A 121,896-nucleotide genomic window follows, 5' to 3' on the forward strand; every position below is an offset into this window, starting at 1 on the left:
AGACTTTGCATCCCAGATGCAGTCCATTTTTTCAAGGAAGGGGATGTATTTCAAGAATATCCACTGTTAAGGCACACTCATCAAGTCCCTGCTACATGGGTTGGTGATTGGAGTTAGAAATTAGAGGTCAGAGCTTTGGCTGGCTCTTCCTGCTTGGGGTTCACATTTATCCACATTCAAATCAGTTCCTTGGTCCCAGTTTATATACCTACAGAGTTTGTTTTATTAACACCTAGCAAATGGATAAACTAACCCTTATTTAATATTGATAAAGGACTTAGCAATTCAAGAGTCACATTAAGTTGAGGGTCACTGAAGAAAAACATCATTTTAAAGCATGACAATAATTATACAGGGGCATTATCTTTTTCCCTTGATGGCTGAAACTTGTCTCAGACCACTGATAAAATCCTGACTTAGTGGGTGTTTAGTGTCCTGTGACAAATAATACATACTTTTGATTGCATTCCAAGCAATCATCAGTACTGCATTGGGTCACTAAGCCTCACAGAAAGGATAAATAGCCTCCATAATAAAAGAAGCATAAAAACAGTACAAACAGTAAAGACAAATTATTCAAGGTATTACAGCATGAAAACATTTTGTGATTCCTGAAATGCCAGTATGGCAAGCTTTCATGTAATATTCTGTGCTTTTCAAAAACACAGAAGAGTGTCATCTTACCATTTTTGAAACCCTTGCTAGCAAAACCACTTGGTTTAGAGCTGTCTTTCATGCCTCCACAGAAGAGAAAGCATAAAAAGCTGTATAACTGGGTGAGGATATTAACAACAAAAAACCAAAACCCCCAGAAACAAACAATCCCCCCCTCCCCTCCCAAGTGTCAAAATAAAGAAACCCAGCAGAAAAACCAAAAACCCATGCAAGGGGAAGAATTACCATAATACATCCTAAATGGGTGGGAAGGGGAAAAGCAGGAATTTGCATTTAGCCTCAGGACCAGCACAGAAGTAACAGAAATATACTTCATCTTCTCCTAAGGAGGAAAATCAGAGCAACAGTGGAGTTCATGCTCTGGTCTCAGCTAGGCTCACCTAGAGAACATTATGCCAATGTTTTAGTCCAGGCCAGGAAACCAGTTCCTGTCATGAATACCGTTGGGACTCTTCTCACTTGTTTTTTTTTTCATATCTCAGAGCACCCATAGTATGTGATAAACAAATCTATGCTCTGATTGCTGATTTAGATGGCAAGACTATCACCTTGCCTTAAGGAGAAAAAACCACAAAAATGTGCAGGATGGGGATGCCAGATCTATTGATCCTTAAAAAAAAAAAACTAAATCACTAACACAGATATAACCCTATTTGCTATCCACCTCTTGGGCTGGACTATTACTCCTCCAAACAGACATTCAACACAATAAGCACCCAAACTATTACAGGCCAAGAAAAGGAGCAAATAATTTACTGATAAAGAATAACTCAGCATGGAAAAGTAAATTATTAGAGAAGCAGATTGAAAAGAATTAGGCCTTTCCCCCAAACTCTGAGAATTACCAGAAGCCAAAAATTTAAGACACCTAGGCAGGATATATCACTCTTTCAGTTTCTACTGAGTGATTTTTCAAGCTTCCAATGGAATATGCAAGTAGCACAGAGCCATAGTAGTCCAGTTAAAAATGCATTATAGAGCCCAAGGAGACCAAGCTCTATCTCTGGTAACCCATGGAATTTATTAGTCCTTGCAGACTGGCTGCTATTATGATGAATAACAATTATTCAGTTAAAACGGTGACTGTTAATTTAAAAATGTCCCAATGTAACCTAAGTCTCCTGCTACCATACAGCCATCAAACCATCCAGAAAGCAGACCTTTGTGGGGTATAGCATGAATTATTTAGTTATTGGTCTTCTAGAGCCATTCTTTATGAAAGAATTACAGTCACATAGCTATGATGGGGAAGGAAAAGAGGATCTTTGAAGTGTACAAACAGCACAAGATAAAGGTATTTTAAAACAGAAAATAAAACCAAATCTGAACCCTGCTCACATTATCCAACTACAGCTGAAAATTAATTGTGATTTTTTAAGTACTTCAGCAAATTGCTGCTCCAGCTGATACCCCAGCCACAGTTAACCACATATCAAAGCCAAACCACAGCATTTTACTGGGGCTATTAGTTGCCACTGTCACTTCTTCTCAAGAGACTTTTTAAAGAGAATCATAATTTTGGCAATAATTTCAGCAAAGTCATATTTTTAGTTCATCAAGGGGAAAGTTTTAAAAGAAGTTAAATAAAGGATTTTATTTCTAATATATTGTTGAATTCTTTACTAAATTTAGGTAAGCTTAAAACAAGTGAAACATTTTGGTAACATTCAGTTCACCAAGGTATGCCTTATATTTTTCTGCTAACACAATAAAAACCACAATACAGATAAGTGGTAGTGGGGTTTTTTCCTAGCTGCATGAACCCTCTTATCTCACCTCAAGACATCTGGCAAAATAGGGAAACAGATGCAGGATACTGACATCTTCATGCAAGTCATTCATGACCTAGAAAGAAACAGGCTGCAAAACAAGATCCTTTCTTATGCTGTGCCTCATTGAGGATGTTTCTATCCCCACTTTGCTATATTTTGATATAGATACAGTCAAAACATACATGCTTACACCAGAGGCAAAATGACAAGCACATATAACATTACACCTGCAATAAAGCAGAATATGAACTTTTTTCTGCAGAGCCTTCAGGTATGCTCTGGATCCCTCTGGTCTCATCAATGAAAGGCAATACCCTGCACCCCAACTTTCAGACCATAAAAAACAATTTGCATCTGTTCCTTTGGAAGTATATGACAGAGTTCTAATTCTTAAAATGGCAGATAATAACCCATTTCTAATATTCGAAGGGTTTTAAAATTAATTCTCCTTTCCTCTGAACCTAAGACAGCAAAGATGAGGACAGACTAGCATTCCCACTCACTGCCACATCCTTGATCCAAAATACATTAGCAACTAAGCAAAAACAAGCTAGACCTACAGAAAAAAGTTCAACAATTTCACATGTTCAATAATTTAGTTTGGAACACAGTGCTTTGACAGCACTGGAGTTTGTGCTAGTGAGTTGATGCCACTTTCAGGAAAGATATCCCACCTGAAAGCATGAAAGGCAACCAGCATAGGAGTAAGCCATCAAGAAAAGATTTGAACTATGACTTTCTATACTGACCTTTTACATTTCCCAAGGTGAAAACGTGCAAGACCTTCTGCTATGGTTTGTAAGGTGAGAACTAAGATTACACCGGGACATCCACCCATTCCTTCATGTCCTTATTCACCTAGCAATTCACTTCTGACACTTTTAAGGAATGTCTCTGCCAGTGCTGATGGGGATGAATGTTTTTCACTCAGTGACAGGGATACTGTGGCAGAAACAGTGAAGTAGACACAAATCAGCTGGAAAATGTGTTTCTGTAGCTACACAGTCACATACACCCTGTAGCTGGCCCTGGCCTATAGCCTGGGCTAAGACAAGTTAAAGAAAACAAGGTGCAATCAATACTTAAGGTGGAAAAATAAACCCTATGCTTTTTTTCCCTTGTTCATCAATAAACATATCATCTGCTCATTGGCTGTCTACAATTCTGAGCAAATATGACATTCCATAAGGTAGAAATACTGGAAAATTAATTTTGGAGCAATTTTTTGCAGACTTACTCAGCTTTCATTTTTATTTTTCATTCAACAAGTTATTAGTGTTAATGATACCCTTGGCTAATCCCATCCTCACAGGACCAGGTGGTACATGTTAACACTTCCAAATTAACAGCTATGTTTCAAATAGAGACACTAGTAGGCTTGTTCAGCCCTTTATAGGAGAAGAAGTTACTTGTCTCACTGCATTGGACAGGGTCAGGTCAGTACTTGTGGGTTGGCACCAGTCTTTTGTGCCTATACCCTTCTGGTTCATTTATTTACTGTAATCTTCACTATTATTTCATTTTTCTTATTTAGGATTGCATTGAAGAAACAAAGAAATGTTTTGCTAGAAAATTCATGTTTTGCCTTCAGTTGAATTAAACTGGGCTAACATGAATAGGGACTTGAGTAGGGACAAGCAACTTTATACCAAGAATTGTTTTTACAAGTTTTAAAAGAGAGCTTTTTTCCTTGTGAGTGTTTCCTTTTTCTTGGTGGGAGACTGGAGTGTAGTGCTTCCACTAAACAAGACATACATGTGAGAGAGAATGATGTCTGACAATTGTATTAATTGAGGTGAAAAAAACCCCTGGATTAAAAAGGAAGAGGAAAGTTTTTAATATTTTAAAGCAGTTCTAGTGTTCCATTAGCAGTGCTAACTTGTGTAATATCACTGTGATTTTTATCTATGATTGACAGATGTATATATACAGAAAGGTGTTTTTTACTAGAATTGCTTAGTCCATATACATATCTGCACCAGTATCATTGTTCTCATAAAACCATATACCAGGACTGATGTAGTAAATCTAATCCAAAACCTGTACAGCACGTATGTGTTATAAAAGCTGATGACTTTTAGGCTCTTGGTGGGATGGCAGCAGGGAACAGCTTCTTCCTGCACAGAGCTGTAAAAGCATCAGTACTTACTGTAATTTTACTGCCTGCATCAGACAGCTCAAAAGCAGATGGTCCTGGCAAATCCTATAGGCATGTGAGGTGTCCTGACTGAGGCAAGAACTGAGCCCTTGTGTGAGACAGAGGTCCAAGTTTCAGAAAATAAAAACCTTGTGTCTTCAGTCATCTGCAGTTCATTCCTTTTATTTAAAGAATTGCCTGAAACCTGCTTGGAGAGTTTTCAAGTCTGATATAAATATTGTGCTGACTCAAAGTACCTAGGAAACAGACTTCCCTGCAACAGGATTAGTTCCAATTAAGACTGGCAACTAATTCTAGGTTACTCTAGAATGAACATGGCAGCTCAGCATGGATAAGGTATATACCCTCATGAATAAGTAAGTAATTCTGTTATCCAGCCTAACAGAAAGAGGAGATAAAACAGAAAAAGCAAACCCACAGACAATCCTGGGTATGTGCAGAAAGCATTAAGAAGAAATTAGTGAGAGTGCAATGCTGATACAGGTGGCAGTGGCATGCTCTGTGATGGCTGGGGTGCCAGCAGGTTCCCATATGGAGAATAAAATACTGCTTCCAGACCTGATCTAAGGACAATCCCAAAAAGCAGTCAGATACTCAATTAATCAAGAGATAATTGTGGCTACAATCCCAACTTCCAATCCCACCACAGCCACTCTGTTTGCAGGTCCCAGCAGTTCTCTCTTATCATTTCCATCTCCTATTTACCACTATGGCCTGTGTCATCCACTAATCACTATTTCATGTACCTTTATCTCTGGCATTCTCTTTTGTCTTCTGCAGCTGCTCAAAGCTTTGTTCTACCTCAGCAATCAAGGTTTATAGTTATTGGAATAAAAAAATCTGGTGGAGCTCCTAGAGAGAAACAGAGAAGTGGCAAACAATTAGGCACTACATCTGTCTCCTGGAGCTTGCAGTACCATGGATTTGGTAAGAGAATGAGGTGGGCAGAGATACTATATACAGTAAAGGGACACACAAAAACATGCAAATTAAGCTCTTCATGCATTCTCAACAAGATCAAGTAAAGAGTCCTCCTTTCCTTCCTTGGGCAGTTGCTTGAGGATTTTTATTGCATTCTTTAACACCAAGGTCTTTAAGTGGCTCCATGCTTATTCTTCAGCTGGAACAAAGCACTGAGGCCATTTAGCCCTCAGTAAAGGGTGTCCTGTGGCATAAGGCAGGTTAGAGGGGTCTCCAGGTGACACAAAATCCCTGGTCCTCCCCACTTGCCTGCCATTTCTCTGGCTGCAGAAACAAGAATCAGCAGCTGTTCCAACACAGACACTTCCAGGGAAGGCAGACTGGCTCCTCTGCACCCACTTCTCCCTAACTGCTACTGATCTCCTCATCTGCTCTGCTCTTTTCCTTGGATTCCCAGGTCAAGCAAATGAAAGGGGTTAGGATGGCCTAAGGAGAAGAAACAAGACACCTCAACTACTGTTTTGGACATGGATGCTGAACTTTTAGATCAGTACTAGAAAAAGGAGATGCTGCCTTTCAAAACTGAAATAACAAAACAATTCAGATGACTCTGCTGCAGCTGAAGAAGGTACAGGAAGCTTTGTAAAACAATACAGAAGGATCAAACCACTATTTCTCACACAGCTACTCAGATCCAGGGCTTACTTCATGCCATTACTCAGCAATGCACTGACATTTTAACAGAGAGCAAGCAAGGAGGCCCCAAGACTTGAAACCACAAACTGGCCAGGTGCAGAATAGTCTGTGTGCTCCAACAGGATCTGTTACACCAATTACCTACTTGGTGGTTTGAGACAGTCTTGCAGGAATTGTGCTTCACGTACTATCTGCAGCAAATCTTTATTGCATATGGTATATATTTACTAACATTCTACATATGGATGAACTATACCTTTATACCCACATATTTCCAGGATGCCAAAGCTATAGGAGGAAGAAAATAGGAATTTTTACTTTTGTACCTAAGCACTGAGCTGCAGCTGATTCTTTAGATAGGTTGAAAAATCCATGGTGTTACATACCTAAGCATTTCCCAAAATCACTTTGGCTTACTCTGGTTTTTGCTACGTTTCATTGCTGGCAGTGGAACTGCTGTACCTAGATAGCCAGCACAAGTGGTTTTAACATCCATAACTCACAGATGCCACATGCAGATGTGCTTTCACAGTTTACAACTCTGCTGAAATGCCTTCTCATAATTTGGAGAGTGCTTACACAGTTTCCACCGCATAGCAAAATTATTTCATAATAAGATAAGAATCACTGCTGCAGCAGATGAAAAACATTTGTTTTTAATATTCCAGCTACACTGCAGATAAATGGCCTCTTGCATTATGTATATCCTGATTACAGAAACTGGAGAATACAGTGGGTTCAAGTTACCTGTGTTCTCTAGTCTTGTTGGCAGTTTTGGGTATTTGTTCTATTTTCCCACTGAAACCCCACCTAATCTAGAAGATAACTAAAAGACAAGACACATTTAAAAGACACATTCAGACCAAGACAGATTTAAAAGAACAAGAATCCGATATTTGTAGTAGAGCACATTTTTAAAATATGGAGGACCATAAAAATTTTCTTTAAAAAAAATTTAAAACTTTAAATAATATATATAGTTTAAAGGCTGACATCATCTGAAGGTATGAACACTGCAAGCAGGAACATAAATACATTAGATTATGAAACAAGTCCTGGCCAGAAATGGAAAATGATGTTCCTCACTCTTGCAAAAACGCTGTGGGAAGGGTACAGCCACAAGATGTCCAGATCACTAAGGGGACAGGCTGAGCAGCTATAAGGAGATTTTTGATAAATTACATGATCATCCACTACTTGAACAATAGGACTGAAGCTAAATTCTGTCTCTGTGTTTGCCTTTGACTTGTTTCAAGGCTTCTATTTTTCAAGTCCCTTAAGCCATTCAATTTATTCAAAGTTTGATGTTAAAGTCCCAGGTTTTTTTTACTTCATTAGCAGTACTCATAAATAAAATCAAGAGGATTCACAGATGTTTTGGCAACATAAGGCTGATGTAAAGTCCATATAGTTGATGTCACTTACATATTCCATCCCAAAATAATCATAGGAAGTTATTGTACATGTCTGAAAGATATTTCAAAGCCATCAGACTACCTTGTTGGGCACTTTTGTCTCAAGTGTTTCTGAGAAGAATAGATGCAATTGACCTTAACACTTTTTTTCTGTACTTTCATGTATCTGTTAAACAGATCATTTGTATCCATCTTCTCCTCACTTATCTATGACTCCCAGAGGTGAAGAGTGGACTTCCAATGAAAAAATTGCTATCTTGAACTTAAGTGGACTGTAACAAGTGTGGCACAGTGTTAAGAGCAGTACTAAATCCAGAAATGGGAAGGAACTGCCTGAAACTGTTTTCCAGAAGAAACAGCACAGGAGACCAGGATGACAAGTGAACCTCCAAGAATGGGTGCTTTTCAGTTAAGCTCCTCATAATGCATGCATTTGCAGCTTTCCCTTTCCTGATATGCCAAACAAAGCATCTATTCCGTTTTCTCATTCCTCTGCATGGTTACTAGAAGCCATCAGGGCTACTGTCAAGGGGCAGTAACAGCCAAAATCTCTCAGTGTTCAAATGCACCTGGTGGAGCACACGGTGCCCCTCACTCACATCATAAGGGGTTGCTGCATTCATGAATGCAGCTGCTGCAATAAATGCACCCCAACTCCACCTTTCCCTTGCCCCACAGCAATCTCTACTGTGTTATTTCCACCACTTACAATAAGAGATATATTCAATTTAAGGGGGAAAGGTATCAAAATATACCAAAAACCTCTTCATCTGAAACATTGCATCACCTTGACCCCTCTTCATTTTATCTCTGCTTTTGACCCCTATTGCTACAAGAACCCTGTTGTGTTATCTTTTCTGCCTGTTCAGAATTCCCATTTCCTTCACAGCATCTTACTAAAGAGAGTAAACAGTGCAGCTGCCAAATAAAAATACATGTATTTAACTTAGCAAGTAAAAGAGGGAAGTGGTAAGAATAGAAATTGTCTTTTAAGGAAGGAATTAGCATGCCTACAAAAAAAATCCAAACAACTCCACAACAACAAAACAAGCAACTTCAGCCTAGTTCCCCCTTCTAGACTTCTTCATATCCTGACTTTTAAAGTGCCATCTGCTAGAAAGGCAAGTTCCTCAGATGTGATATCAGTTTCTTGAGGTTTTTCTTCATTGATCAGCAAATCATGGAAAATCCTTCTCCACAATTTATTGTCACTAAGCCTCATACATCTCTTCCTTCTTTAAAACACTATGCAGCTGTTTGTGTATGGGATGCAATTTGATTGAATTCTTCTATTATGATCTCTGTTGTGGACAGAATATAAAGAAAGAACCTTTACACTGGTAGAAGTTTGTTCCTTCTCATGCTGATGCATGCATGTTTAGATGTGCCCCTGAAGGCTTCAGAAACCAAGAGTGTACAAAAGAACTGCATTTGTGCTGCAAGGAAAAAAAAGTAACCTCACTAAAAGAATTCAGCTTGATTCAGCTATTCTAAGCTTGACCTGGCAATTGTGGAAAGTTATAATCTTCACCTGTATTTAAATTCCTGCAAGCAGATAGCTGCGCTGCCCTAATTAGCAGCTCTAAAAAGTTGAATGCATCTTTGGTGTTTCCAGCTGACAACAGAACAGCATTTTCTACTGTGTGCATGCTGACCCTCATTTTCTGTTGCTTGTAACCAAGCCTTTTCAGAACAGTGACTTTTTTCCTATCTTGGCAGAGACATATGGCTTATTACAGTAAACTAAGATGCCAACTTTGATGTTTCAAAGGTCAGATTTCTTTTCTGTTATCTAAGTAAGGAAGGCATTTTTCTTCCAAAACCATACTGGGAAGACACATTAACTTTTACTCTTTTGTCTCTTGGCAAAGAGAATAAGTAGCTATAGTCAAGTTTTTAGGTTACCTCCTGGGAGCTCCTTTGAAAACTCCCAGTTTGATTACTACGGTGTTTGTACCAAAGCAAGAAATAGCTGCCCTGTTGCACTCATGGCAGGGAAGGCAGCAGGGAAGAGTTTATGAACTGTAATTACCAGCTTACCCACTCAGGCTCCTTCCTAAAACAGGAATCATTCATCATCCTCTTTTGTGCTACCGACTCCTTAAAAGGCCTACTGAGCTTTAACTCCCGGGTATCCCACCGCAGCCAGGCTCCCCCAGAGCCCACGCCAGGGTTACCTAGATGGATTTCAGAGGGAACATCGCGGCGCTCGCCTCCTTATTTGGGAAACCCTGACTCTGCACGGCTTGGCACAACCTCCGCAGCCGCGCGGGGCTCCGTCAACCTGGAGCTCCGACACAGATTGAACGAGAACGAACCGCAGATCGCGATGAACTCCCGGCACCAGCAAGAAACAGAAACGAGAGCCAAAAGAGAAGGCGGGCTGACAAGAGCCAAGCGAAAGTTGTCGAGTTTCAAACAAACCCAAAAGGGCCCAGAGAGGAGCGCTCGGGAGGGCTTTGCGCGTTTGGCGCAAAAATCTTCAGGAAGGAGGAAAAGGAAGGCCGGGGAGCGAGCGAGGGAGCCGGCGGGACGCAGGCGGGCGAGCGGCCAGCGGCGCGGGGAGCGGGGCCGCACTCGCTCCGCGGGCCGGGCGGGGGCGGAGCGGCGCCGGGACGCCCCTGCACCCCCGCGGCGGCCGGGAGGCCTATGGGGGCGCGCCGCCGCCGCCGGAGCGCCGGCAGCCCCTCCCCGCCGCTGCCTGCGAGAGTGGGAATAAAGACAGATAGCGGGGCAGGCAGCGGCCGGGCGGGCGGGACGGAGCGCGCACAAAGTTTCCTGCGGAGCCCGCGGGCGGCGGCAGCGATGCCTGTGCTGCGCGGAGCGCTGGGGCTGCGCGGGCGCCGCCGGCCTTAGGGCAGCGAGAGCGGCGCGGAGCGAGCCCCCGGCCCGTGCTCTGCTCCGGGCGGCCGGGAGGAAGCGCCCCGGGCGGGGACGGGAGAGCGGCACTGCCGGAGCGCGGGGAGGGGGAGCGGCGCCGCGGGGCCAGCCGCGCCGGCAGAGCCGGGGGAAAAGATGAGCTTGTTGTCAACCATCGACACCAGCGCCGCGTCCGTGTACCAGCCCGCCCAGCTCCTCAATTGGGTCTATCTCTCGCTGCAAGACACGCACCAGGCCAGCGCCTTCGATGCCTTCAGACCCGAGCCCTCCTCGTCCCAGCACCCCGACCTCGGCTACACCAAGAGCACCCCGGAGCTGGGCTCCTCCCTCAGCTCCAGCTATCTCAACAGCTTCTTCCAGCTCCAGCGGAGCGAGGTGAGTCCGTCCCGGCCCCCCCGGGCCACAACCGCCATGATGCCCGGGCAGCCTCCTGCCCCTGCCCCGGGCCGGCACCGGCACCGGCCCCGAGCCCGCCCGCAGCGGGGCAGCCCCGCTCCCAGCCCCGCTCCCCGCCCGGGCTCCGTGCCCTGCCCTGCCCGGCCCCGTCCCGCCCGGCGCTGCTCGCTGCCCGTCCCGCTGAAGGGCCGGGGCGAGGCGCCGCCGCCGCGGCTTTGGCGCGGCCGCCGCCTCCTCCCGCCGCCCGCCAGCGGCGCGGGCCGCCCGTGTTGACAGTCTGGTCAATGGTTACACGGATTTCCCGTGCGCGGCCGGAGGGACGGGGGCAGCACACACAAAAAGTGCTACATCCGTCGCAACGTGCAAAAATACCGCCGCCGACCGTCACCCCCCCCCCCCCCTTTTTTTCCCCCCCTAAAGTATTACTTAAAAAGCTCGATACAAGAATACATATGGTTTATGAGAGATCAAAGGCAGGCACTATTTGAAACAAAGATATAAACAGGAACGTGATAAAAACAACGAAAAAAGTTTTGTGCACGTTTCATAACACGAAACAAGACTAAATGTAACCAAAGGGAAGGAAACTAACAAACTGGGGTGTGCAAAGACAATTCGCTATGGAACTCACTGTCACAGGAAGTTGTTGAGGTCAAGCACTTCTGCATTGGAGGGATTTCACATGTGTGGAGATACTGCAAGGTGGCACCTCGCACACCACAGCTCCCAGCCTCTCCAGAAACACCCAGCTACAGTTTGGCACCCTGCTGTGGGACTCTTGCCGGAGGCATTCAACAGCGGCTTTGTTTGATATGGTCAGATGGACTATACATCCCAACCTGCCACAGAATGGCATTTCAAACTCCTTCCAGTACCTTTTATGTTAAACATCGACTCAAAATGTATTCTCAGTCAAAATACGTCTTCCTGTTCTGTCAGAAAAGTTATGGAGTTATTAATTAAAACCAAATCAAATTCCCCAGCTGCTCTCGTAGAGCTGCTAACAGTTAAGAGCCAGAGTTATATAGACACGTTTTCCTCTAATTAGAAAATTTTTCTTCTTTAAGAATTTAACAAAGCGCATCCAGCCTCAAAATAGGCACTGTTTTTGAGAGTATGTACTTCAAAACCCGTTCAACCTGATTAAGTCTTACTAAGCATGACGTGACATAGGCAATTTAACAGCATCTAGACCTAACAAGCACATTGGATTTGCAAAAAGATTAGAGAGCAGTGCAATTTAAACTATTAGCTACCTACCTGTTGATGACAAATTGTAGATTTTGCCCCTTTGTGCTTGGGCTGACAAGCTTTTGGTACCCAGGTTGCAGCAAGACTGCAGGAGTTCGGCCAGCATGGATTCCAGATTGGGACTCTGTTCAGGCCTGTGTTTGTTGAAGTCAGGATACATTCTGCTCACAGCAGGTCCTTTATTTTTGGGGAGAAAAAGGAAGAAACGAGTAAATGGAGTCTGCATTCAGGAAGCCTTTGAAACAGTCTCTGAGAAAGTTTTCGCTTCCTGACAGTTCCCCAAGTTCATTTTTCGGCTTCTACTATACTCTGTGCAAGTAGGGGCTAATCCTTTTGTCACACTCCCTTTCCGCTTGGCTCATAGTTCTTTCCATTTTTTCCTCCTAACCTTTCTTCTTTCTTCTGGAAAAGAATTTCCCCGCTATGCCAGGCCTTCCTCAGGCCCCTGTCCCTGCCCCAGCTCCAAGCAGTCAGTCTCTGTGCAGCCTCCCCCAGCTGTGCTGTTCTCAGATCCCAGAAGTCACCTTCTGTGTGGATTCCTATCATCCACAAGCTGTCACTTTATTCTACTCTTTTAAACCTCAATACATTTTCCTGAGGCACATGAGCAGCAGCAACAACTGAGAATGCCAGCTCTGTAGAAAGCCAAGAGCATTCACCACTCAGGAAATAAGAAACTATTTCATTCTATATGGATATTTTATTATTTTTAAAAGACAAAGCATGTTAGTTTGTTTCCATTCACTGACTATGTGGCTGATGGAGACACTATGTTTCCAGTATTTACCTGAACATGGTAGCCTGAAAAGAGGAAAAGGAGCACAGCTATCTCCTACAGCTTGGGAATGCAACTGCCCTGCTGGATGTACCCTGAAGGAAGTAGGGAACCCTTTAATTTCCCGGACTAACACTGCCTGCTTATACAGCAGCTTTCATTCAAGGGTTTAGAAGGTGCTAGAGATACTGTTGCTCAGAAGTTTCGTCAATATGTTAGATGCTCTGCTCTTTCCAGAAACTGGAAACTAGACTGCTTTTTGGCAGGAATCACCCAAGAGTTTCCGACAATGTCATGCTCTTAATTCCTGAGATTCTAACATCTGTTTATTTGCAGATGCCATTGGGTATACACTACATATTTCATATTTGGAGAGCATTAGTACTGTACGCTGGTTTTGCAGCAAGTGGGCTTATGCTATCTTTGGAACAACACATAGCTTTCCACAGTGAAACTGTTGACTGTTTTCTACACAGTGCTTGCTTTGGTTGGCATTTTTTTCCCCCTCACGGTTTTGTCCTGGGTTGGCTTAGCCTGGAGCCGAGCTGTTACAATGATTGACACATAGCTGTACACAATATTTGGAAAGTGACCTAATGAGGGTCCAAAATAGCAACAGATTGAGAAATGATAGGATCATAGAGTGTAAAATAGTTGTGTGTCCTGTATGTTGCCTTGCAATTGAAAATTTCTGGAGAAGAACACTTGGAATTAGAGACAGCACTTGTGAAAAGTTGCTATTATACAGGGTTTGCAAGTCTGCATGGCAGTGCCTGTGTATGTGACTTGCATACTGACCAAAGGAATGGGACAGAAAAAAAATAAAAGTGCCAGCACCCACAGAGTAGTCTTGTACTTCAAGATTTTTGTCCTCCAGACTTTTTCCACTACAATGGATGCCTTCTAAATAAACATGATGAACACAGCTGTTTGGTGCATAAAAGCCCATTGTACCAAGGAAAAAAAAAGCAATAATAAAGGTTTAAACAGTAAAGCAACAATGAGTGTTTTGTTCCGTATGCAAGACTCATTTTGCAAAACAGACCTGCTTTAAACCAAACTTTATGGCAGCATTTGTTGTCCTAGATATGAAATAAAAGCATGTTAGACCATTAAGATGCAATAAATTGGCCATTGAACTGAGCTCCACTCTCATTATAACACCATCCATCAGAGCCAAGTATTTGAGGCTTTGTTGTGAGACTGGTTATATGGAATTTAATGCCTCTGAGACACAGCCAGGTATCTGTGGCTGTGATTGAAGGATACAATTAAGAAACCTAGAGTGAGGGGGCAAGAGACTCATAAGGTATTTTTCAACACTAACAGGAGGCATCCTACCAGGTCAGTGCTATCTTTGGTCAAGAAGAGACATCATTGTTAAACATTTTTCTCTACTCTGTGTCTTTCAAGAGCGAAATTCCCTCTAGAAGCCTCTATGGCAGCCACTTTCTGGATTTAAATACAGATTTTGTTCAAGCACAAATTACTGCACATACTAGATGAGAAAATGATCACTGTTTTCATGTTTCTGACTTGGAGACTTCCAGACCCAGTCCTTATAGACAAGAGGGGAACTAACTGAGAATGAGGGCACACACCAGCTAGTTCTCTTTGCTACAGTAAAGTATGGATCACTTGCTTGGAAAGAAAAATGTGTGTGGAGTTAAAAACAGTTTACAGTGTGCTGTGGAAAATAACATTCAAATCCCTGTGAAACAGAAGCAGATCTAAAACACTGGGATAGATTAGGTAACTTCCCAAAGAAGACAGTAACATTCATACAAAACTAACAACAGAAACTGATGAAATGCTGGAAGAACAAAGATGTAGGGAAGGAAACTGGCGGTTCTACAGAAAATATATTTTATCAGACAAACTTGTTGTCCATATGCCTTTCACAGAATTTGGGGGGTCACACACTAGGCTGATACTTGACAAAGAAAGATCTGTTATTTGGCCTAGATGAAGTAATTTGGAGGATAATTATAAGATTAAAAAAAATCTCCATTCTCTTAGTATCTGAAGAATACAAGGATTGCTATATCAGATCAGGCCATTGGCCCCCTAAATTAAGTGCAGTATCTTTGAGAACTGCCATGATTAAAAGATTCAAGAGAAAACTAAATGCCTTTTAAGAAGCTGCTCACAACCAGTATGGTCCGAAGGCAAACTCAGCAGAGATGCAGGTTAGCAGAAATTGCCATATGCTCCAAAACATGTCCAGTTTGTGTGATTTTGTGTTACATTATTAGTTATTCCAACACAGAACATGTTTTTGATCCACAGGGTGCTTAATGTTCTAGGCACTCAAGTGAGAACTTCTTGGTTTCTCATCCACAAACTGAGTAGCACAGTCTAGAGTACCTGAGCATAGGTATTATTATAATCAAATTATTATCAAATTATTATTTGATTTATTTCCTAATTTTAATTTTTTCTCACTATTCTTTGTGTAAGTGCCAACATTGCAGTACCCTTAACCTTTTCAAAATTTTATTGAAAGGGCAGTAGCATAACAATTCCTGTGTGCCAGGAACTTGTGCTCTCTGCCTCAGGATGATTGTACACTACCAATATATTTTGTGGCTACTTAAAAGTGCCAGACATGTAATTCCAAAATGCTTCTCAGGAAGTTAAATGTCAATTCTCACATCAGTCCTCTTAAGAGATTGCAGGGAGCTGAATCTCCTGTGTTAATCAGTGGACAACTTGCATTTGGAGATCCTGGCAACACCAGCCTGTGCTCCCAGCACAGCCAGCTCCAGAGCCCTTTTGATGATCCTGTCTCAGCACACAAAGTGCAGCTTTCATAGCCCACTCTACACTGCTATCAAAATCTTAGATCCTATTACAGGTGATTGAGCTAACAACCATTCTGTTCCTAATTCCAATTGGACATATGCTTTAAAATGCAGAAATTCAGGGGTTATGTCTATAAGCATTCTCTTTTGCTCACTTTCCTTATCTCTGCAGCTGTGGCCTCCTGCTTTGTTACTTCTGCAGTCTTTGGAAAAACACCCACGTTTGCCAGGGAAATAAAATCCCCATGTGTGAATATACTATAGAAAGTGGAGCCTGAAAGTAAGATCTATATCTTGTATAAAAAGTGTGAAATTCAAATTATTATCCAAATTACACTCTTCTGTTTATATGACCTAGGTATGGCTTCAGGCTTCTCTGTTGCCCAGGATTAAGTGGTTTTTTTGTGTTTTTGTAAGTGGACAGTGCTGCATGTAGCAGATACTCTTCTTACTCTTGACACTGAGGCTGAATTACCTAATAGCAAATTGATTGCAGGAAGAAACACACAAGAGCCAAATTTAGTTCACCAAAGAAAGTGTTCTAAATACAATTATGTTGCTTTTAATCTGACTTCCTTACCTAAGAAAGTTCCCAGAAGAAGAAAATGTGTTGAATTTACTGCAACAGCCAGAGCCTCTTGTGTTGCATCCTTACCCACAAACTGCAAATGCTGCTGTAGCTCTGCAGCACCTGCCCTACCTCCAGCTTTAACTAACCCAAACATGACTTCCACCTGGGCTTTAGTTTATTTACAATGAAAATATTAGCCACTGTAGTAATCTGCAGCTACTTGCTTTCACACAGCAATCAGAACCACGCTTGGAAGGCTGGCAAAACTAAAATACTAATTAGTGAAAGTAAATCAAGTCCTCAAGAAGAGGAATATGCACTTTCTGCTTTAGTATTGATTTTTTTTTTTGACAGCTTGAAAAAAAAATAAATCAAACAATAGAAGATAGACCAATTATATTTATTATTCCTGATTAGCCGAAGATCATTGCCAATTCTTTTAAATTGCTTGGGATTTTGTATCTATGCAAACTCCTCATTGAGAGGAACACTGACATGCTTTTTCTGCCTCATAAATACATGCACATCTTGACAAAAACCTGTCAGGCAGTATATAGAGAAGAAAAACACACCAACCTATAATTGGAGGCAAAAGGATGTAGAATTCTTGTTACAATTTTATTTTATACACAGAGCTTTCATTTACAGTGATTTTATGCGTTTACAGTGTCTTCCATGCCAAAGCACCCAAACAAAGGGGTGATGTAACTGTGTGTTGGGTAATGATTTTTCATCCACTCCTCTTTTGCTCTGCAGACACAGACTCAGTTATTCAGAACAGAAAAGGAAGATCCTTCTCCAGTGAACTGCACAAATGATCAGACAGCCAAGTCTGACTTGAATCAATATATTAATTTATGAAGTGCATGGAATGAATTAGATAGCCAAGATGTGTACTAAACTGCTTTTATCCCAAAGCAAATCCCTCCCTCCCCCCCAGGCCTTTTTGTTTTGTTTGGGGAATTTTGTGTACAAGATAGGTAACAAACAACTTGCAGTGATGGTCCTGTTACTTTGGTAATTGAAAACTAAAAGAAAAGATTACATTTTACTGACAGATGCTAGGTTAGGATTAATACCAAGGAAAGTTTTCTACATCAGAGTTTAAGTGTGCCATAAAAGGATTTTGAAATATCCTTTAAGTGAAATTTAAATCTAAGACCAGAGAATCTTTTCCATGCTGCTTTAAGAAGCATGAAAAATAATGGCACAGTGCAGTTGCCAAAAGGTGCAGGCACAGATATTATAAAGCCAAATAATACAATTCTGATAATACTTATTTGCACAGAAAAAAAAAAAAAGCAGCTGTATCCTGTTACCCAAATTGGATGCATACATATAAAAGCTACCTAAAAAGCAATACTGAGTATCACCTTCCATTTTCTGAACAGATTAATGAAATGTCACAATTAATACCTGTACCTCTCTCCAGTTTCTTTTCCCTAGAAAAGTTGCCAACAGCCTGATGCCTATTTTGCTACCCTCTGGAATTGTTCCTCCTCTTTTAGAAAGTCACAATGAAATTATTAAATTAAATGGAGAATGTCTAAGTCTTTTCCTCATGGTTTACTTAGGTTCTGTGTGGGTTCCAGAGTAATTATAATAGATCAAAGCAACTAATTAAATTTTACAAAGCTATTCAAATGTTACAGTAATGCTGATATAATTCAGACAGACAGTATTTCATAAGTGTGAAAACTTGGATCACTTCATTTTTCCTGCAGGTTGGTTCTTATTCTCAGAACCATAGCAAACAATTTGTGATTTACTAAAAGTAGAATCTAAAATTATAGACAGATCCACTTGAGGAAAGCAGAATAAAGGCAGGGTTACAAGTCCTAGGCTTTCTCCATGTCCCTGATTGTCTAGCAGCACAGCTGGAAGTTTTTGTAGGTTTTAAGTTTTAATATAGCACAAATCTAGCCCCTTACTTTCTGTCATATGTTTTGGTGTAAGCAAATAGTAACAAGTCCAATACTATGACTTAGAGGAGTTGTAAGGAATCTCATGCAGACCCTTTTTCTTAGCTTTTTCAACTACTGCCTGGTCTTCCAAGCCTGTTTCTTAAGAAATACATTTTGTGTTTTGACAAATTTAGTTTGAAGAATAGCAAATGCCCTCATGATCCAGGACTTATATGCAGCTCATATGCAGAGATAAATTCATCCTATATTAACTGGCCATCCACCCCTAGTCCCTGCATGTGGCAGGATTTGGTGTCTCTTTTCAATGAACACAAGTGCAATACCCTATGTAGAAGGATTGTGGGTACCTGGAAATCTGTATTTACATCTCATCCAGCTAACTGCCAACCAAGCAGACACTTCAAGGGGATCAGCTTGCTCTCATAGATTCCTCTTGCTTCCAGGAGTTCCAGGTACCTGAGTGATTTTTGCAGGGGAGTTGCCCTATATTGAGCCTATATTTCTTCACACTAAGGGAGCCTTCTAGGCAACTATTTTGTAAGTAGTCATTAGGACTGTGGTTGAAATGAAAGCAAAGGATCAGTTGTTGCACCCTGAAAATAGAGGACTAGCAAGAGTTTTTAAGAGGGTTTGACCATCAGTGATCCTTGAAATACAGAGATGTTGTTATATAACCATCTTTCTCCAGCATACCTTGCAACTGAAATTAGTAGAATAATAGATTAATTCCTCTAAGAGTCACAGCATAGGAAGAAAAAAAGCCCCAAATCTACTCTGAAACGAGATTTCTCAGTTGTTATGTTATAATTTATCTGAAGTAGATTGTGATGTTTTAGGTTTGCTTGCTGAGATCACACTTCAAGCTGTGCTGTATCACAGTTGATTAAGAGGGTAACTTTAAATGTAGATAAAACTATCTAAAAGCTGGAGTCACAAAATGAAATTCCAGCCTGTCATTTAGTGCATAGAAATGATTTCTTTTCCTCACTATATTCAATTTAACACAAGTTTTTGTCTTGCCGTGGGTGCAGGAGCTGGGGCCCTGCAAGGGGCCCATTCTGGGCAGATGATGCATTGTTCTACCTCTGACAGCGACCTTAGCTTTGCCTCTTCTAAACTTTGGCAGCCATCGCAGCACGTTCTGTGCCAAGAAGGCATTACTGAATGTAAATGATATAAACAAAACTGTCTCAGACTTAGAGCTGTGTTTAACCCAAAATGGACATTTCTTAGCGAGACCTTTCATCGTACAAGAGCTGCACAGGAGGTAAATGCTTTCCTAAGCGTGCCTTGAACGGGCACATATCTATTTCCGGGTGTTATTTTTCTTGCGTTTGGAGTGTCAAAAGAGCTACCAAATGAGAGGAAACTCGACTCTTGTTTTTCAGACTGCAGGTCAGATTGAGACAAGATTTCCTGCAGGAAGCAGAGATGTTAACAGAAAGTGCAGGGATCAAAACATGTGCCCCTGTTTCTGCCCTGCCTTGATGACCTGCTCCTCGCCGAGGGCCCTGTTTGGGCAGTGCCAGGGACAGTGGCACGGAGGGGCTGGCAGGGCCCATGGCCTCCCCAGGGTCAGGAGAGCCACTGCAGGCAGGCAGGGACAGCCCAGCGCTCCGGGGCTCCTGGGGGATGGGTTACAGCAATGCACAGCATGAATGGTCTCTGTTGTCCCTGACACAGGGCTCATGTGTTAGAGCTTCTCTTTAACAGAAGTGGGCAGTTGTTGGGCTTTCAGCCGGTGAGAAGGAACCCTGCAGAACGTGGTGTGAGATTTAGAAAGCTCCTTCTAGACTGCACACCTCTGACCAGAGCAAATCTCTGTCCCACATCTGCCCATGAAGGCCTTTTGTGAGGTCCCTGTATATTGTGAAAAATGAGTAACCTCGCTGATATCCACACAAACCCTTCCCCGAGGATGAAATAAGGAAGATCACACTACTAGCAGAAAGCCAGAAGTGCTGGGAAACGCATTGAAAGCTCTGGATCCAAGTGCTCAGCACCAGCAGACCCAAAGCAGGGCAAGGTGTTGGCGTGTGCTGCTCTCAGCCTTGCTGTGACCAAAGGCACACTCCAGTCCTGCCCAGAGCAGAGTTTGCACCCACCTGTGTTTGCAGAGTCCCAGCACTTACAGCCTGAGCAGCCACAGCCAGCTGAGCTGTCAGGTTTGGAATAACTCGATTAGAGAGATCTGTATGCTGGATTAAAGATTCATCGCCCTTCGATGACTCCCTTCACAACCACTGGCAGGTCACCCTGCATGTGTAGCTGTCTCCTTCAGATACTGTTTCTGCAGAAGGAAAGGCCTAGTGCCATCTGTCTGAAAATATTTAGAAGTAGACCTTAGTGTTAGGAGTTTTACATAAACATGTATTTGTCTAAAGCCCCCCACAGAAAAAGGATGAATTAAGCTATACTTGGCTAGCCTAACTAGCCAGGAATGCATTAACATTTACTTGGCTAATCTACCTTTATCTGTGGTTTTATATGAGAACTTGAGTAATTCAGATTTTACTAAAAGTCAGGCCAAAAACTAGATTTTTTTGACAGCTGACTTAAGAGTTGACTTTAGAAGGAAACAGAAACCTGAGTCTTTTTTTTCTTGCTCCAGGCAAACATTTTCTTTACTGAGTGATGAGCTTGGCTTTCAGTTTTCCAATGATAAAATGTTACTGAACAAACTCTTAAGCTGTTTTTTTGTATAAGTAGCCAATTTATCAGAGGAGCTAAAGCAGACACAAGCCATACAGGAGCAGTTTTTGAGGTTTTCCAGTTCAGCCTTGGTAATTAAACTTCTCTATTTCTTCTGGCTCAAATTAATACAACTAAATTTATTACAGTATTTTCGTTTAATCCCTCTGTTTTCAGAAGGCTTTGGATTTGACCATAAACATTGATGATGATCTTAAAGGTCTTTTCCAATCTAAACAATTCCATGATTCTATTCTGTGATTCTGCATTGGATGTTTTCTTTGGGGACAAAACCAGGGAACTGTTTTGACCACTTATGAAGAGATGAAGCACAGAGAAGTCACAGATTTGAAGTGCTCTTCTCCAAACATGGTTGTCCTCTGGTTCAACTGTTGTGCTCTCACACGTATTGCATGGCCCCATAATGAAGCCCACATCAAAAGCAAGCCTTAGGACACTGCAAATAAGACAGCTGTAGGCCCTCAGGTTAAGTTTTGTGTATTACACGCACTGAATTAATGAATTACTGTTTGGGTAGCTCAGATTTCTCTCTCCTCCATGAACATAACAACTGAGTGAGGGCAATGACTTTATTCTACTGTTTTATCTATGACACAGCACAGGGCCCACTCAGTTCTTATCTTTGTGAAAATCCCAGCTGATAACTTTAGCACCTTTTGATATTTTGGTGCAGGGCTAATGACTGGCATGGCTAGTCCGGTTACTGTCTTGCAGACTGAAAAATATTTACCATTTACAGTGTATGAAAGCCTTACTTTTTCCATAGTGATTACAGGGAAATCCAACTCCCTTTTCCTACAAGTTTCAAACTGCCATGGTGTCTGTGACTTAAACTTAATTCTGTCCATTAAGACTGCTTTATTTTTGTTTGCTTTATTAGGTCAGCAACATACTAATGCAAAAATAAGTCATCAAAAAATCTTTGCTTTTCAATTCTAGACTATTTAATGTTGTGGAAACATTCATGACTGGACTTGGTTGTAGGAACATTGAAGTGCAATTCAATACATTCAATTACTACAAATGAGGATAGACCCATATGCACACATCATAGTAACTTCTAAAGCATCAAACAGATTAACTGGTGGATATGTTCACCTTTATCATTACCTAAAGGGTCCAGCAATCACAAACTGCATTTGGGGCATTTTTCCAGCTAGGCCTCTACTTTTCCAGTCCATGCCTAATAGGAAGATACCATTCCCACATAAACAAGTTGCCATTGCTTATTAATACAGCTAGTCTGGTAGATACTCAGACATAAATGTTATAACTGAGAGGCTCTACTGCTCTCTGTTAAAAAAAATACCTTTATATGTAAAGCAGTAGCTGTACATACCAAAGGGAAATTTGGAAAGTAAGACTTGCCTCTTGTTTGCTTCGATGTTTCATTGCATATTCACTACAGTTGTCTTTCTTCTCAACATTATACCATTGCTAAAAAAAGAAACTGAAGATACAAAGCCAGTGTTTTGGGGTTTCTTTTACTATCTCTTGACACATCAATCCCAAAAGATGTTTCTGAAAGGCAGGGATGCAGCCGTGGGAATCAAGAGCGTTAGCCAATCATTCATGTAACTAGGAGTATCTTAGAGGTGAATTAGGTACTGGAACTCCTGAGTCACTCATGTTATGTTACCTAACTGGAAATCAGAGTGAGGAAGCTATAGAAGACAATAGCTGCCTCTTGCACAAAGGACCACACTGCAGATTACATGCCCTTTAACTGGAAACATTGGGCAAACAAATAACAAAGGGAACTTTGCTTCCCAACACCACCAACAGATACAGTTTAAAGATATACTCAGCAGAGAGGCTACCATTAGAAAGTAAAATACAATATTTTCAGTTTGGTTCACATTGAATTAAATCAGCAAGCTTCATAGGAAGGGAAAAAAACCAAACAGACAAACTTACATTATCTGCTCAAACCTCCCACCAAGGCTGTTTCTAAGTTTTACCACCAGGTTCCCCATCCCCCCAGTATAGCAAGATAAGGAAATCCTGAATTCATTGCAGCTGGGCTGATGAGCCTTGTAATTAGGACATGCAGTGTGGTCTTTCAGGCGCCTTGAGAGCACTAACCCTTTCATTGCCAAATCCTTTCTCTTGTGTTCAAGCTCAAAATGAAACTCTGTTTGAGAGGTACTATTGTCTAACATTTAAAGAAATAGGTTGGCTTTGCTGGTGCTGCATTGTGAGCACAGAGCAGTCATTGGTTTTGGTGGAATTCATGAGAGGAGCAGTCTCCCTGCCACCTCCCAGATGAGTACTAATACACTTGAGACCAGAGTGAGTCAGAATACATTTCTTTCTTCCTCTCTATTTTCTGTCTGAGGCCATCAACACTCTCCTTGGCACTCTAATCACCCCCCTGGACATCCCCTTTTGGTGTGAAGCTAATTCAAACTTTTTATTCAAAACCCTTCTTAAAAATCCTCTTTGCAGCAGTGCAAATGCTTAGCAAGGGCTGAATTGCTGTTCTGCTCAATTGAGTGCCCCAGAAAGAAAAAAAAAAACAACAAACCAAAACTGTTTTATGTATCTCAGCAATGTTCATTCACCCCTTGTCTTTTACAATGACAAAATGGAGTCAATCACCATTTCATCACATTCATTACAAGCCCTAAGCTTTCACTGTTTGATTCCAGGGGCTGGGATGAACTTTCCCATTACCACCCTAATTATATAACTTGGCTTTTGGGAATGGCTTATTTCCTCATCTCTTTCTGAAGAACTAGAGATTTCCAGAGCTAGAAACAGGATGTAGCACCATTTTTGCTGGTGCTCTTTATAGCAACTTTCAAGTGTCAGATTGATGTGTTTTTCACATTGAGTCAAACAGATTTAAGACCATTTTCCAGGTCAGACTGGCAGGAACTGCTGGATCAGTTTGCCTGACTATACCCAGAGGGATGGGCTGCACCTCGGGATCCTCTAGACATTTGCCAAAGGAATGCATTGTTCTTCGAAGTCCAGTGACATCAGCAATGTCCATCTTCTCCTTTACTGTCATGTTCTGGGATGTTATATTTGTTTCTTCCTTTTTTACCCCTGGGGCCATAAGATGATTGTAGAGAAGTGTTTCCTGTGAACTGAATGTTTTGCCATGTCCAGCTGTGGCATGCATCACACAAGTGCCCTGCCAGCTGAACCAGGTGGCCTCTTTTAGAGCTGTGTGCCACTCCTTGGGCACAGAACCATTGGTGGCTGCTAAGGGTAGGATTAGCTTCAGTGCAGCCCATAGTCCCATGGGATCCTAGCATCTGACACAGCTTCTGGCTGCCATGGTTAAAACAAAAGTTTGTCAAGGTTTACTGCCAGAGTGAACCACCTTGTTTTTCAGTATTGACCTGAAACATGCCAGGAAGGGTTGTTGGAGGAGTGAGTTACACAATACCCAGCTGTGGTTCCAAATTGCTCCCTTTTAATGAGTGCAATAGCTTGGTGTAAAGGATGTGTAGGGAAGAAAACAGTCACTGCTGCATGCCATATGTCCAATTCAAAGCCCACTGTAGGCAGCAGATAGATATGTTTTGGTTTGTGACTGGGCTGGTCCTGGGGGAAAAAATAGCAACCTCCTGATGGGCAGGAGTTATTCTACATCCCCAGAAGACATTCTAGATTTTCCCAATAGGTAAAGAATTTTCGACTTCACACATTCTGTATCCATGTTTTTACCCTTCAATAAAATTAGATAATAAGGAATTTGCCAAGTTACTAATGGTTGTAATGCAGGTGAAGTAGTTTAAGAATCTCTTGGCAAGAGAATCTCTTGAAAAGTAAGATTTTATATTTTTCCAGGCATATATAAGAGAAAGTGGCTCCTAGGGAGAAAAGAACTTCTTGAAGGCCCTTAATTAATACTATTTTGGCATCCGCAGCACTTCCCCTTCCTTTTCAAAATTTGATGCCAAGAATTTCTCATTCCAATAGCATCCAATAAATCCTAGAAATAAATTCCAGTGACTGTTGGAGGTATCTTTGGTTGCTTGATGGCTAAAGCAGCTAAAATCTTTTTATTAATTTTTAAATTTCCTTTTCCTTTTAAAATCTGTGGTTTTAACCCCTGAAACAAAGTGACTGATTCTCCTCTCAGCCACATCATCTTGCGTAGCACAGAACTATGCTACACAGGATGTTTTAGTCCCAGGGCATATGTGAAGTCCCATGTGAGATCAGATTCCACTCTGAGACCTCTTGAATTGATCCTGCTGCTGTGCACCAGCTTCAGCTTTGCAAGAGGGGTCAGTGGAGTTCAGCATGTTGAGTTTGACTAAGGGCAAGTGGGTGAAGCAGATTATTAGGCTGAATTTTTCTGTACAGTGTACACCATCTGTGGTGGTATGGAATTCAGGGATAGTTGGGTGTCACCCAGGTACTTGTGCCTAGGGCTTTAATATGATATTTTTTGTGTGCAACTGTCACACAGAAAACAATGTGCAGCTACCTTGAGATCTCTGAAATTAATTTAATTTCAATTTCAGATTTATTTCACAAACTCTAAATCAATTTCAGTGTGTATCTTCAAAATATATGTAATATGTATAAACATATGAAAGCACCTACAAATATCCTATTGAAATATTTTAATTCAATAGAATTGAAGCACAGAGGCACAGATTGGACCTCTTCTTATCTCACTTTTCCATAAGTCAGCAGTAATTTTCTGATGCCAGGAGAATTACATGAGCATAGCATTGCAGACCTAAGGTGGAAACACCATGTGAAATGTGTCCCATCATGTGAGGATGGAAAGGACACTCAATAGTTGGTCCTATTTCTAGAGTGATTCATTATTATGTAAATTTTTAAAAGAGTTTTAATTTTCTTTTTCAACTCCATTATGCAGTTTCTTTTGGACTTTAAGTGGTTAAAGTGAATTAAACCTTGTTATCTCCATTAGGGAAAATACCTATTTAGGTGCTGATGGGTTTCCTGCTGTTCTAAAACTACTGAATAGCAAATTAGGAGCTACTGATGTTGATTTGCAGATTGAGAGAGTGAAGATCCTATTGAGGTGAAGTATAAAACCCAGGTATTTACTGTTTATCAGGAAATGTTTAAATCACAGCAGGTTCCCCCTCAGAAAATCCAAACCAGATGTAGATCTCGGTGCTTCTTATTATTATTTGAACATGGAACCCTGTGTTGACTGTCTGATTAACCAGATTGGAAATTGGGAGTTACTTTGCATTTTTCTTGGTGTTCTTTTCCTTTCCCTGACTTCAGTATTCTTTGCATAAGTAGTTTTGGACACAAAAGGGTTCTGTTTTGTGAGCTGTTCTTTCAGCTTTTTGCCTGCACAATCTAACTGTACCATGAATGCATTATGGTCAAACAGAAGAAAGCAATCATTGCTTAGTGGAAAGGTTGGACTGAGAGAACCACAGCAAGCTCAATAGTTTCCTCAACAGTGACCAGCTTCACTGCAATGCCATCATGAAACTTCTTTTTTAATAGCCTGTATATAGCTCTCCTCAAATATGTAGCTGTGTTCCTAAGAAAAAAGGAATCACTTTTTTTCCCCTGCTGTTGTTACCTATCCCTATTCTCAGATCTCCCTCAGAACAATCCTTAATACAGTACTGTGTTGTATGTGAGTTCCTTGTTTTCTTTTGCAGGCTCTGAGCAGCAGTCTCTACAAGAGTGCATCCCCTTATGGCTCGCTTAATAACATTGTGGATGGGTTAAGCTCCCTCACCGAGCATTTCTCTGACCTATCCCTTTCTTCAGAAGCCAGAAAACCCAGCAAGAGGCCACCTCCTAACTACCTGTGCCACCTCTGCTTTAACAAGGGACACTACATCAAAGACTGCCCCCAGGTAAGTAATACATAATATTCTGAAAAAATTGCTTCAAGATTTTCTTTGTTCCTTGATTTAGCAACACAGAATTTGACTGAAATACTTTAGAGTGAGTAACACTGAAGAAGTATCTTGACAAAGTGCCAAGCTAGCTATGTGTTCTTTTAATATATTCTTTATCACAATGCTGATGGACAAAGTACACTATTTCATTTGCCTTGCAAGTATTACAGAAGAGTTTATCTAGACACAGGACTAAGTAGTGGTAACTTTAGAAATGGCTACTCTGGAATTTTCTGGCAGCACTCTGTGTAGTCAGTTTGGCAATGGCTCTCAATATGACAAGTTACATAAGCTAAAGGAGGTGAAATTGTTACATTCGAAGACAGCTGTGAATCGGTGTTGCAGTAACACAGGCTCCAGGTATTTTGGGTGCAAAATCTTTTTTGTCCTACAGAAGAGGTTTGCTCTACTTCACAAAATGTGGTATTGTGTGATTCCTAGAACTTTTCTGTAATGGCAAAGCTGGCAATATTTATTTCCTTCAAGAAGAGCTATAAACCAGTGTGCACTAAAACCACTCGCCAATCTACAATTTGGTTTTTTCCCTGAGGCTCCCAAGCACAGGTTTCTTAATTTTCTCAAGTTTCAGCTAGATGCTGAAACTTCAGCTAGTTGTGTTGCTGGCTTAAACTTCCAGAATTTCAACAACATCCTATGTGAAGTCCCAAGGAAATTAAAATGCTGCCAGTATTCTAAAAACACAGATGTGGACTTTACCAGTATTCACTTCATTATGACTTTAACCTCCCTGCCTCTTATTGTGTGACTTTCAGCAGAATTAGTCTCCATAAAATGAACTACAGTTAATTTGCTATTGAGGATATCAGACATTTATAAACCAAAATACAGGCAGGAAAACATCTGCCAGCAGAGCAAGGTCAGCATGAAATCAAGTCCAACATCACATGAGCTTTGAGTGTATTCCTCTTGCTGTTACACATAGACTAACTATCAATTCACTATATATCTTTCATTAATTCTAATGAAAGCTCTGGAATTAAAGTATGTTTGCAGTCTTGGGTGTGGCACTTGAAAATATTCTTACTTGTTATTATTTTGATCTAGGTTGAGTAAGAATTTTCTTTAGGAAGAAAACATGAAATTTTACTTGCTAGGAGATCAAAAGTACTCTGGTTTATATGCTTTAAGCTACTTAATTTAGCATATTACAGAAGAATGTGAGGATAGAGCCATGTAATAGCATGCATTACTTAACAAGAGAATTGAAAGTTCAACTACAAAATATGTGGCAGAGTGAGAAACTGCTGGACTGGGGGTAGATGGCTGTGATTTGCCAGGCTGTGTCAGAAACAAATGAGTGCAACAAGTCTCTTGACAATCAGTATGAACAAGCTCACACAAATGGTCCCAAGTGAATGTTTCAGTGTTGGAGCAGTAATGCATTGTTTATTTCATAGGTGTTTTTATGGTTTGAGGCACTAAGGATTAAACATGTTAATGAAAATTGAAGACACACACACAGAAGTCCAGGAGATATGAACAATTAAGGATTGTGTAGGAACACAAATTTTCTTACACTGGACATCCTGTATAATTTTTGTTTTCAGATTTCATTTGTAAAGTCTTCAATTTCTCTGTGAACCAGGAAGTGTGAAGACTTCCTACTGGCATAGTCTGTGACTATCCTGTGAGTTTGGGAGGGATGAGTAAAGGAACACAGGACAGGGAAACATCTGCTCCCTCACCACGTGCAGTCTATGGTTACAGGCAGCCATATCATATAGCCCCTTCTGAAAACTGATCAGGTTTTACTTGGGAAGCATTTCAGTATTTTGCCCTTGCTACTGCTGGTGTGGGAAGTTGCTCCAGACCTCAGTCCTCTCCTAACTAAAAATCTTCCCATTTCTAGGATGAGTGTAACTCACGGCTACTTTATAGTCATTTGTTCTCCTGCCAACATTGTCCTCCACTGAAATAGCTCTTATCCCTCCCTGGTGTTTATCTCAGGATGTATTAATAGACTGCAATCATATCCTCTCTCAGCATTCAATCATATCCTCTCTCAGCATTCTTTCTGTAGGACTAACCAAGCCAGATTTTCTCAGTTTCTTCACCAAAAGTATGACAGACCTTCTATTCCCTGTCCTTGTCATGGCTGCTCTCTTATGCTTTTCATCTCCTTCACGTGCACGACAACACACTCAGAGCAGAGTTTGTCAGTGCCTTCTGCTGTGTGTGCAAGTTTCTGTTTATGTTAGTTAAGGGACAGGTGACAAAATTGATTCTGCTTAACTGGAGATTTCTTCTAACACAGACAAGTGTTTTCTGGTTTAATCAGCAAGTGCTCTCTTGAGAAAAGGAAGAGTTAAGCATTCACAGGAACATACACACTTTCTTTTTGTCATCTGAGTTTGAGGACAGTTCTAAAGAGGATGACCCTGTGTATATAAGTTATGTTCAAAACCTTGAAAATCTTGTGCTCAAGAAGGGAGCACCAATGGCAAAGTCCTCATTTCTTACCACTGCTTTTGACAATAACTGATTTCTTAATTTGATCATTATATGCAGTGCTTAATATTTTAGGTTTTGATGCTTAATTTTGCTAATGCTGTCAAAAATAAAAGTTGTTTAGCAAATCCTACCAAAAAAAGGATTGTAGCTGTGTGTTTTTAAAGTACTTAAACCTGGGTAGAGAAAAGAGATAAGCTAATCTGATCTGGACAAAATGCATATCAGTAAATCATACAGTGTTTTTCTTTTGTTTTTATGAAACTGCCTAATAAGAAACACATTTTGAAATGGAGTGCTTTATGAAGTTTTTTCTGCATAGCAAAGAAATTGTGTAACAACTTTAAGACTTAATATCCTCCCTTAATTCTGCCTGTTACTGCCATTGAAAAGATATGTTCTTTTTCTGTTGTTGTAAAAGTTGATGAAATGCATGTATCAGTTCAGATTCTTGTCTTAAGTGATGATCAGATTGCACGAGGTTAAATAATTACAAACAAAAAGTGCCAGCTTTAGTATTTAAGTACCTCAGGTATCTGCAATTTGTCTAATATTGTGTCCCCAACTACCTGTTTGAAAATTGAGATGGGATTTAGCAGACTTTTATTATTTTGCCATGTAGTTTGTGTCATACATCGTGGTAAAAAGTGTATTTTTCTGTTCAAGAAACTACCAGAAATATGAGCAATGTTATGATTGTGATTCATCATTTCCAATTCGCCTAGATTTGCAAAAGCTGTTTGTTGCAATAATTATGCCTATAAAAAACCCAGCACTTATCTTTAGTATAATCTTTATAGCATACCTACATTTTTCCAGAATTAATCTGATCTTAGACAATAACTTCTTGCTGATACTTCTCTGATGTTCTGCACATACAGAATTCTCACTGACTTGAGTGAATTAAAAAATGTGTAGAGAATAAAGGTTAAAAGCAGTGTTCTTAATATAGCACTGCTCTTAAATTATTGTTGACAGTGCCATAAAAAATAAACAAGATCTTTCTCTTTAAATAGCAAGGAAGGTAAGGAATGAGAGTACTTTTCCTAACTGCTTTACTAATGGTTGATTGTATGATATATAAATTTATATGTATGTATATAGATCTGTCAAAACTTTGAATACTTATTTGTGTAGCCAAAGGTACTGTGCCTATGCCTGGTGACCATAGGGGATTTTTTCCCTTACCAGGACAACACCAATGAGTTCTGGGCCAGTAATATTAAAGATATATGATTCTTTATGACATTTTTTAATATGTCAGGTATAGAAATTATTAGAAGATCTTTTCAAAAAAGTTGCATTGTCTCTCTTCACCTATTATCGCTATATCTTTATTTTTAAATGCTATAAAATATGAACAGTGAGTTCCTTTTTGCCAAGTGTGGCCTATAAATTGAATCTTGCTCCTTTAAATTGTAAGAATGTTATTGACATGACTACTCTTCCATGATATCATCAACTTAAACTCAGACCTATCATATAAGTTTAATATGCAAAAAGTATAGAATAATGGGGTATGTTGTTAGATACAGTCTATGTGGACATTTGTAAATAAAGCACCTAGTTCACATTCTAAGATGTTGCTGAGTGATTGAACCCTTACCATTTTTTGAAAACCTAATTAGGAAAGTAAATACACAAATCCTGGGCATCATTTATTGCTTATGTCATTCCAGTTGTTCATTTAATAAGTAGCAATGGAAGTCCAAGCTTGGAGCTCCTGTGAAGCATCTCTATATTCAGAATTTTCAAATTGCTCTACCCAGTGTTTCTGCCGATCACCAGTTCCACCCACTGATGTCTCTGTCCTAACTGGATTCAAATACTGTGCCAGTGCCAAGCTCATTGAAAAAACCTTTCTGACAATTCCTGTAAATTTCTGCATAGGCAAGGAACCTCATGATGATGTGGTGTGGAAATAAAATGAGCAAATATCACTGTTCTGCAGTCAAATTCCCATGCAGTGCCACTATTTATCCCAGTTTCTGGGAGGCAGAGGAATGTTGCACAGTGTGTTTCCCAATTTTACATTGTACCTACAAACAAAAATGCCATGTGCATGTTCACAGAAGTGCAGACATAGATGTAATGGGAAACTGTGAGTCTCTTTTTGCACTGCATGTTTTAATCTGTGGCTGCAGTGCATGGCATGGTCCATATGAATGTGGCCAACACTGATCTTTGAAGCAGATCCTGTAAAACTGAAATGCCTTGAGAACACAAACTCAATGGGAGCAGTAGGTAATTGCTGTGGCTGCTTGAGTTTGCATAGATTTGCTTTTGTGGTTTCATGCAGGATGTGGAAGAAATCAGTGTCAAGCTGAGTTTAGTCCTTTCCCCTCAGTCCCTATCTTGGTGTGCCAGATCACGCTGCCCCAAGCTGTCCCTCCCTGTGGTCAGACAGAGTGGATCTTTGGCAGCACAGCTGCTCAGCAGGCAGCTGCTTGGCTGCAGCAGTGCAGCAGCTCTCATGCCTGAAACATTCATCTGATTTGCCTTCTGCCTTATGGTTGTGCAAGAATCTCAAAGGTGAATAACATTTAAGGAATTCACAGCTGGGATTTCTCCAGGTACCAAAGGCTGACTAAGATGGCAATGAGGAAAGAACTAACATCTCTACAAAGTTGGGAAAAAATTAACTTTTTGTTTTTTAGCTCAGAAATCTTAATTTAAAGAAAAAAAGCAAAACAAACACAAACTTCTTGGAATTTGTCTTCCTTTTAAAGTAAAGCTGAGATTGCAAAGGGCTCTGAAATTAAAGATCACAGGCCTTAGAAAATCCTAACATTCGCTTTGAAAGTGTTTTTGACAGTTGCTACATTTTACATTTTATAGTAAGTTTTTTGGTTATTGTGTGACAGCCTCCAAATAAATTGTCCTTTCTGTATAGAATGGAGTGAAATATCATTATTGCTACTCAGTTACAGGATGAGAGGTTAATCTCCCCATTCTTGGAAGAACCTGACACCCTGTATGGCCTCCATTTTTCAGGTTGCACAATAGTTTCTGATCATAGATACTTGGTGGCATTTCATCTGGTACAGGCTCTCCTATTTATGCTCCAATTCTGTTGGCCTAGAGAGTTTCTGAAGTATCCCTGATATAAATAAAGCAGTATTTGAATCACCAAAATTAGTATTATTCTTGCAGAGGTAAAGATGAAAATATGGGACACAGAATAAAAGAAAACAACAGCTAAACTTACATCTGGTGCAGAAGCACTGGTGTTACTAAGATCAGTGCTGAGAGAAAACCTGCATTACAAGGAGGAAAAAGGTGTTCAGTCTCTGCTATATGTAATTGTTTTCAAACTACATGTGGCACTCCAGAAAAAAAGTCTGTCTAGCCCCTTCATTCTCTGGCTTTGAAACACATTTAGGTACATAGCTCCATTTTGTGTTGTGCACATTATCTTCACCTACATATAGTTCTGTAAGAAATTGTAGCTTTTAGATGTTCCTTCTGCAAATACTTATAGCACATACTAAAATTCCTCATTACTAGATACTGGATGAATGTGAGGCTCTGAGGAGTCCCTTATATGCACAACATGCTAATTTAATGTGTTCCTATTTTTCATTGAGAACCTGCATTAAACTACTGTCAATAATTTGGACTTGGCTTAGGTTTTTTTTTTGGTTTTTTTTTTGGTTTTTTTTTTTTTTTTTTCACATGGAGTATACTACAAAATTTATTGTAGGCTATTATTTTTTGTTCTGATAACCTTGAACTTAACTCTGCCAAGTTTTCTCAGCATTTCTGAGATTAGCTGAATATATTTTTTCAGGTAATTTCTACTTTATTATGAAGACTTGCAGAAATCTTGTAGCCAAAGTATAGTGGGTTATAAATTGGCCACATCCATCTTACCTCTGAAAATATAAACTGTTTAAGGGTCTGAAAGATCAAAAAATAGCCATTGTGTGCTGTTTTGGAAATTCTCAATAAGCTGTGCATGTCATGGATTCAAACCATTTATCAGAGGCAAATAACTCAGGCAGCAGCACATGAGTAGAGGGGCTCTGAAGAGCCCTGTTTTGAGAGCATGTTCCCAAATTTCTTGTTTTAAGGCTGTGTCTATAGTATGTGGCATTTATCTCCAGTTTTTTGATGAACTGTGTGCTTGAAAAGAAGATACTGAACCCTAACATACCAAAGTAAGAACAGTTGGATAGTGAAAAAGAAAACATAAAATACCTAGTAAACTGTGTCTGTGCCCCTTTCCTGTCTAGCACAGTACTTGACATTACATTCCCAAAAGTCTGGAAGTCCAGCCAAACCCAAGCTCCTCCTTCAGGCCCATGACTAAGCCATTATTACTGTGGTTCAGTCTTTATATACTAACATGAGTTCAAATGGTTTTTTTAATCCCTGTGGGAAATGCAGTGCAAACAGAGGTGATAAAGGCAAATACTCTAAGACAGCAGTGCTTGCTTGGTCTTTGCAGTGGCCCTGGAGTGGAGTCCCAGGTCCTGTGTGATTGTTACCAATGAGCTGTGTGGCAGATGTTGGATCATTCACTGCAGAATGGGATTTCATTTCATTGAGGTTTTCCAACTCCTTTATATTCACCTTTGAATCTCATTTGCATATTCACTATCTAGATAATTTCAAGCCTATTGGCAACTAGCAACAAGGTGGATATCAGGAAATTCACCAGATATGACTTTAAATGCAAAACCATAAGGATACCCAGCATTTAAAGTCAATAAGGTTTCAGCACTGATAAAGCCTCCTCAGGCTCCAGGCTGGCAAAGAAATTCAGGGTAAAGAGGAGAAAAATCAGTTTGGGACCTCTGAAACATGACTTGTGTAGAAAGGCTGAAGAACTAATGTTGCTTTTCCCATAAAAAGTCACATTAAAAATTTACAAATGTGTAGAAAGCCTCACATGAAGGGCACAGTTTGTTTTCCACAGCCACAGGTAATGAGTCCAGTACTGGATTTCAGCTAGGCTGCTCTGACTTTGAAGCCTTGAAATAGTGTGCTCTTGATCAGTGGAGGACTTTCAGAACAGTGTAGGTAAACATAAACCAAGATTTGCAATCATGATCCTGTTCAGGGACAAGTGAGGAGAACATCCCAAAGCACCTCCCAGCCTTGTGTTTCTGCTATTGCATATCTGCATACTAAATTGCAATTCAATATCTTAAACATGCATCATTTATATTTAAAATCCATGCACAGAAAACCAGGTCCAAATCCCATGCAAGCCATTAAGGGACTTTTATAAAATCCTTTGAAGTAGACTGAGTTATTAGCTATTGCACTGGTCCAACTATGAACTCTGTTTACTAACAATTTAGTATTTACTTAGTTTGCAGTAAAACTGCTGATAAACTATAATTAGGTGTTTGGCTTTGAAATTAGTACTGTGAGCATTCCTCTTGAGGGGGAAGGCAAGGTCTGGTTTCCAGCTCTCCACAAGTTGATTTATAGATAAGGTAAAGAGAAAACTACCAGGTCAAACCACACGGGCTTATCAATTCCTTATTTGCACTGATAAGAAGTGAATAATAGAAAATTAAGTGATTCATTTTTTCTCACTTCATGAAAGTATTTTGGTTTAGTGTGAAATATGGGTTGTGGAATTTCCATTCATGCTTGGAAGTGTTCGAGGTCTGACTGGACAAAGTCATAGTAAACCTGACCTGAGTTCAGTGTTGGTCCTTTGGATTTGGTGACTTGCCAATGCCCTCATCGAATTTAATCATAAGGTGATTTATAAAAATTAACTAAATTTTCATGCTCTGCAATAAAATTTCACCGTTCTTCAAGATCTCTGTCTCCCAGCTCTAATATCTTCCCTAATCCCTCCTCACTGTGCATTTAAATAAAATACTCTTGCAAAATGCAGTACTGCTAAAGCATAAAATTAGAAGCAAACAGGCATTTATTACAACATCAAATACAGAAAAAGCCCCCCCCCTAAACTTACCACCTATCAAAATGTCCATGCACAAACACTTTCTGTAAAAAGGTAGATTCATTTAATCTATATTTAAAAAAATAATCACATTTTTTTTCCAAAGGAACTTTCTCTAGGAAGATATGTTTCAACAAGTTCTTCAGCTGAAAAAACAAATGTTGAAGCAAACACCTGAAGTGGAAGCTTTTCACTTTGTAATGGCTTGAATTTGTTTTGCAAGAATTTGTTTGGAAATGTTTCAAAATTAATTTACCCAAAATGAACATTTATATCTTGGTGTTGCTGGTTTGAAATTTCAAAAATTTTCACATCTGCTAAATGTATAAACATTTCAACTTCCTTTCCCAGTTTTAACAGAACCTTGTTTCCCTGTTTCTCAAAAGTGAAAATGTATTTTCTGATAAGCCAGTTGCAGGAGGCCTTGAAGGTGTGAGCAAGGCTGGGATGGTGCCATGGAAATGGGAAATGCTCTGGCTGTTGGGGAGAAGGTGACTGTCAGGGGTGTGAACTGCTGTTCTCTCCCTTCCTTTTCCTTTTAAGTTGCTGTCCAGAGGAGGAAGCTGGCAAGGAGCAGAAGCAGTGGGCGAGAGCAGATGGCTAAAGGCACATCAGCAGTTTCTGCTGGCAGCAGCCAGCAGTGCAGCTCAGCCCCTCCTTGCTTTCCTGCTGGTCCCAGGACACTCAGAAGGTTGTGAGGGCACAAATCCAACCAAGGGGGCCCCTCTCATTTTCTTTCTGTCAGCATGTGCCAGGCAATCCCTCCCATTGTATCACTTCCCTCAAGAAATTAAGATACTAAATGGAAATTAATCCCTATTCCATTTCCCTGGTGTAGCACAAGTACTGGTGCTATTCTGCTGTATCTGGCTTGTATCAATAAATGTAGAAGGAGCCTTATATATTTGGATATGTCTCTTTTCATAGCTGTAGAAAGGTCTACTATGAGATGAGAACAGAGTTTCTCAGGTAGCTATTATCACCTGTGCCTGATATCTGATATCTGCAGTCCCTCAGACTGCCTGAGACAGAGGCATGAGAAGGCAGCACTGCATGGATCAGCAACATGAGATTGTGCTGATACAGGGAATGTCAGCTTCACAGACACAAGGCTTGGGGTAAACTTAGTGTAAGCTTCTTTCTTTAACATTTTATATCTTATACTATAGTTTATCAGTCATGCTACTGACAGAACGTGTCTATTTAAAGAGGCATTTTGCAGGTTTGTAGAAGTTATTTTTTTAAGACAAAAAAATTGAAATAAAAGGTTTTAAGACTTTTTTTTTTCCTCATTTGGCAGGAAAGCTAAAATGTTTGCATAGTAATTAGAGAAAACAAAGAATAAGCCTTTTATTTCAGATCCTGGTCAGTGTCAAATTATTAGCTAAAGCAGTAAAGCCCATATACAGGCACTTAAGTTGAAACATTTGGGGATTTTAGCAGCAACAGCAGACATTTTGGAAATGACATAATCTTGATAACTGGTTTATCCTCAGATTTCTGACTGATTTTCCACAAGAAACGTGCTACTCTTTGTTTCTAACTCATTTCCTGGCTGTGCATAAATGTGCAGAGCAGTACAGCAACACTTTCTGAGATCTTCTGTGTTATCAAGCCCTGTAAACAATTATTTTTTCATTTCAGAGAGAAATAACACATTTCAACTTGTCTTTGACACAGTCTCAAGCTATAATCTTGGAGATGAGTTCAGAGTAACCCTGAGCATTTCCCAGGCTCAGAGGTTTCACACACAGAATACTGGTTTCAAGTTCATTTCTAATTTTAAACCACATTGCAGGTGTGCAGCTATAGTTAAAACTCTGCACCAGCCCAGGTGCACACTCAGCCCTCCCAAGCACTGCCCTGTCAGTTTTACAGTTTAAGGAAAGGAGACCCTCAGAAGGCTTCATGAGAGCAGAGAGACTTTCTGAGATGATTTTATACAGAAGTTATGTTTCTCTTATCCCTAAACTCCTGATTACACAGTTGAAAAAATTAGAAGAGCAAAAAATGGGGAAGAGAAAGGCTTCTTTCAAATAAATGGCAAACAAGAAGGCTTTCCTAGAAGATCAGAGGAGATTCATCATTTAAGTAGAGAGGTGGCTTTGATTTAAATAGTTTTTAAAAATAAAATGTAATACTAGTCATTCCAGACCTGCCTTTTGTATTTCCTCTTCTTTCTATTTCTTCTATAGTAAGTTGAAGCTCAGCTACTTAAAACAGATTTCTGTAAACTCTAGTTAAGGAGATTTAACAGATCAGAATAAAAAGACAAACCCCATTGCTATCTTCATAAATTTTCTCAAAAATCATGAAAAAAATCCTCCCATTATGTTAGCTGTCCCAAGGCCAGATTCTCTGCACACTTTATGTGAGGACAAACCAGCACCAAAATGGTTGCAGTGGCTTTTGTGCTGCACTTTCCACTGGTCAAAGTGTTTGCACAAAACATGAGAAAGAAGAAAATCAAATCAAGCCCATGAATTGTCCAGTTTCCTTGAAAATAATTACTTGTTTAAATAAAGAGCCCCATCCCTATCCTGAGGTGTGTGATTTACCTGCATACCACCTGCCACAGACGTATATTTTTCTCAGGAAAGGTATCCTACTCCTGAGGTAGCACAAAGTGCTATTATACATGTGAAACAAACCATACTGTGGTTTTACAGGTGCTAGTCATTTCTGCATTAGTGACTCAGAATTTCTATCCATTTTTGGCTAATTTAAGTATATTACACAGTTGCATCCCATGTGAAGTCACATGGTGTAGGTGAAGCCCTTGAAGGGATAGAGACCTGTCTCAATGCTGTGTGAAGTTTTCATGAGGTGACTTGCAGGGGAGTGTCAAAGCCTGACTTCCATGTTTTTCTTCAGCTTTTTTGCTTTCAGCTTTTCTCCAATATCTGTAATCATTGCCCTCTCAGCTTTTTACCATTTTGTAATTCTGCTAGATTCCTTATCCTAGACTCATCTGATCTTCTAAAACATGACCAAAAGCTTCTTGTCAATCTCCCTTTCTCTGTGTGACCCAGACATAAATGATACTTAGAGCCTCCAATTTTCTTGGAGCCCATAGGAGACAGGGCTGTGTGACTAGATAGTGTGGCACTCGAGCTCTGGGAGCCAGATGTCCTGCACTGGGAGGGAGAAGAAGGATAAAGCAGGTTGGAAAGGTGGATATTTTATGCCAGCAACTATAAGCCTTAGCAAATAAGATGAGCTCTTTCAGTCATCCAGAGGTTGTTGGCATAGCACCATGCACAGCATAGACAGAGTTTCTGCTTCTATTGCTATTTCTGCTGTTCTGCAGTGAAAGCTATGCTTATGTGTAACAGTCTGACTTTTCAGCCACTGCTTACACTCCTGTTAAACTTTTAAAAATGTGCTCTCTCTTGCTGCTGTTGTTTACAGAAGTCCCCTAAGCAGCAAGCCTTGACTGTAATTTTATGGTTGGTTTGTGATAAATTATTTCCTTTTGTACTCTATTGAATTAATTTAAATAGAAGGTAGGAGACACTACAAACCTACAAAGTAGTAGTAATAACATGAAACTAATAGAAAGGTTTGGTTGGGGTCTTTTTACATACTGACATATATAAGTAAATAATTCAATGTTTTCCTCTATAGGTGCTTGAGGTAGAATATATCCAATATTAGTGGGTACAGCTAATAAGGCTGTAGTGCTTGTGCTGAGATCACAACATGACTCACATTGTGTTTGTTTGCAAAGTTGGAGAAGAGAAGGAGCATTTTTTTTTTTTAGCATTAACGTAATTTTAACTCTCATCTGCTTTCTTCTGAGCTCCCATTCCTGATTCAGCACGCATGAGTCTGCTAATGAAATCCAGATGTCAGACGAAAAAACAATAAGCTCTCCCACCCTTCTGGTGGATCGGGTTTCTCAGAGAATGGAAAAAAAAGAGGCAGGAAAGATTCCTAGAATGTCTGAAACTTTAGATTTCAGTGTGTGTTCAGAGAGCAGAGGGCAGCAGGGGGATGGTTTGAAGGTAAAATTAATAGCAAGTCAAGATTCTTGGTGCAAAAGTGAGAAGAAATTGAGTGATTATGTTATCAGTTCCTCTGAGCCCTAAACAGATCTATTGTTTCCCAAAGTCAGTGCTACTACTGAAGAATTCCTGAATAGTGAAATGATTCATTAATAAGAAATATAAGTGGTGTCTTTTGTACTTCCAATAACAGTAGGATGCATCAGGGTTTGTTTTGACTCTGAGAGGCATCTTTTTGTAGGCACGTGAGAGCATTGCAGGCTTTCCTCATTTAACTATCTTTGACTTAAGCCAAGTCACAAAATGCTGCTTTGCTGTGAGAAGTTTTCTTTGTGACAGAAAGCAGAGTGGTTGACAGAAGTGGCCTCTTCTCAGTGGCTGCACCTCTCAGATCTGTCTAAATATGGTACTTGCAGACCTGGGCATGTTCTGCCTCTGCTGCAGGTCACTGGCCTGCTTCTGATGCAAAAGTCCTGTAACCCTACTTGTTGAGATGTAATCTGTAGATTTAGGATTTTAAAATGCCACAGCTTTGCATCTTTCAGTATTGCACTGTTTTCTGTGGAACACTATGATTAGACCTGTTATGGTAGAGGTAAATCTTGCAACTATTAAATAGCACAGTTACTCATGGATGCTGCTCAGGAGTAGTTTAACATCTGCACAGGCTCCAGAGCTCTCTGCTGTCAGACTCAACAGAGATGTTGAAATTTGTGCCTCTACAAAAAGGTAATTTCTCTACAGGCCCTTCAAAGTACACGTTCACTGCTATGTATTTGGCCCAGGTTATCAAGCTGTTCATTATTCATGAGCTGCTCTTATCTGAACTGCAGTTCACAATGGTCATAGCTTGTGATGATGGATGGTTAAGAGGTGGGTCCAGTGTGCAGACTTTGCATTAGAGCCTGTGTTGTTTTACCAGTTCCTCTGGTAGTTGTGCACAGAGATTCAGCAGGATGACTGTGTGCAGAAACCACAGTGGGGACCAGTGACAGAGTCACTGCTCTTGAGGGGGCAGGCTGAATGATCCTGTCATGGAGGATGCAAACCACCTCAGTGCAACCCCTTGGACCTTGCCATTCTTTTACGTGAGGAAGAGCAGTATCTTGTGAAAGCATCACTCTTCATAAACATTTTTTATCACATCTTTTCTTTCTGCCTCATGGTTGTCTCTGTTTCAAGCCCCTGATACATTTGATGTCTGATAAGGGCCAAAAGCAGAAGCTATAGAGATAAGAACCAGGAAAGTGAGAGAAGTGAGAGAAGTGAGAAGACAGCTGTTGCCTGAAGACTACCAGCTGTTCAAAAACAATCAGAGGGCACTATACAGCATCACCTTAAGGTTACTTAAATAAAGACTTTAGCTCCAATCTCTGTCTGCACAAAAAACCTACTTGTTTCAGTAGGAACTGAAGACAGATAGAAGGAACTTTGGATGGTCAGCCTTCAGAAATTAGCTGTTGTCTCACTCCAGCAGAATTATTGGAGCACATACAGATGGTCTGACCCTGCTGACCCCACGTTCTGCATCATGTCATACCTTCTCTTTATCTCACCTCCATTCTTGAGATTCTTTCCCAATCAATTCCTCTCCTTATCCAGCTGCTAAAGGTAAATCCCTCATTTATTTTCCAGAATATCTAAGATCAATATTTTGACCCATTCAGCCACCTTTCCAAGGTGTCTTCCATTGCTGTGAGAGAATTAAGGCTGAAGAATGAATATTTAGCACACCAAAACAGATGGGGAATGAAAAGCACAGCTCTATTCCTTGTATACAGTTCCCAGAAACACAAGCCTTATCTAGCTTTTCCAAACTCAAACTTTTTTCCATTATTTTCTCTTTTAATCCCCAGTGGCTGTCATGCCATTCATCACTGCCATTTTATTAATCACTGTAGAAAAGCTGTTGTTTCTCTGTTTAGCACATCTTGCATGTTAAGACACGTTGATTTCTTCACTGGGTATTCTAGCATGCCTTGGGTAGTTATGTTACAGCAAGGAACATAGCCAAAGTGCAGTGAGCAAAATTAGTTAAATGTATAGATTCAGATCTCTGAAAAAGCAATTTGAAGTTCTTGAAAAAGCCCAGACTAGGTTTGAGTAGGACTCCATGTCAGACTTAGCTAACAGTTGAAGGGCCAGCAGTAAATATTCACTGCCTCTCTGTAAAGTTGATTTATTTCATACTGATTCTTAAAAAAAAAAAAAAAAAAAAAAATTAAAAAAAAATCTTTCTTTCTTACTTAAGGTAGAGATAAATAACTGAATTTGGACACTGTAAAAAGTACCATACTGTACATGTCCAGAAGACAGATCATCTGTCTCAGCTGATTTTCCTTCTAAGTCCTCCCTGACTCCTTGATTTACTGTTGGAGAAAATTATGTGGACTGATCAGATAAACATCGGACAGAATACAGAACTGGAACAACTGGTGTTCCACCACATATAAGCTGAGCTTTTTCTGCTAATGTAGTGTCACTTCACACAGCTAGAACTAAACACCTAATCTATAGAACAAAATATTGTGTTTTCATTTCATGTATGATCAATTTGTGGGAAAGGAGTCTGGTTTTAGTTGGATCTGAACAGTCTGGTACAGTTTGACCTGCAGTTGGGTTCCAGTATTCTGATATTCAGGTTTTTTGCTTAACTGTGGCTGGTTACTAAATTCCTGTGATACTGTTCTTTACAACAAAAATAGCATTTTTAGATTTTCAGAAGTGTGGGACCAGGAACTATGTTTGCTCAATTTTTTGTAAAAAGTGAAGACATCTGAAAACAATCCACTAAAGATTCTTAGATATTTAAAGAGAAAATTGTCATGCACTCAGTCCTCTTCAAAATTTATCTAATATACTTTTGCATTCATATATAAATCAAGAAATGAGGTGCTCACCACATCTGTATTAAACTTCTAAAGCTGAAACCCCCCTGGTGTTTTGCAAAACCCACACTTTTAATACTAAATACCACTTTTATTCTCCATGTTACTCTTCAAAACACAGGTACTTAATACAGGAGACCTTCCACATGACCTTCCATGCCAGAATATTAAATCACAGAAACAACAAACCTGTTGAGGCTGACAGGGATCTGGGGAGATCAGCTAATCCAATCCCCTGCCAAACACTACTCAGGTGTAGAGTATCTCCAAGGATAAAGACACCACAACCCCCTTGGGCATCCTGTGTTAGTGCTCAGTCACCCTCACCCTAAAACAGCTCTTCTTATATTTAAAGGGAAATTCTGGTATTTCTATTTGTGCCCACTGCCTTTTGGATCAGATCACCTCTGCCACAGGATACCAGTGAAAAGAGTCTAACTCTGTCTCTTTTAATCTGTCCTGTGCTACATATCAGCTACACAAAACAAAATCTGGAGAGCCCTTTGAATTAAATATTAGTCATGCTGAACAGGTTTTCACATGAGGGAGGATGGGATGGGCACCTTTTTGCCATCTGAGATGCAAAGTCTAACAAGGTGGATGCTAAAATATGTGATTCACCGGATGTTAGAAGTGCTTAAACCAGTTGCACTTTCCATGGCACAGTGCACTGTCATGGAGAGAGTTGCATGCATTGCACCATGCAATTTCCACTTCTGGAAGTCCTACCAGTCCCATAAACAAGAAACTAAGAGGCATAGTCATGACAGATAATCATGACTATGAAAAACAGCTTTTTTTTTTCCCCCTCAAATACACTCTGGGGAAAAACAAGATTCAAGTCAATGAATTAAGAGAATTTTCCCAATTTAAGTAGTTGACATGGAAACTTCTCTTGAGACAGGCAGTACATTTCAGATGCTGAGGGTAATGAATCTCTGAATGCATTGGATTAACACATGCAGAAACAATGATATAGAGTACACATTTTGACTGCCTCAGATACCATTTTCTCTGTTCCAATTTAATGAGAGAGAATGGAAAGAAAAAGAAACTAAAGCAGAACTCCATTTTAAGTCCAAATATCTGCACTGGCTTTAGTATTTTCATCAGCTTCTGGACAGAGAATATTCTTTGCACTGCAGATTTTGTGTTACAGTGAGTTTGTTATTAGCTCTCCATTTAAAACATATTTACAGGACTAGGATTTTCAAGATCTTCACTCTTTGTTCTCCATCTTTTCTGTGTTTTACCTCACCTCCTCTCTTGAACTTGCAGCAGTGTTTTTTGTGTTAGGTTTTAAAGGTCAAGGCAGGCAAGCCCAATGTGGTGAGCCCTCAAAGACAAATGAGCATTATTCTGTTCAAGTCTGTTATGATGCTTCTGTTTGTAATATTTGGATTATCTGGTCCACAGTATCAAACAGGAAAAGCCAGAAGATAGTGTTAGCTGAGAATTTCAGTTGGTGTGGCACTCTGCCTTGATACAGCTGGCATGTTCATGTGATGGAAAGAACTCAAAATCACAATGATTATGCCAATCTTGAGTAGTCAGGAGGGGAAAGGCAACTTCCTTTAACAATTACTGTACCTTTTCTGTGCATTTCCACATAAACCAAACATTTCTTCTTTTGCCCAGTGCCACTCCCTAGAAACCTGTCTGCTTCTTTCTGGTCCAGGGCTGGTGATACAGGTTTTGCGTCCCTGCATCTCAGCTACACCAAGACCCTTGGCTCAGATGTTGGGCAGTGCTGTAGGGCTGGCCTGTGGCAGATGCACACTCTGTTCCCAGCATTTCACTATCCACTTAGATCCTTGGAAGTAGTAAACTTTCTGCTTGTTTCTGCACAGCTGACCTAATTGCTCAGGGAACTAAATTAGAGTAGGCTTTTCTTTTTCTTTTTAATGACTAGCCTTGATTAAAAACAAGCAAACAAAAAAACCCCAAAAAAACCAAAAAAACAAAAAAAACAAAAACCAAAAAGCAGTGCTGTAGTGCACAAGATCATCAGTGATGAAGAAAAAGGTTAATTTTTTTCATAGTATCATACTGGAAATTCAAGTTTATCTGATTTTGAATCATTCTTCTGAGAAGAAACTTACAGTAACAAGTTGTAGCCCTTCAGTTTTACATTTGCCTATGGTAAAACATGGTCCTGTGCCACTTATGCAGTGATTAAGATTACTGCATTACTCATCTGATCTCTTCATTATTTACCACTCTGCAGACTTTGTTATTCCTTATTACCTATGTTCTTCTTTTTGGGTACATCTTCTTGTAAAAATATCAAAGTGAAGCAAAAGACAGGTTTGCTTCAGCATCCACATATTAAGAATAATGAATTTTTATTTTTATATTGAACTCACCCTTAAACTGCTTTTGATACTGAAAAACACTCATTACAACCTATTCAAGTATGGGGCTGATTCAGGTAATTTAAAATAGTTTAAATAATTTTTCAGTAAATTTGTGACACTGAATTACTAAGTGTCATAATTACATCACTATGAGAGTAAGAGTCAATGCTGTTCTAATATTTTTCCAAAATATAAAAGCGTTTCTAATTTTGAATGTTTGGCTTTGACCCTATCTGTATAATTGTTTGTATTAATGTAATTATAATTCTACTTATGGTCTCTTGCCCTGCAAGAATATTGTATAATTACGAGCAGGTAATATCACATCTTAAATGTTTATCTATAAAGAGTAATAGATAAAATCCTAGAAAATCTCTGCAAAAAAGGTTTTAGAACAATAGCATTTCAAAGTTATATTTGATGAAAAATTACCATTTTTTTGTGTGCCGATGGAAAGCACAAAGCATTTTAAAAATTCAGTTGAAACACCATAGTTTTTGTTTTATCAAACTGATAGAAACTCAAATATTGTTTTCTGAACTTTTTAAAATTCATATAATTTTGGAGAAAAGTTATTTAACTGGCCTTCATGATTGCCCAATGATGTTTTAATTTGTGATGCTAGTCATTTTACTATTATGGTGTGGAAGTTTTCTCCCTCTCCATTTGCTTCTTACACTTTAATCACACTTTGTGGGCTTGCTCTAAAGCCAGGAACACATTTTTAAGGGCTAACAATCAACACCTTCTACATGCATAAATATACTTCATCACTCAAACTAATGATTCCTAAGGCAGCATAAATTGTTGTCACTGTTCTAATTTCTGTCTCACTATTAAATCAACCCAATTTTAATCAATTTCAACTTTATGTTTTCAGAGCTGTGGCTTAAGCTAATCAAGCTTAAACTCACTGATCATCCATGCTTTTGGCTCATCATTTCAGTGAGAGAGTTGTATCATGGTGATTCCTTCTAGAGCCATTTATGAGAGTATGTCTTTGTTGTTTTCTCACCCTTAACAAACACTGTTTCACTCCAGACAATGTTACCCAAGAAAGAGAAGTTAAACATACAGTAAATAGTAATTTGTTTTGCAGTGATCATGTAGTTTTAGTTAATGGTTTACTTCTGAAAGAAAACAAGCATAGCTGGCAGATAACAATGATGGGTCTATGGAAAATATTCCTCAATCAAAACTCTGCTAGTTCAGAGAATATGTGCTTAAAACACTTGGGGATGATTAACCAACAGAGAAGAGGAGAGGAGAGGAGAGGAGAGGAGAGGAGAGGAGGAGAGGAGGAGGAGAGGAGAGGAGAGGAGAGGAGAGAGGAGAGGAGAGGAGAGGAGAGGAGAGGAGAGGAGAGGAGAGGAGGAGGAGAGGAGAGGAGAGGAGAGGAGAGGAGAGGAGAGGAGAGGAGAGGAGAGGAGGAGAGGAGAGGAGAGGAGAGGACGAGGAGGAGGAGAGGAGAGGAGAGGAGAGGAGAGGAGAGGAGAGGAGAGGAGAGGAGAGGAGAGGAGAGGAGAGGAGAGGAGAGGAGAGGAGAGGAGAGGAGAGGAGAGGAGAGGAGAGGAGAGGAGAGGAGAGGAGAGGAGAGGAGAGGAGAGGAGAGGAGAGGAGAGGAGAGGAGGAGAGGAGAGGAGAGGAGAGGAGAGGAGAGGAGAGGAGAGGAGAGGAGAGGAGAGGAGAGGAGAGGAGAGGAGAGGAGAGGAGAGGAGAGGAGAGGAGAGGAGAGGAGAGGAGAGAAGAGGAGAAAGGAGGAGGGAAGAGGAGAGGAGAGGAGAAGAGAGGAGACGAGCGGAGAGAAAAGAAGAGAAAAGAAGAGAAGAGAAGAGAAGAGAAGAGAAGAGAAGAGAAGAGAAGAGAAGAGAAGAGAAGAGAAGAGAAGAGAAGAGAAGAGAAGAGAAATTCTGGGAGGCAATTGTTTATTATTTTGCAGTCAAAGTAAAATCTTAATTTGTTACTTCTTTGGAGGAGAGTTGTAATTCTCAGGCACTAGATGAAATGAAAAATGTAGTGGTACCCTGAGGAATGCATTGGTCAGCTAATAAAATCTAATCACTTTTTTTTTTTAACAAGTTCCAGCCACTGTCCTCTTTTATCTAGAAGTGGAGAAATACTATTAATCATTTATAGTATAGTCATTTGTCTTGGATTCTCTCTGCTAGGCATTGTTCTTCTACACAGTCACAAAGGTACCTGGTCCCACAGGGATGGGAAAACTAGAAAGTGAGCTTTCTCAACTACTATTTAACAACTAATATTAATAGTGGAACAGACAACTACTTTATACTAAATAAATAAAGAAAATAAAAGTTGGAAGCTTTCCTAAAATATGTCAGGTTTTATATGAAGACTCTGCTCTTTCTTACAGCATCTTGCATACAACATCCATTAGTAATGCTTTGTCTTGGTACTGTATCAGTGTAAAGCTCTGCATCACAACATCTGTAGGCCAAATAATGGAATACTTCTAAACACTTTTGGTCCAGAAGCTGCTCTTTGATACTGTTTCATGTATTAAATCCTAGATATTTCAATTCTGCTAAATTATAAGAACATTATAAATCAAAATATTCAGCAAAGACTGAACTGTCCCATCTGCTATTGTCTTCTGCAGTACCACATACTCAGAACAGAAGTACAACAGAGAGATTGTGTGTAGACCTCCCAGTTTAGCTGCAGTGTGCACTGTGCTCAGGAATTTCAATCACAAAGAAGATCCTTTTTTACAAGAAGGCAGTAATGCTCCCTTAGAATCCATTGCTATCATGTAAAACAGAACTGTGTTTGTTCTGCCTAATGGACTTTGCATGGGGCATCTTTCTAGCACAGTCAGAAATATATTCTTTGGCTGTACCAGTTTGCCCTGAGGCACTGCAGTGCCCCACAGATTCTCCCCAGGGAATTCATGCTTTTCAAAATCCTAGCCAGGTCCTCTTTGGGAAATGTGTGTGTCCCTGGACCTTCAGTGCAGCATGTTGCTATTGGCTACATGTCATAGCTGTAAAACATAGGTTGGAAACAGCATGGGAGTTTTGTGTCATTTCATTAATATAAAGAAAAACTGGACTATGTGACTGTAGTTCATTGAAATCAATCATATTGCTCCTTTAGTGGAGGAAGGGGATTGTTTAATGAGAAGTACATTCTTACTTCAATTACATTGTAGCAACTAAAATAGCAATCTCTAAAGTGAGCAAAATATATGGCTTTTAGCAACTAACTAAATTAATGGAAAAATTCCTAGAGAACTTGATTCCACAGAAGCTTGCTGAGTCAGCAAGCTCTCCCCACTTTCTTTCCTTTGTTAGGTAGTTACAGTACTCAACTTTACAGCAATGTATTCTCTAAATCATGTATTTTAAAAATATATATTTTTATCTTTTTCTTCTGTAGGTCATCGTTAGTTTTACTAGTTTCAGAATGTGGGAGTTAGATTTTTTTTTCTTTCAGTAAGCACAGATGTTGTGCATATTGACCTTAAAACTTGTTCTGCTTATTGTCTACCACAGGCACAAGAGAACATACAAGCTTACATGGTCAGAGTCAGGCTGACTGTGATCTCACTGAGGCAACAGACTGAATCCCAGCCAGTTTCCTGCACAACATACTTTTCAGATATTTTTGTTTGCACCTAGATTTCTTGTAGAGCGTAACACATTAATTTGGAAGTGAGAGAATGGCCTTGTGGTTTAAGATCTGGACTAAGGTTGTATGCTGACTAGTTATATACACTTGTATTAGTGATACTAGCAATACTATATGTCCATTTTTTATGGATAAGGAACTGTGGCAAAATCTCCCATCTTACCTACTACAGTCAGCTCTTTTGGCCAGAGTATTTTCCTGTCATTTCATATAGCTCCCATTGCAATAGACTCAGGATCTCCACTTAGTAGTAAATGATAAATAATTTTTAGACAAGGTTGAAAAACACTTAATCACTGCTGGTCTGTGCTGGTCTAGGGATCAATGTGTCAAGTCAGCACAGCTGACATACCACAGGCTTACAAAGTTCTATTTACAAAAGACATGAGAAACCAAAGAAGAATTCAAATATGGTTCAAAACCAAAGGGAACCTGGTTTAGCCTCCTGGATGTGCCAAGCAGGGCAGAAAAGCAAACGAGAACAGTGTTTCATGAGATTTTCCTACTTCTGGTCAGGCCAGAAATTTTGCAAGAGCAGCTTTTCTCATGATATTTTGGCACTTTTGCTTCTGGTCTAGCCTGAAGCCTGGAGGCAGAGCCATGTGAAAATACTGATGGAAAAAGCAACTTTTCTCAATGTGTTTGATCTTCAGCTACAGCTTGAAAGATTCATATTCTCATACTTCATCTATGTCCAGCTGTTACTTTCAGGTTTAAATGTTTTTTTAACTCATGCCTCCTTCTTTTGTTGCTGTAAACTTGCAGCCTCACCTACAGCTTAATCCTGCTTCACCAGAAGGAATTGAAGGCATAAAATGAAGCCTCATTCTTAAAAGAGAGGACTTTGAATTAGGGAGAAGAATGTGCTGTCCTTCAAACAGAAGCCAACCTTCAGACTACTTTAACACCACTTTCTACCCCAGAACTTCCCCACTTGATGTCAGAACATTGTGGCTCACTTGAGTGGGAACTTGATGTAGCCACTGTAGTCACTAACAAGACTACAAGAGCTGATAGAATGTACTCCACATACCCTCAACCCAAAAGTAATCCCATGTTGTTTCCCAGTCCTCAGTCTGTGTCATCATCTAAAGGGCAAACTCATTGGGGCAGAGACTGACTCTATCCATGGGTTTCTGCCAGCTCTGTTGTGACAGACAGCTTCCCACAAATAGCAAAGGATACTGTTAATACCAGCCTTTCTTCTTTGGAGCTTTTATCCTCCATATAATGTAGTGAATCATAGAATACACAAGGTTAATAGGAAAGGATCTCTCTATCCCTCTTGCTAGGAAGCTTTGCTACTACTTAAATGAACAGAGGATCTCTGCAGGCTCCCTTTGACAAAGGAGATGATCTTGACTGTGGATAGCAATCAGAAAAAAAGTTAAACTCACACTTGCCCCTCCTCTCAGTTTTTCAGATGACATAATTCCAATGAACTTCTTAACTAACCTGTTTATGGCTATTGGCAGCATGACTCTAAATACAGGGTCATTTCTGCCAGCATGCCTGCCTGGTTTCTCTCTCACCCTGTTTATCTGCAAACACTTTTTCAATGCAACCACCTGCCAAAACAAAAGCTGAAATCTGGGGATTTTGTAGTAAGACATCTTGTGGGTTTTTTTCTGGATTGGAGAATAGGACTGAATAGGAGGTGGATGAACTAAGCATTTCTTTCTTCAGTGTGGCTCAGAGCATTGTCCTCACCTAATCAATCTCCCCCCAGATGTGTATGTGTATTAGGACCTATTGCCAGTGCTCTTGAACTATGTTCTGGGGACAGGTGATAACCCTACTCTGGACCACTGAAATTTCATGTAGGCTGCAATTTATTTCTTGATTCAGCTACAGCTGTTTCTCAGATGATAAAAATAGGCTCTTGTGCTAGTGCTATCACTGCCTATTTTGATTAAAACAAGATGTGCAACAAGATCCTACTCTGATCCACATGATCCAGAATAAGGGAAGGGTGAAGCAGAGTTTTCTTTCTAGCAAAGTTTTGGGGAAAGGGAGAGGAAAATTAACACACCAGAAACAGACAAATAATTTACATTTAGGTCTTTTTAGATCCTTTCCTAGAGCTTGCAAATTGCACTGAGAACACAACATCTCAGTTTGTTGCATACATACTAGTAGAAGAAAGGTACTTGCCATGATTAAACCATTACCCCAGGTGAAGTCAACAGTTGATCCTTGCTTGCTCCTGTGACAAGCACAAAATAACACTGCATAGTTCTTGGTCTCTGTCAGCATGCCAAAGGAGGAATTAGAGACTGGAGTCAGATCTGGGAAGCAATTACCAGAAAAGTGATGGCTGTGTTGGGCTTCAGATGGACTCACCAAAGCAATTGCTTTCACTGGTGCTGTTGGTGGTGTTCTCAAAGTCTGTGCTTCTCTCAAATTATTGTACCAAGCAAGAGCAAAATAACTTCCACACATTCAGAGCCAGGTTCATAATGGACAGAACTGGGAAGGAATAGGATGGAGAGAAATTCCATAGTTTGGTACTGTATTGTAACAAGAGTGTTCAGTCTGGACTGATGGTGATGGACCCAGTCTGAAGGGTACATAACATCCTCTACCCTCAGAGCAGAGACAAATACTCCTCATAGTGCCCTCTTAGTTCAGTACTGATAAATTTTCTTGACACAAAACGTATTGTTACAAACCTTTTTATTCTATTTTAGAAACCTGGCATTGTTAACACCTTCAAAAGAAGATGTTGAAACTAAGATTTCAAATGACTTTGAGTTCCACTAGCAGTACTATACTTGATCTCAAATATCTCTAGCTAGTACAGTTGTTACTTCCTTTAGAGGTCATTGGAGTGGTCTTTAATCTAGATATATCCAATTCACTTTAGCAGGCCTAGAATATTTTTGATAGGAGTCCAAACCTGGGAAAGTTTATCTGAAACTGAGAATTCTGCTGTTATCAAAGAGGATTAGAAAAGAGAAATAATGTAGCCCAGATCAAAGTGAAGAATATCAGGTTTACTAGCCTGGCATTGAATGGGCTTAACCAAATGTTTCTTGGATCCTTACTCTAGCAAAGACAATGGCTTGGATTGAGTGGAAAGGAATTGTACTAAATACCCAGAGCCCCTTGATAGGATACTACAGAAAAAAGGAAATCAGAGGAAGAAACCACACAACTCCCACCACCCCAGACTGTTGCTTCTCTGTCGTACACATCTTTGTAATTGGAGATCTTTGATCATGGAGCACCTGTTGTCCTTTAGAATCAAACGTGCAACATTGAAAAGAGCGGAACACTTTATTAAATTATTTACTTATGGTCTTTGTGAAAGCGTTTCATAGTTCAGCTGCCTGGGTTGTTTTCTGCCATAATCTGGCACAGCTTTATCACACAGCAAAAGGTGCTAAATCATCAAGTGTGTCCAGGCACATCTGTAATGTCATACCACGTGCAGTAACAATGTATTTATTATGTGATGTGGTATGCATCTGTCCCAGTAGGTCATTCCTATCCTTGTCTGTATCAGCAACGCGTTCTTTTTTTTTTTCTTCTTCTTTATATGTGCAATGTTTTGTTTTACTTTGAGAGCACAGACAGCTTTGGCAAGGACTCAGCTTTAAAAGTTAGCAATTGCATAGACCTAACTGGACAAGTGAGCAGATCAAAACCAGGAGATAACACATATATTTTTAGGGAGGTATGTTTATGGAAACCTATGGGAAAGGCCAGCTTTCTTTTCAGAGAAGACAGAAGTTGTGCATGCTTGTTACAGCTTTGGAAAATTTTCCTTTTCCTGTTTTTGCTTTATATTCTGAGAAAAAATTAATTGTAAATAAATTATTGCTACTCCTGTCAGCTCTAATGCTCTATTAAGCTTCAGTTTAATACTTCACTGCTCCAAAATCTTTTTGGGACAAATTATCTCCTGGCTTAACTCCACCAACTGTGGTGAAGCTACATTAGAATGGATTTGGCCCTACAGTTTATTTTTTTTTTTCCCCCCAGTGCTGCTTTTGCTTGACTCTGTACATGACCAGAATATAAAGACAGCAAGCCTACATTAGAAACAAGTCACTAGAGAAATCAAGAAATCTTTCTAAATTATCAAATGTCTTTTCATGGGGTGTAAATGGCTGCACAGTTGATTTCCTTCCTTTTCAATACCGTCTGGCAGGAGGACAGTGCTAACTGTCATGTAAACATCAAGTTTTACAAAAGAATTTTCAAAAGTAAGTCAAATACTGGTTTGTATTGCTTAGTTCACTTTTCCCACTGTTTATACACAAACCTGAAATTCTCATTACGGAATTACAAACAATGGCTACCCCCAAACCCATTCATTTCAGAGTTCATAATCTGTTTCAACATATTCATGGTTCAGTTGGTGCAACAGCCTCCTGGATTTACTGCTGCTGTGCAGCAGACCTCTAGAAATTCTGCCAGTGAACACTTCAGTCATCTTGATTAGCACAGGCTTTCCCTAAAGCAGTGCTTTCCCACTCGTGCTGTCCCATTTTACATGACTCTGCAATGGAGTTTCACACTGAAGACAATTCCACATTCTAATTGATGGTTTGCTTTTTTAGTGCTATTTTTTTTCAGGGTTGAAAAAGAACTGCTTTGTAGCCTTAAGGCACGTGGCAGGAGGAGATGGAAACATTTCTTTCATAACATCTTTCTGATTATAGAGCCCTTTGATCCTAGAAGATTTACATTCAACTGAAACAAAAACTGAGACAAAACAACCATTTGTAATCACTGGTCACTAGTACAATGTGGAGTATCTTATCAGGCAGGCTAATAACAAATTGGCATAACTTCAGAGACACACATACAGGAATATCTGTCTACCATATATTTTAAAAACACACAGTGGAGGAGAAGAAACACTTTCAAAGTTTCGGCCAAGTCTATTTGAAAGAGAGTGTTATCCTATTAGTACAGAAGAATCTAAAGACAGTGACCTCAGAGCACCAGGAGAGCAGTGCTCTTCCTCATGTAGCACACTGTGCCAGCAAATTCTTTGCTGAAGATGACACTGTGGCAAAGTGGTGGCTTAAATTTAGACACTTGCTAAATTGAGAGCTGTTGGAAAACTGCATAGGCACCTAAGAATCCATGAGTATACCTATCTGAAGTGCTGTAGCACTGGTTACTTTTACATTGCCACAGACCTAAATCCCACCTAACCTGTGCCAGGATGGTTTGCTCCTCTCTGATGCTGAACCTACTGACTTGGAAATTGAAGCACAGCTGAACAACTTGTCCAGCTAGGGACATGAGAAGGATTGTTGTCATCTTCAACAATTCTTTGTCTGTTCTGACTAGAAAATGAAGAAATCAGAAAGTAGAGACACATGAAATTGCACACTAGTTGACTGTAGTAGATATTTACACACTTTTAGCTACCAGAGAAAATCTGAGCAGAATGAAGAGGAAGGATAGTGTTGGAAGCTTGGAGGAAGCAACAATCACAGCCCAAAATGGAGCAGCCTATTGAGTTAGCCTTGCCATTTTTTCACCTGATGCTGCTGCATTTCAGTCTGTTTATTCTCAAGTGTTCTCTGCAGTCTGATATCAACTGCCTGAAAGAGTGGCATGTCTGCCATTTCCTAACCTGGCAGCTGTACCTTACTGTTAGGAATTTTCTTCTTAGACATTTAAACTGAAGTCTCACATCCAATACTTGAGAGAAGAATGAGTAGCACTACTCCCACTACTTACTTTATAACAGCCTGACAATCTTCACTTAAAACTGCTCACAGGAATTCTTTACTCCCTTGGAACTTGTGTTTGATGTATCTACAGAAGTGTAATTCTGCTTCTGAGATCTATAGGACATTTACTTATTCACTACCAAAACATCATATAGATCGGGATTTTGTCACCAAATCTCACTGCAGTTTTATGAAGTATTTGATACATGAAGGCTCCTTTAGAAAACCTGATACATGTGGTTTTTTTCCTTATGGATTATTTCCCTAAGTTTTATTTATAAAAATAGCTTCTTGCTTACATATGAATCTATGCTTACACAAGCATAAGTCACCTCAGCAAACTAGTATTCCCATGATCTGAAATCCTCATCTCCAAAATTTTGGAAATTCAGTGAGAACTTTAATACCACCTCATCCAGTCAGACACTTTGCTTTGATGACCTTGGGGAAGGACTGCTTGTTTTAAATGTCATTTACCAAATTTCCAAATGAGTCACCAATAATTTATATTTCTAGCTTCAAAAGCACCTTTTTCCCACAACACTTGATTCCTGAAGCACTTTTCGTCATCTGCTAGATTCTTAGCTCAAATGACAAAAACAAAGCCTAATTTTTACTGACACTTGTGGAGTTTTCCCACCCTGCTGGGGAAGCCTAAATACAAGCAGACTGGAGCAGAAGAGGAACAAAGAAGCCATGCTGGAGGAACTTGCTCTGAAAACACAGCTGAGCACGCTGAGTTCCCAACGCACCGGAGACGCAAACAATAATGTAAAGTGAGGATGGAAGCTCTTGCTGTGACACCTCTTGTTCTCGTGCATCTCTAAGAATGTCTCCAGCCCAGAAGAATGTACATGAAGATGGGTGTGAGGCTGCCCAGCTCAGAGGTACAGCCAGCACATGCAACTCTGCATAAAGCCCTTTGTGTTTGAGGGGCCAGTCTCTTGCTCAGGGAGCCATGTCCTTTTGTTTACCCACTGGGGTACTGCCTGCTGCTCCTTGTTAGGGCCCCTGCCTCTACAGGCATTTCTTGGTACAGTCAGTGCAAGCATTTTTTAACTATTCCTTACAAAATGGCAGTGGCTTCCCCAAGGCCATATCTTTGTTTCTTTGTACAATGCTGTGATTGTGTAAATTGTCTTGCGTAAGCACATCAGCCCACTCTGGAATTCATTTTCCCCCCTTATGGCCTTTCATTGTTGTTCTTTTATGGTGGGATTTGTTCTTTTGCCATCTTGTCACAAATCTGTTCCTGTGGCTATGACACTTTTAAGAAACAGCATGGATAAGTCTGGCCTTTCAATTTGCAGAGGTCTGGGGAGCAGCTACTTCTGCTGAGAGCACTGTTGTCAGCAAACTGAACGGGCTCCATAGCACTGCCACACAAAACTGCACAGTCCCCAAATCTGTGAAGCCCAAAGCAGCCACTTGTGTTCTTATATCATAATCTTTTCCTGCATATAGCTCAACAGAATGTTTTCTAAATCTAGTGATGTGGCTTGTGACATCAAAGCTGGGAGTAAGAGAGAGCTTCCTCCTTTAGGGATGATCAGGCAAACAAGTCCTTGGATACTGAATGCAAACACTGCAGACCTCAGCATCATGTACAGATATTTCTTCTTACATTTGTATAAAGAGCAAACCACAAGTGGAAACCAGAGTCAGTGAAAAACTTGCAGTTTTAAGATGACACAGCATTTTGGAGCAAGGTTTTTTCCACCCATCTGCACCTTAGCTGTAATCCCTCTTTCAAGGTGCTTTTTAGTAGTGTACAAGACCCCTCCCTGTGTCATGGATCTGACCACTGTTTCCTCAGATGCTAATATTAATCTGGCAAGTTATAAAAGAGTAACAGGAAAGCACATGTAGTGGCTTCTCCTTTTTCTTTTGCTGCAAACAGAAAGGTCTGGCTGACCACCAGGCTTTTCTGGCTCAGTGTGTGCAAGAGTCCATCAGGTGATGTCTGTATCGGGGGACACTGCTACAGGACAGACTCACAGGGTTTATTACAGGCCATGTCTGCAGAAACCATCCCAGATGACCCTGACAGCATCACACAGGTTGTCAGCTATGCAGCAGCCCCATTTAGAGCTCAGGAATACAATAGTCAATTTGAGATTAGGTAGGAAAGAGTTAGCTATCGGGCTTTCTTGGAAGAAAGGAAAATTGCACTTAATTAGCCTGTGCCTTCTAGAAGGATTGAGACTATTTATGTTTTTAGCCAAAGACCTGCTCTAAGGGAACACATAAATCAGGATCAGTATTGTTGATTTAGCAGAAAGGATGTAATCCAAATCCCTGTTATCCGGAATGTGTTGGGTTGTCATTATAAAGCAGTACCCATGGCGTTTACTTCTTGCCATGTGTACAAACATAGGCAGATACTCCTCCAAATGACCAGTAACGAATAAGCCCAAGTCTGACTGAGGCAATGGAAATTCCACCAAGCTTTGAAATGAGCCTGAGTGAGTCAGACATACAGAATTTTTGCATGTGTGTTTGTTATAATACAATCATACTTCAGTGAACGGTGTTGCAAGATGTAAAATATTGCACTCAAATACTCTAAGCTAAGTACGTAAAATAAATTACTTCTATTCATCATGATTGCCCTTACAAATCCATTGTTTTGACCACATTAAAAAACAATCAATATTCTTAAGGCTTGAATGCTATAAAGCTACAGATCATGTATCATAGCCAAACCACTAAAAAAAAGTGAGAAATTACCTTCCTATAAATAAAGTATGTCATCTTCAACACAAAAATTTAAAAAGAATCTACCTCCTAATGTTAAGTTATAGATTATTTAAAAGCTGTTCTGTCTGAATGATGCTAGCTAATTATAGGGTTATGCTGCTGTTGTCAAGAAAACTTAAGGACCTTGATGTGGGTTAGAAGTATTTTCCTTGTCTTTGAATGGCATGATTGTGCTATCATTCCTGAGTCTAACATCAGATTTTATTCAAATAAAATCAATTAGCATAAAACAAAAATGCTGCAGGTTTTGTGGAAGCTGCCTTTGTAACAGTGATTCTCCAAGTATGCCTCACTCCCTTTCTCCCCCTAAATGCACACTAAACTGCTTGTGCTTTTCTGGTGAGCTGAAAGATCCACAATCCACATTTCCTAGAACCACTTATGGAAGACTGTGAATCTCAGTGATCCAGAATGAAATACACTTTTGGCAGCATTCTGAAGAACTACCTTATCAGCTTTTTCTCTTGACTTGTGTCATCCTCATGGTATAAGTACCAGACCTAAATGTTTTCAATTCAGAATTGGATCTGAATGAAATGTTTTATACAGGCTGAGATATTACTGCTGTTATCCTGGGCTATGCTTCTGAGGCTGTGTTTGGCACGTGTCCTCAACTAAAATGCTTTGTGTTTACTGCTATCAGTATTACTCATGTTCATGCTGTTTGTGTGTCTCAGCACACCTGATCCCTGAATTTCAAAGGAAACTGTAAGTAGAACTCTGGTGTTGGTTGCCAGCTAAAGCTGATGAGCACCTGCCTTTAAACACTGCTCTTGTGTTCCTCTTGCTAGCACTGAAGCACAGACTGTTCACTATGGCTGGACTTCTCTGCTAACACTAACAAAAGTTGGTTTAAAAACATTTAGATCAATCTGTACCTCTGCATTTGTTTGAAAGTTGGCTTAGCAAACAAGAGCAAGATTTCTCTTGTGTTAAGGAGGGAAAATTCTGAAAAGCAATAAAAATGGGAAATAGCTCATTTGGAAATGGCCTGATTGGTCATATTGTTTATCCCATAATCTTAGGAACCTTGGAAATATTCATTCTGTTTATACTTTGGCTTTAGCTACAGCAGAAAGTATTGGTTGTGCTGTTCATCTTGGTCTAAGCAAGTAATGGTGAGAATTGCAGAACTAAAATGCATGGAGGTAGCAGGATATAAGACCTGCTTTTTGTGTTTTTCTTGAAGAAAACCCTGAAATACGGGGTTAACATGATGAGGCCTCAAGAGAAGATGTGAAGATGATTGACTGCAGAGATCATGTGTATGTCAAGAGATAGCAAAAATCACCAGAAAGGTACAAGGTCACTGGCTATATGCAGAATATAGCAAGGGGTAGAATTAAACCTTTATTAATCCTAGGATCCAGTGTACTAAAAAACAATTTCTATAAAGACATATAGCTTTGTCCTCCAGCAATAGTGTCCTCCCTGCCTGCCCAGGTCAGTGCCATGCCAAGCTGACACCAGCCAGTGACCAAGGGGCTCTTCACCACTTGATGTGCAGAGCAGATGGGGAGGCAGCAGCTGCCCAGCAGGTGGATGGGCACTAAGGAGAAAGTAAGCATTAATCCAGGGAAAAAGGCTGTTGGGATGAATCTGGCACTATTACTGATCAGAGGAGTTCTAATTGCTTGAGTTACATGGAAGGAGATGAGCAGTAAGGGATTTTCTATAAAAATGATGTTACAGACTTTAGTTTTCTTCCTGGCGAACAGGCAAAACAGGTTTGTGTGTTTCTTGTCAGGAAAACCAAAATGGAATTAATCTATAAAGCAAGTCCTTATTTCTTGGCATGATCAGTGAAGATATTATCCTTGAAATTCCCGAGTAATAACATTTTTAAATTTTCAGATGGTGTTCCTGCCAGTGTGTGTATTAAAATGGGAATCAGATATAGCATTACAAAAGCCCAAGTATGTAAAATCTTCAGATAATTACCACTCTTTCCTATTTTCTTTCATCTGTTTTTGATGAGATTGTCCTTTAAACAGACATTTCTATCCTCTTCAAACTGAATGCTAAGGACTCCAAAATTAGCAGGAAAAGATAATCACAATACAGACCAGAATAACAAAAACTGCTGTTGAGGGTCATTGAACTAAACTAAGAAAAAATTCAGCAACCAGACTTATACACTGCTGAGCATGTTTAGAAATATCATCTCTAAACTGTTTACTTACACATGATGTAACTAAGTACTGAAAATTTAAGGTAGGTGCTTAGTTCATGGAAATAACTATTAATTGACTGTTGCTATTTGTTCTGTTCCCAAAATACACAACCTGAAAATTAACTTTCTCCTAGGAAATCCAGATGCATGCAAAGAACTGATTCAATCCAATCACCTATCCCACAGAAGATGCCTGCAAATAAATTCTAGTTTTTGTGGAATTTCCTGACTTTGGAAGGGTGACAAAGGGCAAAAAGTCATGATATGGACAGCATGCAAGCACAAACCTAAGTTTCTAGAAGGTGCTTTTTATTTTGGAAAACAAAGCTCAGACATAGCCCCTTCAGGCCTTCTTTGGCGTAGCCCCTTCTTTGACCTTCTTTGAGGTATTGTCAAGAAGAGAAAAGAGTTTAGCTCACTTGTACAAAAAAGGAACTGGAGATCCCATCCTTTAGGTTGCAGTCTTGAAAATAGCTATATAATATGATAATAACAGAGTTGATTTTTATTTCTCAAGAGCTGATATGATGCAAATGTGGGCTATTTGGAGGCAAAGAATTTGTGTCTTCCATACCCCAGTTATTTCCCCATTTGAACAGGGAAATGTGGAATGGAGGTATGTAGATTCCTGCAGACAGCTCAGGGCTGAGCAGAGCTTTGCAGGCTCTGCTACAAACATATCCCTTTTGCTGGAGAGAAGCATTCCAGCAGGGAGTGATAAAACATAATAACATGTACACATGGTTTTCAAAACAGTGTTTTCAAAACTCCATTGCAGTTCTTAAACACCAATAGAGACCAGTTACCAGGTATGCATCACACGTGAGAAAAAAAGAATTTCAGTTCTTTGAAGTGGTTTAGAGTGAGAAACCAATCTGTACCTGTGCAAAGGGTTGAGAAAAATGAATACATAAAGCTGACAGTTTTCTCTATGTGCTCAGAATAAAGTGCAGCCAAAGGAGCCACACCTTCTGTTCATACACAGGTGAGGACTGCTCAGTGTCCCCCTCTCCTTTCACAAGTTCATTCAGTAACTTCAGGCCAGCTTTTCTCCAGCATCTGCATCAGCAAAACTAGCAGAGAGCTGGACTTAAGGAGACTCCAGTTGTCCTGAGAACTTCTCACAGACACAAATCTTGGCCTGGCAAGAGTGCAAAGAAGGCCATGGGAAAAACACATCCAAGCATGTGGGAGGCCAGGCAGGCCTGAAGTGTAGTCGCGTCTTATGGTCTGTCTATGATTTGGAGAGCTGCTCACTTAGAGGGGCTAATGAGATCACTTTGAAATTGTGGTCTAAAACCTTTTCCCCCCTCTTCCTTCTCTTCTGAGTCCAGACTTCTTTCCAAGAACCTTTCATCTTCCTAGAGAAACAGTCACAACCTCCATCTTTAAAGGAATATATCATACATAAAGGTTATAACCCAGTTGGAAAATGAATAATTACATATTTCTTCTGAAGAGATTAAACTGATACCAACAGATCTTTTTATAAGCCTGGAATGTGTGTGAGGGTCCCACTAACACCAGCCAAGCTGAGGCCCAGGGCTTTCCATCTGTGTTGACCTTCATCACAGCCCTTGCCACAGACTGTTAAATGGCAGGCAGGGGAGTAAGGCATGAACTGAGAACAGCTAGATGCAGTCCCAGGCAGCTCTTGCCAGGCCTCTCCTCAACCACACAATTTTTGCCCCTGAATGATCTCCCTGTGTACACACTTCAGTGTAAAAAAACCAGCATTTGAAATTAATATCTCAGAAGTTTCTGTTCTTTGAAAATTATATCTGATGTCAGCCGACTGGCAGAACACATCAAGTGCAGGCAAGGGAGAAGGGGAATACAAAGCAGAGGATGTGAACTTCCACAGAGCTCAAAAGAAAAACTGTTGTTATCATTGGCTTGGGTATTGTGGCTTTAAATTACAAATTACTTTAAATTGTAAAAACATCCATAGCAAGCCCTGGAGAAGAATCCCCAGAATGGCAGTAAATAAAGAGCATCCTGTCCCTCTTTATGCCATGGCTGATGTGGGAGGTAGTTTAAAATCCTAGCTTGGCAAGTGCTGCATGTCAGAGTTGATGAGTTGAAAGGATGTGCATGCACACAGACCCAAACAAAGAACTCCTAACACACAGAAAAATTACTGCACTTAGTGGCCTTGGATATTGAACAGCACAGCAACATTTGCTCTTACACTTTGGACTAGTTGTCCTGAATTTTTACACAGGCTCATATTACCTTGGAAGTGGCAGGTGGCTTTGCAGGGATCCTTGGGGCTGATGTCACAGGGGAAAGTTAAGCTCACAAAGTACTTCCTTGTCAGATCCCTCACCACCCTGGGAAGAGGACGGATTTCTCTTTCTGTTTTGTGCCGTGTCTGGAGTCTTTCCCTGGGAGTCCCACCTGCTGCTGCAGCTCACATCCCCTGAAACCAGACCCCATCCAGCAGCTGCATAAATCACTGGGAACAGGCTGCAGCGGGGTGTCGAGCAGTTGGGAGCACATGGGGGAGTGACTCCCTCCTCCCTTGCATGCCTCCATCTCCCCTAAAGTAAACAACAGCAGTCCCCACCGTGAACCCAGTTGCGAAACCTCGTGGCTGTGAACTTTAACTCTGTGATGAGCAGCCAGCCCTTGCATGGGCTGTGCAGCTGAGAGCGCCTCTGCTCTGTGTTTTTCTGCTGCCAGCCAGGGAATTCTTTCCACTGCTTGCACAGACACCCTAGGAAAGGAAGGCTGCTTGCAAATGTGCAGCTGAACGTGGTGGTGTGGGCAGCTTAATGCCTCATTTTTCTGTGGCCGAGTCAAGACCTAAAGTGCATTTGAATAAATTGCTGATACCAATTTACATACAGTCAGCTCCATCAACGTTTATCCCGTGTCCAGCAACTTTTGTTTCTCCTAGAAGCTCTTGGCATAAGAAAGCAGCATAAAAAAAGCAGGCCAGTCAAGTTGTAAAGTTCAGCCACAGATCAGAGCAGTAACTCCCCTCTGACTAGATAATGCAAATGATTTTTCATTCAGACATAATTATAACAACATGTTGTAAATGCTGATGTGTTTTTTTTTCTGAGATGGAATTCCAAAACTAGCAAAAGCTACCACATCACAAATGAGGAAACCACTCCCTTGGTGAAGAGAAGATGGTACAACATTAAATCAGTGGAAAAGAAAACCCTCAAAAAGCCAATAGATGCATTGAAGCTATCCATATGCAGAAGTGGTGGTCCAGGGATCTGAGCAGTAATGCTCTGCAGATGCCTTGCAATCCAAGTAATGTTTAAAGGAATCCTTAAAGTCTCACCCACACAAGAGATTCTGGTTTAAAGCCAGCTCCAGGAAACAGCATTCTACAATGTTTCTTTCATATAATGGGATCTTTCTTGGGTTCTATTATAGCACTCAGATAATGAATTGGAACCCAGAGCACTGTGTATTGAGACCAAGTTTATACCTTCCCCTCGAAATATTTCTCTCCTGTTGATATTTTAGTTGGAAAAAATTATCTTTTATGCCATGTCATGAGGAAATATATGTCCTGAATTTTTTTAAAACTCTCTGTAAGCATGAAACCTCCACTAAAATTATTCATGTAAGTTCTTACAAAATAAGAATAATGGCTCTCACCTTGATATAAATTTCCTAACTGAACAATCTCATTATTAATGGCTAAAGCACTAAATTGAGCTTTCAACCAAAATTTGGGCTTTATTATTTGGGCCTTTTCTTTCCTGTCTATCTAAAAATACAGGTATGACTGTGCATTGCCAGGCATTAAGAAGTAAAACTAATGTGTGTATTGAGGGGGAGAACCTGACAGGAAGAAAAACAGGGCTCTAATAGTAACTAGAACTGGAAATGTATTAAAACCAGGAGAGAAAGAAGGAGCTTTAGGTGAGCAAGACCTTGTTCAGTCTGCAGGTTTAAATCTTGCTGTAGCTCACTCAGGCTCAGGTTTCAGAGCCCTGGAAGATCAGCAGGCTAAGCTTGGTGAGATGTTCTGTTCACAGTGTGTTCCTTGGCTCTTGGGAGAGGAATCTCAGTTTAGTCCTCTCTTTGTAACAGGCTTTGAGCCTTTTCCCATCATTTTGGATGTGGAAGTATGTAAATTTATTACAAAAGTAAACTGAATTGGGCTCTCATTTTGTGGCAGAGGGGAAGGTGGGAGACAGAAAACAATGTGCCATGGGTACAGGACACACAAAATGCCCCAGTGAAATTTGAGGTGTGTAATTGTCCTTTAACTGCAGCTGAGCTTCTTGCTGCTCACTGTTTGAAATACCAGTACACAGCTTTGCTCAATCTTTTTATTTCTTCTTCTGTTGTACCCAGAGGGATGGGGAGGCATTAGGTGTCCCTGAACTACACTTCACCTCTCTCTTCCCTAAAATCCATGAACATCTGCTCCTGCCTGTGCTTTCCTACCAGTTCCAGAGATAATTGTTTCATCCTACACACATCATCCAGAGAGAGAAGGAAAAAGGGAGATTTCTTCTCTCTCTTATTTCCACAGCATGGAAAAAACTAACTGGGATTGCTAAGTTTTGAGGCCTCCCTTGTGCAAAGACACCTAAAGCAACCATCCTTTGAGCTGATGCATAGCCCTGCCTCATGTCAGCAGGATGGCTGGCATCTTCAGCTAAAATACATCTTCACTGGAGTATTCTTTTTGCTGCCTTCATTATGTTAGCTTTGCTCCAAAGGAGTGCTGGATATATTCCAACAGAAGAACACTCTCCTTCTGCAGTCTAGCTGAAACCCTGGTTAGCACAGGATTATGTGCTTTCAATGCACACCTTTCTGTAGTTTGTAATACATCATTTAAAAAAATTAAAAATCAAGCTCTCTCTGGAATATAAGCTGGTGCCAGAGGTTATAGTAAATTCTAGCAAGTGGACAGAAATTTTCCTCCCCTAATTTTGTTTTCCTCAGGGAGTTGTGGTTTCCACGTAAACACTTCTACGACCAGGCCCTTTGAGACATGCCTGGAAGAATATATGCTCCGCCTAGCACATATCCACCATATCTTAGCAGCTAAGAAAAATAATTCTGTGGTCTCACAACACTTCACCACTATCACCTCAGCCTGGCTAAGCTAAAAATTAGAATAAAGGCCAAAGAAATGTAGGCATGTTGAGAGAAAACTATGGCTCATAATGGCTGGTATGTTGTTTCTGGATTTTTTCCCATCTATTCTGCTAGGTTTCCAGCTTCAGGAAATGGTGTTTGAAACCATGAATTATGGTACATAAGGACAGAGAAAACATAATATCATAGTCATTCATTTCTCATTGCTACATGGAGCAGTAAGCAGCACCAGCCCGTGACATCCAGAGAATTTGCTATAAAGTTTAGATCATCCTTGCAAAACATACAAAGAACTTTTTTCTTCTCTGTTTTTATCTAGGGTCTGATACACATTGTCTTAATATAGAAGATCCCCTTTGATGTCCATTCACATTTCATAAGCCAAGAGCAAAATAGTTAGGGCCTTGGAGGACAAGGGGGAAAAATGTAAATGTGAGTTATTTTTGGAAGTAAATGGATCCCAGCTCCAGACCAAAGGATCTTTGAACCTGCCTGAGCAAACTGTTCAGTGTCTGAGCCCAGCCCAACATTGGATTTGCATCTAGAAAAGGAGAGTATCCAAACCATGGACCTGGGGTGCTCATAAGCTCCTGAACATTCTGTATTTCTGGTTTGTTTTTTTTATGGGGTTTTTTGGTTGTTTTTTTGTTTTGTTTTATTAGTCCTGAACTCTCTCCTAGTTATTTATACAAGACATCTCTGAATCTTTTGGTTAGTTTGGTTGGGGTTTTTTTCTGAGATCACTTACTTATAATGCCAGGATGCTATTCAATATTTGTAATGCTTACTAAGCAAAGGTCTGAGTTATGAGCTTGGATTAGAGTACCCAGAGATTCCTTCCACAAATTCCAAGTGCAGATTAAAAAAAAAAAAAAAGGCAGTTCTGGGACTTATAATTAGAGAATGCTTATATTTAAAGCATGCACCTCCAGTAAAGCAAGTTCTGAATTCATCTTGCACATAATCATTGACATTCTTCCCTCCCAACAAAATAGCAGTACTTTATCCCAGCAGAGCAAAGCAGGAGGCAAGCAGAGCAGAAGAGTGTGAGTGTATGTGGAAGAGCTTGGACTCTGGTCACTGGGTGACTCAAGGGCTGCAAAACAGAAACTGAAGCTTATGACAGGAACAGAAAAACTTCATGTTCAAGAAGTGAGATTCCAAGAGAGTTGTGGGGATTTTTTTCCCCCTTCAAACAAAGCATTTATTTTCTAGTAAAGTCCAATTCCCCCATAGAAACCCGAGCCCTAAAGTAGCTAAAATAGCCTTTTCTCTCTCTCCAGCCAGTCTCTGCTTCTTGGCTTCTTGAAAAGAAGGAATTTTGAGCAGGAAGTGGTGTTGGTTAATGGCAAAGGGCAGAACTTCCAGAGGAAACTTCACCTACAGCCATTTCTAATGTTGATAATGATGTGGTTTGTGGCCCTTTCTTTTTCTTCCAATCAAGATTGAAAAACAGATTGTGTTCCAAATCCTGTAGCTCTTGGTTTTCAGACACCTGAGCTCTCCTTATTCCCCACAGAGCCTCCAAGAGGTGCTGGCTCTCAGAATCAGTACGTGAGTGCAATAAACTTTCTGTTCCTTGCCAGAATTCAAAGAAACCTTAGGAAACTGAACACTTGAGTCCCACTGTTTCTGACAAAGTCTGTCTTGCTTTCAGCTTGCAGTTCTTTTGGTTTACAGGCACACCACATCTGTGTTTTATTCTTTGTGTTCACGAATACTTCATCTTCTAGTACTGCCCTATTCCTATTAGTAACCAAAACAGTAGGTGCAGTTTTGCAGTTGCTTCTGATTTTATATCAGAACTTTGTAGTTCTAGGTAGTATTGCAACAAACTGCAGGACTTTAAAGAAGTAGGGTAGAGTGGGATGTTAACACACCAATTGGCCCCTTATCAGTAATCCTGTTATTTTCTCTAGATGTGATCAGTAAACAGCCAGCACAACAGCCATAAACTTCTGTTTTCAAGCAGAGAGGTATCCTGCTGGGTAACAACCCTTTGATACTAAAGATATCTCCTGCCATGGATTCTCCACTGCCAAGCAGTGATTGTTGACATAAGTGTTTCATTTAATAAATATTACCAGTGTGTATGAGCATGAGGGGGGTGATTCAGCAGCATCAGGGGCCCCATGGCTGCAGTCCTAACAGGAAGACAGAAGTGATTACTTCATGGCAAATGAATCAGGCCCCAAACCTAGGACACTTAGAGAAACATCCTTTTTGCACTAAACTGTTAACACCTCAGGGTAGCATTAATAATGATGGCATACACAAAAGCAGCAACTTGTTTCTCATCTGTGAAGTGGGGATCATGACATTCACCTCTCTAAAGCCTTTGGGTCTCTGTAACATCCTAATACTAATCAAAAAATCTTTTCCATACACCATCCTCTCAGCCATGCCTTTCTAAAGCTTTTCTTTAGAATCAAAATTATTGAAACTTGGTAACTGCTGCTTACAGCTGACTTGCCTAGACAGTCAGTTAAACACATTAAGCTTGTGACCAAAAACTCATAGCCAGTGTTGAGGAACTGACTCTGGTCCTAGTATCTTATTTTATTTTTTGTGTAGAAAATTGGTAACAGACTTCTATGGTTATATTCATAAAATCTGCTCATCTTTGAACTTCTATGCCAAAGAAATCACCCTTTTATAGCAAGAATTCTACATGTGTAAATAGCAAGTTACACAAATAGAAGTTTGCACTACTGTTCCTTTGATAGCAGAGAATTTTAATTCAGCTATTAGGCTCATAGCCTGTTATCTAACACAGAAAGTTTCTGTGAAGTATAAAAAAATAAATTGAGAGACCGGTTATCTAGGTATCCACAGATGAAGATAAATGCAGAGACATTTATTCATTCAGGAGAACCACAGGCTCAAAAAATAACTGCATTTTCATCTTTGTGGTTATTCATGAATGAAAATATTCAGTGAGAGAAATAAATGTTCACAAAACTTCCCTGAAGAAATCCAAATGTTCAGAAATTTGCTTGTCAGTAACAGACTGATTTGTGGAAACTCTCAGATTCATGAAAGGCAAGTTTGCCACATAACTACTGCACAAATTCCAGGAAAGCTTAATTTGAGACTGGTTGAAGAATTAAATGGTATTTTAATTATTAAACATCTGTGTAAAACCAGTGCAAATTATAAATCCTGTCTGTTCCACATCATTCTTTAATAAACTTGGGTTATGTTTTCCATAATGAGTGTTGAATAGGTGTTGCACTGTTAAGTGCTGTGGAAAATGCCCTTTCTGTTACCTGACTCAGGCAGGACTGACCCCACTGCAGACCCCAGGTCTAGGAACATTGAATCTGTCCTGTCTGGGAATAGAGCATGAGCAGGCAGCAGAGCCAAGTTAGACCTGCAGTTATACTGTGTGCTCTTGCTGGATGAAAATCTTTTTTTCTTCAATTGACTCTGAAATAAATATTTATCTATATGCCTTTGAGAATCATGGTTTGTTTGGGTTTATCTTCTACATCATCATGTCACAGTATTTGGTAATTCACATCCCTTGGGGTGGCTTCCTACTCGGAGCATTACACAAAGAATGCATTTTCAGGCTAGATTTCCAGTAAATAACCCTGCAGTTCCAGGAGATTGACTAAAATAGCAGCATGCCTGCAGCACAATGCCACTTAAGTTCACATCTCTCCCTTATTCTGGTTCTCTCCTCTTCTGTCTCTCCCCCAACACTAGCATAATTGTCAGTGTCCTCTTCCTGTGAGCATCTTGGTTTTCACCAAGCCCTTCACTAGCTCATCTTTGCCTGCTGCTGTGCTCTCATGGAATCCTGCACTCTTGATTCATATTTCCAGCCCTCTCCATGGAGTCCTCATCTTCCACCATCACAGTAACAATGGCTCTGTAAGTTCTGCCAGTACTGCTAAGAGTCTGGAGATACCCAGCACCTTTTCTCAGACTGTTAAGCAGAAATAGCCTCTAAAGAGAGATCACTCCACTTAGAAAACAGCAATTACTAAACAGATACTTCAAGAAATTTTTAAAAATCTTATAATGGATGCAAAATCTTGAAGTGTATCTTTGTCACATTGTTTTATAAGTTGCCACGTGTCCTGATGAATACTGCTTTTTTATTAATTGCAGATGAGTTTTTACCATCCCTAACTCATTGTTCTCACTCTTTATAAATCCTAGATTCTGGTTTTGAATGCAGTTTGGTTCCCAGTCTCAGTGAGTGCAAAAGTTTGAAATGATGCATTGTATAATGCATATTTCCTTTAAATCTTTCAGTGTGTTATTTTCTAATTCAGTTTAATATCTTAATCTGTGAGAGAGCCAGGAGAACTTCCAGTTTACCCACTCTGCACTTCTATTTTGTGCTCATTCACTTACTGTGTAAAAACAGGGGAATTTTATGAAGAGAGGCTGACCAGCCTTTATTTTCACAGATCACCCTTTTGACCTCCTCACAGCCCAAATCTAAACAGGCAGCAGGGTCTTTGCAGGATCTTACCTACACAGGCAGAATAACCGATGCAGATTTTAACCCTCTCAGAATGAATTTGCCAGAAATATATTGTCAGATTAGAGGGAAATCTGTGCTGTACAACTCAAAGTCATACATCTGAAGGAACATCAGTTGCATTTGTTTAGCTTGTAGACTAAATGAGCTCTTGCAGGTGACCTTACAGTTTTGCATGCAGACACCATGCTTGGTTCAGCCATTCCTGAAATGCATTGCTCTCCTCATTTTGTCAGCTAGCATACCACAGGACAGGCTGCCAGCTGGCTGCCTGACATAGCAGGGTGAGTTAGCAATGTGTTGTGAGAAATGTAAGGAAAAAACCTGAATGCTGACAAAACAATTTGGTCTTTTTTTCCAGCGTTTTTTTGCAATCCCTCACTTGCCACTTGGTTTCCTTCTCTTTCCTGCTTATTTTCCTTTCAGCCCTGAGCATTTATTGTCCTCTCCTCTCTTTCCTGGCCTGCCCTGGCAGGAGATATCACTGAGCAGAAGAGAAGCTTCTCTCTGACATCTATATAGCTTTACTACTACTCACTTTTCTGGGCAGTACTTTCACTTACCCCATATTTCACTCTGTAGTGACAGCTTGGCCAGAGCATAGCACATTTTCCAGTCACAGATGTTTCTATCAGATTCATGCCTGCTTCTTGGAGACATGGCAGAAGGAATCTTTATTCTTGTACTTCAACTGATACAAGTGATCCTAAGCCAATATACAGCAAATTGCTTTATCCTATTTTTGTATTTCTGAACATATGTGTTTGTTTCAGGATTTACACGAGGAAAGGCTGATGCTTATTCTAATTTTAAAAAATAATAGATATTCCATTAAGGATTAATGACTGAATTTTTAATATGCTCCTTTTCAAATAGCAAGATATTTGATTACAGCTCTGGTCATAACGTAAGGGACAAAACATACAAGGTCTTGAATTTTCACTCAGATACTTGTTTGCATAAAGATCTTCCTTAAACTTCTGGAAATTTCCAGCTGTGCCACAGGTCATCCTGCATGAATCCAATTGTAAGACTGGAACCTAAGATTATTATTTTTTCCACGCAAAAACTCTAGCTGACTGATTTTGACTTGTGTAAGAGGGTACAGTTCAATCATAGAATCTAAGTACTCTTTAACAAAAATATGTGCAGATCTATTGCCAAGGAAAGAAAAGACCAAACTATGAAGATAAGCACAAGGTATTAACAAGGTGCTATTTAAAAACATTGTTTTCTCAGTAGTAGTTACTGAGCTGGTCCTAATGATGGAGTGTTCTCATGCAGACACTGGCAGCAGGTCACATCAATACAGTCAGATAAAGGGTTTGCACACCTACACTTTCAACAATTTTTAATGCATGGATTTAAAATACAGTTGGAAAAATCACTTGCTTAGTCTCATCATATCAACTTCCTTGATCTTTGATTTTTATTCCAGTCTTTCACTTTCCTTCCTTCCACCATTGCCACAGAATGAAAGAGGTGCAGGGGGAGGAAGAAGAGAAGAGAAAGGAGGAGTGTATTTCCTTGGCTAGTGCAACAAGGTGCATTCTAAGAGTTCTTCTGGCCAACCTTGCATATAAAGTTTTACCTCTAGTTGGGATCCAGAAAAAAATGTCCTAGTGGCCCCAGTAAAAGGGTGAATGTCACTTGGTACAGCCTTTCTGTACGTGCTGTTATTTCTTCACAGCTTAAGAAATAAGATAAAGTAGAAAAGCAAATTGGTTGGTTTTGCACAGGCACTGTTTCCAGAGAGCAATGCTCCCAAGGAAAAGCAGTGGCTGCACTGGAGGACAACCCACAGCTGGCATCAGGGTGCTGTGCAGGACAAAAATGGGATGTCTGCCAGTTCTCAAACTGAATGGGAGGAAAGCCATAGGTATACAGTCCCTAACTTCCACAGCTGCCAGGAAAGTCTGTATTACATCAGTAATTCCATAGGTCTCCTACAACCATTCATCCCTGTCTGTATCACAGCTCTGGTTTTAATTGCATCTGAAGTTAACTCAGCAGAAAAACATCTTTGTCCCGAGTGATAGAGAACTGTTTTCTTCCAGTTTTATGTAACCCTGTGTCATCAGCAGAAGAAGAAAACAACACCCACCCTCACCAATCAGTCTTTTCTCATAGTATTTCTGGTGCATGTGAACAAGCATTGTAAAACACTATAGCAAAAACTGTCACAAATGCTTGGTTTCAATTAAAAAATTATAAAGCCTAGGAATTTGGCATTTATATATTTATGTACTACATGTTTGTTTACATATACCTGACTTTAATGGATATTGTAATGGATTTTTTTTCAAACATATATTTTAATGTATGAATAAAAGACAGGATTATCCCTTCCTAGCATAGTTGGACCAAAAAAAAAAAAAGAGATCTGTAGCATCTTCAGATCCTGGCAGCTGTACAGTTGTCTTACATGGGAATATAGATGCATGTTTGTCTTGAGAGCTCCCAAATCCCTGCATTCTCCATAGGAAAGAAAGGGACAGGAAATTTCTGGGTTACTGGGCTCTTTGGTGCAGATGTCTCTTTTGCTTTCACACGTATTTCCACAGCAAGAGGAGAGCCATGCTAAGCAACAGACACAGAGTCTCATTCAGCAATGGTTCTTTTCTTTTTTGTCTGCTCTAAAATAGTCTGAGTGTTAGGAAGAGTAACAAGCACTGAACTTTTCCCCACATACATTACTCACACAGAGGAATGAAAGTGGGTTGAGAAAAGAGTACTTTTTTTTTCCTCTCTAAGGAAAACCCAGGTAAAAATCATCTTCCTTCAAATTAGGTTTATTATTGGAATCACAAGACCACAATCCAGAAAAATTTACCTAATTTCAGAATGATTTTTTATTTGCCTTTGAATTTAAATACATGTTTAAGAACTTTTTTGCTTAGGTGATTAGACTTGTTACAGAATATTTAGGCAAACATCTGAATTTGAGGATTCTGTGATCTCAGTTCTCATGCTGAGAATTTTAGGTATCAAGTACCAAAGATACAGCCTTTATATTCTCAATTATTTTACTATATTCTAGTCTTTAAGTTCAAAGAGAGCTTTTCTTCATCAGTAATAAACCCTGATCCATTTTTCCTCTTAACACTTTTTTTGTTCTGTTTGACCCACATTGTTATAGTAAGAAGAGTCTAAAATTATTCACTTAGCCTTGTCACATTCCTTTTAAGGCAAGAGTATCTAGTAATCCATGGGAAAGTGTGAGGAATAAGAAGGTCAATGACATGTCCTAGCTGGCATTTGGAAGTAAACCCTCTTCCCCTTGAGGTCCTGTTCTGGATCTGGAAAAGTTCTTTCCCTTTAACAGCTTCTCCTTCAGCCATATTTTGTGCTCTATATCCAAAAATTACAGTAGGCAGAGGATTACTGTGAGAACCAGAAAATTATGCCTACTCAGCATTTTGTGTAAATATTTTTTTACTAGAAGTTTGGCTTTTGTTTTGTGATATAACCTGAGAAACAATAGTGGCTTCCTATTCCTATGGAATATACAAAAATTAAAGAAAGAAACAATCAAAGTGCTCAAGATGCAAAAGGACCATAGGCACAACTTTTCTGGAGGATCTAAAAGGCTTGAACTGCTCTGTGGGGCTCTCCCCAAGGACTGTGGTGTATCAGCTGAGTATTCTCCCTCCTGGCAGCAGCCAGCATCTTAAAAATGTACAGGGACTAAATATCCCAGTGATTATTGCAAAGTGACCTGCTGTATTCAGATTTAAGGTGCTCTGGGGAGGGATGCTCAGTGATTTAAAAAAAAAAAAATAATCAGGCTTTTTGGGGGTGTGAAAACAGGGTGCCTGGGAGGGAAGGCACTTCGTGCAGGCTTATTCCAGTGTGCACAGGAGAATTGGAAATTCAAAGTGATATCTGTATAGTACTTCAAGGAAAGCACAATGACAATAAATGCGAAATATTACTGGTTGTCATAAGTTCTGCATCAGTTTTGAGGCTCTCACTAAAAGAAATTTTTAAACTAATAATCTTTAAACACTCTGTATTCAGTTCTCAAATCAGACACCAATTGCAAAAGAAAAAAACGTTGCAACTCATCTATTTACATTAATCCCATTGGTAGCTGTGTCTCATTCCCAGTGACTTCTTCAACACAACTTCTGCTGCCATTGGTTAAGCCCAATTTGAGACCATATGGGTCTTTCAGTGCTCTGCTATCTGATTTTCCTGTAGATTATGAGCAGTAGGTTTTGCCTGTACCATAATCTGTTCACACATTCTGACAAGAAACTGCATGCTCAAAATACCTATAGCAGAAAGCACTACTTTAGGCCCAAAGCTAAGAAAAAAAACCTCAACCAAACCAAAACAGCAAAAGCCCTAAAACTTTAAATAGTTGCAGTAGAAACAGCCAATGTCCATATTTTGTACAGGAACAAGATAGTATCAATGAGGAATATTTTAGAGCAATATAACCAGCTTAAAACCGCTCAGATTTTAACTGATGACACTTTGACCACAGCATAGAATCCCCAGATATGCAATTTACTGAGTATAAACAAGCCAGAAGAAGGAGAAGGGGGAAAGCTCCTTGGCGCCTGCTCCCTGTGATAGACACCAGCGCAGCAGAAATCTGCTGATAATCCCCTTTTCACTTTGTGTTTGCAGCTAAATCCACTTCACTTCCTCTGATACTGAGCATTAGGCAGTGCTCTGAGCTCCACCAGCAGCCATAAATCCCAGGCAGGAAACAGTCTTCAAGTCTAAGGAGGAAAGACAGCATTTCATTTTCTGAAGGCAGCCCAGAGTAACCAGGTCAAACAAAGTTTGGAGCTGAAGCTCTTGAAACTCAGGATATAATTGTGTATGTTTTTCTGCTTGTTTTGTTACCGCTTAACCGGATGCAACAAATAAAACAATTTTTCTTTCTTATTTTCTCTCTCTGACTGCCTCATTGGGAGCTCCTCTCTGGGAGCCAACCTCCCCATGAGCCAGTGCTTGAGGTCACAGCTCCCAGCTTCAAGACATCTGCTAGGTCAGACAGACTTGAAGAGAATCAGCTGCTTGCAGCCAGCATGTTATTAGCACACTGAGTCCCAGACAAATGCTGAAGGTCTCTCTCTCTCTTTTTCCATCTCTCTAACAAACACAGAATCACACTTATCTACATATTGTATTTAAATTTTCTTGTTTTGATCAGAGATCTATTTCCAATGCCAACACAGAGCATTAAATAAAGAGTTTGAGCTTTTAAATGTCTGAGTAATCAGCTAGAATCATTACACAAAATATATTACAAAACAAAATACTTTCTTCACTTCTGGTGCTAGGTATTCAGTTTACCTTGTATGGTACTCCTAACTTTATGAAAAATCACAAAAGATACAAAAAAGCCCCTAATTTACTGTGTTGGATACCTGAAAAACAGATTGATGAGCTATACTTTGTGAAAACAAACCTCCTCTTGATGTCTGAAACTCAGCATTCAACTCCAGAGACTCCTTATGCTCCTTATGAAGCACTTGATGCCCCTTCTTATATTCATTATTTAAAACTTTTCAGTTATTTCAGGAACAGATGTAAGAAAAAAGCAAATAAATATCCAGTATTTTTGTTCATCTCTCCGGTATCAAGAATGTACATACAGGAAAAATGTTGTTAGTAAGGAATTATTTATTCTTTTTAAGTCAGCAAAGGCTTGTCCTAGAGCTCCTTTAAGCCACCTTTTGTGCCCTAAATGAAGTGTTATTCGGAAATAGAACAGCCAGTTTACAGTAAGGAAAAAAATCTGCCTGGAAAAAAAATACACCAGGCTTGATTCAAAACTTGCACACTGGAGTGCCAGCTTGGCAGCAGTTGAAAGTGCAATGGAATTGAAAGGTTTCCATCTCTCTGCTAAGCTTTAATACAGCATGTTAGATATTCACAGTGCTGTGGCACAGACCTGCAGCTCCAAGTGTACTAATTTCTGCAAAGCTTTTAAAACTCCATTCAGGTGCCTGGAAAAGCAGAAGGCACAAGGAAATTGGTAACATACCCCCCAGGGAGTACCTAAAAGCTAGTCAAAATTGCAGGACCTGTATTTAGGAAACAGCACTAAAAATCCTTCTCTACACTCATCTTTTTAGCAGACTTTAGGAGGGAATTTCTAGAAGCTGGATTCACAGCCACCATAAAGCCACCAAGCATTTTTCCATATATTGATATCTTTTTGGCTAAGGTTCATCTCCTCCAAATCTAGTATTATGAAAATAAGTAGGAAAAATCATCATCTATTAAGGGCTCTTTTTAGCTCTGTCCACTTTACCCTTTGTCATCAATACACTGTTCTTTCCATATATACCAAGAACTAATTTCAGTTTTGCACCTATTCTTTTCAAGTCTGCTGACAGAAAACTTTAAGGAGGCAGTGTATACTCAGGGATTGATGCAGGCTCTCCACAGGACTCTAAGCCTGTGTCTTTTGCAGCAAACAGTCATGCAAGAAAACTAAAAGTACTGCAATGAACAAATGTAGTGCAATAATATTTTCCACCTCAAAATACTTACCTCCTATTTTATCTGTTTACAACATAGTGACAAGATCAAAAATTTGTTGAGGTTTAAATTTTCATTTCATTTCCCTGAGGAAAGCTCTTCTGCTGGCCTGCAGAGATTATGCAGTCCCTGCTGGGCACAGGTGCAGGCAGCCAGTGCAGTGTCAGCCCTGTCTGCAGTCCTCCCTCTGCCCTTGTGAGATCAGCACACAGGAGGAGTGTGGGGTAATGGCTTTGGTCTGCAGCAGTTTGTCTTTCAGGAGCTAGACTGAAAAACACGTCTTGGTAAGTCCAAAACAAGCACCGGGTTTGAACCAAGACACTTCAACAGGGAAAACAGAGCCTTTTACAAAAACATTCTTGCTAATCTATTTGATACCATTTGAGCCTCCAAAAAGTACCAGTCTGAAAGAAAATATATCTTTCATGTGCTGACTGTAAGTAATTTTGCTTCTGTGTCTTTCATGTTAGAAGCAAAGTATGGGGAACACAGGGCGTTTGACAGTTCATGTAGTATTTGACAGTATCATTGTTCATCATCGCCCCTGGAAATAAGAAATATGGAATGTTTAGTCTCTTGTGATTTCTTCAGTGGAAGTGAATTATGATTCAACACTGCTACTTGGTTAGCACGTTCATGACAGGGTTATGAACTCATTCGTTAATCAGCTGTGCTCTGTGAGATGCACTCTTGGATTATCCTGAGCAGCAAGATCAGAACAGAGTTTGGGTAAAGGTGCCACCACTGGCTCAGGGCATCTCTCATCTGCAAATTGGAGGAGCTCACTGAGGTAAAACTATTTTATGCTAAGCTTGGTTTTGAAGTCTCCTCTGGCATCCATGGCTGGCCCTGCCAAGGAGTGGGCTAGCACTTTTTCTGGCCCAGTACATTCTGGCCCAGCCATTCTGGCATGCACGTGCCTGTATGAAATGATAGTGCCTGCTGGAGGGAATAACCACCTTTAGTTACAATAAAGATATAAAAGGTCCAACTTCAGAGATAGACTATTAGATCTTCATTTACTAAAAATTAAAGTATTAGGCATGCCATACCATAAAACCAAATCTTGACATAGAACCACCTGACTGCTGATGTCAGGCACTATTCAAGATATGATGCAAGTACTCAGTAGTAACAACCTTAGAAATTCTTCTCAGTTTGTGGAGAGGGACATAGGCTTGCAACTTGTTTATTACATATTCTTTGGGAACCAGGAAAGAGATTAATTAGAAAATCATAGGGAATCTTATCTTTTCAAACACAGATTAGATTTTTTTTTTAAGAGGTAAAAAATTGTGCTTGAGTCTGTGCTTCATCACTTCAAGGGTGATAAAAATTTAGCATTCAGCATGGTCTGATCTGGGTTTGAAGTTGGAAAACAGCAAAATTCTGTGTTAAAATAACAGACATTATTATGTGCCTCATTTTATTTCTGACTGCATACACCAGGTGTGTGCATTGAGCTGCGTGTCAGCACCATCCTTTATTTGCCCAACACACAGAATGTCTGGGCAAGTACAGGTCAATGTACAAACACACCCTGCACTCACTTTTTGAAGTATAGGCTCATGCTGAAGGTCCTGTTTACAGCATCTGATGAGAAGTCTTTCTTAAGCTGTTTTTAATTTCAGTGCTGTCTAAATTCAGCTCTTCTGTGTTGATGTTAATACATACAGTAAGAAAAAGATAGGAGTAATTTAGCATTAAAAATCTTTGAAATGTACAGTAGAAACAAACCAATGCTCTGAATGGTGCATTTTTATCAGTCCTACACACAGGCTACTAAATCACAAAGGGAAGAGACATGAGGGCTCTTTGAGCCTGTGCAGGAGACAGGAAGGAGAAAAAGCAAAGGCACTTGTGCCTTTTTATCATTGCTTAGAACATCAGGTTTCAGCATCACTGAGTTTGGTAATAGTCTCCTTCAAAGACTATGAATAAGCAGAAGGCCATATCAGAGGGTCTGAAATTTGGCCAGCAGGTTGCCTAAGGTTCTGAGTGTATATGAATTTTGAACTGTGAAATGAGTAGATTTTACACTTCATAATGAATCTAGAATAAGCTTGTTGTTTACTTCTTCTTGAACAGTAGATTTTGCTAAAGTTTTATTGTAGCAAATTAAACTCCATCAAGACCACTTTAGAGGAGGATTTTTGTCTGCAAAACACCCATTCACCCCTCCCAGGAGACATGAAGACTGTAGCAAAGAAATTATACCCCTCAATAAAAGAAAAGGCAAGGCACAACCTGGTATTTCTTATGTGGGAGCAGGAGAACTATCTCATCTGCCACCTTTTGATAGCAACAACAGGAACTCTTTTGTAGCTTTCCACAGTCTCTGCCTAACCCCAGGTACATACACACACGTAGGTACAATGTAGAAACTTGCTCTAACTCAGAGAGCTGGCAGCCAAACTCCACTAAAATATAGGTCTCCAAACACTGAAGCCCTGCTCTTGGACCTCATCCCTCTGGAAGAATTAATTACTAGGAGGGGTTTGGGACTTTTTTCCCTATTTGCTCTTCTCTGCTTTCTGGCTTTGCTGGTGAAAAAGTGTACTGCTCTCCCATACTTGCTCCCCTTCCCTGATTTCCGTGGTTCAGATGTTTGAAAACACTTTGTAGAATTCTGCAAGCTTCTTCCAGCTATGCCAAAGCAAACTTGAACTCACAGCCTTCTGAGGCTTTCCCATCACTGCTGACACTCTCTTGGTGATCTGCCTGCTATGAAGTTTTTGCTGGGGTTTTCTGACCATTTTTGCACATCCACTGTGTAACAGCTAAATGAGCTATGGATGCCAAGGGGAAAAAAACCAAAACCCTAATTTGCTTTCCCTTGGTTAGTTACAGAGCTGTTTAAATGGGAAAAAAAATTTAAAAAAAGAAAAGCAGATGGGGAGAAGGGGCAGAAAAAGAGAGAAGCAGTGTGGGTTTGTGTATTTGAGGGAGCAAGGAACTGTAAAAGAAGGTGGTCTTTTCACTAAGTACTGTTTCTTTAAAAATAAAATTTAAAAAGTACCCTCAGTATTTTCTTTAGTCTTTTTCATTCTTTGGCAGCATCCCAAAGATTTCACTGTCCTTGTCTCCAGCATCTGGAAACCATCAGGGTAAACAATAGAGTGCTAGGAACTGGAACCCCTGCCTCAGCTCCCATGGGACTTCACTCTGGAGAACATGAGAACACAAACCATTGGACACCATGTGGTCAATTACTTCAAACTAACAAATCTGTGTGCCTTCCTATTTTCTGTTTTCCTTGGCACCACATGACCCTTTCACAATGGAACCCAGCTGTTGAAAAAGCCAGACGTTTTCTTTTTTAACCTCTTGCTTACTTTTGTGCTTGCTTTCTGCAGCGAGCTTGGGGTTGGCACGTACCCTAGGTAGAAATGTCCTGCTTATTAAAATCCTGGCTGGCTGTAATGTTTGCCTGTATTAGTCAGCAGAGAGGCTCGAGAGTATTAACTTAACAGGATCATACTGCAGTGAGGACTCCACAGGTGGTCCTGTGTTTTCTGGCTTTCCTGACATAGCATGCCAGGACTTAAAGCAGATACACTAGGACACTTTTATAGCCTGACTGTTTTGTGCAATCACTAATTGCATGTGCAGTTGTGACCTACTTTTTAAAATTTGTTCCTAGTGCAGGTGCTATATTGGCAATTGCAAAGAGCTAAAGTCATCTCAAAGCCAAAGGCTGTTGAGGGGACCACCCCCTTCTAGTGCTGTGAAATAAACTTTGCTCTGGATTAGCCACACTCGCTCCAGCACTAGAGCTGGTGGTGACAAAGCAGAGACTGATGGGTTCTTGTTCTTCCCAGCCTTCTGTTTCAAAAGACAATCTTTGAACTGTGAGAAAAAGGGCAGTGTTACTGACCACACACAGGCCAAGACTTCTCTACTGTATTTAGATGCATCCATTTATATGTGTGCTTTACTTTCATTAACTTTCTTCAGTGAATGTGGATGTTGAATGGAATGGACTTGTGCAAGAGGTTTTGGACTTCACATTCAAGTCACCTTTAAAGTTGCTGGGCATCCCTAGCATACATTAAAGAGAAGCAGCTGTCATTTCATGCATAAATAATCAATCATACATGCTTCTAGACTGACAGCTTGATTTCTGGGAGAAAGATAGGTACATATGCAATGCTGTGCCTAAAAGAAAGGATAAAAACAAGGATGGGCCATGCAGTTGGATTCTCACAGCTGAAGTGCACCCAGAGAAGTGGCTTTACCTGCATTCTGGCACTCAGATTCAGCACCTCTGGCCTCAAACAGATGATTGTTTATCTGTTGTGCAAAGGCAGCTCTGTTGGTCTGTAAAGGTCAGGGAGCTGGCACCAGGGGAGTCAGGAGCCTTGTGCAGGGTAACCAGACTCACAGTGGCAGCTATTTCCATCAGGTCTGTATCCCAGAGTGGCAGGGCTGTCACTCTGACTGGGTCCAGCCTTTCTCCCCTGGCTGCTTGCTGAGGCTGGTCTTGCCTCTGGATGCAGGAGGGCTTTTCTAGGGCTCTACTGATCAATTCCTGACATCCTGGGTGTACACAGAGCACTGCACACCTTATTCATTTCTAGGGTGCTGTGTGGAACTGTGCTGCCTCATTTTCATTAAGGTTACAGAAATCTGCAGAAACTTTGGACACAACCCAACTCCCACAAACAAAATTAAACAGAATAATAATATCCATCTGCTGTGAGATGCAGACACCAACAATATCCATGAAAGCTGACAGTTTTAAACTTAAAAGCCAGATAAACTAGGAGATGGCTTGGATAGGCTGAATAAGCAAGGAGTGCTTTAAAACCTTACCTGCAAGCTTGTTAAAGATATGCTGCTGAGCCTAAAACTAATGAGATGGATGCCTAGAATTGGTGGAATCTTGTTCTATTTCCATAAAATGCAATTTATATTTTGTGTACACTTTTTAGTTATATTTCTTTTAAAAGAGATGAAGGTGAATCATTAAATGGATTTGTTGCATGATATAAGAATTTAGCCATTTTGTAGCCAGTAGTATTAACTATTTTTTTAAAATCCCAGGTCCAGCCTATAGCTCAGCAGTAATAAAAGGGAAAAGTTTTCCTGTTTTCTGCCAGTACTTTTTGATCCCAAATGTCTGCAGAATTGATTAATGTGATACTGAAAGGGCAGAAGTGGTAGGGGGAAGGGGAAAGTTAGGACTATGCAATAGCAACTTAAACAGCACAGTACATGCTTCATCTTTTTATATTTATGAAGGAGTTGGTTAAATGTATGGCAAAAGTTCAAATCCATTTACTGCTTCCCTATGTGAGCATCTTGGACAGCTTCTTGTCTGGCTGACAGATATTCACAGAAGGATAGATACAGTTCTTTAAGGAAGGTTCAGCCTGTAGCAAGAAATACATGTCATATAGGAGTTAAAGGAGCCTACCTTAACTAATTGAACAGTCCCAGTACAACTTGGGTGCAAGCCAGGACACAAATGAAACCACTATAATGGCACTGATGGATGACCTGTTCTGGTAATGAGGAGGGAACACATCCATTCTCTTCATCCTGCACATCTTTAGCATTTGACACAACTGTCCATGAGATATGGCTGTTCCCCCAGGAGGAGGTGACAGACAGCCAGAGTGATGTGTTAGGATGGTTTCTGTCTTTTTCAACAAGAACAGCACTTCCAATATTTGTTCCCCTTCCCCAGCTCAGTTTTGTGACAGATTCCACAAGATTCAGTTTCCCTCTGATCTCTTGCAGAATTTGTGTGTTTGCATTTACTAAGCAGGAAAGTTGTATTTATATGCCAGCAATGTGTCTGTGTGTGACACAGAGCACAAGCTGGGTTTCACTGCCTGCAACTCTATCACCCCTGAGTAGTGAGCCTGTGTTCAGTGGGGCAAATTGAATTCAGGGATGAAAAACAGCTGCTTGAAGGTGAACAAAAACAAGAGCTGACACTGCCAGCCAGAGGACAGAGCTTTTGGAAATGTTTTAGAACTAGTGCAATCCGAAGATTGATCGAATTTAGTCACTCTTTTACAGCTATTGTGGTATTACTCTCCAGATCTAACTTGTCCCAGTTCCCAAGGAATGCTTTTCTGTGTCTCCAAAATGCTGCAGTTATCCCCTCCCTGCTGAGGCTGCTCACTGCTCAAGTGCAATCCTGTGACCTGACTGTGATGCCTACACCTCTTAGGAAGCTGAAGGCATTCAAGAATAGTGCAGCACGTATCTCCAGCAATTCAGGAGTCACCTTGTGTTCTGTAGCTTTCCACAGAATAGAACTACAGGCTGAATCACATGCTGTGCACTGAGTTCATGGCATATTCTGTACATCTTTGATTATTTGGTCCACAAAATCCTCATCTTTGACTTGTTTAATGAGCTGGGCCATGTTATCTGAGGGTACCCACCTATTAATATCACCAAGAATTCCACAAGCACTTGCCACCAAGGGCAAAAACCTTTTCAGTGGAAAGTTTCCTTTGTCTTCAGGAACAAGGACAACTCAGGGACTGAGGATTCCCACAAGCCCCCCCAAGTACAAGGTGCACATTTTAAGCTTATGTTCAAGTAAACATGCACTGAAATATATATGTTTACAATATATTTAAAAACTAGAAGTTGTGTTTAGAACGAGATTTCCACTGCACCAAAGGAGAGGGGGACCGATGTACTACTGCAAGTGCTTTGGTCTTAAAGCTGATTATACTGGAATAACAAACTTCATGGGATACTTTCTTCCATCCTTCTGTAAATCTAAAAGATGCATATCTTACTGCCAGTTTTGAATCAGCACAACATGCAGAACACTTCAGCTCCTGTGATGTCTTTCAATGCATTAAGTAGCATGTTTTAAATGAGTTAATGTTTATCTGTGGTTGCTACCTACTTAAAAAACCTCTTTTTGTACTGGTCAAGAGCATTTTTATTTCCAGTTAAGTGTGGGAAAGCAATTGCAATTCTGATGTTGTACAAGAGATAAAAAGCCAAATTTTCAAGTTCCAAATTTCAAGGAAGTTGTTAGAATTAAAACAAAAAACCAGCATCTATGCTAATTTTTGGTTTGAAATACAGAAAAGCCAAAGCTAATGTGCATAATTGTTCCATCTCTTGCAGTTTCTACACTCTGTTGTGATCTCCTGCTCATTTTTAAATGGTACTGGTAAATCATTAATTGAAAACACTTTACTAGTGCAATTTTGTGTTTAAAAATAATTTGTCAGTTGTATACAGTGACTTTTTTTCTTTAATTGCTACAGCTTGTGCTGCAATCTGTTTTACAATAGATTTTAATAAACAGGTCCATAAGCCTAATTTCCTGCAACTCCTTACAGTGCAATCCTACATATCACCACTTCTGACAGATCACAGACTATAAAGTTATATTTCTGCTTCATGGGGCTGAGTTATTACTAACGACTGAGCTCCACAGAGATGAGTCTGTTTATCATAATGTGACTAAAAAGAGCAAGTAGTCAGGGTGGGGAAGAGTGCTGAGGAGCAAGAGGTGTAACTGGAAAGAAAGCTTCATTTGTAGATGACAGAGCACTGCTTTTCTACAGAGGTGAATGACTTGAAGGAAATTTTACACATCCTGTTTTTCCTCCACTGTTCAAGTTTTTAAACATTAAGAACACTGATCCTAAGAGAAATATAGAAGAAAAGAAGAAAATAACACAGAAGAGCATGAAAGTTACAGCTGAAAAGTAAAAAACATGAAAATACAGAACTCTGTTGATTAACTACTAGTGACTTCAGACTCTGTGATGGTCATTTCACCTCATTTAGTCTCCTGTGTTCTGAAAGAGAACTGAATTCAGGCAGCTGATCATCAAGAAGGATGTGCATGTAGGGAAGACTGGAAGAACTGATTGTGTTCCTCACACCATTTCTGCTGAGGGAAAATGGGGCATCAAACTCATACCTGCCTTCAGCACTAGTTAGCATTTTGGAAGCTGATTCTCGTTGAGATGTAATAGATAAAATTTTTTACTTTCATTTAACTGATCAGATTTCCAGGCATCTACAACTGTGCATTTTATGTCTGTTTTGTGACATGAGGTGTGCAACCCAAGTTTTCAGAGTATTCCTTTCAAAATCTGGTGCTGCACACTGAAATTCCTATTAGGAAGGGACCAAAGGAGCACATTGTATGTAATATGGGAGGAAATGGCTTTCAGTTTGCTGCTTCTGTAGTCAGGTACCACAACATACTGGGGTTTTGGGTCTTGGTTTAGACAGTGCCACCTGGTAACTCTGGCTCAGCTAACACCTGGGCTTGTTTGTTTTCAAATACCTGTTTACATAACTGAGCACTTGTCTTAGGGAAAGCAATTGTGCAGACAGTACAGATGCTGCAAAGGGAAGTTCATCTTCACACTGGCCAAAATGATCACCCTTTCCTCCTATTCTAAATCTTTCTATGGTAGTACACAATTAGTCCAGGAATTTCAAGCCAGCCATAGGACATCAGTATGCCTTGTGTTCTTACTTTCTTCTGCAAACTCTACCTTGTTTTCAGTCTAAGGGGCTGTTTGGCTCTCTCCATCTAAGGGAATGAAAATATCCTTCACTTGTGGGGCTATTGGAATGGTCTGAAGAAAATTACCATATTCAAATTAGTGGAAAACTCAGTGCTCTACGGCTTTTGTTTATTTATTGCAACAAGCAGGTTTGTGAATAGTATCTTGGACAAAAGAAAAGTTCTCCATTATTTATATGCCCTTTACTGGCAAGTTTCAACTTTTTCCTTTTGTCCTTCCTATTTACTAGTACAAATACTAAAACAACCTGCTCCCAGCTGTTGGAAGCCCCACATTGTCCCCTTCCCCTGCCAGGAGCAAACAGCTGTTTCTGTGCACAACACAGGCACTGCAGGATCAAATCTAGGCAATCTTGATCACTGCTTTTTTAGGGAGAAGTTTTGCACCATAGTTTGAAAAACTCAGTGCTGAGCAGGAGCTTCATGTGTAATTCTGTTCTTTGTTCATCCATAATGCTGGTTAACAGAAGAGGCATTGCAGGTTTTCTTGTAGTTTAATCCACTTTCAGCTGAATTAATTGTTTGAAAGAGGGAAGTGCAAATCCCAAACTGGCCCCACACACTTCAGCAGACTATTGCTAAGTTGTAGTTGAAAGCAATTTCTTCTGCAAGTTTACAAACCTGACTTTTCTGTACCAGCACTGCCTTACATTTTCAGCTCTCCATATGCAGTGTTAAATGTGTGCTTGAACAGAGTCCCAAAACAGCTTCCAGTGAATACAGCAGTGAGAATGCTTTCCAAAGCAACATCCTAAGCAAAGAGCTGCAAAGTTATGATTGTGTTAGGCAGGGCAGACCACCCAGCTTTTATGAGATCCCTTGAGGACTGCCACAGCCCCCAGCAGTCACCTGAGCAGGAGCTGCAGATGTGTCCCCATCAGCGTGTGCTCCGGCCTGGCTGCCTGCAGGACAGCAGCACCCAGCAAGCAGGGCTCTCTCTGCTCCCCTGGGGTGATGGGGGCATATCCAGGGACAGGCTAGGACTGCAGCTACCCCAGTGACAGATGTGTACAGACACCTGACAGCAGCACCCCAGTCTTGTGTCCTCCACGCTGCACCAAGCCAGCCCTGCTGCCCACTGACACTGCCTGTGCAGAGATCACACTTGTAAAACCTGAACTAATAATTTGAAATAGCTCTCCTCCTTGGTTAAAAAAAAAGTGCTTTTAAATGCAGATCCATCTACACCCCGAGATGGCTGCAAATAGCTGCAGCTTTTCTACTAACAGGTATGAATACTGACATTGGAAGTGCTCCAGTTGTTTGCAGGCACTGTGAAACAAAACAGTTCAGTTTAAAAGCAGAGTTCAAAGGCAGAAAAGATTTTTGCAGCTGTTGTTCTGCTCTGGAATTTGTTGTGCATATCTCCTTTTTGGGAACATTTCTTTGTTTCATGGTGCCTTCAAAAATATACTGTCATCACAAGCTTCTTGCCAAGCACCACTCCAAGCTGCCCTTTTCCCAAGTCAAACCATGCATTTCTGAAACATTTCTCACATTGATGGGGAGCAACATACTCAATCTCAGGCCAGCCTGTGAGGTAATCAGCTGACCTTCATTTCCTCTATGTGAAGCAATGAAACAGCAGTCCCATAAGAGAACTGAAACATAGTCCCTGTGTGGTTGCAGTTTTTTGGTATCAAGAGCTTTTTTAACGTCTCTGGTTTGACAAATTTACTCATAGCAGATCATTTAACTGGCACAAACTGCAAGATGTCATAGAGAGAAATTACTTGGGAGGTAATCCCAATTTAGAGACACAATTTTTTAAAATAAAAAGTTCAGATAAGTTCTTTTATATTGCCCTACCTACCCTTACTTACAGGAAATAGCTTCATGGTTAAGCTTTATAAGTTTTGTATAAGGTAGCACAGTGTTGAATAATTTGATAAAGCCTGAGGAAAACAGCAAAACAGCAGGGTAGGCATAGTAAAAAATAAGCTGCATTCCAGTTCACATGCATCTACCCTGATATTCTGAACCAGCTACTAGATCATGAACCTAAATTGAATAACACTGTGTGATCAGCGATGGCAAATTAAATAAATTGTGTTGGCAGTTCTTAAAGTTTTTTCAGAAGTATTAATATGCTTAAGTTTACTAATATCACATGATGTAACATAATGAATTTTTTGCCATTTCACAAATCAAACAAAAAGCAGAGAATTAAAACTACACACATAGACATCACAACTACTGTTTTAGCTTTCGAACACTGTGGTCCCACCCCCCTTCTAGAGAGGATGACTATTTTGATACATCATATTTTAAGAATATTGCCTATGGAAAAAAGTTAGTGAAAGAGCAGGAAACAATGTTGAGTTTGAACAATGTTCAGTTGGAGAAGCTGCTGAGATACAACAGATATGAATTTCTGACTGCTGGGCACATCTATGTCTGCAAGTTTATTTGGTATTAACACTGTACTTCCTTGCTACACTACAAATTACGGTGAATGCATAATTCCACACTGTTTTCTTACATCTCTCTCCTTCATAGCACACTGTTATGTTTCTATTTTGGTTCACTGTGTCTGTTCACTACAGATTATGTTTATTATAGATTTTGTTTATCCTACTTAAATTGTTTGTCCACACACTCTAAAGAGTTCTCTTTACCCATTCTTGTCATATTTCTAAGCAGAAATATATCTGTTCCACTGTTTCATACCTGATGGGGAATAAATGACAGGCAAGGTAAGGGATTTTTAAATACTCCTTTAGCTGATGTTAAAGACATTACTTTAGTTCATGCTGTTTAAACTCAAGTCCTAAGAGATGATTTAGGAATAAGGCACTTATCCACAGATAATTTAGAGAAATTCCTTTTATACTGCTTATTCAGATAACAAGAAGAATGAGGAGGCCTTTCCTGTTTATATCCCAATTTCATGTGCAGAACCACATCCTTAAAAAGAAGTGGGTGGTGGGCTGTCTCTAAAATGATTTCTTGCACATATTTCCCTGATTGCACCCTGGCAGCACAGCTGCCCACAGCCCAGTCCAACAGCTGTAGCATCTTGTACAACCTAAGCACCCCCCACGACCATCAGAATGGAATAACAGTGACATGCTTGACATACATTTCTTCCTTTTATTTTCAAAGGGGAATTGGAATGCCTTGGAACACAATTCCTCCTCCAAGCTGGCTTGGCTTCTCCAACATTTAGGAAGGGGTCACCTGAAGCACTATCCTACTCTGTTTGGTAGCTTCTCTTCCTGAAGACCTACTGAGTGTACCCCAGAACTTTCACACAGATTATTTATTACTGTGAAGAGTTAGCAAAATGCAAAGCCTGGGCTGGTACTGGTCTCCACCCCAAAGGTGCATTTCCATCCCAGCAGATATACTGTATAATTTTAGAGTGCTCTGTAATGGAGCAAGTGGGAAAGAGCCCAGGGCATGTTTTTAATGACCCACAAAATTAGTTTAACTTTTCCTAATACACAGAAAACTTCTTTAGTGAGGTATGTTTTAACAGTATCATTAGAGGACAATTTAAAATAGAAAAATAAGATTGCCTGAAATCAACCTTTCCAAGACCTGCATTGCAGCTGTCTTCATAACTCAAATACCCCAGGGTTAATCACCTCTGTACATTGCTCTGAGTACAGAGAGTTTAAGTGAGCTCAGTGTCTTCAGATAGTGGGTAATATGATATTTACAAAGCCAGTGGGTCTGTTTTCAATAAGTAGCATATTTTTGGTTACATCATGCTATCCTGAGCCATCTACTTTAAGTCAACAGCAAGGGCAAGAGGAACCAGTGCTGTTTGTGAGGAGTCTGCTGTCTCATTGAGCAAACTGTCTAAAGGGCTCTGTCTCTTCAGTCAGTTGTTGTTGGTGTATTTGTCACCAGTGGAAATGTCTACTGTCCCTCAGCACACTTCAGGGCTTCCTAGGGTGTCCAAGGAAGAACAGGTTCATGTTGCTGCCTCTCAGTGATACCTTTTGAAGAGCTCAAGTTGTCCCCTAGGGCTGGCAAGAGCCTTTGATTTCTGAGTGTTCTACAGGAGATAGAAATACCTGATATTAGAATAGCTGCATCTATGCGTAAAGTAAGCGTGAAGATAAATCCATTTCATGTAGGTTTAATTTTGTCCAAGGGTGAACAGAGCTGAACAAAGTAGATTGTACAATTGCTAAAGATGGCCCCAGAAGAAAGGCCATTTGTTGCTAGTCAGCTGTCCTATAAACTAAACCTGAACTTGCCCCACAGCCCCAGCTGAAGATGTGGTCAACACAAGACACCCTTTCTCTTGTCCTGCCAGACCTGAAGACAAACAGCAGCTCCTGCAGAGTTCACGGTTTGACAGAAGACCATTTTCTGTGCCCTCGAAGGGCTTTTCCTGGGGCGCTGTGCCTGTCCCCTGCTCAGTGAATGCTGTCTTTGTACCCAGCAGGCTGACAAGTGCCAGCTCTGCAGAATGAGGATGACATTGTGCTGTGGCATGGGGGTTGTCGCTGTCACTCGGGGGCAGCGCACTCGGGAGGCTGCGCGGCGCCGCTGTGTGTGCCGCGACAAGGGGCCCTTGAGGGCCCTGGCCAGGAGGGAACACAGGACCTGTGTGTGGCAGACGTGTCCCCAGCCAAGTCCCCAGCCTCGTGGCACACCTGTGCCAGCTTCCTCCCCAGCCCTCCTCCTCGTCCCGAGCGCACAAAGAGCCAGCTGCGCCGGCACCACCGGAAAGCAGCACCGCCACCTCTTTTGTTGCCTTTTCAAAATCGAGGGTTTGTTTGGAGCCTGAGGAGGATAATGAGCCTCTCACCAGGCACACACTGAGCTGCACTTTCCCCCAAAATGCAGAGCGGATAAAATTAACTGGTCCTTGGAAAGACTGAAAAAAAATAAATCAAGGGGATGAAGACTTTTGCTGTTGTGCCAATCTCCTCACAAGAGTCTGAATCCATGGTTTACCAGAGCAGCACAACCTTAAACAATACTCCTTGATTTGGAAAACTAACACTCAGAGACCTTATTATACGTCAGGTGTTTCTGACTTGTTTATGTTTGTGTTCTGTTTTATCATTCCACATTGAGGTTATTTTTTCCTTAATCAGTAACACTGCTGAAATAATGCCATATAACAGAGGAGTAGCTTAATATGAAAAACAAAATCAAGGACTCCTGATAAGGTTTTCTCAATGGTTTAAAAATTTTTCCCCTCCAAGATTAAGGCAAATTCACTTGTACTACATCCTGGAGGCAGAGCAGGCATGAATCTATCCATAGACTAGCATCTGTCAATGGAAAGAGTATCAGGACAAAACTGGAAAGGGGGAGTAGCAAAAGGAATAAAGAACTGCACATCTCCCTTCCCCAGATCTTCATCCAACCTCTCCAATCATCTTCTGCAGCAAACACCATGAGAAGCATTTACACCAGATGCTTCTTGCACAATACCTTTTTAAAAAATGAATAGTTTCTTAGCCTTGAGCAAACAGCAGTGAGACAGCATCTAGTAAAGATATTTTCCTGTGGGCTGTTCCCTGTGTCAAGAAAACTGCCTTAGACTTAAGAAACACTGAAGATGGCCTGGGTCACAAATGTGCTCCCATGACAAGAACCGAGCACAGCACAAAGCCTTGCCGTGCCTTGTGTGCCCTACAGCCCTTTGGTGGATCCTCTGCTCCCATGAGATTTCAATTAGGACATGTATTCTTCCTTTCTATTGTTTAATAATGAGCTTTTCACTTCACTGGCCTGTGGATATTGAAACTATCTGCTACAAAAGTACAAAAGTGGGATCAGATCTTTTGAACAGGGTAATGAATTTCTAAAATAGAGCTAGAACCTTAGGTAAAAACTGTTCCTAGTCAAGTAGAGTAGTTGAATAGCTGTCCTGCCCATGTGCTTTCTGGTGCAGTGTTATTCACTAGTAAGAGATACCCAGCTTAGTAGTGGGTTTTGGTATTGGTTTTTCTTGAAAAAAAATCTTCCTCTGTAGGTGTGTTCATGTGCCAACCCATGTTGGCCACTCCTATTTTGGTTCAGCTGCTAGCAACAGGTCTGGGGTACTGCCAACATCATATGCTCCAAGCTTTCCAGTGTGAGATGATGGTGAAATGTGTCCAATGATGACAGCTACTGCTGTGTACATAGGCAAGAAAGTGTTGACTTTCAGGAAGTGAGACTTTAGGTATCCATGATAAGGAAATGCTGTGAGTGTCTTTGACAATAAATTCTTAAATATAGGAAATGCCACTGGTGCTACTGGACAAACATATTATGAAGATTGCAAATGGTTGATTAATTTTGATTTTTAAAGCAGGACCAGGCAAAGCAGTAATAAAAAAAATTTGAAATAGAAGTGTCATCTACTGGCATGAAAGGAAATGGTGATTGCAGCTCACTTGTTTAGACAGTTCCCACTTTGTTTCAGTTTTCTGACTCTATTCTGGTCAAAACATTTTCCATTCAAAATGTTTAACAGCAGTGACTATCTTATACAGAATGGGCCTAAAACATAGGTGTTCAAAAGACTTACAGTACAGCCAGGCAGCCTGGTGAGTCAGATATGAGTTTCCTATTTCAACACAGAAAATATTTTATTTCTCTCAAAAAGGCACACAACATCCTTGGCCTGAGTCAACCTATGACCTTTTTGTTTCCCAGGAAGTTTCAGATAAACGACCTCCTAGCTTATTTTATGACTGAATAGAACAACAAAATAATTAGTTATGAAAGTCAGTTAACTAACAGAAGGCAGAATCTGAACATTTGAAAAGGCTATAAATTTGGCTTCTTTTTGTTGTGTAACAGCCACCTCCTAATTGCCACTTTTCTCTGTTCATTCTAGTAAGAACTCTGATGTGAGAAGTGTTCCTCACCCAACTCTCCCTGTGTTCTCCTCTTACCCTTCACATATCTATTAGTATTCTCATTCTGCACTGACAGGTTGCACTCCATCCTTGCTCACCTTCAAGGTACTACATATTTCTGACCTTCAAGGTACTACATATTCCTGCATGTGATTTGGAAAGACATTACAAAGGGAACTGGTTTGCTTCAGCTTGTTTTCATGAGAATTTCAGTAAAATGCTCAAAGTTCTTGTAACACTATGCACATGAACTGTGAATCTTACAGAATGGTTGATGAAGTCTGGCAGCTGCTGATGCTGTTCTTGGGGAATGACAAGTGATTCTTTAGATGGTTCAAGTTAGCTTTGCACAGAGTGGAAAAAAAAACAGTCAAGAAAATACAAATACAACTGCAAGAACAGGAGGCACTAAGGATGGAAGGATGGACAAGATTAGAGGTGCAGATTCCTACTGTACTATCACAAACTGCACAGCAAAGAATGGTTGCCTTTGGGTTGTCTCAAAGTGTAAGTGTATATGCCTATAAGCTTTCACTGCAATCCCATGACTGTATGTAAAACAATGAGACTTTCTGATGCATTTCTAGAGGAAAGAATATTGGGACAAGAAAAAAGTCCCCTTCACATTTGTGCAGTTTATGTATCAGCATCTGAAGTCGTGTTTCATTTTTGGGCTATGCATAGCATGTATTTTTCCAGGCTCAAAGAGAATGCTGTAATTTAAAGCAGGCTGACTCAACTGGTGTTTTTGTGTCTCACAGACAGCATGGCAGGGGGGAAGGTGGAGGGAAGGAGGCTGAGGTGGAGAAAAGGAGGGCGGTTGCTCATCTGGTCTTTATTTCCTTTCCCTGTTTCTTAATAGTTCAAGCAAAGGGCCCATTCCAGGCAGAAGCAATGACACTCTTGCTGTGGTATTTCATCTTGGAGGAGGACAGGCCACAGCTTGCCCTGTGTGCTGCTGTGCTGGGAGCCTGTACCCACCCACTGCTGGGGGCTGGGGGAGCTCATGGGGGCATATTCTTCTTGCATACAGAATTTCCTAGCTGGAAATCCTTACAACTGTGTAGGTACTTGTTTTACCTTCTGTTGGTTTTTTTAAATGATACATTAATGGAGATGCCACAAGCAGATAATTTAAAATTACAGTTTTGACTGCTCTGACCAGTTAGGTTGTAGAGAAAACAAACTCAACAAAAACATACATAAGCAGACACTTTATAAAAAATGGCTCAAAGGGGTGAGGCCAGGGTCACCTATAGCAGTCCTTGTTCAAAACTCCTGTCTGGGAATTGTATAACAAGATTCATGCATACTGCTCACTTTTGTACTAACAAACATTGATTAAATTCCCAGAATGTGAGGTACAATACCACTGCCCATACTCCAAATGAAAATTCAAACATGGAGAGACAGAAACAGAAAAGAAAGACAGAAAGAACTTGTAGTCAAGCCAGGAATGAAACCCTGGGCTTGCAGAGGGTGCCTTAACCACAAGATCACATTACTCATGATCCTGCACTCTCCTGCTGGAATTTTCTTACTGTAGTTATACCTGTTCTCATGCAGTGTGTGGGATATGCCATGAACCAGGTCTTGAATCCTTAAGGGTTTATCAGGCAATTGAAAGAGATCCTGTCCCTTTCAGAACAGAAGGAAGGAAGAAGGCTGAGTTCTCCTGGAAACATCCTTTCCCCTGAAACTTGCCCTTATCATCCTAACAATATTTCCTTTACTTTCCAAGAGTTGTTTTGAAGAGATAAAAATTTTACATGAGCAAAACCATTTCTAATTCAGTCTAAAAGAAATCCAGCATTATAATAATTCATACACATATGAACGGAACAAAAAAACCAGTGTGCTGGTCCAGAGGATGCAACAAGCAGCATAAAAAAATCGGAGCACAACAAGCCATTTCCTGAGTGGTAAATTGCTGAAGTTGCATTTTGTATTGCATTGGATTAAAATATTCTCTGCTTTGCCATCTCCTTCCCCTCCCCAACCATCCAGTGCAGTGCTTTCCCCTTCACACCCTTTGCCCAGCCTGTAAAGTACAAAACACTCATCCTTTGGTCACTGTCAGAGCTGAGAACTGTGCAGGAAACTGCATACAAACTGAATATAGTTCTCTTTTTTTTTTTTAATTAATTAAGGATATTAAAGTACCTGTTGTATGAGTTTAAACTTGTGGGCTACAAACTGTGAGTATGGGAAAAACAATATTTTGAGATGACACAGTTTCATTTAAAAACTAAGCAAGAAATGAATGTTAATTTTAGATACATTGACATCAAAAATACTACGTGGAATAAAATTCTTATTCACTGTAATATCCTTGTTAATGTCATCCAAGTTCTAAAACAAGTATACCTCAAATGAAGAAGAACCTTAACAGAAAGCAGTCCTCTCCTCTCCCCTGACATCCTAGGGCATCAACACACTGTCCTAAAGAACAAAAGTTGCAAATTCCCAAGTTGACATTTCTGCTTAAGATCACTGATGTATTAAAGTCCCTCCCCAGGTACTTTCAGCAAGTGTAGCACTGCAGATATTTGGCTTGGAGGAAAGCCACAGCAGGTCTAGATTTATGAAAGGATAAAGGTTGGTTTGTCATACAGCAGGATTTTCCAGTGCCACTCAAGCAGCAGAGACACTTCTCTCTTCTCAGCATTTACAGACCTCTTTAATACAGGCATTTTCTCTACTCCTCACTGTAAATTGATACCAAAGTTATATCAAGCTGCACCCAGTATAAGATTACTACAGTAGTGCATGAAGAGCAAGTACTAAATGTTTTGCAAATTGCCATGTCTGCAATTAAATTTCCAGTGTAGCTTTCAAACAGTTCAAATAGTAAGAACAACACTATTATTTTGCATGTAGTTGGAAGAGACAAAAGCTTCAGATTCTCAGCTATAACACACCAAAAAAACCCCACAAGCTTTATGATTACCCCATAAATTGGAAAATTCTCTGATCTGTAAATATGTTTTGACCAAATAGTGGTGTACCCAGTCTAGTCTGGTCCATGTTTGGACCCTAGACTTACCATGCAGCTTCTTTACCTAGACACTTAATAAGGAAAGAAATACCATCACAGAATCAACTGGAGATCTGTAGTTTTCTCATCATCATAATTTAATCCACATCTTTTCTTCAGGTGGAAACTTTGCATAAATATTGTGGTGGCCAACAGCAATCCAAACACATCTCAGAACAGCAATGAAGCAGAAAGCAGCATCCCAGTTGTTGAATTTGGCTCCAAAAGCACCTGCTACTCACTTAGATTTGGAATAGAATTGCCTTCCATGACATCTGTCTGCCTTCCCATCTGTTCTGAACAGTCTCATGACCTATGGGGTGGCAAGGGGTCTATCAGAAATACTCCACTGCTTTGTAAAGAGCAGATCATAATCCTTAGACCTGTCAGTTTCTCATTAGATCAGTGCCCCAGCTGTGCCACATTAGCCCTAGGAGAATTGTGAAATCCACATGAAGGCATCTGAGGTGAACCAATTAAACAAGTCCAAAAATATGAATGTTGACCTCAGCTTGGAAGAGGCAATGCTTGATTATAGCAAGGGTTTGACCCTCCCTTCTCCAAAACCCCAAGTCCAACTACTAAATAAATATGAACATATTAAATATAGTGTGGGGGAGGGAGAGGAGGAGACTATTGCCATTGTATGTTCTCAAGCAACGGATGAAGAGGGACAAGAGTCCAAACATCAGGAAACTATTAAAATGAATACATTCCTAGTTTCTTCATAATTAATTCAGCATGTCCAATTTTGTATCAGAGAAGGGAAAGGAAAGATTTCAACCACTTCCTTTTATCTCAAGCTGTTTGGAAGAATTGATCTTGTAATGCTGAAAAGAAGTGCCTCACTGCACCCCAGCAGGCAAGTGGAATTTTAACTCTTCCACATGCCTAATTTGATATTCAAATCTCAATTTTCTGTATGTCATACAATTCTTAGATTACACTGCTACAGGTTTGCTTAGGCACACTCCATCCCCACTTTCTAGCCCCACTCCCTTTTTTACTTTGTACTGCATTAAACAATACATTGATAAGAGTTTTCACTTTGCAATTTCCCAAGTGATATTTTTTCAGTTTGCTTGCTTTGTTGCATAAACATTTAGTTCATATTTAGTTAACATTTAATTCAAATTTTAATGGTTACCTTCACATGCATAAGGACCTGTTCTTGAAACTTTAGGTTCTGGGTTAGACAGAGTTATGCAATACTTTCAAAAGAAGATTCATTAGGCAGCTATTTATATGCTCAAGTAATTTCATTGTTTTCAAGTTCCTACAGGAACGAGCATATTTAAGCTGTAATTGGTGCAAGCATAGACAGCCCATGTGGGAGCTTTTTCATGGTCATTCAACAAGCAAAGAGCAGCATGAGCAGGTAAAATAAGTCCTTGAAATACAGTCAACCAAGATAATTATTTGCAGTTTTCCTTAACAGAAAATATGGGTAGGGTTAGTAGAGTTCTGTAGCTCTGAAAATCTACCAAACATATTAAATGTCTGATCACTGCTTGTTGCCCTGTGTATAACACATGAGATACTAAATATATAAACATACCTGGAAAATTCATGTGAACATTCAGGAAATGCAGAAGTATATCTCAGATTAGTTAGAATTGTGAATGCAAGAGGAGTTTACCCTTCTATTAAGGTTCCACTATAGGGGAAACAGGTTTCTGTGCAATACAGTATGCACTCAAATATTCTTCTATGAAAAGGATTGACTAAAAAAAAAAAAAAAAAAGAGTGTTATTTGCTTGGTTTTTTCATAATAGCACTTATCTTAGTGAGTGAAGGTCAAGGTTCCACTATGCTGTACAAGCTACATACCATAGGTAGCCCAAAGTGATTTATACAATGCCACAAGAAGTGCAGAAGTGGCAGGAAACAGCAAAAGGACCTTTCCCCATTGCAAATGAAGAGCTGAGGTACAACCTGACCATGAACTGAGAAAAAAAAAATCTCTGTAGGGCTCTATACTCAATGCAGGTGCTGGAAGTCTTAACACCAGTTCATCACCATGTTACCATTCTACCAAATACTTTTGTCTTCTGCTGCTTGCTTGCACCAATGTGCCCAAGTGCTTTTTCATCTGGACAGAGGCCTGTGAAAGCAGCATGCTATTCATGAGCAGATTTGGTTATTCAGGCTGGATAGCACTGAGCACTTACATGTTTCCTATCTCTGTACTAGCTGTGGAATGATGAGTAGGACTGGCAAAGAAAACCCATGCTATCCACTTTTCAAATCATTCAGTGTTGGGTAATTGACACATCAGATAATTGCAGAATTGCCAATTAGCAACTATTCTGCTGCAAACTAACTTAGCATAGTAATGATATCGCATCTTTGACCCAAAGGTGATTGTAATAATCAGCTCAAATAGGCATTTTGTAGCAGAAGAAAAGCCTTTGCTCCTAACAGCATGGCTAGGACTCTGAAAAATCTGCAAAACCAGATATTGACTGTTGGAATGTTTGCCAAGCCAGCTTCTTGGATTTCTAGACTTTGATCAACATGTCTGTGTCAACTGTGCCTATTGATTTAATCATCATCAGAAACCATATGCACATTGTTAGTTACAAACTCCTTAACCTTTCTCTTGGTTTACCTTTGTGGAAACTACATCAAAATTACAGTTAACGTACACAACACAGTTTATAAGACTGCTCTTTCAAAGCAGCCAAGAGGTACATACTCAAATAACAAACATAAAATTTGGCTTCTGCCATATAAAAATTTACCTGTAAAAATTGACACAGCATAATCAATATGCTTTTAAACTTTCCCAAAGATTAAGGCTTGGTGAGTGAAAATGTTTGTAACAGCAGACACAGGGTATTTCTTCAAGAAAAAGAAAAGAAACAATGCTGGTTTGTACTGCACACTGCACAAACTTGCATGTTATGTTTAACACTCTGCCCATGGGAAATTGATGAAAGTACACTTTACTTGACTGTAATAGCTTCATATTTGGGACCTCAGTACAAAGCCTCCTTCTACCTTGATGATGCTGTAAGAGCAGCAGTGGCACACGTGTGATAAAAGATTTCAAACCAGCAACAACTGATGAGCTTTAACTGGTTTCTATGGATGCAGAGGTGGGAAAACCATACAGTAGACTCCCCAGTCAGAGGCTGAAGCAGCCCTAAGCCATGCCACAGACAAGTCTCCTAAGAAAATCCCAGTCAAATAAAACACATGCTGGCCTCCTCTTTTAAGCTACACAAACAAGTTTAAGTTTTCTTTATTTTTCAGCCATGTCTTGCTCAGATATAATTTTATCTATCATAAATATTTAATCTGAAATATCCAATACAACTAGAAATTCCATAATTTCTACTGTTCAGCAAAACAAATAGAATTTTCTATTTTAATGCTTTAGTAAAAAGTCTGCTTTGTGATCATTATCCATTTTTTCCCTTAACAGACCTGTATCAAGACTTCTCATTGTATCACTAATACACAAATTAAACTAGAGTCAAAGCTGAAAAAAGCATTTGTTTGGTTCTGTATCCCCTAGATGGTCTTTCTATATTGCATGTACTAATTAAAATGTACTGACTGTTGGTTTAAATCAATACTTCAGAAGTCTTTGGGGTCAGGCATTAGCAGTGTCATTCCTAAATACATCACCTATCTGTCTGTGTATTCTGTTCATACTCAAGATTTACATGAGTACAGAGGTGAGGAAGGACATAGAAAACAAAGTTGACCAATCCAAAAATTCCCTTTTATGTGCCATTTCAGCATAAGTGTGCAAGTGTGTCCTTATTCTCTACACAGTGTACACAGAGCTGAGAAAGGTGAGAGCACTTCTGTGAATTTCCAAACACTCTGCAACTTGCTGCAGCATCAGGACTAGAATGCCATAACACACAGCACACCAAATCTGCCCTTACACTTTATTTTCATGTTCTAATTGAACATTTTGGGCATGGTTATCATATCTTTATTAAAGCTATGCATGCACAGTAGTACATAATAAGAGTGTTAGGGCATTTTTAATGCCATCTCCCAGTTGACAGTGTCAGAAGGGTCACATTTCAAAATACAGCTCTGACATCCCACTCCCACAAACCACTCTGGAGCCAGTCAGTGCATCAAACTGTTGTTTGCTGTTACCCTTTCCTGTTCATTTGATGGAGCATGCTTACAAGCAAACCCTCAGAATTCTATGAAGGGGATCTACCTACCAATGTTAGGCTGATTTCATCTTTTCCTGTGCTGTACAGAGCCATTTCAGCTGTGTAAAACAAACTTGGGGGTGATGAGGGGAAGAAAAGCATTAACTTGTGTCTGCATTTTGCTTTGAGGAAGCTCAGCCCCATGTTGTTTATAATGAATCTAGTTTTAAGCAGGGCATGTTGGAGGAGGGGGCATGCTTTGTTTTTGCTGAATCTGCAAACTGATACTTTGAGGGAATTGTTTAGGGAAAGCAGAGTCCTTTATGATGTACGTCACTGCCAAATGATTTGGCAGATCCCTCCATAAGATTCACTCTCTGATAGGTTGACAGAGAGCTGGACTGGCCAGTTACCAGCACAAAAGCTCAACTTAAACACTTCTAAAATCTTATGATGGCCAATTTGTGGTTTTGGCTCAAGAAAGAAGGAAGATGAAAAATAGAGACAGCTGGATGTCAGTGAGGGATGGAATATTGAGGTAATTTTTGTTACTGTGCCACACAAAATTCACTGGCTTTGTACATTGGTTGTATCCAGCTAAAGCAAACACACACACTGACTGGGTACACCTGCAAAGGCCATGGCAGATGTGGCTTGACCAAAGTCAAAACATCACAAAAGATCCATTCCCTAATACCTAGATCTTGACATTGAGACATACTTGTAATAGCTAGTTTCTGGTCCTTGTAGAAAAATCTGTTTGGTTTTTATCCTCCCCAAAGGCCTATCTTTGGGTCTTTGAAACATCTTTGAATGAAGACATCCCAAATTCTTGCAGCCAAGGGTAGAAACCAGGCCAAAGAGTTATCTAGGCCTACAAGCAATGGGGTAGTATATGTCAATATGGTAACAATAAAATATTGTGCCATTATGAATAGGAGCATAACTTTGCTGGATTAACTCTGGACATAAATAAATCCCTACCTGCAGAAAGAGTAAGAAGGGAATGCTCAGTACAGGAACTGCAGGACCTACACACCAACCAAAGCCTATTATTAACCACCGTTCAAATGGAGCTGGAGTGGGGAGAAAATAGGAGGCTAATGGTTTAAACAAGGTAAATCCCACATTCTCTAAAATAAGGGTTTTTAGGTTAATACTGAATGCCAAATGTGTCTTCTTGCTCTCTTTTGGCACTTAGTTAAGGAAAAACCTCTGGTGAAAATAGTTCTGCCCTCCAGCTGAGTGAGCACTGAGATAGCTCAGTTGCAGTGACCGGGTGCTGGAGCACCCTGTGGGCAGGGCTGTGCTGCTGTGCCAAGGAGCAAGCTGTTTCTTGGAAATGTTTATGCAATTCAGCTGTGCTTCTGCTGCAGCCAGACACTTTAAATTAAAATTTAAAAAAAAAAACAAAAACAAAAACAAAAAACCCAACAACAACAAAAACCCCCAACAACTAACCAACCAAAACACCCAGCCTCAGATATCTCAGGCCATTAGTGTATCTCACTTGGGTTTCACCTTCTACCAAATACTGACAAATACCTGCTTTGTTTGCTTCTGCAGGGTGGAGGGAGCTGGAGGGTTGCCTTCACTGCTGTCAGTGATTCCTAATGATGTTTCCCACTAGAGAAAATGAGCTTGCTTGTTTGCAAATCCAAATTCCCTGTGGGATACAGTTTGGGAAACTGAAGATATGGGAAGGAAAATAATATATGTTAGGGCAAAAAAATAAACATCCATAAAGTAGAATAGCGAAACACCTGCAGAGAATGTTGCAACTTTGCCAGCAACTAATTAGAGTCACTGACTGAGGAGGGAGCTGTGACAATCAAAAAGTTAAAATAAAAATAAATCAGAAGTTTAGTCTAGCAATTATAACAGGAAATTACCAACAGTCAGGGCTCCTATGTTCTTTTCCTGGTTCTGCTTCCGATTTATTGAGAAAGTTGGAGAAGCCAGATTTTGAAAGTGACTTCTAATTTGGAAAGCCTCCATTTCTGGCTGTACACACAGGACTCCACAGACCAGTGTCTTCAGACTCCCTGTGCATTTGTGAGGACAGAGCCTTTCAGGGCATTGGTGTCCCTGAAGTCACCTGTGTGACCTGGACAAACCCACAGTCACTGGCCCGCCCAAGTGACCGTCCCTAAAGTTTCCCATCTGGGAATTGGCTGGCACAACATATTGCTGTGGGAGTCTGATGGTTAAATGCTCTTTATGGCTGACATAACATATTGCTGTGGGAGTCTGATGTTCAAATACTCTTTGTAAACATTTACTAGACTTCCAAGACACACTCTGTCTCCAAAGTCAGCACTGTTACTTTTGGAAATAATGAACCCTGTGACCTGCATATTTTCTGAAAGGACTGCTGCTTGGTAGGGGCACTGAGCTCCATTTGCAAATCTGGCTGCAGGAGGAGTTTAAGTAGAAAGTGACTTAATCGGAGAATCAAAAATAATTTGTCTTCTGTTCAATGACATCCCCTCCCATCAATTGAAACTGCAAATAAAACAGTCTGTGGTTTCTCAGGAGGAGAGGGAAGGTCTCAAACACAGAAGCTCTCTGGACACAGGGTTTCTATTCAATTCCACGAGAATTTGTAAATTAAGACAGCATATGGCTTCTTCTTACACTGAGCTGTGCTACAAACTCCTCAGAGACAGAACCAAATTAAGTATTCAGAATAAGGATGTCTCCATAAATTGACATTTTCCTACATTCAGTTGCAATCTCCTCATCCTTATCAAGGGACGCTATGGTCAGAGAGCTACACTCTGGGTGCCTGCCAGCACTCACTCAGTTGTGGAAGTCTGAATGTTTCTCACTATACCAATGCACTCTCTTTCCTTCTGTGCTATACTACTGTAAATATGTGTGTTCTGGTCAGCTTCATCTTTGCTATCAGCCAGAATATTTACAGTGGTTTGTCAGAAGCAAATTATTATAGATGTTTGCCTATTTGTAATGGAGGTTTCTACTGATCCAATTCTCTAAAGAATATTGCTATGCTGAGGAATAAGCATAAAAGAGCCAGAGAATGTTGCTTACTGACACTACAGAAAGAAAAAAAAGACTAGAGTGTTTGGTGTCCCCTGCTCTTCCACCCACAGCATGTGGGGGAGAGGGCACTCAATGTTCCTTTCCCTTCTGCTCCCACCAGTGACCCAGGAGGTGACACTGCTCACCATCTCCATCATCCCCTGAGCCTCAGAGCTCCTGCCAAGATCAGGTCTTCTGCCAAGCACCTGCTTTTGCAGCCCATGTTTTCACATAGAAAGCAATTTGGACCTACACTCTGAGAAATCACACAAGCTCCCAAAACAAAAACAAATCCCTTCCCAGCATGATGGCTCATTTCACTTTTGTAAACTTTATCTGGAAGCCTTAAAAAAGAAAAGCTGCTTAAGCCTGACATGTAAGGAAGTGACAAAGAGCCCTTTGATAGGTGACCATAGTATACTGCCACTATACAGGCAAAGTATCTCTCTCTAGGCAGCAACAAACTAAGCACAGTGAATGCAGGGACAGTGTTTCAACAGCTGCTAGGGGCTCAGGGAAAATGGCTTCATCTTTACAGCTCTCCTAGCACAGCTGGATGTAACACTCTCATCTTCACATACCTCACTCATATTTTGTTGAGTACTACACGCAGTTTTAGTGAGTGAATGTATGTGCAAAAATAAACCTGGTATGTGCATACAGTCATTGTCAGCTCTACTGGCTTCCCCAGATAGAAAGGTTTTCTTTAAGGGACATTAAATTCAGACATCATCATACAGCATCTGAGAATCCTTTCCTGTTTCCTTCAAAAGGGAGAAATAGTGAAACCATTTACCAAGAGCAAGGAACCAGATAAAGTTAATAAAAGTTATTATTTCCACTAGTCAGAATGTCATTCCTTCATACTCAATCCCAGTTTGTGCACTCCCATATGATAATACACAGGCTGTGAAAAGCAGAATTATTAAAATCTTCTTAACTACAGGTTTTTAATGGAAAATAGACTAGATTTCTAAACTGGAATTTCTACTTTAAAAGTAATCCTTTATTACTATGAGCTACTCCTGATGCTATATATATATTGCTAGCGATATATATTCAATAGAGGCGAATTTATCATAATGAAACTAAGATTAAAACTATTTATTCAAAAAGTAGAAAGGCACATTTTTAAATAGTGTCACTAATGAGTATTGTTTTCCTTGAACTTTTGAATACTTCTTACAGAAACCACTCTCAGAACTGTTAAACTCTAGCTTCAGCATATGAACTCTTCATTAATGGGATATGTCCTTCAAGCTTGCCTGCAATATCTTCTGCCCAAAGTTTCCTAATAAAAATAATCTTTATTTTCCTACAACACACACACACACACATTTTCAGTCATTCATTGTTGCTTCTCTTTGTTTTGTAGGCTCGTCCAAAAGGAGAAGGGCTGACACCATACCAGGGCAAGAAACGCTGCTTTGGTGAATACAAGTGCCCCAAATGCAAGAGAAAATGGATGAGTGGAAACTCCTGGGCTAACATGGGACAAGAATGTATCAAGTGCCACATTAATGTTTATCCTCACAAGCAGGTAGGAGAAATGCAGACCTGATGGGGACAGGCTTGGAACTAGGAGTGCTGTTAACTTTGTAAAGCGTGGGTAAGACTTAAACAGAATTTGACATGGAGTACAACACACCACAAAGAATGTTTCCCAGATGAGCTGTCTCAGTCCTGGAAATTTGGACAGGTGTCATCAGAGTTGCAAAATTTAAATGTTCTTTCTTTCAGTACAAAATACATCAAACCCAAAATCTTTACCTGCCTTTCTTATAGAAAGAGACTGTGAGGCTTTCTAATCTTAGATAAAATAAAAAAATTCAGCAATAGCAATTGGCCTTCTAGGTCTTCTGATTCTCTTCATAATTGCACCAATTTATTGTTTGTTTTACTGGTGTCAGCAGAGTTATTTCCCATGTGTGGTGCTTTTCTGACTTGTTGGATTTGCTCAAGGGGCTATCTCTACTTACAAAGAGTAGTGATAAAGGAGAACAATACTAAGATGACTCCTGACTACAAAATTCCTTGGTTAATGACACTAACTTAAGAATTTCAGTTTCCAAGGTCTCTTGTTCCTTACCTCAGTTTACACAGCTTGTCTAAAAAATCCAGAATCCAGGCTGAGTCACCACACAAATGGAAGTACAGTCTTGAGGGTGAGAGAAATTACAGGACCATTGATAGCACAAGGCCTTTTCTAGCACAAGTTTATAAATATTTACCATTTTTCAAAATTCTTTCCATCATTTATGTTGATGTCCAAAGGGTCAAGAAATCATTCCACAGGAGTGTACAAGAGTAATTTTCAGCTAGGCTTCCCAATATAAATTACTTGCAACCAGTCACTAGTACTCTTCCCCAAAATGCAAACTTTAAACCTTGAGCTGAAAACTTCTACATCCTGTTGTCACTGCCTCACCTCCCTCCATCTGCTTCCATTTCTCAGTGTTACCATTGTCATCCTTTCCAGTCCTTTTCATTATTCCAGCCCTGTGCTGCTCCTGGTTAGCCAGAACAGCAAGAGGCAGAGTGAAGGAACAGCATCAATTCCTGCACAGAGACAGCAGCAGCAAAGAGCTAGCAAGCTGCAGGAGCTCTGTGGTGCTTCCTGACACAGCTTCCTGTCCATACCCATGCCTGGATTTTGTACTAGCATCCACACCAGACTCCTGAGACATTTATCAGCATTTATCAGTGGGGAGCTATTCTGCCCCATACTGGAAAACATGTTATAGCCAGTCACTGGTCTCTTATACTAAGATCTGTGTTTTGTAAAAGCACAGTGAAATATTTAATTAAAAGTCCAGTATTTCTAGTTTGAGAATTAAAGAGGAAAAAGGTCTTGTGCACATAATACAGTTTTATTATTTTTTTAAATAGCACTGCTAGACTACCTTAACATTTTATGTTTATTCTTTAGATTTTATTTTGTTGCTACCTACCATAGCAGAGGCCTCATTAATGTTTGATTTCCTATGCACTTCTAGAAGTCTTTAAGCTCTTACTTTCCTCTCAGTGGATGTCCTTAGTTAATTATGTGCTCCTTCTGCATTCATTATATGGGATCAGAGTATTTTTATTCTCATCTGAATCTTCCACTGGACAGGTTTTCCAACTTAAATAATTCACCTAAGAAAATATCTTGCCTCCCCCTACACACCATGATTCTCCTGTGTAATTTTAACTCCATCTGAAATAAAGAAACTTTATTTGCTTTAACTTGCAGTTAAAGCAAATAGTAGACAGACACTTGACAACAGCAAAGTCACCACAACATGTTATGTAATTGATGATAGTACAAATAATCAATAAATGGAATTTTTTTCTTCAGTTTAACAAAAACCAGATGAACTGGAGAAGTCTGACCTCCTTTCAAGATCAGACAGTATTTACTTCTAGTGAAATAAATGATTTCTACTTTCAGGCAATCTTGTCAATATTTCTCTTTTGCAATGTGCTAGAATTTATCATCTCCTATTCTTACTCCTTCCCCTGCCATTTGGTAAACATATAATTGTAATCTAACAGGAAAAAAGATATCTTGGAACATTGTTTTGAAAAATAGTGGTCATTTTATCAGCAGATGAAAATCACTGTTGGTCCTTCAACATGAAGTAACCTTTTGTCAGGTTACAAGAGCTTCCAGAACTAGAATAACTGTAAACATCTCAGCCCATATCTAAAACAGTCAAGGACCACGGTTCCTTGGTGAGGCCATATGATAGAAATTTTGCATTCACCATAGTATACTCATCATGAAAACTCTCACCAGGTCAAATCAACCCCCCTGTTTCACACCTGGTCCTAAGCAGAGGCAGACACTTACAGAAAGGTGTGCATGTAGAGAGAAGACACAAAAATCACCTCTGAGGATGCTTTCCCAGCTTCTTGTATGGCCTAGTGAATATCTCTACATTCTCCCAGTTTGTCACCAAACAGATCAAACCTTCAGAGTCTATGAAACAGCTAAAATCCAACCACATGGGCCACCAATCCTTGCTGCATCACCATCACTGCTGGAGAGTAGGATGCATGTGCCCAATTTAGGACAAAAATTTGAAAACCTCATTTCAGGATTGCTCAATATTCATTGCAATGAATTAGGAGTTTCTTCTCAATTGCCAGGCTTGCCCTTTTCTCCCATCCTCATCTCCATAGCTTATTTCATCTTTCCCAGTCACTCTCCCAAATCCATGGACTTCCCAGCACTGTAAGGTTTGTCCATGTCTCACAAAGGATGATTTGGTGCTGAAGTACTCCCATGCAACTGACTCAGGCAATAATATTAGAGCACTGAAGATGATAATCTCCAATCTGGATAGCTCTGGGGTAGCCATTCAAGCACATATGTTGGCTCTGTGAGTGGCCTGTGCAGCTATGCTCAGATCTTGATTTCCTATGCATACCTTTCCTTAGTGAGTCCCTGGAGAGGAGAGGAGAGCAGCCACACTTTCCTGCCACCTGCTCATTGTTCCTGGAGGCTTGTTTCACTCCAGGAAACTATCTCAGGCCAGTTCCCCGCAAGGAATGTCTCAATTCAGCCCTATGCTTTTAGTCCACATAGCCTAGCTGTGAGAATGAGCTTTTAATCTCTCTGGGGCAGGAAAAGTCTTCTCAGTACTTTTACAGCTGTGTATATATTTTAGAGTGCTCTATAAATGCAGCTCTAAATCTCTGTATTTAAAGGAGATGGTGGAGCATATATTCCAAGAAATAACACAAGGGTCTGACAGGAGGGCTGCTGCCATTCATTCCCCAGCTCATCCACTGAGTAGGGAATCAGGTGGCTGTTGCACCTGAGCTGCAAAACTGCTCCTCAAGCAAGCTTTGCTAAATTATTCCACTGTGCTCCTCCTTCTGCATTTTCACCACTCCCTGAAGTGACAAACCCTCCCATGGGAGTATTTAGAGGAATGACAGAACATGGGGCAAAAACCACAGGCCCACTGAGCTCAAGCCTTACTGAATGCTAAAGAACTACCCAGACAAATCTGCTCTCTGGCAATTTCAAAAGTTGTTTCCCAGGTAGTTATTTTAGCTACTCTAAACATAAACAGGAATCTCAGACTTAAGCCTCTCCTATTCTTCCAAGGAATTTGGATTTTGTGGTTGTTTATGCTCCTTCTTACCCTGCTTCAGCAGTGGAGCCAGTCCTTACGGTCATTTACCAGCATTCTTGGCAGTGTAACAGCCCAGATGCCAAGCTCTGAATTCTCATTTTCTTCCCCTTCCTACTATAGCAGCAACATCTGCACCCCTGGTTACTTCCTGGCTGGCCTCTTATCAAGGCTTCTTCTCCGACTTTGTGGCCAAGGACAGTGCTGTTTGTGATGACAGCTGTTGCACTGGTGCAGAACCAGCCATCTGGTGACTGACTTGTCCTCTTGGACACTGTTTCTTCCAGCTGTCAGGAATTTACTGCTGAACTGGAAATAATTTGGTATGTAAATACATACCTCATGATACTCAAGTGATTACTTTCATGGGCAGTTCAGTGGTCTCATCATAATTCCCATATCTGAGTGCAACCACAGCCACCTCGCTTCCCTCAGTATGGGAAGGGGTGGGTATGATCACTCAAGCCCAATAAACTTTTCAACAGTTTCAAGCCTACAAGCATGATCTTTTGACTCTTTAGATTTAATAAACCCTCCCCAACATGCCCATACTTGTGTACTTCAGCTATGGGAGTACAGTTCATCCCAGACTGCTGTTTTTCTGAACTCTAAGAAGAGATTTTCACCATTTACCTCATGCTGTTATAATTCATTTCTGGCTGCCCTGTCCCAGAGGAAAGCTGCTGACAGAGGCTGATTTGCCTTCTTATCACTGCCTCTTGGATTCACAGCAACAGCCCAGGGGCTTGGTAATGTCCCCCTTCCCCCAGGCAGATAGAAAAGCAGAGAGCCTGCTGCTCAGGAATGTACATTGCATTCAATATTTTCTTCCTCAGTGCCCAATTTTTTTATTGAACTAAAAATTTACAAATTCACTATAATATGTGTTTCTTGAGGGAAGCATGGCTCCTTAAGACTGTTAACCTAACAATTATCCTGCCAGCAAGAGCTGCAGAGTCTTTCTATTCACATTTCTAATCTGACATTTAATAATCTCATTTGCTGCATTAAGGCTTGGTGTAAATGTGTCCAGAAAATTAATTTCAACTGTTTTCTCGTCTTTGAATTCTGCTGTGATCCTCTATCCATCAGTGATGCAAGGAAATTGTTCCATTCTACACCAGAAAAAACATCAGTCTTCTAAATACAAACAGAAGTAGGCACATTATTCCATTCTCCATCTTAGTGGAAGCAATTTCCCTCAATGTGTCCTAGTGATGCTTTCTTTAACACCTAACACGTCATAAGAGTTTTTTGTTTGAGGGGTTTGGGGTTTCAGCTGAGTGTTGGGGAATGCAGAGGTCACTCAGTAGATGTAGATTGGGACAGCAATAATTCACAGTCAGAAGTTAATCTCAGTCAGGAATTGATATATAAATTTAAATTTCTTTCAGCTTCATTCCCTTGAGGCAATATCTTTATTCACCACCACCAAATGTTTTCCTGGTGGAGTTGCACGAGATTATTTCCACTCCGCAACTACCAGGGGAAAATTAAAGAAAGATGCACAAAAGTGAAGCCCGGAAGAATACAACTATAGATTAAAAAACTTTTCATTAAAAAAAAGAGAGAGAGATAGAAAAAGGAAAAAGGACAGCAAAAATTAACTTTTACAGTTAAACTGTCTATTCCATGGAAAAAATGATGGCTTTTCCCTGAGGAACATAGCAGGATTTACTGTTGTTCTACAGCCCCCATTTCAGTGCTTTCTGAGGAAAGGAGTCACCTTTCCAGCCAAACAGCCTGTACCTATTTCATGGCTGAGCCCTCAGCAGCAGTGCAGAGCTATTGCTCAGTTCCTGTGTCTCTGCAGGATTCAGGCAGTGCCCAGAGCTGACACAGCCAGACCCTGCTGCACCTCTTGTGCCAGTGTCCTCTCCTTCCCCTCTGCTCCCACCACAACAGGGGAGAATTGCCCAGCCCTGATGGACACTCAGCTCTTTGACCAGCATCTTACTCTTCTAGCATGGTGCAAGAAGGGTTCCAAGAGTATAAGGTTATTATTCTTAGGTTCTCCTCAATTAGTAACAGGCAGCAGCAGGACAAGAACACTTGCTACTCAGGGTAATTTAAGGGCTCTTTTTTGGCTTTACAAGAAACCTATGAAGAGAAAATGGCAAATGGAGATAAGCTGGGATTTCATTTTATGCAGAAGTTGGGTTGAAGTGGTTTTGAGACACAAACCACACCAATACACTACCAATTTCAAAGCCTCAGCTCTCCACCACCTCACCAGAAATGCAGTCTGGGCTCTGCACAGCTTCATTCCTTCCAGCTGGCCCTTGGCAACCTGCTTTCCTGCATTTGTAACCCCTCTCTCCCCAGCCTCTGTCCTAACATACTGGTAACAATAACAGTTCTGAAATCAAAATGCTCTGCAGGCCAAAAAGCTGAGCTCAATCAACGCAGGGGGAAAGCAAACCACGGAGAGCTATTGTTTCTGAAAACCATCCAAAAACTCTTGGCGCTTCAAGGCATTCCCAATGTCCTTTGCACTATTTCCAGGAAAAATTATTCCCAAGGCCTTGCATATTGAAAAAAAAAAATCTGGCTTATATCAATAAACATGATAACTGCTGTATTTTTCTCTTTAATCAAAGCACAGCTAGCATGTAGAAGCAATCAGAGCTGATTCAAATGGCCTGTTTTAAGTGTAGCATTTCAAAATTCTCATTCGCTGTTGAAAAGTGTAAATTAACTCCTGGGACTCCAGAACCTGAACTTCATCTTTGTATATTTATGTAATCCAAATTCTTGAAGAATATTTGTGGGCAGATGTTGGTAGGTTAAGTGGTAGATGAGGTAGAAAAGGCAGTTTTTCTGACCACTCTTGTCTGCCTTGTGGAAGAAGCAATATCTGGACCAGTGCTTGGACTGCAAGCCTAGAAACAGAATTGCTGGTTCTGATCTCAAATCTCAATTGAATAAGTCATTTAAAGCTCAGTAGGGTTGCAGGGTATTTGGAGATAAGGAGTCCATCTACCTTCCTCATCTGACACTGGAAATTTGCAGTGGAAATGTAAATGAAGTTAGACTCAAAGACCTACATGGTGCAGGAGAGTATCTTGGTTCAAAACACTGAATCAGCAATAAACCATTGACAATCACTACTGAATCACACCTATAGAGTGTTTTGACTAGCTGTGCAACATAATAAGGGTGTTGCGCTTATAATCCAGTACAATCAAACAAGAATTTACAGATATCCCAAATTCAAGATGATAAAAAAAGTTTTGTGTCATTTTAGCTATTCAGAGAGCTGAGAAACCCTTCTACTCCCCAATTTATGAGCAGTTGTTGCAGTATTACATAACCAAAAAAATGCTTTGAGTATCTCTGTTACTGACCACAGAGTTTCAGATAGGTGGCTTGATGAAGAACTTACAAATAAAATCTTAGATGATCAGGTATACTTTAAGACCTTATAGATAAAGAAAAGTCTTTAAGATTGAGAAAGGTGTTAAGAGGTAAATGGCCAAGATGGTGTAATTTATATTTACACACCCACTGCTCCAAGAATCACATTTTGAAGATATAAGCAAGGGTCTAATATCCCTGTAAAAACAGTGAGATGCTTATGGCTAGTTTTGAGATTTCACACCACATGCTGTGTCTACCACAATCCCATGGAAGAGCTGCTGCCTTCCTGGCACTGTGCAATGGAACAGTCTTTGGGATACATTTCATAAAAACAGATCAATTATGGCATAGGGAACTTGGAGTTTTTTCCAAGCAAATGATGCACTTTATTGAATTCTAACTCACATCTCTATCACTTCCCTACCTATTAGACTTCCCAAACATTTGTCACAATATTTAACATGGGTGTTTTGTTTTCAGAATGGTTGTGAAGCCTTTTGCATGCCAAGGAAAATGAAAGCACAAATACCTACTAACAACAAACCAGCTTCATTTCCTCCAATGCTGTAATTTCATGAATATTATTAAAAATACATAATCTATTATTTGAATTCACTGCAAAGGACTGTGTCATGAGGTTGGATTTTGTCGTGGTTTTGAATTAATTTGGAATTTTAAAAAAATTATTAATAATTTTTCAACTGCTCTGCTTCAATACTTTCAGCCTCAAAAACGTGGGATTACCTATTGGGAAAACACCATTTGGCTGAGTAGCATCTGTGCACAGTTAAGCCAGTTTTCTTCATGTGGCAGCTAGTCCTGTCATTGGTAATCCTGCTCAATGGGATTCCCTGCTTTAGGTGTTAATGCCTTTGGGACATCTAAGTTATTGGAGCTAAGTAAATGAACTACTTTGTTGCTGCTTTTATAAATGAAGTCCTCAATTCAGTATTTTTGTAATCTGTATACAACAAAATTAGCACCACCTTTATGAAGGATGACATTAAAAACCACTCCATGCCTCCAGGAAAGAAACACAGTACCTTTTTAATTACCAGAAGAAAGCTCACTTAGGGCATAAAAGTAGAATTTACACACTTAATAGGGAGCAACCAGGGCAAAACCTTGGATCTAATCTGACTTTCTTCCCACACTGCAGAGACCCCTGGAAAAGCCGGACGGCCTGGATGTTTCAGACCAGAGCAAAGAGCATCCTCAGCACCTGTGTGAGAAGTGCAAAGTTTTGGGCTACTACTGCCGCCGTGTGCAATAAACCTTCCAAGTGGCCTCTTCCCATCCCATCATCCTCCCAGATTCTCTGGCAGTACGCCACCAGCAGCAGCACAACAGATCAAGATAAAAGCTAAAATAATTGCCAATATTGCCTATCTAATATGCCTTACCATTAATGGAATGTAACATTTCTCCTGTGCATGTGCATGCATGCAATAGGTATTTACAGGACTATGATTTGTATACATATATATGTAAATTTATATATGTACACACATAAAGTGTTACTGATGGTGTTCACAACAGAACTACAGTTACAGGTTCTGCTGATTGTTTACACAGACCCTATATCACAGCCAGGTGAAATGAAGTACTTTTCAAAGGGCAAGGAATAATATTCACAAAGAATATTTGTTACATGTATGGCTTTTGCAGAGGTTCAGTAACTGTGGGGCCATTAATTGCAAGCACTCACCCACGACACGAACACTGTTCTTATTATATGACAAGACAAAGGAAGATGAAACAAGCCACAACACAAAAGGAGAATTACTGCTTTCCCAGTTTTAAAAAGTCTTAAGAGTTTTGTGCTGCTGATTTCTTGGACTTTTTTTTTTTTTTTTTGTTACCATCTCTTGGGCAGGGCTTAGGCAAAATAATTTTTGCAGGACATGGAAAAAAAAGTGAATAATTGTTTGAGGGTGTAGGTTGGGTAGAAAGGGAATGCCATAAGATTCCAAGAGGTTTTTGAAGGAGACAAAATTGGTTTACTTATGCAACTACCAGATCCTTCTCTTGTCATATAATCCCACTGACATGGTCCCTTCTATGTGCATGGCCACAAGCACAATAAATTTACTATGAATAAGGGGATAAGAATACTTAAAACTGACCCCAAAACCCTTAACTGAAAGATTAGCCAAACTTACTATTTATAGTAGTTTTAAAGCCACTTTCTGGAAATATTCTTACATCCTGTTTTCTACTATAGAAATTTCTTATAATATGAAACTTGTTAGCCATAGGGGTGTTTTGAGGCATGGAGAACACTCTATATAACCCTGTTTCTTTATGTCTCCCTGAAGCACCTATATACCTGGGGAGAAATTTAGGAATTACATTTCATTGTCCCATTTCAGGTAGAACTTTGCACAGGGTCAGCCTGCTGCAAAGAACATCTCATCAGGGATTGGCAAATGCAGACTGAAAGTACCTCGAGACAGTATCCCCTTTGTGTGTCTACATGAGAGTACATTGGCAAAAGGGCACAACAAGCAATTCATTTGTAGCATTCACTAAAAAAAATAGAGAGATAATGTTTGAAGCTGGGGGGGATTTTTGGATCAGCATTTATATTTGTATGAAGTTTCCTTTAGGGAGATTGATTTGTGTGAATGATACTTAGAGAAAATACTTTAAATCCTAAATAACTTGATGTGAACTAAATTTGTTCTAAGGACTAGTTCCATAATGCAAAGACAGCAGGGGGTTTATGCCAAGTGATAGCAGGATGTTACCAGTATGTCAAGACAAGCTCTTATAAAGAAAGTAGAAAACTTTTTATGAGCATTCAGCTAAGGAACATGAAGCTCCTGACAAATTTACTCCAGGGTGAAACTCCTGCCATTTCTCTGCTTTTCCATAGAGCAGGGCAAAATTGCATCTGCTTGTTTAGTGGGAGCAGCATGTGCATATCTTGCAAACTCCATTATTTTGTGGGCAGCCCAAGCAACCCAGCCTGATGGTCACAGCAATGGATGAGCATCCTGACTGCTGGCTTCTGACCACAGCTCTTCCACAGCTCCCTGATTCTGGGCAAGTCACAAGATCCTTCTGGACCTCAGTTTCCCCAACTGCAAAATGGGGGTAATAATACTTTAGTATACCTACCTCACAGGAGAGTTGTGAGGTTTACTTAATATCTCTTCAGTGTTTGGCATCACTGGATGAACAGTGCTATGTAATGCTAAAATAGAATTAACTAAATTAATCACTTGGAAACTACTTTTGCCCAGTTGGCAACTCCAACTAAAATAGCTGGAAATAATATTGTTGAAAGTAACACTAATAAACAGTTCAGTTGCCTCAGTGAAGATATGCAGTTTTAGCATTTTCAAATGCAAACACATTCTTTTGCACAGATTCACAAATTAACTTAGAGACAAATTCTCTCAACAAAGATACTAATCTGTCTATACAAATAAGAAAATACACAAGCAAATCTAGGGGTGGATTTTCTAAGCTTGACCTCTAGGATTAATCTCAATAGTTTGTTTCAAGCATGAGTAATTTTGAAAGAGCAGCATTTTAAACCAGATCTATTTTTCCTCTTGAGCACTTAATAGTACATGAACAAAAAAAAAAGAAATCACCTAGATGCTTCACATCTAGCTAAAGAACATGTAGATGAGATAAGATGAAGAAAGGGAAAATGTTATTTTATTGAAACTAAGATGCATTTTGTTCAGTATTGGAATAATCTCCATGTTATGATAACCACTAAATCCAGTAAAGTAGCACAACTCTTGATATAGCTGTATCACTATATCACACATCACCAGGTTCTAACAAAAAGCTGATTAAAAGATACCATTATAAGCACTGTCATTTTCATGACAGTGCCCTATTAGGAATTGTTTATCCAGATTCAACACTGCAAGGCAATGCCTTCTGCTTATGGACTTTTAGATTGTACTAAAAACACACATGATCTACTTTAACACAATTAATGTCTATAGGTGTAGCATAATAACTCTTAGGAGCATACTTAGGAGAGTTCAGTATTTGTATTATTGATGTGTTCCTAGGCAGAAGACATATGAAGTATTTAAGTAATGCTTAGCATATTTGCAATGGGGAGGAGAGCAGATTTCCCCCTGCCCTTGCTCAAGTCTGTGCAGTTGGAGTTGCTGGAAAAACACATCCACATGAGCAATTGTGTGTGACAGCTTATGGCTTGTAGTTAGTGGCACAGAAGGGACATTTCTAAATTTTCATTTCAAAAGAAAAAAAAGAAAAGTTGATTACAAAATATAGATTTCTTCTATTCCCTCCCTCACCACGCAAAGGTAATTCAGTCATATATATGCAGTCAGCTCTTTCCAAATTTAGAAAAAAAAAGGTAAATGTGCAGATTTTTGACTGGAAAAATGAGGAATTGGTTTATCTTTAAAATTTTCATGAGTGCTTACTGATGTCCTCTAACTAGCTCTGCATTTAGAGCATCAGCTAGCAGTCATTGAAGGCATTAGTAGACAGTATTAGAGGTGAAGCAAGTATCAATAAAAAGAGTTTTAAATCAATATAGGCCTTCCTAAAATCCTGAGTATTCTTTAGGGATGTACCTGAGAGCAGTTTGGCTCTGTGCATTTATTTGTCAAATTGGATTTTCAATCTCAGATGCTTGCTGTTGACAGCCCACCAATGTATCCAGCATACTCTATTTTTTAAAAATTTTCACCCTTTTTAAAAGAGATTTTTAAAACTTTCATTTATTTCTTTAAGAACAACAACAAAAAACAACTGAAAAATAAACACCCAACAATTTGTTTCATGAGTTGGTCATAACATTTCATATCAAATTTGGCATTGGCACTCCTCTGGAAAAATGTTTGAGTAATCTGAAAGGTGTGTTATAGGTTTTTAGCTGCTTTAACTTAATGAGGCTACAATGAAGTTGTTACAAATACTTCATTTAAAGGTGATGAAGAAAAATTAGTAGTTTAAAGGATGGCCCCATTTTAGCCAGTTTCTACTGCTGCTATCACAGATGTAAAATGATGCCACACAAGCAAAGTTTGAGGCCTTTGTCTCAAAGTTGCTATTTAATTTCAGATAAATACACAAGAGTATATATTTTTTTTCTGAAAATAGGTGTATTTTGAAGTTCCCCATTATATGGGACTTAGTTTTTAAACTAAAAATGTGAAGTTACATATGTCTGAGAGAAGCCTTAAACCTAAAAGTATTACCTACATTTTTACCTTTTTGTATGACATGAAATTTAGATTATACAGGGATTGTATACCTGTGACACTCCAGCATTTTTTTAAAAAAGAAACCTTAAAAGATTAAAAGTTTAGAGCTTTTGGAAATATCAGACTTCATAGATTAGTGCTCTTTGTCCTGCAGTCACATAGATTTTTTTTTTTCCTATTCTGGATCCTAAAATTTGTCCACTGAACAGTAAGCAATAAATCATCAACACGTGTTTTTCAAGTTAAGTAGATAGACATTTATTTTCCACTTGCCTTTGCCAACATATTTTAAAATGTGATGGGACTATCCCCATAGAAAAATCATTCTTTCAGATATTGCTCCACTCCCAGCTGAGCTTCAACCCATATCTCTTTCTTATCTGCAGAACCAGTGCTGTCCATTGAGTTTGCTGCATCACTCAAGTGCTCAGAGGGCTGTTTGAGATCTTAGATATAGGGATGATGGATTGTGTTTCTAGGATGAATTTCAAAGGGACAATCGTGTGCAGTTACTAGCTATAGATGATTGATATAAATGTTTACCCCTGTATGAAGTATTTTACAGTTTTACTTGCAGATGTGTATTTATCTTGAGTTATACTTGACATAGAGTTTCTTTCAATTTTTTTTTTTTTTTTTTAATACTATGTGTGTATTTTGGAAACCTTTTTAGATGTTAAAATTTTTGAATGGTTACAAATATTTCTTATAATACTGAATTGTTATCTGGAAACTCTTTGCAGTAACTTTTTTGTATATATTTGAGGGCCTTTTTAAAAAAGTATTGTTTGTTTTTTGGGCAAAGTTTTTACAATTGGGAAGCTTTCAGAAGGGCCTTCCTCTCAACTAGGATACTAACAGAGGTAAGAGTTTTCTTAAGTATTTTGCAGTATTTTGCAGAACTAAGGATGTATCCTCAAGAAAATATTTATGGAAATAATTTACTTTTTTTTTTTTACAATGCTTTTGTCTGTATAAAGTATGCAACAGAACTACATTAAGAAGGAAATATTGTCTACATAAAATATTATATGAAAGTTGGTACATAATTCTGACAAAAAACCTTGCAATTCTTTAAGCCATATTGTTTTTGTTATCCTTGGATGAAAATATCAGTATTAAGTAACCAGTGTATTATTCAAGTGCTTAGACTTATATGAAAATGCTTATACGGTTTATTTATGTGTATTTGGGGAAGGAGTGCTAGAAAAGCTATCACTAGACATGTAGCAAGTGAGGAGCAAATTACAGTATACTGTCACTTTATGGCCTGTGAGACACAGAGGATGTTGGAAGCGCCCTGGAACTGGGATTTCAGGAACTCCAAGCACAAGTGGGGGGTTTCCAGTGGTGCCTCTTCCCCTCCCACTGCCAGAGGGGAAGAAAGTTGGTTGGGACGCTGCTTGACTTGACTTTCACAACTCTTTGCAGACTGTGAGCTCAGCTATGCAGTATCACCTACAGCAATAATATCAATCAAAGGATGTAAAAGGATTGAAGTAGATTATTGTAGGGGTTTACGTTTATTTTAATTAGAACTCATAGCAATATAGAATATGCATGTGCACGTATTCGAAGCATTTTACACTTTACATTTCATGTAGTTTGATTATATTATGAAGGATTGAGTTTTTAGTTTGATATTTTACCATGCTAAAATGGGAGGTCTGCCCAGCCCTATACTGGATTCTTGTTTCCTTTAAAAGGTTATTTAGTACAGCACTCACTGCATTGTGTAATAGTGCTAAAACTAACACTATTTTATGAATTTCTTCAGCTTTAAAAAAAATTTAACCTAATGATTATTACATTTGTTTAGCTGTACCCACTGACTTTGTGAGATTCAGTTGGCAAATTGTATAATTTCTTTTTCTGTAACTGTTAATAAACTTGTACAGCTAGAACAAACAAAACCTATGGACAAAGGCCTCAGAGGTACCAGTTCTGTTTCAGCAATCATGATGACAGCTTGCTCATCTGGTGACTGTGTTGTTAACAAGACTGTAAAACCTCTGTTGTGGATTGTCCATAAAATGGCATTCCGACATGTGCCTTATTTGCTGGATAGTATACAGCTTTCCTCTAGTATTCTAGCATTTTAATGCTGTATTAAAGTATTGCAAAAAACCCAGCAGGAGTGTGGCATGGTTTTCTTGAACATTCCTTCCTTTGATACTTTACTCCCAGCTGCAGTGGGTTCCTGGTTCTGGCCTGGCCAAACACAGTCTGGTGGAGCAAACCTACCCTGCCCCAGCCATGACCCAGAGCAAGGAAGAATTTCTGCACTGCAGTGAGTTCCTGAGCTCAGGGAGCCTGGTCACATCCAGGGTGACAGCTCTGCTAGTGGGACACCCTTGGGTTAATGGTGCCAGCTCCTCAACACCAGCCTGGTGTTGCCTATCATTCCTTCTCCAGGAAAAGCTTCTGTAATCAAAGTACACTTGCAGCCTTCGGCTGGATAGGAACGCTTGTGTGCCTGAAAGTTTCTTTAATGAAAAATAACATTCACCATTGTTTGCAAACACAAGAAGTTAGCAAGAACTAGACCTATTAAATGCTTGTTGTATATTTGAAATGCTCTTCTCACACTCCAAGCCAAAACTGAGTGGCAAGTAATTTTAAGAGAACAGAAATGAAAATAAGGACATCAAGAAATTAACTTTGGATTTTTTTTTTTTTTTTGTGCCTCTAATACAAGAAATTTCCTTCATTTAAAACAAGCAGAAAAGTTTCATTAGACACACATTAGAGCATACAGTTTTCTGTGCCTGCTAATCCCTACAATCACAGTGCACATTTGCCACTTGGAGATCTTTACCACATTGACACCATTTCTATCACAAGCAATCCTGATTTCTGGATTTGAGTCCTCATTCAGGACAGGAGAGAGCAAAACCACATCCACATGTTTGTGCATTGGTATGCAATGTTGGAAGAAGAGTTTGACAAGGAATTGTACAGTTCTGAAGCATTGAAAACAGACTGCTTCATCAAATGATGAAAGACATCCCCAGCTGAGCCCTGTGGAAAGGGAAAACACATATTCAGAATGTGTTGGTAAATTGTTGTTTGAAAAATAAAACATACTGCTCTTCACTTTAAATTTGGCTACAGCACTTTCCCCATAGCAAACAGAAGCCACAAAGCCAAGCTCAGAACTGAAATACATCTTTCTTTTTACAGAAGACTGAGGCTTCCTGAAAAACCCACAAACACCTCAGATTTAGCACTTAACTGAGACAAGAAAACATGCTAAGTACAACTGCAAAGTCCTAGCTCCCTATTACCACATTTTCTATGATTCCTCAAAGAAGTAACTTTTTCATATTTAAAAGAGAGTAGATTAACACAAACAATGTTGCATCAACAAAAATAATCTAAATACTCTTCCATCATTTTTCATTGCCTAGCATTTCACCTTCCTGCTCTGTATGAATGAGGTCAAGAGACAATGCACCAACCCACTTGTAATGGAAGGGCCAAATGCTTCCCACTACAGGAAAAATAATAGGGCTTTCATTAACAGGCATTTCATATAACACTGATACTTTGAAATAAAAAGCTGTTTATTAATCTTAAATGAAAACCCATTTAAACAGGACACCAAGGCTATTTCTTCTCAGGTTCATCACATCACACCAAAAGCTTCTGCTCAGATCCTCCCCCTATATAGCAGGTGTACAGACTAGACCTTAAATCCCAGCTAGGAAGGGGAAACAGTCTGCACATAACACTTGTGTAATCTCACACAGGCCCCACAGACACAGAATATTCACTGCCACATAACAGTCAAATGTTTTAAAAGGCAGCTCCTGAATCCATGCCCCTCTGCAAAAGTCTGTACATAAGAGACATGGCAAGAAAAAAGGAACCTAAAACACCAAGGGCTGAATGCTGACAGCCAGGTCTTTCCACTAAGGACTAAAGAAACTTCACTGGAACATATCAAATTCTTAATCTTGATAAGTATATTAGTTTGTGATCCTGAAAATAGAATGCAACATTCAGGTTTGCTTTTCTCTGCTGTTCACCTTCTGGACTTACAGAAACTGTGGGGACAACCAGCACTCCTATGCATCAAGCACTTTTGTTTCACTGAAAGTGGTGCAATTGCTCTTCCTCACCAACTGTATCTCAAACACATTTCAGATAACCAAACCCAGAAAACTGATTGTAATACCAAGACTGCAAAACCTCATTCAAACAACTTAGAGTAATAACCTCTCACAATCTTTTTGCAAGCTTTGTAAGACATTTTTGTAATTGGACATGCTGAGAAACAGCTACCTCAGTCAGCCTTTCTGGGTGTTTTCTTTAATCACCACTCTAGTCTCCTGTTCACCAGCTGAGACCAGGGAGGAGAATGCCAGAACACCATAAGAAAGCTTTCTCTTACACAACTGCTGAACACATCAAAGCAGCAGGTATGGGAAATCTAACACTAGCCAGCTTTCCATTAAGTTTCCTTAGAGTTTTTCAACCTGAGGAGGTACAACTCAAAGGATTTCCAAGGAGCCACACATGCTTATGCCCCACGTGATTTCACCCAGCAAAACTTGAAGGCCTAATGCAGGAAAATACTCTAGAAGTAATTGGAAGTAAGACCTCAACACTCCCTGCTTGCAAATAAAACAATGATAAATAGACAAATACCACTAGCACAAGAAAAAGAAAAAAAAGAAACCAAATCTCTGCTGAGTACCCTCAGGTCAAAATTCAGAGAGTTGAAACCCACAGCCCCTGGAAAGGGCCTCCTTTTTGTCTGCCTCACTAAAATTGGCCAGTGGCCCTGGTTGCTGAGGCTCCATCTGTGCTGGGCAGCTGTGTGGGTGGGAAGGGATGCAGGGGAATGGGGCTGGGCAGCAGCTCCTCCACAGGGGCAGTTGAAATCAACCAATTAAAATTGCTTTCCAACATACCCTGCTAAAGTTTCTGAATGTCTTGGACAATTTGTGAATACAAAGCAATTACACACAGCAACCCAGAAACTAAGGTATGGTTACTTTTTTGGATACTTGGCCACGGTAAGTTTTTGCATTTCTTTGATTAAACTGAAGCAAAAGAGTCTGAGTTAAATAAAGACAACCACTCATACCAACATGTTCCAGGATTGAAGGAATGAAACCAGGTTTATTAAGCTGGGAGGTGAACAGTAATGCACTGATTCAGAGAAGCAAAAGCAAAACCTGACACAAGTAGCAGCTGACAGAGTCCCTGATGCTCAGTGAGATGCCCCAAATGGTGCATACTGAAAAACAGATTTTAAATTAGCTAGTAACAGTCAGGAATAAGAGCATTGTATTATATTGGATTGCTGAACTCAGTCATAATATTTTAAAAAAAGATAAACAGAGGATTTGGAAGTAGGAACAAGAAATTAAAGAGAAAACATAATTATATGATCCTTATCAATTTAAAAAGACAAAACAGAAACAGAAAAAAAATCAGGAATGATGAAATGAAAGAAATTATTTCCCTGTGAAATGTGACTGGACTTCCATCTTCTGGAAAAGAGATCATTGAGAGAAGATGTGTTAGTATCCCACAATATAATAAATGACACAAATAAAGGAAGAAATATTAATTGCTTCTACAACTCTCCTAGAAGAAGGGAATTTTGGATACAAACATCTGAGGTAATGTAATTAAAACAAAAATTTCACACAGCAGACTGAAATGCATAATCATGGGATATTCTAGCTGTCAAAAGAATAAATGAGATCAAAACCAACTACAAAACCACATTAAAAAAAAAAATTAATTCTGCAAGGGTTATTAACCACAGAGCTGTGACCCTGCTCAGGAAATCCCAAAGCACAGAAGCTGCCAGCAGCAGGAGATGACCCCAACAGAAGGTTGTGGTTCCTATCTTTTCCCTCACTAAACTGCTGTAGGAAAGAGGATATCTGAGTAGGTGCTAGTCTGATTGTCCTGGCCCAAGGATTATTTTCTGTGTGACATTAGGAGCTGCAATATGTGAATGTAAACACCCTTCAGCCCCCATAAGGAAATATGTGGCACCCACCAGACACATGACAGCTGGGGGAGGCTCAGACAGACATGCCCAGGGAAATACCCTTCAGTTCATTCATGGAATGAGCACTCATGCTCTGCAACAGAGCCATGCAACTCACCTATGCTCATGCTTGGTTGGGCTAATTGGCAGGAAACTAATTGAAACTCCACCAGAATTTGTAGTCTCCAACAGAATACTGCACTATAAAAAGAAAGATGTAGCAATTTTTTTTGTTGTTTGTGTTTAATTTTTTAAAAATTCCTTTATTATAGATTTAAAAAAAAAAAATCTGTTCCTAATTAGCTGTGTTTAAAGCCATTTTAAAAGCATCTATACACTGCATTCCTGCTTGCTGGCCACACACCCACTCTTGCTCTCCAAGTGGCAAGGACAGGGTTTAGCCCTCCCTTAGCCTTACCATATGGTTTTCTGGGGTCACAAAAGAATTTACTGCGCCAAGGAAAATTTCTAAGAGGTGTTTAAGCACCTCTTAGCATCCAGGAGGTGCAGTAAATGGAGCTGTAACAATGAGGTTAGGCTGTGGCTGACCTGTGTCACCAGCATGGGAGGCAGCCAAGCTGTGCTGGGCTCCACGGAGGCTCCAGCCCTGCTGAGCTGAGCCCTTCTGCCAGCACTGGGCCAGGGACACCTGAACTCACAGGGAGGGTGGTTAACCTGCACCCTGCTCCCCCAGCTGCTGGGTTTAAGCCATGCTGTAGCTCCAAGGGTGCAGCTTCACACCCAGAGATGAGGAGGGCACTCTGGATTGAGAAAAGCTTTGTCTTTCTGCCATGAATATCTCTGAGCATCCTGTCTGCATGGAGGAAATGTCAGTCTGAGGCAGACACAAACATTCAGAGCAAAGAAGATACATCAGGAGGTTTTTGTGGAATAAATGCAGCCAAGAGAAGAAAGTGCCCTTTTTCTCCCCTGATTTCCTTCCTACACTGAACCCTGTGAACCTCTTGCAAGGATTTAGCACAACAAGAGAAGCAATAGGGTCTCAAATAAGGCTTTACAGTCCCAGCAAAGGGGAAGTTCAGCCTCAGGTATGTGTGATTTGCTCTCTCAAGGACTGTACATGTGAAGTAAATCTTACTTTGTTTTTTTTTAATAAGAATTTAATACACTTCATAAACATTATCTTCCCTTCAACACTTTACCAGTAAATCTTGCCAATTTCCAAAAGCTTTCTAAATATGATAAGTAGGGGAAATTTGTCACCTGGGTCCTTTCTGTAAAGATTGACAATACAGCGAGTAGTGATGGGCATATAAATCTCACTTTCATCACTGGCACATATTCTGGTTTTCTTAAGAGTTGAAAACGGTGCTTTTTTTCTTAGCCCAGAAACTGTCTAGTCTGTAACCACTGTAGATGTAACCAACCCTTTTGGGGATACCTAAGAAAGAAAGAGAAAGAAAAAGGGATCTGCTACTAGTTCACTCCAAGGCTGTGTCCTGTTACCCAGAACAATCAAGAAAACAAACAAAAAACTCCCCAAACTAATTTACTAAAACACTCAGCTGGGTAAAGTTTGTTCAGTGACTGGAATGAGACATGGATGTTTAGATTATAAAGTTGGTGAACTTCATCAGAGGCTCCTTCACCTATAGATTTAGTTTGTAAGTGCCTAAAATATCTGGAGGTGTAAATTTAAAGCCTTTCTATGCCTCATACCTTCCCACTTTCTCTTGCTTCTCCCAAGCCCTCCCCATTGACTGTATTTTACAGTTGTTGCTCATTTTAAGTCTGAAGTTGTACTACGTGCTTTGCA

At 40.0% G+C, this 121,896-nt stretch overlaps 1 protein-coding gene across 1 annotated transcript; it reads left to right on the plus strand.

Annotated features, from left to right (window-relative positions):
* The first annotated feature begins 10,227 nt into the window (after positions 1-10,227).
* Positions 10,228-116,234, plus strand: ZCCHC24 (zinc finger CCHC-type containing 24). Its single transcript, XM_079313123.1, has 4 exons — positions 10,228-10,892; positions 26,576-26,776; positions 101,783-101,947; positions 110,053-116,234. The coding sequence occupies exons 1-4, from the start codon at positions 10,653-10,655 to the stop codon at positions 110,164-110,166; spliced, it is 720 nt and encodes a 239-aa protein (XP_079169249.1). The 5' UTR covers positions 10,228-10,652; the 3' UTR covers positions 110,167-116,234.
* Positions 116,235-121,896: the final 5,662 nt, after the last annotated feature.

Source organism: Erithacus rubecula (assembly GCF_903797595.1).
Source record: "Erithacus rubecula genome assembly, chromosome: 9".
NCBI lineage: Eukaryota > Metazoa > Chordata > Aves > Passeriformes > Muscicapidae > Erithacus > Erithacus rubecula.

What these genes read in the sequence shown, in the direction of transcription:
- ZCCHC24 (XM_079313123.1), top strand. Translation starts at nt 10,653, where the DNA reads ATGAGCTTGTTGTCAACCATCGACACCAGCGCCGCGTCCGTGTACCAG. An exon ending in TCCAGCTCCAGCGGAGCGAG is followed by an intron (nt 10,893 to 26,575) that starts GTGAGTCCGTCC and finishes TTTCTTTTGCAG; the next exon opens with GCTCTGAGCAGCAGTCTCTA. An exon ending in ATGTTTATCCTCACAAGCAG is followed by an intron (nt 101,948 to 110,052) that starts GTAGGAGAAATG and finishes CCCACACTGCAG; the next exon opens with AGACCCCTGGAAAAGCCGGA.